The sequence below is a fragment of the Lichenostomus cassidix genome, chromosome Z, assembly GCF_008360975.1.
Source record: "Lichenostomus cassidix isolate B80296 chromosome Z, HeHo_3.0, whole genome shotgun sequence".
NCBI lineage: Eukaryota > Metazoa > Chordata > Aves > Passeriformes > Meliphagidae > Lichenostomus > Lichenostomus cassidix.
Window position 1 is genome coordinate 3,407,614 of NC_139511.1, and position 144,179 is coordinate 3,551,792.

The window sequence follows — 144,179 nt, forward strand, 5'->3', positions numbered from 1 at the left end:
AAGAAGCTGTGCACTACTAAGTCTCGTCAGATGCTGCACTGATTTTTCATTATTTGCCACTTCCTCAGAATGTCCATGCAGCCCTGGGAAAACACAAGGATGACTGAGTGTAAACATGGCTCTACATAACTAACTGAATAAAGAAGTGCAAGCAGAACTTTAGCATTAGGAGAGAACCATCCTCTCTAGTTTCCACAGTCCATCCTAGGTGCCTGTATTTGGTTTTCCCTGTTTTTACCTACAAAATTGGTTGAAATCAGTATTTTTTAAAAATTTATATACCAGAAGTAAGACAACATAAAATTTAGGATGCAGGATAGTGCATTATTCTAATTTTATGACTCCTTACAGCAGTCAGTGAAGGAGAGATCACAAATTTGCTCTGTGAACATGCCACACTGGTGGGCATGGGGGATCCCTCTGGGGAAATTAATTCCCAAATGGGTGCCCACTGGCATTTTTCCCTTGAGGATGGTGGTAGGAACAAGGTTTCCTCACTCAAGGTCGGGCAGCCTCTCAGCATTCACTGCAGTGGATGTGAGGCACACATTTCCTCACCAGCTGTGCTGCAGCCCAGGTGTTTCCTCTTGTTTCAAAGGCTGCATTGTGGCTCTTTGTGAGCCATAACTTGTATTTCCACAGCAGTGACAGGATGGGAGTAAATGGCACAGAGAGTGTCTGAAATGCTCTTTTTTTTTTTTCCCTTTTTTTTTTGGTGTTGTTTCCCAAGACTTCCAGCCCACTCTGGAGGAAGTGGAGGTTTTGTATCCATTTCTGCATTTCTGAGCAGGAATAGGCATGGGGTTAATGGGAACAGAAAGAAAACTGACATTTACTTTTGGATTAGCAGAGAGATAACTTGCTGAGGCTGATGGCTGAGCTCTGGAAAACATCACCACCTACATCCAGTCAAGTGAAATATTCAGGCCAAATGCACAATATTATATAAATGTCTTTGCAAAGAGCCACAACACTGAGATACTCGACAGCCTTGCCTTTTCTCATTTATATTTCTTTTTAAAAAATGCTGAAAACTGGTATTTTCTTTTCCATTTAGTTGAAAATCCAAGAAAAGGAGGTCTCTGCTGCATAAGAGAGAGAAGAGTTCTGCAAATTATTTAACTTCCAGGAGAAGAAGCACTGCCAGTCCAGCAAGGCTGACATTGACACAGTTTGGAGTCACAGCTGGAAGAGAGAAAGGTGACACTGATGCTGATAAACTTCCACCAGTTATAGGCATGGATTCTGTCTGCCACAGATTCTATTGAAGACCTTTTATTAAATAAGCATTATTTCCAGCATTTTTTTTCCCAGAAGCCTGAAAAAATTGGCAAAATACTGCTGGGATTAATTATGCTTCCCCAATTTTTATATGCATTTAAACTATCAAAGGATGTCCGAGGAGTGGGTTAAATCTGAAACACAGAGGACTATTAAAAAAAGCTGGGTTTAATGATGTTTTTCAATTTAAAAATACCTGTCCACCACTGTTGATCCAGTTAATTTTCCTTTCTTTGAAACTACATGCTAAAGAATCCACCCAAGAATTAAAAAAATCCAAGGGGGAAAAAAAAAAAAAAGAAGCAAAGACACTTCTGAGACTCTGAAAAGAGCTGGATATGTCAATTAAAGAAATATTTTCATGATCAGGAGGAAGGATAAGAGATTGAGAGGTTTCCTACAGATGGAAAGGTACATCATCTCAGAATAATGATCCTTTTTGATTTTTTAATCAGTTTTTTAGTTTGTTTAGCTATAAAGCAACACTGTCTAAGAAACCAGTTTTACTTATGAGATCTTCATAGCTAGATCTAAATTACCCACCCAAATACTTTTGGTATTTTAATGTCTCTTTTGTCCAAAACTTACTCTTTGACCATTTCCTATCAGTTCAAGAGAAACATTCAGCAGGATTTTATTACATTCCCATCAAACTGCATGAGTACTTTTTACAAGTACTTTTAGACCAAGGAAGCAGAAACCTGAGTTAGGTAACTCAGGGTTATTTATTATTATAACTCAGGTGAGGTGTTGTCTCAAGGGCAACACTTCCAGTGGGAGACAATTTTTGGAACACATCAAAATCTTTTTAGGCAGAAGTTACTTCACTGCTAATGCTGAGCTAAATGTGCATTTTCATTACCATTACCAAGTTCTTCTGTTCAGATTCATTACTGGCCAGGAGAGCTCAGGTTTTTAAACCATGCCTAGCATTTTTATGTGACATGGCAGGCAGATTATCTCCACACTGCTGGCTAAAGAAAGCAATTTTTCCCTCGCAGGGCTGGACTCTGCTGTTCCCTGACATCCACTGCCATCATGTGGAGACACGAAGTGTTAATGTCTGGGTGCCTCAGAGGAGCTTTTTCTAGGGACAAACCACTACATTCCCTTAAAATCTTGTATTTGCTCTAATGAAATCAACTTTTTTTGGGGGAAAAAATCACATTCATTAAGGCACTTGGTAGTTAAGATTTCCTTGGCTGTTAAGAACCTCCTTAATGCCTCAGATCTGTACTGTTAACTGCCACATCTTCCCCCTGTGTTAAAATAAAAGAACCCTTTCTAAAACAGGGAATCTCTTCTGCTCTAACCTTCCAAAATGGTTTGAAAGCATCATCCACTGCATTTCATTTGATAATATATTTTTCAGTGTCTTTCCTCAAGGACAAAGCTACAGATTCCTTCCTCAAGAAAAAAATAAAAATCAGCTTTATCTTTCACTCATATACAAATATACATACACAAACACACATATATTCATATGCACACATAAACACACACAAAAATATTTAACCTTGAGACAGAATCTGGGGGAGATGATGGTCTTCTTGTGATCAATTCCACATTTTTCTTATTCTTTCTCTTCTCAGATATGGAAGCTTTGACAGCATCTCTCATGTCTGAAGCAAACAGGTATTTTGCAGAAACTTTCCTTGTCTTGGAGCTCAAGTCACCATGAATAAACATTTATTTAGAACTGTTCTTGCAATACAGTCCCTTCCACACAGCTCTCATATTTTATGAGGAAAAAAATAAAAAAATTTGAATGCAAAAGCATTCAAATATGCAGGCTGATTTACCTTCTTTGTACATACCCTTTTTTATGTACCATAGAAAATATACAAAACCCCTTAATTATGTATACATATGATCACATATCTATGTGTGTGATCGAAGTAAAGAAAAAGACAGGCTTCTTAATGAGAACACAATTTCTGCCCTGTTGTGCCCAGCCTTCTACAGGTAGGACAACTATGTCCTGTGCCAGGGGAGGTTTAGATGGGATATAAGACAATTTTCTTTGCTGAAAGGTGGTCAGACATTGGAATAAGCTTCCTGGGGAAGCTGGTTGAGCCACCATCCCCAGTGCAAGAAAGTCAGAAATCACCAAGACTATGCTCACCTAATATCCATATGCATCATACCCCCTATGTTGTTTTTTATTTTTAAATGTTCATCAGCTGTGCTTTTGCAATGGCCAAAGAACTGCTGTAAACCTGCCCTTGGCTTTGGCTGAAGCAGGACACAGCAGATTTATGCAGGTGCTTGTGCTCAGCAGGGAGAGACAGACAGACTCAGCTGCTCCACCTGCAAACCCTCACACAGCAGTCTGGCACCTCTGGTGATTTCCCTTTCTCTTTTTCTGGCCTTTGCATCCCTCAAGTGGGTAATTACATGAGTATCTTTCAGGGTAGCTCATCTCCCTTTCAGAGAAGTACACAGAAGAAAATGCAGTCAGGGATTACAGATCCAAAATACCAAAATGCTTTCAGCCCAGTACACGGCATATGCAACCCCCAAAATTAATACAGAATTACAGCACTAAAGCTGATTATGAATAGTGCTGAATGCAAGCACAGAGAGAAGATGTGAAGACACAGTTACATTCTTTAGCAAGAAATATTTCCCTCTCGTTGTACAAACCTAAGAAAAAGATATGCACTGAAACTGTATTATCTGTTTTATTCACACCAGATTATTAGAATTTTGTTAGAATTTCCCCCTATAAGCAGCAATTTTCTAAGTACTTCAAATGATTTAAAAAAAACCCTCAGCAACAACATGCCTTTCATTAAGAAAACTAAATTTAAAGGTAATTAGGCAACTCCACAGTTGGAAGGATGCAGCAGATGCAGGATGTTCTGCTCAAATCTATCCTCAAAATGTGTCAACACTGCCTGGGAGGATCTGCTCTCTCAGAATGGTGTTTATTCAGCTCTTCTTTCTAATGCCAGATGAGTTCAGCTGGCACCAAGCAGAAGGGTGGGTTTGATCACAGCCAATAGGCAGATTAATTTCTGGGGAAATTCTGGGCAGCATTTGAACACTCAGTTCTCAAAACTAAGAGAAATTTGCAAGTTTAGGTTTCTGTGGGCTTTACTAAACTTTTTTTCTATGTGGATTCAAACTCAGTTTCTTTTGCCATAACTCAAAAGTCAAAACAAACTGTGAAGAAAACACTTTTTAAACCTATTCAATTAAATATATGGGAGCAATGATTTGGTGTTAGTTCTACAGAACTTGGGAAAAATCTCTCATGACCTGCTGTCCTTAAATGAAATAAAATCAAAATCATGAAAACATGGAGCTGCCTTATCATTCCACATTAATTGCTGTTTCCACTTATGTAAATACTACAACACTGATTTAAAAACTAGCAAAGGACTTAGACTCTGACTGAAACCAGTAATGTTTCATTCCACAAAAAAAGTGAGAGGTGGGCTTCCATATGAAGAAAACAGCAACTGGTATATAGGGAATATAAACAGGCTGCTGAGAGGAAACTAAGAACAGCAGAATAAACTGAACAGATAATTAAAAAATGCTACAGAGGTCTTTTGTGGGCAAAATGGTGAAATTTTCATAGCAAGAGAAACTTTACCACTAGAAACTAATCTAAGAAAAGGCACTACTCTTTCTGTTTCCTTTTTCTAGAAGTGTGCATTCAAACCAATGACTTAATTAAATTAATGTATGGACCTTGCCAGTACTGCATCAGATAATGGGAAAAAGAGAGCTTACAATGCTTCTTTTATCACACCTACAACCTTCTAAACATTGGGATGTTTAGAATATACACTAATATATTTATTATATATATAGAATATATATACACTAATATATATTAGTATAATACACTAATAAATATTAGTATATTAAATATATACTGATATACATTTAGAGCAAATACTCTGAGAACCACAGATAAAAAGAACCAGGTAACAGTGCAATTATTGATTACAGCAACTCCCATTATGTTGAAAATACTCTCCTGCCCTTTCCTCTTCAGACAGAGGTTTGTTGGTTTTTGGCTTTAATGCAATTTATCAAAATAACAAATTTCTGTATTGCCTTGCATGTGTGTAAGTCTATTATCCCACAGCAACATCCCAAGTCCACCATTATTATAATTATAAATAATAACAATAGTAATAATATTTTTGTTATATATTATATATATTATTATTGCTGTTATAATTATATAACTGGTTTGCCTGGGAATTCTGTCTAAGCTTGCTGCTCTGCCAGATTTTCACCTCTTGTAGGATGGCAGACCTATTCAGAATTCCACTACTGGTCAAAACACACAAAACTCAACTTCCTGCACTTTTCCAAGAACCTGCAGAACATTCAGCACTTACTTGCAATGGTTGCTCCTGCAAGTGTAAGGATGAGGTAATGAAAACAGTCCCTGAGTACTGTGCATTCATGTGTTATTGTAAAAGCAGATAAAAGAGATGATACTTGAGAAAAAAATTAATTAGGGTCCTTCTCACAGCAGTGAGCTCAACTGCAAGGCATGAGTGTATGAATATTCAAACTAAGGCAAGTGAAAACTTTCAAAACTCAAGAGAACTCTTGATGGGATACAAAACTAAACTGAGGGAGGTACTCAGCTGAGGGGTTCAATTCATTAATCACAACAAAGCTGAGGAGGTAGCTAATTTGGTTGGATCTTTATCAAATACAGGCTGTTTGCACTGACCTGATAAAATAGATTAAAAGAAGTTTGAAAGTTTTGATGTGTAATTTCCAATACCAGACTTTTTACCAAGAAAAAAAAAATCAGATTCACTCCTGTCATGGAGCATCCTTTAACAGGAAGCATGTTTTGTGGTCAACACCAAAAAACCCCAGACATAACACAGAATTCCATGTAGATTTGTGTTAAAACACCCAGCATAATCTTGGAAAAACAACTTGCCTGTTTTCTCCTCCACTGTGAGAAGAACATCCTGAAGATAGCTGGTAATCTCAACACAAAGCATTTATTCCTGTAACCTTGATGCTACATCTCCTTTAATTCCAGTACATGACAAACCCTGGTGTTGGCTCAGAAGCAGCAGAAATTGAGTGTTTTTGGACCTCTGCAGCACTGTGTATTCCCAATTTAATTGACAAGTCACAGTCTGGCCACTTCACAGGATCAACTGGCTGGAGTATCTAAAGCTGTGGCAGAATTGTGCACAATGAGATGATCAATTAAACCAATTGGCTCCTATTCCTTTTAGGAACTCCAGATCCATTCACCATTATTTTTACAGGAATAGTTTTTCCTGAATTATGTAACTATGGATGGAACAGAGTCACAAAGGCAAAGCCACATGGCTCCAAGATTCAGGATGTCAAAATGTGAGTCCTTGACAGGTTACACACAGACCTAACTGTTGAAGTTAAAACCCACATCAGAAAATTAATCAAGTTTGAAGCTATTTTACTCTTGTCTTGAAGTCTGTTAACAACTTTTGATGGGATACAGAAGGTTCTAATTTCCTACTTGTTCCTGTGTCCGTTAACAGTAGGAAATGAAGAAAAGCAATTTTTAAAAAATTTTCTTGGTCAAAATTATTAAATGTAATTGTAAAGTAGACACACGAGTAATCTGTGTTTCAGAGAGACCAGTATTCAGTAATAATGTCTTACTTTCGTCTGCAAAGTTTACTTCCTGGTATATTATTATGAAAAAAATTTACTTTTACAAATACCATTAAGAATTGTTTAAAAAATTCTCATTTTCACAGGTTTATACTCACAGGTAAGTCCTTCAGAAATCCCCCACCTGGAAAACACTCACTAAAAATCCTCCCTCATGCTGCCTGGAAGGGCAAACATCAAAAGCAACTTTTAAACTTCATTACATTCTAAAAACCTTTTGTTGAAGGAGAACACTCTGGCAAGTGTATGACCAGTTACTGAGGCTGTTTTGTTTCTGATTTGGGACCAAGATGTTCCACCAAGCTGTAATTGCTTCATCACACCCCACAGGCCCTCATTCTTCCTTTAGACATGTAGGGCAAATCTTGAGAGGGGCAGCTGGGAGAAAATTATCAGACTAATTTCAACAGAAATGTGTGGGGAATTCTATATCCACAGCTTTTCTAACAGACCCACACTGTTCTGAGCAGTGCTGTGATGAGAAACTGAGGCCAGGCACAGGGCAGTAATTTCTCAACAAAAGCAGTAGCACGTGCAGAGTTTTTCCCAGCATTTTAAAGAATCTGTTTAAGGACCTCACAGATCTTCTTAATGTAATGCAAACTCAAAGAGCTTGGTTATTTATGTGAAACACAATTTAAAAAGGATAGTGTAATAGTAATACATAATAAAGTACATAAAGCTACATTAAAGTAGCTTTCTTGACCTTTTCTGACACTCAGATTGCAGCAAACTTAGCAGAAATGGCTTCTGAGCTGCACTTAAAAGTGATGTCACAGTTGAGAATTGTCTTTGTGTAACAAAAATTTCATGTCCAAAGCATCTCTGCTTTTCTAAGTTGATCTCAACATAAATTTAACACAGGATGCTGGTGTCTCACAGGTCAAGCTTCCTCTCCTATTACTTAGTTTTAATTTTAAGTCATGCTGGGGCACCTAAAACTACTGAAGGCTTCATGTCCTCTTCCTCTGCATCCCAGAGGATGCTGCAAGCAGAGGATAAAAGAGCAGCAATCAACCTATTATACACTGCAAACTGAAATTACAATTACAGCAAAGATGCCTTTACTGCACAATGGCAAGCAGAAGTCCCTGTCAAACCCTTTAGGTTTGACAGAGAAAGAATGTCTGTCCCAATGAGGAAATTCAACACTCAAGTATGTGACAAATCTGCAATCTCACCATGTAAATACAATTCCAGTAAAGAAATGTTCATCATATGTAATAAAAACAAGCCTTTAAAATAGATGCAATTCTCTAGGGAAAACATTTATTCAACTGCTTTACAGAGTAAGCCAATTAAGGCCAAATATATTACTTGGAAATAGACAGGCTTTCAGTGGGTACAAACATGAGCTGGCATAACAGTATATTGTATACAAAAATGTTCTTTGAAAGCATCTACGAAAGGTAAGGGTGGAGCAATATAAGCTGAAAAACTGCTTTTCTTTAAGGCAAACAGAAAGTATTTGTTTATTCTTTGTTTCTTAAAAAAGTATTCTTACCAAAATATTTTTTTCACAATTACTTCCGTATTTCTAAATAAAGATTTAAGATTGTGTGACCTTGGATAGAGGATATTTATAGCCACAAAAAAGTTCAGACACCACTGAAAACTTACATGAGAAACAGTGAGCTCATGACATCAAGGAAGCATTTAAGACTTGGAAGTGTTTAGAAAACCCAGAATAGCAAAGCAAGTGATGCACACATCACTGTTTTCCATAATCAAATTACTGACAACTGTAACTATATAGAAAAAGTTACATAATTCCATATAACAGCTGTAGTTAGGAAGTACTGGAGTAAATCATGTTACTGAAACTGCTGAGATGATTTCATGTGGTGAGTGCAGTACCTGATCTAAAACCCACTGAAGCAACTTGAAATTTTGTCTGTGGTTCTTCAGCTGGCCACGGATTTCATTGCTGTTACATAAAAAGCAGAAAGATGCAGCACAGAAAATGAGAATTCAGAATTATTTAGCAACGACTTCAACTAACAGGGCATGGATTTGTGCTCTTCTTCAGCAGCTCACTGTTATGTGCTGTAGAGACTACTTGGCATCGCTCCTGAGAACTATGTACATACACCAAATCAATGAGGTGTTAAGTATCCCCTAAACACATGCCCCAAAAAACACATGTAATACAGAAGGTAGCCTCTCTGGATTGAAATGCATATATAACACACATGTTATGCTGTCAACATGTTTATATTACTAATATAATAGAAATAGCTAAACAAATATCCCCTTTAGAAAGAATACTAACCATTTATCTCAGCAAATGCCTGGTAAGGTGTCACATCACAGCACATTCCAGTAAAAAAACTGTAAGGCTGCCTGTACCACTTACAAACACACATTTGCTTTAGTGAATCACACCAGAAATCATAGAGTAGGGAAAAACTGCAATCGCTCACTTCCACTCCAGGAAACCACCTTCACTTCTCAAGAAGGAGGAACGGTTTAGAGTTAAGATTACAAATCTGTGCTGCTGAGGATGAGAACACATGGCCTTCTCTTCATTCCCAGACCAAAGCCAGCGTTCCTGGGCGTGCTGGTGTCACCCTGTCACACGGACTTGGGTGGCAGCTGGCTTTTGTACATCCCTGCCAGGGCCTTGGCCGCGCTGTAGATCATCTGCCGGCGGGACATGCCGGTGAACGCCGCGTGCCAGTCCGTCCTGTTCACGTTCAGCATGCTCTTCTCCAGCACCTCGCCCACCGTCACCAGCAGCCCTGACCACCTCAGGTTGTAGTCCTGAGGGGTGAGACTCTTGGCCTGCGTGAAACAGGTTGAGAAGTGATCACTGAAATGGTTTGGAATTCATAGGTTTGGTTACGGCTTCAGCATTAACCCACTTGTGCAAATTAAAGCGTAGCAAAAACTTTAACCTGCCCCAAAATTTGCCCCAAGACAATTCTTTTGATTTCTATGTATCATGATCCAAGGAACATCTCAAGAGTATAAATTAAAGCAGGATATTTAAGAGGGTGAAGACATACTGCCATTATCAGGATGCAGTTTTATTTTTTAAAAAAGCCAACAGATGGAATGAATAGCAACACATATTTATATAGTATCTGCTCATCCTTAGCCTGGCTACCTCAACCCAGGGGCAGCACCAGCCTCTGGCCTTGTTAAACCTCATTAAATTCCCATGGGCCACTTCTGGAGTGTGTCCAGGTCCCTCTGGATGCCATCCTGTCCTTCAGGGGTGTCACCTGCAAACCTGCTGAGGATGCCTCAATCCCCCTGTCACTGATGTCCACCAGGACACTGAGCACTGGTCACTGATATCCACCAGGACACTGAGCTGTTGACCACCCAAGCAATTCCTTATCCACTGAACACCTCCAGTTTAGACTGGGGAACCATGTCAAAGACCTTCCAGAAGTCCAGACAAATCCAGTCCACCTGCAGCCCTTCCCTTTTTCTGCAACTGGAACCAGAAGGGGAGCAGTGGGGGAAGTATCACTGCATTTCTCTGCTCTGATGCTCATCCTGGGCAACCACCTTCCTCATACAGATTTTAATTTGGGTTAGTCTATGTCCAGTGTCTGCACAGCAGGTCAAGTTCATCAGTGTGTTCCAGCCATCCCAAAACTCATCTCTTGCAACAATGACAGCATATGTAAGTCTCTCAGAATTTGCAGAATAGCTTGGGTTGGCAAGATATCTTTAAAGATCTTTTCCTGTCTTTCTCCACTGTTTTTGGAAAGCGTTTTGTAAAACTTAGAGAGACAGAGCCATATTTCTCCTTTTGCCACTCATCAGGTTTTCAAAGCTGTAAGAACGCAGGAAAATAAGAACTAAAACCCATCCCACAAATGTCACTGAATTTGGTGCCACTGAAAAAGAAAACAAAGTTACTATTTGTTCTTCCAAAACAACATCTGAGGATCAAACCCCAGTTTAAGTTATAAATTCTTCACGGAAAAACATCTATTTAAGAAGAATTTTCAGACCAGATTTAACTAATGAATGACTCATACCTGCTGTCAGGCAACATGCAGTGACTGGAGTAATTCCCAGTCTGTGCCCAAAGAAACACAAACCACCTCATGAAAAACTTCTCTTAGTGACATTTCAGAACTGCACACTACTGCACTTCATCCCATTATTTCCAAGCTGATGAACCATGATATTCCCAAGATTTAAATATTTTGATTTCAGAATTTTACACCCTTGTCAGAATAGCATACTTGAAATCAGCCTTATCTCTTAGGTGGGACTTTGTATGTTCGTAGGGGACTTAAAACCAGGCATCGGTCTGGAAAATGGGAATCTTTTGTTTTTAGGAATGAGTTTTGTGTCTTGGAATGAGTTTTCAGAGAGTAAAGCATGCTGCCTGCTTGGTTAGTATCTCCACTTTTTAAATAGAAAAGTAAAACTTGTGCCTCAAAGGGACAGAATAAGACCCTTGACCAAGAAATGCTTTTCTATAAATGCTTAAAAATTTTTAGGTAATACATAAACATGATGCAAAAAAAAATTTCATCCTCATTTCTTAAATGAAAACATTTAAGTGTACTGTAACTACCAGTAAAAACTAACAAATAAAATTAAAACTCCAGTATTATGTCTCAGCTGCTAATTGGTAACAAAACTGAAAACTCACCTGCTGAACATATTCCAAAGGCACTGGTGTTGCTTGGGTAAATGTTTCCAGGTGAATTTCATGAATTGGATCCTCAATGATCAGACATCCAATGTCAAACCACCTGCAATGATGTGCAAATTATTTTATTTCTGAGTATCACTGAATTGAAAAAGAACACGTCAAAAGTTGAATTATGACTATTTTACAAACTCTATTAAAAACACACTAATGATGTAATAATGAGACTCAAAGTGTTGCGTATTCTTCAAGTGAAATCTGCACGTGTCAGTTTTCATATCTATATCAGTATCTCATAACTGCATATGTATGCATGTAAAATGTGTAAAATGCATAAAAATATAAATTACATGAAACTTACAAATCAAAGAAACAAAGAAAGCTGGTGGGGTGGGGTGGGTGTGTGAGCAGACATAATCCTTTGGCCATAATTATGCTACAGTTTTCATTCAATCTTTCAAAGAACATTTCTTATTAAAATAACCTTTCCTAATAATTTTTAGGAAAATAATCTATCATTCATGCTCAACATTCAGAAGATTTTCTGGCAAGCCTAATGCTGTAGCAATCATTTAAATAATTTATTCAGAGAAACACTTCTGCCTGTCTGGGCCACATAAACTCCATGGTAAAGAGTTTAGTGGAGCCAGGCAGGAAGCAGCACTTCCATCATGTTTGTAGAAGGGAACAGAGCACTAGAATGCTCTCACTTACAACTGCTAAAGACAGCTGAGAAAGCTTAATGGTTGAATATAACTTGCTTCCAATTAATAAAAAAGTTACTGCTATTTTTCTAATCTTCTAATGTCTGCATTTTTGTGCATGTGATGAGTTTTATTTATTTTTCTGACAGATACTCTACTTTTGCTCTATTTTTAAAGATACGTTTAATATATTTAGTGCAATATGGATGTCAAATATTCTGGAGTAAATAGAAGTAGGAATAGTTTTAATTTTTGTTTAGTATTTATTTCCATCTGGTCTGATATAGATGTTTTATTGTCTTTTCACAGAGGAGCAACTATTACACACATTACTGATATTGATGAGTAGTTACTTGACACTCCTCTCCTTTGGAAATGCACAACAGAAGAAAACTATATAAGTTTGTATTAAGAAAAACACAGCATTGTGCCTAATGCTTTGGAAATTGATTATAAAGCTGCTTCAAGAACTGCCGGTCAAACAGTATGTTACAAAATCAGGTTACAGTGTATTTTAAAATACTATTTATATGTTTGTGCAGGGCAAGTTAAAAGCAGTAAGTACATTCTCAGTGAAAAGAAAACAGAAATTACATTATTTGATAAAATCATGTTATTCTAAGTGCTAGAATATCTCCCAGTATCTCTTCTGATACAATTTCAGAGAGAGAGAAGAGAGGATGCACACAAGAATGCAAAACTATTAGCCAAACTCCAAATTTTACAGCTCCTTAATTTTTTCAGTTCACTGTGTTTTTATATTGTGAACCTAGAAAAGCCTGACAAGGATTTTTATTTATAACAAAGCCTCAAGATGCCTGAACAAAAAGCTGAACATCATCACCAAAACCAAGCCTGCCGAAATACTGCAGATGCACTGCATACTCTCCCCTCCTCTGCTCCAACTGTCACCAGTTCCTCATAAGCTTTGAGTCAACAAGGAATAATATTCCCAACACGTCCCCAAACCCCTGGAATAAATTCAAGGCTCTCACTTGTCAGGAAGCAGCTCCTCAATGAAGCTTTCCACTGACACAGCAGGCTGCTTCTCGTGGATGACTCCTGTCCTGCGCAGGCTGTCTATCCTCTCCTGGGCTCCCTGGGCACCAACACAAGCTGTTAGACAAAACTCTCAACCACATCTTAGTACAATGCTTGTGGATTCATCCCAAAAGAACTCTAGAATGTACTTTTCAAAATGACTCAGTAGGAAAAAACCCAGCAACCCAAACTCGCCAGAGGCCAGGAATCCCAAGCAATAGCAAAACCTATGATAAAGCTAATTAAATATTTTAGGTTTTTCATTTTCAAAAAATACACCCAGGGTAGTATGCAAAGAATTCCTAACTGTAACTGTGACAAGTTTCACTACAGCTAAAACAGCAGTATATTCCTGAGTTACTTTGGCATTTTTATAACTTAAATCTTCTTGGGTTTAGAGTCTAAGTGCTTTAGACCAACTTTGTAAGTGCAAGGAAAAGAATCCATTTGTTGTGGTACATACTCAGATAACACAAAGGAATTATTCCCTTGAAAACTGTTATCACTCTGAAGTTGTAACAGAAATACACAGTACACAGCAATAGCTAAACAACGAAAGGCACATGCACATTATTCTGCTTTATCTCAATATAAAATTGCACCAGACAATACACTGCTGTAGGGACAGGCTTTACAGCTTTACTCCTCTGCAAACACTGGCACAACAGTTAGGAAGAAAGACTTCCTTTTTCATGAATGTTTGCTTCCATTTAGAAAACAGAATATGAAATAGCTGTTTTCAGGATTTTCAGCTATTGGCCAGAAGTGGTGAAGCAACCTTTGCTAAGCCTTTCTCTGGGGCAGCACAGCAGTTTGCCAGGCTGCAGAGGGAATTCTTATTTTTCAAAGAGAACACAGATCTGTTCAGGAAGATCAACTGTTGATCAAACTTTGATCTACAGAATCAGTGGGGAGAAAAATCAATCTTGAAAAGAGTCTCTTTTAAATTCTAACATTCCCAACATGATGTCCTAGTAACAAACTATTCAAAAATGCCTAATAAACTTTGAAACCACACTAATACCACCATCTACGCAAGATGTGATGGCAATCAATGACAGCATAAGAAAACTGACATAAATGGCATAATACACTGACATAAATACTCTTTACTTGCTGTGAATGTGTCTGCAAAAAAACTCAAAAATAATTCAGAGAGCTTTAAACTGATCTAATGATCCAGACTGAGCAAAACCAAAACAAACCCAACCCCTTAACCTCCAATACAAGAACAATGAGCAAACAAAAACCCACCAAAAAAACCCCAAAGAAAATGCTTCCCTATCCCAGAAACTGACTTTCACTTTACAGAAAATGAAATTCTTCTGGGTGAATCTCTCTTTGGTATTGTATCAACTTACTTTTAAGCCTGCAGCATAGCCCACAGGCTGGGGTGCAATGTTGGACTGTGCAGCCTCTCCAGTCACAATAGCCATCCCAAAGACTTCTTGAAAGGCATCCCGAATTGCTGCAACTTTCACCTCTTTATTAGAAGTAACCACTATGTCCAGCTCTCCCCCAGTTCCTGAAAAAATAATTTAGTGAAATAATCTGTAAAAAATACATCCACGCATGTAATTTTCCTCCTTCCCATTGTCAGATAGTTCAAATATATTCTACATCTCAATGGTGTTCTCCAGCTGCTCTTCTCTTTCTCATGTGCTGGACAATACATCTCCCAGGAACCAGAAATCACTTAAATTAGTAGTTAAAAGTCAGATGAATAACTAAGGGATACATGGAGGAAAGACAGGCAGCAGGAACTGACCTATTTCCAGGTTCAGTCCCTGGAAAAAAGAAAAAAAAAAATCATGCCACTCACTGGACAGTTCAAAGAGATTTAGAAAAATAATTTAAGGCATCCATTTCCAGGGATGATCTGGTGTTCTGGGAAGCAGTAAGGAATGTTGGTGTGACACACAAACTCTTCCTCATGAAGGGGATTGACAACACTGATGCAGGTTATAAAACCCAGTGAACAGCTGTCAAATTACACAAGATTTAAAAGAAAGGCTCTCACTAGTTTGTAGTTGTCCTTGGAATGTGAACTTCAGTGTAATTTTACTGCTCTTTTTAGACATTAAGCATCTATGGAACCAAAAACTTGTACACAGTTCTGAATGTTTTCCATAGGTTGGTATGTCCATAAAGGGGATTTCACTCAGCTTTCTCACAATGAAACAAAACAAAGAATTAAAAGAAATCTGAAACTACTATAAAAGACTCAATCACACCTCACATCTGTCTACCACAGCTGGATCACTTTTACTGTGCAGAAACACATCATAAAACTCATCCCTGTTATGAGAAGCTTTCTCAAGAACAGCTAAATATTTTCTCAAGTGTGGAATATGACATCAGAGAAAGCTGCTAAAGTAAACTGCATCAATCAAATGAGCTTACAGAGTTTGCAGTATTTATCCTGACTGAAGTTCCCCCACTGATAATTGTAAGCCCAAAGCTCAAATTTTAAAGAAAAAAACAATTTTCTTTTTGGCTTGCAGTACTCAGCAAACCTCACTTACAGGAATCGTCTTATTTTTATGAATAATCACCAGATATGCCAGAACAGTAGTGAAACATACTATTTTTGGGTTGTAGGGTAACTTTTTATCCCTTTATTTATCAATTTTTGCTGAATGGAATTAGGCGTACAGATTACTGAACCTGGAGCACTTGTTTTAAACGCTGGGCAACTACTGGACTAAAAATAACTGAGAGCATCTTTTTTCATTGATTCCTTATTGATATAAATCAATTTAACATAATTAAACAAGCGCTTAGAATTGACTGCAGGCTTTTACTGAAGTTAGCCTTGTCGGAGTGCTCAGGAATAGAAATGCTGTTAAAGAGCTTTTAATGAAACTAAAAACTAATCCATAAGATATCTAGTAAATTACTGCTTAACAACTTTATGTATCACAACTGTGCCCCATGTTTGGTTACAGAATACAGAATATATTCTCGTATATGAAGTATCATCAAATATCAAAAGCGTATCCTTGTTTATCAGAGATAATAAAGACTGAAGGATATTACATGGATTAAAAGAAAGCTTTTGTGAAAAGATCTGGCAATATGGAAACCTAAAATGTAAGACCTAGATGCATCCTGGTAAATTCAGGGGTAGAGCTGGTAGATCAGGTTAAGCTCTCATATCTGAATGTGACATTTCATTGTACCTTGTGTATTATGAAGTGAAATGACAGTTCCATACTCCATACAAGATTCCCCGTTGTCTTTGTCATAAAAGCACTTTGTTTTTGCCTATGAGGTGACCATTTCCTGTGCAAACAGAAACTGTCTATTCCAGGAGCACAGCTCAGATGACATCTTCACAATGTGCCAAATGAAAACAGTTCAGCTCTTTTCAAGAAAGGTATTACAGAAATACTATTTGCTCAGATGACCAAAAAAAAAAAAAAAACCAAAAAAACCCAAAATCAACCACCTCATCCAGAAGCTTTGGTAATTTCAGGTTTTGGCATGAGGAATGTGAAATTCCTTTGTCATTGCAGTAATGGGGGGAGAGCAGAGCACAGTGGGGCCACTTGTTGAGGACATGCCTTTTGCTGAGGCCCCACTCGTTGACAGGGCTTTAAGAGAACTTAGAGGCAAACATTGACTTACCTTACTTAGCCCAAATCCTACAAGCAAAGCACTTTATTAGAATTACTTCCTCCTCTAGATAAAATTGTTCTGTCAATAAATACTGGGTCAAACTATCCAGGATACTGACAGATCTTGTTTTTAAAAAGGGACAGTCACAACTGCAATAGGAACTTTAAATACACTTTGCCAAACTATTTACTGTAGCTTTGCACTGCATCCTGCTGCTCTTCTCAAATATCTCTAGAAGGCATTGCTGGCTGGCACACAGCTGGCTGGCCTCACTGGTTTTATTCCCACTCTTTCCTCACTAGACAGCTGCTGGAATATTTTCCCTTAAATGTGAAACAATTAACTACTACTCAATAATTAGGTCATCTTCCCCTGTCCTCTGAATTAGTACAAAAGTGCAGCAATGTAGTTAGCTGGGTCACATAACAGGTCCAGCTAAAGGAACCAAAAAGCTCAGAAAATCAAAATGATAAAAAAAAATTAATTGTTTCTCTGCAGTCTTAGCCATTTCCTGACCAGCTTTGTTTATAGGCAGAGCAAGGTCAATTCTGGCACACCTATGGGAGAGAACTGCTTATGAGACTGCTAGAAAAATATAAACCATGTCAGAAAAACCAAAAAACAAACCCCCACCCTGGGCAAATGATGCCTTTTGTTTCCTCATTTTAATCCCAGTTCAGCTACATGTTACATGTAGTGTCCTCCAGTAAAATAAAAAATGGTGAGTATTCTTTCCTATTAATTTTCAAACTGTAACTGAAGTGTTTTTACACTCCAGCTGTAGAAATAGTGTGCTATTGCAGTGGCTTCTGTAGCATTTACAAGCAATACATCATGGTTTGTCACAAACACTTACTGATATATGGAACCATGCCAGGATCCAGCGTTGTGATCATGGTCTCAACCGAATGCTTGGTTTTATCAAGAACAGACTTCACCATGGGATACTCAGTTACACCCTAAATTTAAGCGAATACATTTTCATATTATCTTCTGGTTTGTTTTTTCCCTCCTCAAGAAATTAAAAATGTTACAGTTTAAAAAAGGAGCAAAATAAAATGAATACCAAGCTGCTCTGTAACATCTACTGTGCATTACTCAGCACAAACACTGCAGGATATGAGTATCAGTGCATGGCTTTTTAGTTACAACCTCAAGTTTAAATATGACCTTCCTCATTAATGCAGAAACAGCCCCATCATCTTGCAAAGACAGGCAGTGCTTCTCTAATTAGCAGCCTGGCTGCCTAACTAACATAAAGTCATTATACAGATGGTTTCTGAACATCAAGACTATTGCTACCTGTGGAAGATGCCTGCATGTGTTTATGTCTCCACAAGTACAGTGAAATAATCCATATTTTTATACCAATCCAAAATACGAAGTTATTTCAACCATTATGTAGAAATCAACCTTGGAACTGCAATGGGACTGCTCAGGTATCTTTGAAAGATTAAAGAAACAGAAACAATCCCATTCAATTCCAGACCATTGATCTGTCAATTTTAATTTGTCATAGTGTTGAATATTACTGAGATTGAAGGGAATCTAAAAGAAAGGTGTATGATTTCTTAACAACATCAGAGGAAAAAGGAATTATCAAATTACTTCAAGAACAGCAATAATAAAGGTAAGTGTGGCAAGTACTGTATAAGCTCTTCAACAGGAAATTCAGGATGCATTTCTGTAAAAATTACCACTGCATGTCCCAGATTGTGGCTCATCTTTAAAAACACAATCTGTGATTGGCGCTTGTATACATCAAGAACTTGATGGTTTCAGTATAACTAATGATTCCTCATTATTTCACTTATGAAATTCTTAGTAAGAGGTAACTGAATGCACAGAGCACATGGAATGCTAGTACTTCAACTAAAATCTGGGCTTTGTTACTGAAGTCAGTAAAAGAGACCTTCTCCATAAACAGAAATAGGACACCTTTTGGATCCTAGTGGCAACACAAAAATGTGGATAAGATTGGCTTTTCAATTAATTTGCACTTGAAAGCTCTGGTACTCTAAAAAACTTGTTACTCACGTTACAGGAGAAGTAATGATAATGGCAGCATGACAACTCTGCTCTCATGGTACTGCTGGAGAATTAATCTTGCTCTTTAGGACTATTTCACTGTCAAGATGGGCATCCCTGGAGTAAGGCAGGGCTCAGTCTGCCAAGTCAAACACTACTTTTTCTCCCAGGTGTTCATGCTTAAAAGGGATTGAAAATCCCTCAAAAATTTTGCAAGCTCACTGTGACAATGATTTTCTTTATTTTTCCTTCACATTCAGCATGAGATGGGACAGAATGTGGTCCTGTTCTTGAAGACAGCTCAGTGTTCATGTACAGCCCTCAGCTCTTTATGCCACAATCTTCACAATGCTACTTAAATGCAGCATCTCTTACAGCTCCAGAAAGATTACAGGCTAATGAAATTCTACTCGTTGATGCTGCTGCTTATTTCCTCTGTCCGATGGGATAGCATCACAAGGAATGTATGCTCTGCACTGTACATTCCTTGCCTTCTAGCAGAATAATCTTACAAAGTATCTTAGACACTTCTTAGTGATTGAAAAAATATGTAGTTTGTCTCTCCTTGAAAAGAGACAAAATATAACTTGCTTGCTACAAACAAGAAGGACTTGCATCCCACAGGAAGCAAACTCAGTTAATTAGGAAGTTATAAATGGGCTATGCAAAGCATTCTGGTAAGGTAAAAGAGACTTTATCTTTTTCTGCATGCAATCTTTGTGAAGTAAAAATTGCCTTTCAGGTCTTAAAGAGGTTCTAAAGTTTAGTCTGATTTAAGAACATGTGGCAGAACCTGTTACATATGTGTAAGTTCGTATCACAGGACTAAAATTAACCTAGAACTCCTGCATTTGTCTAGTCCTCTTTCTTCCATACAGAGGAAAAGCGAAAGCAAAGTTTTAGCAAACACCACTATTAGAAACAGCCACCTTGCACATGAGAGTGGAAAAAATAAAGGATTTATAAAAAGGTGAATTTTAAGCACAAGGTGTGTCTTATAGCCACTAAAAAATGGAAATTCCTCATGAAGGTAAAAAGGCCCAAACCTTTATAAACCCCCAGAGTCCTCCAGAAGGTGTTCCACTCTGGGAAGCAGATACTCTGGGATCTTCATGCACCTCTGGAAAAGTGATTGAAGAACCAGTCCCAGGAGTCAGAGATGTGAAATTTGCACAGTTTTCAAGGGGATCTGTCAAACTACCTGCAAGAGAGAAAAATAAAACAAAAGTGTTCACTCATTTTACTGCAGTTAAGTTCTTATAATGAAGCAATATGCTTAACAGGAAAACAGCAGGAAGAACAGAAAAATTCCAGGCTAACTCACCTCACTTCTTGATGGCTCAAGAACAATTCTGCTTGTTAAAGGCTAGCAGATCTAATGAATGTAAGAACTGAGACTGCCTGTACATTATGCACAAACAATTATTTTTTTCCTTATCACTCTAGTTTTAGAAATTGCTCTTTGTATTGTATTTAAATTTTCATAATTAACTCTCAGTAGAAAAAAGAGAGGGGTAAGTGGCAGTCTCTGAACAAACAGACAGGAATATTTTCATACAATAGGAAAAGTAAGAAATTTTCTAATACCAAGTGCTGGAAATTAATAGTAGAAAAAGGAGGAAGCTTTATGTATTTTAAAGGAAAACAAAAGAAACTAAAACAGTAGAAAAATAAAGTGTGACCCTTTGGCCCATTACTCAAGCCTGTTTTAACAGATTTTCCAACACCGGCTTTAATTGAGAGTTATTTTTATTTTACACTGCACAACTGATAGCTATTTTTAGACATTTTCCTAATACAGACTACTTAAAAAGAGATATCACCAATAATAATAAAAGCTTGGCCCAACTGCAGCTGAAGGGCCAAGTTTCCATTCCACAAGCTGAAAATTACATCAGTTCAGCAGCCACAGCAACTGTCTGCATGGAAGGTATGTATTTTTAGCTATCCCAAAGCAATTTCGTGGCTGGAAACAAGAAAACAGAAGCTAGTGCCATATGATGGACTAGTTGTTAGGGATGGATTTTCAGAACAAAAACCTGGTAATTATGAGTTTACTGTCTGTGATGTATTGTTCTGGGGAAATATAATAGTTCAAGGTGGCTCTCTGAGCTAAAGCTAGGAATATGTAACAAAAGCCTGGCTTTCCTAGGCAAGGTAAGAAAAAAGATTTCTGAAATATTTTCCTGTTAGAATTGAATGCCACCAGAACTTAAAGTGGACTCTCTGCCCCAGACCATGACGGTATTTTAAAGGCTATTATCCCTTCTTCTAAGTACAACTACATTAATTAAGAGCATTATCCCTTCTTCTGGGTACAACTAATTAATTAAGTGCACCCAGAATAATGAAGAAGCCACCCAGGAGATCCCCCATCCTGTCCCACAAACAGAAAAGCAAATAAACACAGAGTTACCTACGGTTGGAGATGGAGAAAATGAAGGCATCAGTGGGCTCTGAGGTGCTCGACCAGCGTGACCTCTGGTGATATCATAGGTAGGACCCGAGGAAAATCCTACCATGGGGGGAGCACTGCGAGGTGCATGGAGCATGGGGGTGCTGAAAGCCAGAGGGGCAGCAGGAGATAGGACAGGGCTTTGGGCTGTTGCAATTGTAGAAATGGTTGGAGCAGGCACAGGTGGAAGAGAGGCTGAAGTCATCATGGGAGGAAGAACTGGAGACACTGCAGCTGGCAAGAGTGGTGAGTGGCCAGGAGGAGATGGAATGCTTGGTGTGGCAACGGGGCTAGAAAAAGCTACAAAAATAGGAGGGGAAAAAAAAAGAGACAAAAAAAAAAGTATTTTAGAAGCCTTAATCTCAGAGATTCAGTTTAATAATTGTTCAGACATTTCACAACTAAGTTTTAACCTGGCCTGGTTTGTTTTTTTCCTTCAAAACTAATTTTAGTTCTGCTCGAGTTTTCACACACCACCAGTTGCACTCAATCTTTGGTGTCAGTATCTTGTAAGACACATCTGTTCTTCTTCCATGACCCTACTTGCCAGCTTAAAAAGATAAGTCAACATTTGACTACTGAGTTTAGAGCAGCTGAAGTCTGCCTCAGTAATTTCTAGCCAGTTTTGTTCTTCCTGAGTGGCTGCTGCATCAACTGATGACACAGGAAGGGCTCACCTTCAAGAATAAAACACACATTCCTAATATCTGGGAGGGTGAGAGTTTTTTCAGAGCTGTGGCACTGTAAAATGCACTGAACTTAAGGCAGCCCTCTCTTCTCTGGTACTCAGCATCTTCCTAATCCCTCTGCTTTCCCTGTTTCAGTCAGACCTTCATCTGATCCTTGGAGAAGCCAATTTTCTTCTTTCTAACCAAGTTTAGCCAGGAAGCTAAGTCAAAAAAACAGAAACTGCCATTTTTTATGGCAGTAACATGTTGGATCAGCTTAAGCATCTCACTGGCCCCAGCCTAAACACCAATCACAGTCAAAATGATGTGCAAATCACACTAATGCCATGGTCTCCAAACTTTGTCAGACACACCCATCAGTAAAAAAATAAATGGAACATGCCCCCCCACATGTAAATTTGTTTATACACTTTTTACATGCACCACTGTATCAGTATGTTATATATATTACAAAACACATGCAATAGAAATGTATAAATTATGATGAAGACAAATAACAGTCTTTTTTTCCTTAGAAGTAAAACAAAAAATCTGCTTCCAATGAAAATTGTTTTGATAACATACTAGCAATATATTATGTGAATAATGGTTAACATACAATGGAATACAGTCATTGATAGTGACTTTTTAGGCTGAGCAGTACAACTGAAGAAATCTCACTTTACATCTTGGTTGAACACCTCATGATTCAGGAATTTGAAGGTCTGGTTGTACATTCAGACTGTTCTGAATTTGGCTTTAGGGGCTGCCATGGCTGGAAAAGAGACCTTATACAGATGTACATGGAAGAAGTTCCTCACTGGCTGTGCTTGCTGTAGAATTCCATTAATATTCCACTCCTACCCATCAATCGTGCAACCATTTTCCTTGAAATTTAGCCGGCAAATTTTCATCTTGCCTGATGTCCATCAACAGTCCTTGCAAACAAGTGTGCAGCATTTTTGTATGTTTAATGAGTGGGATCAAATCCCAAGGGAATTGTTTGGAAGATCTTTACACAGATCAGGAAATTCTCTTTGCAGTTTGATGTCTACAGATCTGACAGTTTTTATGCAACACTTGCATTGGTTTTGGCTGCAGGAATTAATAACGATGGAAGCATTTCCAAATATCAGTTTTGGGAATGGTTTCTCAGAAACATGACTTTCTTACACAAGTACTTCCTGTATCACCCCTTGTTGAAATGTCACCTTTACCCAGAAGGGATAAATTATGAGTGTGTATTTTTTTTTTAAATATCTAGTAGGTCATACGCTGCCGACAGCCTTTTACCACCACAAAAAACATCAGCAAATCTGGGACACAGTTTGTGGGGAAAAAAAAAAAAAAAACCTAGAAAAAAACATCATGTCCACATTAAGTTCAACAAGTCTTGCAGACCTTGCCACTGATGGCCAGCAAACCTCTGTGCCATACTAAAAAAAAACCCAAAAAAACTCCCTTTCCTGGTGACTCCCTATCTCATTGCAAAATACTGTTAAAAAAAAAGTCTACTATTTAAAGACCATTTTTATAAAATTAATCTCATTGATAGCATCCTGTAGTACTTTATGCCCTTCTGGCTTTGGTTTCTTTGCTTGTCTGTGAATGAGGCAGTGAATATATTCCATGTGTGGTAACATCTCTGCAACCCTACTGTAGAATCCACTTTTATCCTAGTTAATGCAACTGCTCTATCAGAGGTTATACTTCCACACTTTTATTTTAAAAATTGCTTTTATTATAGAACTCTTTTAATGTTGTTTCTCAGTATATTCCTCCTTTAGCACTTGACAGGTGAGACTGCACAAGTCTGACTCAAGAATATCACATATGCCAAAAAATTCAGTATCTGGTACTCAAATATGGTGTTCAGAATCTTGAAAAATCAGAAATAGTGCTCTGATTACCACCCACAAGTGAGAGCTTAGAGCACCTTCCAGAACCTGAAGGGGCTTACAGGAGAGCTGAAGGGACTTTTCACAAGGAGATGGAGTCACAGCACAGGGGGAATGGCTTTAAACTCACAGAGGCAGGTTTAGATCAGGTATCAGGAAGGAATTGTTCCCTGTGAGGCTGTGGAGCCCCTGGAATAGAATTCCCAGAGAAGCTGTGGCTGCCCCTGGATCCCTGAAGTGTGTAAGGACAAGCTGGACAGGGCTTGGAGCAACCAGGGACAGTGGAAGGTGTCCCTGCCCATGGCAGGGGGTGGCACTGGATGAGGTTTAAGATCCCTTCCCACCCAAACCATCTGGGATTCCGTAAGTATTAAAACACTAGTGATTATTCAGGTTTACCACTATCCTCTAGAGACCTGTAAATCTGTTTTAACTCCCTCCAATGCTGCTCATCTAACTGTGCATTGCATTGCAAAGTATTATTTCCCTGGCCCTGCATCCTCACAAAAACACAAGCGCATCCACATCACTTCCTACAATAGTTACAAGAATTTAAAAAAAAAAAAAAAGTTTAAAATATTCAGTGTGATACCAGATGTATTACAGATAAGGAGTACACTTCCATGATTAAGGAACAATTTAAATCCTTCCAATTAGCCAGGAGAAGAGAACTGCAATTATGCTGATTGCAACGTTTTTGTAGTACTTCAAAAAACATGAATAAAGGTTTCTGTACCTGGTGTTTCAGATGTGGCAGCAGCAGAAGCCACCCCTGCTGTGCTTGGAGGGGTGCCTGGTGGAGTCGTCTCTATCCCAGCCTCTTCCATCATTTTCCTTCAGCTAGAAAAACCTGTGAAGGAAAAGAAAAATAGAGTGCTTCTTGAGAAACAAGGGAAAGGATTTTAAATTAGAATGCGAAGGCCACAGCAGAGTCATTTACCTTCCTGAACAGAATACACAATTCAAATGTCATCTCTAGATGGAAAAAAAAGGAAACCACTGATTTACCTCAAGGACAAAATTATCCAGTGTGTCCTCCCTTCTCCTGTATCTTCCCTTTGTTTTTAGCACTGTGATAATACCTCAAACTCCCAGACTCTTTCTAAAACTTTGCTGTGCATACCCAGCTACTGCTTCCAATATACACTGGTGGTACTTAAAAAAGTAACAATAACGAAGTAATTACAAATCACAAACCCCATATCCCACTGCAAGAGAAGCTTAACTGACAGGGTACAGTCCTGCTGCATTACTGAGCTGTGGTAATGCCAACCAGGACCTGCTGCTTCCAGCATGAATAAAATCATAATGAAATTAATTTACTCCGAACAAGTTTTCCAGTACAGCCAATTCCTGTCAAATCTGCACACCACACTTCTCTGGTGATGTTATCAAAATAGGAGTAATTAAGGCTTTGGTTTTTATTTTGAAGGCCAGAAGTCTTATACATATTTGAGTTAACTTTTAAAATATACTACTTTTAAAAAGAACAAATTTACATACTTATTTAACCATCTTAAATTAATGGAAAAGGGCTTAGGAGAAGAAAAGTGGAAAAATTAAGATTTTCATGAACACTAGGAGGTTTTCATTCTTTAGTGCATTGGCAGCTTACAAAAAAATCCTGTTTCCTCACAAATCTGGTAATCTACACAGCAATGAGCTGCACCATTCCCTGATGCAGCAGCTCTTAAGGAAATTTTACTGCAATAAAAATCCTACAAAACGTAATTATATATGTGAAAAACAGACAAGCTCAGAACCTTTCCCACCACATCCATTCCATCAGTGGCTACTGTGGACTGCCATCTTACTCCCTTCAAGAATTTACAGAAGAAAAGGCTTAAATAATATGCTGAATAAGAATAGTCACATATATATGAAAATGAACTCTGCTTACAAAAATACTGGGTCTTTCCTCTTTTTAAAAAAAAAAAAAGTAAAAATTCCTCATTCCCTTATCGTCGTTTCAAATGTATATACAACTCCTAGTTTAATGTGGAGGAAAAATTACTCTTTTTACCAAATTGAAAAATCCAGACAGCAGGACATCAATGTCAGTCTTGACAAGTACAGAAAGAGTTTCAAAACCAAGTGAAAGTATCAAAATCACACAGGAGAAAACACAGTCCCTCTGACAAATCCCTATGATTTGAATTAAGTGATTCAGGATTAAATGCTTGAGCCCAGCCACAGAAAACAAGTGAACATGGCTTATGTGCAGCACTCTCCACAAAAACTGTTATGACAGATGGATTTTGGGTTCTGAGCATCTCTAATTCACTTAAAGGCTCCTCTTCAGATGGGATGAAAGGGTCAGTAATTGCCTGGTGGGGAACAGACTGTCCTTGCAGAGTAAGTACATCTCATCATTCTTCAGAAAGGAAGTGCAGTGTCTTCCAGTGAGTTCAAGAATTTGCAATATTAAGATTTTTGTCTTTTAATCAACCTACAGCAATTTACATTCCTCTGAACAGAGACATTTCTTAAATTATCTTCCCAGTTATACACTGCAAAGCATGAAAGAACTTTCCATTGTGCAATTAAATTAATCACTGTCCAAAACCTAGAAACATTTTTTTCAAGGCTCTTCCAATCTGCTGCTTGATTTCACCTAATGCCATGATTAAAAGCTGCTGAGAGGTATTTACTACTTAAAATAAATTTTATGGCCATGCAGAATGACTGATAAAGTTCCACACAGAGCTGCTTTTCAAAAATCAGTGCAAGGATTTTTGAAAGCTTGATAAACCTATTACAGTGGTAGTGCTGTGAGGAGAGAGAAGGAGCAACCTCTGAAGAAGTCACCTAACATCTGGAAAGTCGGGAATTAGTAGATACATAAATAACTCTGTCATTGTTTTTCTCTATTAACTTTGCTATAAAAAAGATGAAAAATGGAAATAGTAATCCAAAGTGTGCAAAAAGTCATGCCAGTCGCTGTAATAGGATAAAAATCCCATATGGAACTGACTGAAATGATGTCTTTACTAACATGAAGCCTGCACAAGTAACAGTTTTCTGTACATTGATTTTTCAACATGAGCCAGTTACAGTTTGCATGTACAGTATTAGGAAAAAAATAAATAATTTTAAGAAAAAGTTAAGGGTAAAGAAAAGGCATGGGAACAGGCAAAAGACAAGCTAAAAGTACAACAGGTAAATTGAAGCTAACAACTCATCATGTTGAAATAATCCAGCAGCACACATTATTCAAATGATCCTACAGGATATATATGAACATAATGGCCTACCCTAAACCAGCTGTGTGTGAGGAATGGGGAAGCATTTGGGAGGAAGAAGAGCACAAGGGGAAAAAAAGCAAAGCAACCCATTAACAGTGCTCAATCCTCAAATATTCCAGTGGGGATTCCCACCTCCCCTCACGGGAGATGCAGGAAAAACGTTTCCCAGCAAAATCAGCCTACAATTGGTGACACAACAATTGCTGGGTGCAGAATTGGGCTGTCTTTTCAGTGATTTGTGAAAAAATCCCAAAGTTATAGTAACAACTCTTCATTATCCTAGCGACAAACACATAATTTGCAACAAGGAGCGCCTGAAAACTCAGCCTGACTTCTTAAGGAAGTGACTTTTGTGCCTTCTTGCAAACGAGAACATTTTGGTTTCCTAAACTGCAGGGGCAAAGGGAAAACCCAGAGACAGGCAAAGCGAAGCACATGGAATTAGGTGGAAATAATATCAGTACTGCCATCTAGTGATTTGTGACCATAAACTGCAAATTTGATAATGCTGCATTTCGGCAGAAGAAAATCCTGGCTGATTGTATATGAAGAAAAGAAGAAGGGATAAGAGAAAGAGAAATACAGAAAAAACATAGTTCCAGTAACCAGTCATCCTTAAAACAAACATTTTAAGAAGCACAAGCATGAATTTGGTTAAAAAACCCCATTTTTAATGTTTTTGATTTGGTTAAAAAAAACATTTTTCAGTACAATGACGACACTGTAAGGATGATGCTAAACCCCCATACAACACACAAAAAAGAATACTGTACCCACAAGGTCTGTCTCTAGAACTATTTCTCCTGATTCTCACCAGCTGAACCTTATCCATTAACCTAATCCCAAACTAGGGCATTAGGCTGTGTATACTGAACAGAAAACCAGGCTAAAGCTTTGACTGAAAATTTTAACAGGGCTTGAGCTAAAAGCAGGAATGAAATAATTTGATTTAGAGACTAAAAGGCTTAGCTGACAAATTAATCATCTTTTCACTTTGGTTTAATAGGAAGTAATTACATTTGTGCTAATATTTTGCAATAATCTTAATGACATAACCACACTTCAAAAGCATTCTTCAGGTTATTACTCCAAAATACAGAAATTCACAGCTAATGATAAGATTACCTACAAATGGAGATTAGCAAATTTTATGTGGATAAAACCACATTATCTAGAATCAGCCATACTTCAGAGCTTATAATGAGGTGTATTTTCAGTCACCTTTAATTGATCCCTTCTTCTATTTCAGTCGGTGCTCCTGCTAATAAAAAAAAACCCAAACAAAAAAATCCAAAACAAAACAAAAACCACAAAAAAGAAACCACAATGTATTTAAGTACACTAAAAAGGGAAACTGCTTTCTAAATAGAGCCTAAAATGAAATATGACCACTTAGCTGGAACGCTAAATTAAAATGCCACTAAACTTCTTGACTTTCATCACAGTAGGCACAACTTTTAATTAAGTTTGGACAGTGCTGGCTGCATATTCTGCTCATGGCTAAGCACAAGCTGACAAATGTCCAGAATTAGGTGCAGCTGACATCAAACAAAACGACAACACTTCAAAAAAATGAAACCAGAACAGAGCTAGACCCTGAGCATATTTGAAACTTTCATCTGAAAAATCCCTCTAGTGTTTTTTTTCACTCTAGAAAGGGAGAGCACTAAGTCAGGGATAAAAGTTCCTTCAGACTCTGGTCTGGAAAATGCAGGCAGGTCCCAGAGCACACACAAAGTCTCAATGAAGCCAAAGGCATCATCAGTTCAATCACCTCGTGTTGAATGATATGTTCCAAAGTCTAAAGTCTTACAGAGAGGTAATCAGGAGAGGTGAAAAAACAAAACAAAACAAAACAAACGAAAAAGCCCAACCAAACAAAACAACAAACCAAAACCCAGGAACTCTCCTATACCTGTTTTCTGAGACTTTAGGGTTCTTTACTGATGTCACACCTTGAACAATGCACCTGTGTGCGAGGCCATCCCTTGACTTAAAACTGAAGTGGTAACTTGATTAATGCTTTTGTGCAGGAAACTGAAGCTAAGCCAACTTTTCTCCCATTCATCACGAAGCTGATTGCAGCAGGTAAATACACTTTAATCACACTTGTTATTTTGGAGCTCTGTTTAAGCTGAGCTTCCTCCAAGATAGCATGGCACCTCTGTGCAGTGTGCTAGTTTTCATGTTTTCCAGGACAGCTAAACGCAGAATTTAATGTATTTAAGTAACCATGGATAGTGAAAAACATTCAAACTGAAAAGAGAACAGGTTTAGGTCAGATATTAGGAAGAAATCTTTTCCTGTGAGAATGGAGAGGCCCTGACCACAAACCCAGCAAGCCCCATTTTTCCAAAGGTTTCCCAACCTTATCAGAATTGTTAGAAATCCTTATTTTTCCCCCCACGTTCTCAGTGCCATCGCCACTGATTTGCAGCAGACCACACCCCCTCCCTCTTCCCTTTGCTATCAAATATTCCAGTGCCACAAAACCCTCACTAAAACAGGGATGGCTACAGAACTACTGATTTTTAACACCATCCAGCAATGCCATCCAACACCACCACGCCACCAAAAAAGAACCAAACACCAAAAAAGAACCAACCATCCCAACAATCTGCACCAACCGTTCCTATCATCATTTCCAGCGTGTAGATATCACAGTATCACGGATGAAAAAGCTCCAGCACTTTCAGAGGTGTTTTCCCAAAAGAAACAACGTGTTGGTTTGTTGTCTTTTGGGTTTTTTTTTCATGTAACAATAAAAACAAATAGATCATACACAGAGCAAATTACACCTCCACAGACACCACATAAAGCAGCCAAGCTGGAGCACCATTTCTCTCCGGCTAAATGCGGAGATTCCCGAGGGTGAGCAGAAACCGCAGCGATTTTACCTGCGGTATTTCACTCCCTCCCTCGCTGCAGGGCAGAATTCCCACCGCGGGGCTCCCAGCAGCCAAACTCCCCCTCAGCAGGAAGGAGCAGGAGGACGCTGTGGACACAGCGGGATAAATCCCGCCGGGAATGCTGCTCCCTGAGCCTCACCTCGGAGCAGCCTGGGAGCGCCGCAAGGACGAGCCGGTGAGCAGCACACGAGAAGGGAGAGACAGAGAGAGAGGCAATTCCGCACCGCGCCGGGCCCGCCGCCGCCCGGCCCAGCCCTCCGCCCGCTCCTCCCCGCCGCCGGGCGCCACGGGGCACAGCGCGGCGCCTCCCCCCGCCGGTAAAGCGCCTCACCGAGCTCTGCCTCCCCGTCCCGTCCCGTCCCGTCCCGGCGTCTCCTGTCCCAGGGATACACGGAGGGAGGCCGCGGCCGGCGCCGCCTCGGACTACACCTCCCAGCACGCTCCGCGCCGCCGCCGCCGCGCCCTGCCACGTCTCTCGCGGCCGCGTCCAAGGACCCCTCGCGGGGGGGAACACCCCCGTCCTGCGCCCTCAGGTTGGTTCAGTCCGAGCCCATAAAAGGGTGGCGGCGCGGGCGGGGCGCGGCAGTGCCACGTTGGCGGTGTGTGTGGCGGGAGGTGTGGTGGGCTGTGTGTGCGTTTGCCTCGCAGCCGAAACAAGCCGCTAGGCGCCCTGTGTGTGGGGACTTGACGTGTGTCTCGGTTGACGGGGTTTGTTCTCACAGAATCAGGTGGGGAAAAGGGGTTATGGAGTCGAGGCTGTGACTGAGCACCACTTTGTCACTCAGGCCGTGGTACTGAGGGCCACGTTCAATGTTTAAGCAGCTTCCTTAACACTGACTCCACCATGTCTCTGGACAGCCTCTTGCAGTGTCTGAAAACTTTTTTCATTAAGAAATTCCTTCTGATGTCCAACCTGAGCCTCTCCTGGCATAGCTTTCCTCTCCTGCTGTCCCTGTTCCCTGGAGCACAGCCTGACCCACCCCGGCTGTCCCCTCCTGTCAGGAGCTGTGCAGAGCCACAAGGTCCCCCTGAGCCTCCTTTTCTCCATGCTGAGCTCCTTTCCCAGCTCCCTCAGCCATTCCAGGTGCTCCAGCCCCTTCCCAGCTCCGTTCCCTTCCCTGGACACTCTGCAGCCCCTCAGTCTCTTGTCGGGAGAGGCCCAGCACTGCACACAGCACTCGAGGTGTGGCCTCAGCAGTGCCCAGCACAGGGATGGTCACTGCCCTGCTCCTGCTGCCACACCATGGCCGGGACAGGCCAGGGGACACTGGCCTTCTTGGCCACCTGGGCAGTGCTATCAACATGAACAGCCCTTCCAACATCCTTCCCTGCCTACAGGGGAGGAAAAAATTACATGGTTGATTAAATCTTGCTGCCTTGACATGCTATCAGGCACCCATTCCAGCCAATAATGGGAATTTGAAGTGTGTCTCAGTAAATATACTCCACTGAGTGTATGTATAAGATTACGGAAAAGTCAGCAAAGCCAAGTATCTTTAAATTACATTAATTTCAAATTTTTTTTTTTCTTTCGCGGGTTGTTCCTTCTCTTTGTGATTTCTGGATTTCATGGTGAAATTTAAGGTTAGAGAAACAAGTATGAAGAGGGAATGTAAGTGAGGAGCAAAATCTGAAGCTTTTCTGTGACCATTATCTCTGAATTTCAAGAAAATTGTGTTACTCCAGTGACAAAAAAATGCCCTCAGCCTTGATAGCACTTTCAAGCCTCCTTGGAAATCAGCTGAATATGTGAGAATCCAGAGCCTGTAACATACACTTGAAGCTGTATTCTCATAGAGCATAAGTCTGTACATTCACTACAGTACCCTTAGAGAAATATACATCAAAATACTGCCAGAATTCTTTGCTTTACTTAATTGTATACTAACTGGTATACAATTCTGACTGTTCAGCCGTTCAGTATTTTCACGGATGTATTTATTTATAAGACGTTATTTAGAATTCTCTGTGAGAGATGCTGTGAGTGAAGTGCCTCTAGAGTCAATGAACTCTCATGCCAGGCGTGCCTGGAAATGTCTGCTGGAACAAATAAGAGTCTTTTGTTCCCCTAGCCCACAGTGTGTTAAACTAGCTAGAAGCATTCATTGTATTGCTGTAGTAGTTACTCACAGCGTTTATTGTTTTTCACAGAAGGAAATAAAATTTTTTTAAAAAAGGCAAGGTCTTGTTTTCAGGGTTCTGTGATGCCTCTCTTGCAGGATGCCTTCCTGTGGGCTGGGCTAGGAGCATCACTTGGTGGTGTCCTGTGAGAGGTCCACGCTTCATCCCTGAGAGAAGCTCACCAGGAGTCAGAGAAGGAATGGGGGAAAATGGAATAAAATTCCCTCCCGACCCCTATTACCTACCCGGGTGCTGCTTCAGAATAGGTGTGAGACCCAGAGGGTCAGGCAGGTGACCCTGAAGAAAATAATCTGCCTGGAGAGTCTCCCAGTTGCACTTTGTCAGATAGATCACTACCTGAAGTATTCAGAATAAAAGGATAGTGGTAGTAGGTGATTCCCTTCTGAGGGGAACAGAGGGTCCTGTATGTCAACCAGACTCATCCCAAAGGGAAGTCTGCTGCCTCCATGGGGTCCAGGTTTGGGATATCACCGGGAGACTCCCTGGGCTGATTCCGCCCTCTGGTTATTACCCACTGCTGGCTGTCCAGGCTGGCAGTGATGAGATTGAAACCACCACCAGGGTAGTTAAAAAGGACTTCAGGATTCTGGGTCAGCTGGTTGATGGCGCAGGAGCACAGGTGGTGTTCTGCTCGTTTCATTCAGTGCCAGGGATGAATAATGAACAGCAGATTCCACATCATCAATAAATGACTGAAGGGCTGGTGCCATCAGTGGAATTTTGGGTTCTGCACATGGACAGGCTGGATCAGGGGCCAAATCCAAAAATACGAAGTTTAACAAGGAGTGAGTGCCTGTGGGCTACTCAGTTGCCAGCTGGGGTTAAACCATGGGAGCAAAAATGACATTTCATACATTTCCCATGCTATTAGAAGATGCCCAGTAGGCAAATGAAAAACAAAGGGAAAAAAAAACCCAAAGCACTTCCTGTCTTTCATTAGAAACTTTATTGTATTAACCTACAGGTATGTGAAGTGAAGTGAAATATATGGTAGTGAGAGGGAGAATGATGAACATCAGTCATCTTTGGAAAATATATATATGTTTTCACAACCAAACACTTTTTTGTTACAACTAAGGAGAAAAAGCTAGGCATACTTGATAGGTTTTCTTTAAAAATATAATACAGTTCAATCATATCAAAGTGAAGTCTTGTGGGCTAAAAAAACTGAAGATAAAAGAGTTATGTTCAGTGCTCTAGCACGGGTGTATCAAATGACAAGGTTTTTTCTACAGTAATTGATGAACATACACTCATTTGTTTTCAGTAATTTCAGATACTGTATATACAATCTTTAATATAAAGCATTTTTGTCAAAACTAGCTCTGTATTCTTCAGTCTGGACTTCAGGGCTTCGGTGTAAGAATTACTATTTGGATACATATTGGATAAAAAATTGTAGCTAGTGTACTTGAAAATCCAATATGTATAGAATAACACATTCCTCGCTTTTGATTTTATCCCAGCTTCACTTCAATATGAACTTGCAGATTGTCTCAGCAGAAAGTGTGAGTACAATGAAATCTTCCTTCCCATAATCTGCACGTGCATCTCCAATTAAAGTTAATGGGAGTTCTCTGGGTAGACCAAGATAAGGACAGATTTTATGTGTAACAGTTTGTGGTGATTAAAAATCTTTGATACAGTAAAAAGCCGTGAGGTTCATTATGCTTCTAAGTGGCCTGAATTAATAATGCCTACAGTGTTTAAAGCCTAAAGTTTATACTCACTATTTAAAGTCAGCTATTAACTTCGTGCAGCATTTTATTAACATGGTGACACATTGCTAGGGGAGAGCTACCTCCATTTTCAATGCTCTATTTTGTGACTATTGTAATGTGGATAGATAGAGGCAAGGCATCCCTTTCCATTCCTGTCTGTGGTGAAGCCACTTCTCTGAGTGTTTGCTAAAACTGCTACATCAACTGACTCATTCAGTCTCCTCCACAACACAGAAGGAACTTGCAGAAGCATTTAAACTGAGTGAAGACCACAGTGGGACCTACAAGAAGAGCTGTCTGGCAGTCACGAGGATTCAGCTGGGGATCTCTGAAGCTGAGAGCAGAGCATACTCCAGGAAATCAGTGTTCTGAGCACCTTACCAAGGATCCTTCTCTGAAGTAAGTTCACAAGCCATTTGCCTGTCCTGTATGTACTGCAGATCTAGCTCAGATCTGTGCAGATATTGCTAAGGCTGACTACACAGCAGGAGTTTTACCCACGTGATGAAAGGCAGACCTCAGTAATGTGTGTACTTGGAACACACACAATATGCAAAAATACAGTAAATTCATCTATTTGCATAAATATCTGACTGAATATATCACTTGAGGATATGTGACATACTGGAAATTAAAAAAAACCTCCCAACATTTTTTCAGCTCTTCACTTCTCCATGTTAAAAGGATTGTTTGTATTGTGAAGGTAATTTATCTAGTGGTCTTCAAATTTTGAAAGAGCAAAAAAGTTTTTATGACCTCACAATTGTTAAATGCAGCATTTTCTATTAATGGCTTTTGAGAAGAAAGGTTTTTATTTTAAAGTCTGTTTCACACAATACAAAAAAAAATTATATACCAGTAGATCTACATTTTATCTATATGCACACAAACCTAATCAATACTTCATCTTAGACAGGGATTAAGTGGCAATTGGCCTTTGAAATCTTCTAGTTAACTTCTGCACTTGCAAAATCCAAAGATAATGGAATTATTTTTTCTGTGTATGTACAAAAAATGCCCAGGGAATTGCAAAACAACCACTATCCTTTTCCCCATCCATCAAGGAAACACCAGCCCTCGGGACAAGGTGCTACAGAGGCAGTGCCAGGTCATGTGAAATGCTGGCAGCTCACTCTTAGGTTCCTGAAAGTACCTTTCTCCTGAAAGAGGATGTGTACTCTATAGCAATAATTTAATTTTTAAGTTGACATGTTTGGGGAAAATTTTGTCCAATGGATGGTGCATTTAATTTCCACCAAATCGTGCAGTTCGTTTTGGAACCTGTTTTGGAAGGAGAGAAAGCCTCTCTTAGAAGAAAAAGGGCTCTTTTGGAAAGATGGTCTTCATCCACATGGTCAATAGAATAAGCTAAACTTTAAGGAGGAACTGTTCTTTAGTTTTCTTCTGCATTCTTTTTGTCATTCTCAACAAAAACCCCTTGATTTTTTTCCCCTGAATTAATGAATTAAGCTAAATGATTCTGTATTTGCTAATCGCCTCTGACAGACATCAGTATGACATGATTTCTCACTTTGATCTTCTTGCTCTGCCCAGAGGTCCCTTGAACTGGACAAAATAAAGGCCAGTTGGCAAAAATGCAAAAGAAATGGACACACACACTAGAATATTTTTGCAGTTACAATCTAGTTCACTAAAAACACAGACACACAGCATAAAAATGGAGACAGAAGTTAATGAAGGTGGGGGGGTACATGTGTCACATTATTAGCAATGCAAAAGACCAGCTTAAGCATGTGTTTCCCTACATCAACTATAAAAAAGAAAAGGTGCCTTTTTAGCAAGTATGCACAGAGTTTGCTTAGTTATTTCTAAGAAAAAAGTCAGAACACTTTACTATCTTTATCCTATATTACAGTCATTATTACTACCTTTTTATAAAATGTAAACCCTTCCTTGCAGTTAAGATTTACAGAAGTCATCACCTTTGTCCACTCCTTACATAATCAGTCCATGGTGACAAAAATAAACTGATTCAATTTACATTTTCTTTTGAAGTAATTACTGATATGTTATGGATTATTAGTTTGTGTGTGGCAGAAATAGTGGTCAGAACTGCAACATGTGAAGCTGAACTGTAGCAAAATGCTTGCTGAAGACTGGTGCTGGGTCTGCAGTACTAAGAGATCTTGAAGCATCATTTAATACTGATGTATGCAATTATTTTATCTCCAGAACTATTCAAGCAAAGTACATCCACCACCAGCAATGGACAGCAAAGCCTGATGATAGATTTCCCAAACAACTGCAATATTGTGCTTACTTATCCCCATCAGATGTTGTTTCTTTATAATATGTCTTGACTAAAGATAAGAATGGAAGGTAAAATTTGGCAAGGCAGTTTTCCTTCTGCTAGTGAATAACTGGTGAATCAGATCACCTGTACAAAGTGGTATTTGGTAAATTGCACCGTCCTGGGAGTATTACTACTCTGAAATATGACAGACATGAAGCCTATATTTGAAGTTGCTAAAATGTGATGTTATCAAGACTAAGCTACTATTTTTTTAAGCCAGTATATTACAGTATAAATGTGTTGCATACCTGTTTCTATAAAATTTACTGCCATGAAAAAAAGAAGAATAATCAGGATCCCCAGAGTGTGGCATTTGTCCATCTGTCACTCGTATACTCAAGACAGACCTCGTGCTGAGATTCTGCAGAAGGTACAGCAATTATCTGCCGGACAGATCAGGAGCCAAGAGAGATGGTAAACTAGAGAGGAAGGAGCACGACCACGCCACTCTGCCCCTTGAGAGTCCCAGGGCTGCAGGCATCAGCTTGTGGGGTCATTCGCTGCTGACCCCGTTTGTGGAGGGCGTGGGGCTCTCTCGGACGGGCAGCAGGTCGTAGTGGCACGGAATGTGGCTGTTTTTTGGGAGGTCATAGGGATCCTGGCCGAAGCGCCCGCCGCCGCTGCCGAACGCGCCCTGGACAACGCTCACCGTGGGCTCTGGGACACAAAACAGCAACACACCCAGCATTAGAACACCAAACAGAAAGAAAACTCTGGTGTTTCATTGCAGTTTCTGCTTCAGTGGAAAGATTCCTCGTCATGCTGAGTCCTGGAGGGCAGGTGTTGAAACACAGGTTGGTGTTTTGGCTTCACCCTGCCATGAGTGCATGTACTGGCAGAACCAAGGGGACCAGCATCTCTTCTTTGTGTGTTTTATTAAAAAAACAAACCAACAAAAAACCCCAAACAAAACCAAAAAAACAAGCTTAATTTGGGGCTTTTGATCAAGGCTTTATAACAGTCCTTAAAAGCAAAATGGGGATGTTGATGGATTTCAGTGATCTCTAATTGCAGATGGGGAAGGAAAATACATCCTGTGACACAGGATACAATTTATTCCAGCCCAGAGATGAGCAGGACAGCTACCACTCCATGAGATCCCAAAGTTTTCTGCAACTAAAGAAATACAGTAACTAGGTAAGGCCTATATTAGTGGAATGCTGTGTCTGTGGGTGAAGATGCCATTTTATTCTGATCAAGGGAAGGAAACAGAACTTTTCTGTCCCTCCTATACACTTATTCCAGCTGTGTTCAGTGTAACCTAGAGGTGAACTATATTGCAATCAAATGCTAAGCTTATCTTACACTTTGGTTTAAAGAAAGGCTTTCAGACCAGGGAAATTCAGAGGTATCTGTAGGTTACAGAACAGAGCTGAAGGTATTTCAAACCCTTTTTGTGTGAATTACAGCAAGAGAGCAGGGTGGTTGTTCCAGCTTTTGAGAAAAACACAGAATCGGAACACGTTATTTTGATTTTCCAGTGATTTTCACGTGTTTTGATTAAACTGGATCCAAGAATGAGAAGCCCTGTGCTCTTTGTTCTTAACCCCCAGCATTTAGAGGTGGATTTTGCACCTACCAACTTCATACACGTTCTTGTTGGCTGTGGCAGAGCCGGCGATCTCAGCATAGGGGGAGTCGCGACGTGCTGGGGACTTCATCTCCACGTAGCCACATTCTGAACTCTTTGGCACCAGAGCTGGTGGGTCTTTGATAGTAGCATAGGGGTTCTCAGAGCTGCTCAGGGAGCAATTACTTAAATTGTATTCCGAGTTCTTCACCAGATCTACAAAAAGAAAAACGTGTTACTGTCTCAAGCATGCTGCATGTTATGGGCGTTACCACAAAAAAACCCCAAAAAACCAAAAAGGGTGTTCTTTAATGCTGAGTTCTAAAAAGTCAGTCAGAAATAAATAATTTAATGGCAACCAGTTGTAGCACTTCAAAGTTACAGTACAACAATCAATGAAAGCACCTCAAATATGATGCTCTTTAATAGACTTGATCTTGCCATCAGCAAATTACTGTTGCAAAGTCTGAGCATCTTCAATTCTGGTTGAAATAGCAGCTAGCATTATATACAGATAATGTGCAGAATCAGTGTTTAACAAGCACCTCAGAACATTTCTGCCCCTCCAAGTGCTGAGACACTATTAAAATAAGGGACCTGAGACTGTTCCCAGGAGCAGTGTTTGGGTATGCAGCCACACTGAAAAAATTACCAGCTCCTTGTAAGTTTCTGTAAGGCACACACAGGAGAACTGAAAAGGAAACATCAGGTGGCTTGGGATGTCAGGATTTAACTGAAGGATCTATAACTGGTTTCAGAGAAGATGTATTCACTCATGCTGGGAAGTGCTTTCATGGTGTGTTACTTCATTCTCTGTGCTGCTTTATGATGCATTGTGTTACTTAAACTGAGACTTCCTTAGCTTATTTCTGACTCCATATCCAACAGGAGACTGAGCTGGGTGGACCTTTCAGTGGATAGGTGCTCCTAGCTTTGTGACTCATTTGAACTGGACTTTCTCTAGTCACAGAACTGTGGAATTGTTTAGGTTGTAAAAGATCTTTCAGATCATAGAGTCCTCCTGTTCATGTAGCACTGGCAAATCCACCACTAAACCATGTCCCTAAATGCCAAATCATCCCATCTTTTAAATCCCCCTGGGGATGGTGACTCCACCACTTCCTGGGCAGCCAATGCTTAACAACCCTTTCAGTGAAGAAATTGTTCCTGATATCCAATATCTCAATGTCTTCCATGTTGTGAGGGGCCCAGCACTGGACACAGCACTCGAGGTGTGGCCTCAGCAGTGCCCAGCACAGGATGGTCACTGCCCTGCTCCTGCTGCCACACCATGGCTGGCACAGCCCAGGGGCCACTGGCCTTCTTGGCCACCTGGGCACCCCTGGGCTCATGTCCAGCTGCTGTCAGCAGCACCCCCAGGGCCTTTTCCAGCCCCTCTGTCCCAGCTTGGAGCTGCAGGGCTTGTTGTGCCCCAAGAGCAGGGAAAACCAGGTGTAATAAATCACTCTGTCACTTTAATTGTCCCTTTATACACAAGGGGACAAACCAGCTGCTTTTGTCTGTGTATTTAACTCATTATTCATATGGACTTTGCTACACCTTTTCCATTGTTTGGATATCCAGGCAGCCTTGGCATGCCTCCCTCAGGTACCACAAACAGTGACACACCAGCATGGTACACTCACTGCAAAGTCTTGTGAGAAAACAGAGTAATTCAAAAGATAAAAATATCAGATCACTACCCTGAATTTCTGAAGCTTTTCATTCCTGACTATGTATCTGTATGTTGATATTCTTTCCAAAGGCCTGCAGTGGATGTGTGAAGGTTTTGTGGTCATGCAAACCATGCCAGCTGCAATTGGAATTATCTCTCTTTTAAAACCTTTCAGTAGAGACAGCATGAGTCCTCTTCTGCTGTCTAGAATTGAGCTGTGCTGTGACTCAAGCATGACAGAAACATTTGATCTATGTGACATGTAGGAGACTTAATATGTCTTGATTTGTTGTTTTTGGGTTTTTTAAAATCCAACCCTTCAAAAAAGAAAACAAAAACAAAAAAACAAACCACACTAGCAAGCAAACCAACCATGCATTTATTCATTGTCTAGGAAAAATTTAGTCCAGAATTATTTTTATACTCTCTTCACCCAGAAACCAAAGGTAATTTAGAAGAGTAAAAGGAATGTCTATGTCATTTTATCTAAATACATCAGAAAACAACCTCACCTTTCAGGGACTTTCCCACATATCCTCTATCGAGTCCAAAAGCACCTGAGAAAAAACAGATACAGAAACCAGAGCAGTTGTAAAATCAAAGAAAAAGGGAGGTGGTTAAGGTCATAAGGAAACATTAAATTATCAGGTTTGACCTCACAAATCACAGGCCATTACCTCTCCCCAGCTGCTCTTGAATTAGCCCAATAAGTGCAGTTGGATTAAAATGCTTTTTTTTTTTTTTTTGTCTGGATGAACCCTATCTACCAGAAAGGCATCCCACCCTGACCTGAAAATCCCAGGTGTGCAGAGTTCACTCCAATTCTTGAGGCTCTGCTTCCAAATTTTATCACTCCCAAATCAAGGTCTCCCTGTTCCAGTCCCAGTGGCCTCAACACATCACACCTGAGTCTACAACTCTGCAATTCCCTGTTACAAATGGATTTCTCTCAATAAATGCAAACAGCAGTGCATGACAGCTGTCTTCAGAGACCTGGCACGTTCCTGGTTACTAATCTATTCAAATTGCTTTGACTGATATTGTGAAGAGCTGATTTTTTAATTAGGCTGTATTGTTGTACTATGCTAGAAGCTTTATAGAAGACCAAAATCACTTTATTTATGCACTATCTAAACAAAATGCATAGTTTTCAAGAGGGAAATTTATTATTTAAGGAGACCTAACCTAATTAATTTTATTCCTACCCCATCTTTATTTATTGGAGCTCATGTCAGTTGTTCTGTTGTTTTTACAAGTTTAATGCTCAGGTCACCAGCCTCGAGTTACCCAAGTAATCCTATCTGATCTTCTAGGAAATCAGACATAATATCAGCATTCATCCAGTCCCCTGGAACCTCCCTGTTACTCAAGATCTCCTGCCTTGGGTTAACCACAGAAAGTATCTCTGAGGAGTATTTAGTGTGAATACAAATGCTCTAAGAAAATACAAAGCTGAATATTGAGCATTGTGACTGAAACCCTTTCCTGAAAAAAAACCCCAAACAAACAAAAATCAACCAAACCACAAAGCAAACAGATCTGAGCCTGAGTTGTGGTTTGTCCAACACTGGGGAAGAGCAGGAAAAAAAAAAAAAAAGTGCATACTGTTGTTCTAAATCCCAGAATCGCATATATACATAAGTACCAGAAATGAAGGTAATTAAATTTTCTGAGTAACACTGCCACTGGAAGTCCCTTTTAAGGCTCTCACTGGTCAGTGCAATACAGCCTTTTTGGAATGCATGAGACTGGAAAAGGGTGAAAAGACAGCATAAAGCAGGATACAGCAACTCTCACCACTTCCTGGGAATTTTTCTTCTTAAAGACAATGCTTTGTCTTTTAGCGGACAGGAGGCTTAGCTGGGAATTCTAGCATTTACATATGAAGCACCTCAGATAATGAAAAATACTTTTTAAATCACTGATTGCATTTTGTGGTGATTTAAAAAAGGAAAAGAATATATGCAACCTTTCATTTATTAAATAAGAGTTTGTAATTTTGTCCAAGCAGACCCTTGTTGTACAAAAACCATTGTTTTATGAAACTAATCTGTAAGTGAATATTTTAATAAAAATAATGTATTTTACACATTATGTCTGCACTGGACATCAAACTTCACAATTCTTCACTATTCTTCAGTAGGGGTCACTTTTTAATCTCTAACTGCCTTAAGGGATACATCCCACACACAATGAATAGCATTCACATTCTCCTTTTTTTTTTTTTAATTTATTTTTACCAAGCTCATTGAGGTAGCCACCGTGTTTCCAGTCTGCTGGCAGTGTTCCTGTGTAGTCCATGACAGCACCTCTTTTTCCAGGCTCCATACCTTTCAGGTTCACAAACAGCTGACTGGTTTTTGCCTATTGCAAAGAAATACATCAAATAAAACTGGGAAGCTGCTGAATTTCCAGGTGGTAATCAGGAAGAGCAGAACTAAAGCAAATAGGCGAGGTTAGGGAACAGAGTAAAACAAACTAAAGACTGATTGTCAGAGAAATTTCCATGTTTTTAGGCTTTACCTTTGCCAAGGTCAGTCTCTCCATGTTGGTGACATGAGGTGGGCTGGAGCACTGAGTCAGGGTGTGGTAACTGGGGTTAGAGAAATAGTGGCTGTTGACATTTCCACCGTTGGTGTGAGGAATGGTTTCTGAAGAGAAAAGAAAGGAAAATGAACAACTGGAAATAACATGGCATTTCTTTCTTAAGGTAAGTTTTTGACAGTGCTGCACTGATTTCAGAATCTGATCTAGAGCTCCCTGAAAACAGCCCACAAACACAAAACTAAGTATCTTTTATTCATCTGAAGAAATTAGAGATATGGAGCAGTAAGTGACAAGTCATGCCCTCCCTTTCAGCAAGGAGCATTCACAAGTGTAACCTGCTAACTTCTCTCTCTGCTGTGGTCCCTTGCAGTCATCATTATTGTCACTTGCATTGTCACTTGAACATCCTCTGGTGCTTCAAGAACACCAGGACCTTCGCTGGTTTGCTTTTCCTGAACTCTGACAACTGTTCCTGCTGCTTTCCTTCACTGTGGTATTCAGAAGGCACCATTGCCTCAAGTCTCCTGTGCCCACTGAATCCCAACTCACAGGCACTTTAATATGTCAGAAACTCCTGCTTGTTTCATTGCTCCTTCCCTTAATTAGTTTCAAACTTGAGCCACTTTGCTCTCTGGTTCTCTGGAGAATCTTGCCACAGATAGTGTGAAATCCTGATTTTTTATACTCTTTCTGTATTCAAGCTGTTGGCATTGAATTTAAGGGCCCTTGTAGAAAACAGATTTTGCCACACTGCAATTGTGTGTAAAAGCAGGCACAGAGGAATGGAAATGTCCATGTTTAATGCATAAAAAACATTTGAGGGTGGAAAATGTTGCACAGTAAAGCAATGTATGTGGTCACTTTTCCTTATAATTAACATATTTTACCAGGGTGAGCCACCTTCATGGTATCAAAAGCAGAAATATGTGAATTCAAGCCTGTTGGGGCAGATCTGAGCACAAAGCCAGGATGATGGAGGAAAACAAAACAATGTCCTAAACTTACCCGAAATGGTGTAATCTGCATTGATGACCCTCATGGCAGGGGTGTAGGTCACAGTGGGCATATGTGTCTCCTTCCCTTTCTGCTTCTGCCTGTAGATGATGAACAGCACCAGCAGGAAAAGCACCACCAGCACGAGAATGATGATGCCTGCTATGGCTCCTATCTGGTAGGAGTCAGCAGGGAGGGCAGTGCTGGTACGGCTCAAGCTGTTCAGGTTCCCCACGATAATTACTCCAGCTGAAACAGAGGAAGAAATGAAAGTAAGTGGCATAAATCAAGTGTCAGGAGCAGGAGACAAAAATTTCACTTCTAAACTCAACTGGGTTTAATAATGCCAGAATAGAACTATGTCAGTTCTAATCCTAACCTTAAGGAAAAACACTCAGAAACTTCACAGAAAGAGATGTTATCATGAATCTGAAAAAGCAAAAGCATACTCTGGGCAAGAAGCACAGGGCAGGTAAAACTCATGCTCCCTGAGCAGTGCAGGCCTTTATTTCATGCAGTCTTCACTGAAATACTTTGCTGCAATTAATTATCACTGAGGCATCTAATTTAAAGCCTGCCAAACAGACATAATTTAAAAAAATAAAAAAAAAAAGGACTACTTACATTCACCTGTCAGATTCATTTAGTGAATGATAGAGAGATGGTGTTTATAGGGGAATGCAGTTTGTGTGTGAAACAATTACAGTTGATTTTATTGCGTCTGGGCTTTACCTTGATCACACCTGGCTCCTTTCCAGCCTGGGCTGCAGTAGCAGGTGCCTGTGATGTGGTCACAGGTGGAGTTGTTCAGGCAGTCACAGATCTGGCGGCATCCATACCCATATGTGCCCTGGGGACATTCTGCACAGAGTAAAAGCAAAAATACACTAAAAGCTCTGAGCTGCAGGTCTGCAGCACCCCTCTGGTCCAACCCCACCCGCTGCTGCCCGTGGTCAGCAGATGGCAATGTGTCATTAGCCTCAGATCTCTACTGGAAGAGCTCCTAACAGGACCCCTCGGTGTGCAGGAGAGAGAAAAATTGTATTTACATGTGTGTTCATCCTTTACCTGCAGTGATGCTGAGGTGGTGCAGTGAGCAATCAAGGCAAAACAAAGAAAAAAGAGTAAAAGATAAAAAGGGTAGAAGGCAGTGAAGGAATGGGCAAGGTGTGAATAAAGAGCCAGCACACTCAGATCCCAGTGCTTGAAAAATCACATAATCACACAAGTGGAGCCAGACATCTGGACGATGTCCTGTGGTGTGACAGATGTGCTGATGTACAGGAGCAAGAGGGAAGGGCTGCAGCAGTGGGTCTAAAATGCACCATGCATTTATAGAAAAATAAAAGTGCTGCCCACAGCATGCTCTGATACTGTAATGTAGACACTGAGAGACTACTGCCTGGAGAAAAATGCTGAATTATGGAGAATCAGGTAATTGGGAGAGTTGTACTCAATTGTTTCTCTCCCCAAATGATTTGAATACAATACTTAATTACTGATCAAAGTATTTCCTACCTCATGTAAGTCGTCTGGTATAGAATTATCCTACACTGCTAAAAATTGTGTCTTTTTTACTGCCACCTCTTGGTACTGTGTAGCCTGTTACATGATAGTAGTTCTGATGGTTTTAGGAAATGTGGTATTTCTTCACTTGTTGAGGCTCAATTTTCTGAAATTTCTCAAGAGTTTTGCAACTATATTTACTTCTCTTTGTCTTTTTAAAAGAATCTAACTCATCTCCCATGCAGTCCTAATTTGGAATAATTTACAGAATAACACAATGGGTGCCAGGGAATGACAAATCTTAACTCAAGTGAAAAACTTCATGTTTATGTACCTCTTCCTTCTCTTGATTACATTCAGTAAAACAAGATTATGAATACTGAAGTAAATGGGTGGGCAAAACCCATCATGTCATAATATATCTTGTCCTTTTAAGATCTAAATTGGAATGAGTACCAAAACATTTAGCTTAACATTGGTAAATCAGTATTACCAACTCGAAGAATAAAATACAACATCTGTAACAGAGTTAGATTGGCCAAATTATTCAAAGCGATGTTTTGACATCAAGAGACTATCTTAAAAAGTTATCTATTCCTGAATGTCACTGATGTTTTGAGTAGAAACACAGACACCATCAGAATGCACAGATTTGGGAGCACAGCTCCGTGAAGTCAGCAAAGGTTGGACAAACAGTCCTGTGCTCATGGGCCTGGTTATTCTTTAATGCTGTACAACGTGACACCACCACTGATGTCAGGGGTGTTGTTCTTGATCTTCCTGAGCAGAGAACCACACACATATGAAAACAAAACACCACCTACGACGCTTTTGCAATCCAGCTGTGCTGCAAAACCACACTGCAAACACTTAATTTCATCCACTAGCACTGATGCGCTACTTCTTATCTCTGGTTTTCCAACTATTAGCTGTCATTGTGGTTTATGCTAATGGCTACATTTTGTTGCTTTCACAGCATGCTAATGACAACTCCCTGGATTTATTTTCTTGCTTTTACATGACGGAGTAGTTGGGTGTTCCTTTAGCATTGCGCCCAAAGCGACTAAAACGCAGTGCAAAGAAACAGCCACCAAAACCTTAACAACTAAACTCTGTTGGGTTCTAAGTGCTTGGGAAGAGCCTGGGGCCAGCTGCTGAAGCTCTGTGCCCATCAGCAGAGCCCCTGGAGCCCAGAGGTGTGTCCCAAGGCTGAAGGGAGCGCTCACTGTGCTCGCAGTGCCGCCCCATGAAGCCTGTCCGGCATGTGCACTGCCCGCTGATGTGGTCGCAGTCAGCTCCGTTCTGGCACTGGCAGATCAAGGCACAGTCCTTCCCGAAAAACCCCAGGGGACACCCTGAAACACAAGCAGAGGGAGGGGGGAGAGGGGTGAAACAGGTGCCCTGGGAGAGGAGCATTCTGGTTCCGTGTGTTGCTGACAGCTCACTTCGGCAGCTCCAGAAACGGACCAGGACCTGCCTTGTCTGGAGTGGTTCAAAATACACATTAGGCAAAAACTATGGAAAAATGTGTTTTCCTATTAAAAAGACCCCAAAAAAACTATGGCCGTGAAACTGTGCAGGCAGCAGAGGTTTTGAAAAGACAGCAGTGACAGCTCCTTGAAGAAACAGGCTTAGAAAGAGATTTGAGGGCAGTTTGTGAATCTGTCCATCACTCAGTGAACCTTTGGACATGTTTCCTTCATAGTTTGTGCTGAAGCCTTAAAAAAGCAAAAATTCTTAACATATTGTACCTGAGCCACTCACAAAGAAAGCATTTCAGTATGAAGAAGACACACCACTGCAAAGAGATCATTATTCACCAGCAGGAAGCAAAAACCCCTGATAGCTGACAGCTGAACCAGCATAGTGAATGTCTTCCAGAACTGCATCCATATGGTCCTGTAATGTATCTGTTATTTCTTGCCACTATGACATTACTCATTTGGAACAGGAGAGTTCTGATTTCATGGAAAACACGTATTTGAACACTGAATGCAAAACACAGTCTTATTTTTCTTGAGGTCAAAGATAGGGGTTGTGGCCAGGATTACAGCCAGTGAGACAACCTGAATGGAAGGTAAACCAAACTGAAAGTATAATATGATAAAGAAGCCAATTTTATCAACATTTATTTCTAAGAAATGTTTATTTCTCAAACTTTGTATGAACTCTTAGCCAACATGTAATGAATACCACGTACCTACACCACAGCCATTTGAACAAAAAGCTCTTGGAAAAAAAAAGAAAAAACAGTATAAATGTATTATTAAATGAAGAAAATTCCAACAGGAATTACAATGTTGCAGTCTAGTGACATCATCTTTCAAGGTTCTAAATTAAAAACTTCTGTATCAGCATTTGAATTGCAGGTGCTGAGCTAGAAGCTCTTCTGGAGGCTGACTGTGTCACTGAGCTGCAGACTGAGAATGAACACAAAATTCACTTACTCTGTGTGCAGTAAAGGCCAGTCCAGCCCGGGGTGCACTTGCACTCCCCATCGTAGGCACTGCAGAAAGCTCCATTGTGGCAGTTGCACGTGTGGATGCAGTTTGGTCCCCAGTGGGAAGGTGGGCAAGCTGGAACAACCCAAAGCAATTAATTAACCTCGAGTCACAAAGGTTCCTTGATGCACATGAATAGAGCTGCTTCCATTCACACATGAGCACTGCTTTGTTTGGTTGCTGTTTTTCTCCCAAGTGCATGTTTTGGGCTGCTGTGTTCTGAGCAAACAGCCACAGATTTATTAATTTATTTCAGCTAAGGCGTCATTTTACTCCAGGTAAGAAGTGCTGAAAAATATTAAATGTGTGAAAAAAATGCATACTTGATACTCAGTAATTAGGACATTCATAGCAGCTTTCTCACAGAGAAAGCCATTACATTTCCTCTCTTCATTTATTTTTTAATCTGCAAACAGTCAAGGGCTTACAACTTTTAAACCTCAGAGGTGAAAAAAGCTAGAGAAGGTTGAAACTCCTGTACAGCCTAGAGCTTTCAACCCAATACTAAGCTTGCCTTCCTGTGTTTCCACCATTAAATTCTATGTACTTGCCTAAAATGTGGTGAAGATAATCAGGTCTGTGCTTTAATCTGGTTAACCCAGTTGCTTCCATGAGTCCAATAATCAATGTAATATTTCTAAACCCCAAGTACTTATCTACAGAGTGGAGATTATTTTGCTCACAATCATGTCGACTCATTATGAGACAGAATTTACTGGCTGCTTTGGAAATGTCATGATGGATGAATCTGATGCTCTGTGCTGCCACTAGAACTGTGAAGTGGTTCCAAAATACTAATTACTATTCAGAGACAGCAAAAGATAATTTTCTTCATGCTGGAGTGTCACTAAGTGAAGAGGGTACTCTAAGAATAGACCCTTTCTGTTGAGTAGGATTCTCATCTTGAGGGTTTTTTTCCTTCAGTAAAGAAAGTACTACTTTAAGTAGTACTGAAGCAGTATTTTAAAAATAAGTAGTAAATAAGTAGTTCTTTACAAATAGTTTTATGGAAGTACAGTGTCATAATTTCACAGGAGAGAAGAAACAGGTCAGACACTAAAGCCTTGGTTTTATTCTTGTGTAAATTTATAAGGCTGGTAACTCCTTATTGTTTTGTAGTGATCTGGTTTTCCAAACACCTGCCTGAGACCAATAAAACTCCTGAATCCTTTAAACATTTGCATAATGATTCATGTATATGTGGGCTGTATTTGTTCCAAGTATGTTTTTTCCCAAATTTCAGTTCATTAAGAATTATATTATGGTGTATTGAAAAAAAAGCACCAGGTTTGGTTTTTTGTTATTCTCACTTCAATTCTGCCTTGTAATTATTTTTATTACTGTTTTGTGTTTGAAATTAGTGCTCAGCTAAGAAGGAATGTAAATCACATACAGGCGAAAGGTTAGAAGTTTAAAAAAGGTCGCTGGTTCTGAAAGAAATTAATGGAATCATTATTTTCCATGTGAACGAAAGGCCTTTATACAAAGCAAATAAACTTCCTCTGTTATGGTCCGTGAGCACAGCCTCAATAAACACTTCCATTCATATTGTTGGCACCATTTTCTTGATATTGATTCAGTGAGTAAGTCCCTCCTCCTCCTAAAAACCCCTATTCTGCTACTCTCCCAACTACCTACTTATTTTACCATAAAAACAGGGACTGTTGTAGCCTCTGGCTTCCACAGGAATGGGCCCAAGATTTATTTTGGAATCACACTGGGTTGTGCATGCTAATGACTTCACAGAATTTAGCCAGGAAAGTTGCTCTTTCAGTTTTTTTCCCCAACTGACCAGATGTTACCCTGCACTTGCACAGAGCCAGTTAACCTGCAAAGGATAACCAGTCAAGCCGTAAAGGATATAAACCAATGAGCCACGTTATTAAAAAATGCACCTCCCTGGAAACCCCAGCAAAATGTCTCTTGAATTCTGATGTATCAGGGTTTGGTGCAGCTTCTTTCCATCACAAAAATGTGTTGACTGAAATTCTGGCACGTGTATATTTCAGGCTGTGTGGATTTTAGCACCTTATGGGGTTGGATATGCTTCTTTGAGAGTTTTCAAACTCTCAGATTGCCTTAAGACAATTCTTTCCTCTAATTAGGAAATTGCAGAGACCCATCCAGGCATATGGAGAGTGACTATTTAATAAAATAACTTTATAAAAATTAATAAAATTAGGGTCTTCCCTTCTAAGTCAGTAATGAAGAGTCCAGTGAGTTTAGAGCACCAAGACAACACTCACTAAGTGAGGCAGAGTGACACTAAAAATGTCTGTCTGTGAAAACATCTAGAAAAGGTATAAAGAGAAAAATCCATCACAAAGTTACAAGCATTTAAAAAAAGGGCATAGTGAAAAATTTCTTCACAAAATGTTCAAATGCTTAGTGAGAACAAGGATGGTTGTGCAGCCAGAGCACTAACTTGTGTCTGAGAAAATCTCAGCTTTGCTCTTTGCCTGGCCAGTGAGGTTTAGGATCTCTCCATTATTGACCATGAAGTCCTAATTTCTGACTTAAAACAGTGTTTCTTTACCAAAAAAAAAAGGTAATTTAAATAGCTGGATCCTGATTATTTGTTGCAAAATGACAGGGGGAAAATAAAGTTTATACTTACGCTGAGAGCAGTCACTACCAATCCATCCAGGGTAGCACTGGCAGGATCTATCAATAGGATTACAAGTCCCATTATTGGTGCAGGTGCAAATTCCAGCACAGTTCTTCCCAAATCTGCCACTGGGACATACTGAGAAGGAGACATTGTCAGAATTAGAGCTCATTGGCAATCAGAACAAGATTTTATTTTCTTCATTTCAGGAGAAAACAGTATTTGGATCAAGAGAGGTATTGCTTAGTGTAACGTTAAACTGAGGCATTATAAATCCTGGTGAGCACAATATCCACCATCACTACACAAATAACACAGAGGGTTTCACACTTAAGGATCAAACACCTTAAGCTTCCTGATTTATAAACTGAGCATCTCACAACAGAAACTGTCTTTGGTTTCATAGCTTCCAAGCGACGGGTTGGAAACCATTCCAGCACTTGGTGGTCTTTCAGTCAAGCTGTACCTTCGTTGCAGAGGGCTCCTGTGAATCCAGGCAGGCAGTCACACAGGCCAGTGATGTGGTGGCAGGGGCCACTGCTGTGCACGCACTGGGGACAGGTCTGGCTGCAGCGGTGTCCGTAAAACCCCGGCGAGCAGACTGCAACCACAGAGGACAAGTTGTCACTGCTGCCTGCCACCAACCACCCTGCAGGACACTTGTTCCTGCCCTGAGCTGGCTCTGCTTGCCAAGCCCACAGCAGCTGCAGTGGTGGTTGTTGTTATTTGTGCAGCTCGGTGATTTACACTCCCTAAACAAGACCTGCTCCTTCTCAAGGACTTGGTGTGTTCTGGTTCATCATGACCTTGTTGACATTCCAGCTCATGTCAAGCCACCCTGAACTTGGGTAATGTCTGGAATGCATACATACTTTATTTGTCTAAACAAGGACATCTTTTGAAGCACATCTGAAGTAACACAGAGAACAGCTTTATCCCTAAGATGAGTAAGGTCATCTTAGACCTTGATTCCTGATGTGTTTCCTAACCAGGAATTCCAACAGCGATTACTTCACTGGATAAAAAAGCACAGATGTGATCCAATCAACCTTTCTTTTACATGGTACAGAGTCACCCTAACTTTCTGAGAACATGAGACCAGAAATGCAGAGCTGTCCAGTTAATTCTGATGCTAAAAGCACTAGTTTCTCAAAAAGAAAAGGAAAGAAAAGGAGGAGGGGAGGGCGAAAGGCTGCTGCAAAAAATCTCCTTCTTTGTTGATCTAATCCCTTTTGGCATTTATTTCCTGATAAATTAGAATATTAGGTAATAGATCAAGAGAAATACCTGCACAGCTGCAATTAGCACTGACAAAACTACCTTGGAATCTTTTCAACATTTTAATTTCATTCAAGATTCAGTCTTTTAATTACACACTTGATACAAATTATATGCCCAGATCTCTCCAGAGAGATTAACTTTTCCAAGTGAAACACTGCCAAAAGGTCTTCCTGTTTACTGAAAAGGCACTTTCTGACCAGGATCCAAATTATTCCTATGACCTTTGTCTCCCCAGCCTACAGACCGTGCCTCAGAGGGGCACTGGACTGGAAGCCTCTTGTCCAGGTTATGGCACAGCTCCAGAACACAAGGCAGCATTTTTGCATGGCAGTGTTACACTTGGTCTGCCTTTGGATTCACTGACTGACTGCAGGGCCCTCAGAGATGAGATAGTGAGAGTAATTACTGCTCATAGTCAGAAATGCTCAAGGAATACTAATGCCACACCAATGTGGGATTTAGCAGTGCCATGTCACAGCCTTCTGCTTGAAATTTTGCCATTCCTGGACTGACAGGGCTTCATCTTCCTCTGGTTCTCCTTCTCCCTGCCACTGACCATTTCAGGTTGTCTCCTGCCTTTTAAGTCTCTTTTGGAAGACCCAGGAGCATCTCTGTGTGTCTTTAATCACAGAGATTTAATCACAGACCTGCTCCTGGATCCTGTTTTTGGGAAACCTGCTCTGGAAACTGGGCTCCCCTTCAGTTCCACACAACTCACATTTCTCCTCCTTCATCTTAAATGGTTCAAACTGAAGACAGCTGGACTGCTGGCAAACTGTGACAAATTTGGGAGGGCAGACTTATTATTTACCTCCCTGATTCTGGCATGATTTGCTTTAGTTCATATGTATCTCTCTTCCTGCAATTTGAATTTTAGAAAGACAAGTTTTCCAAAAGGAACCACAGGTACATTTGACATGCTCTACTTACTGTGAGGCCTCATCCCACTGACTGTTCTTACAAAATAACTGTTCAAACCCCAAGTATTAACTAAGCCAGTGATTCCTAGCAGACTCAACAGGAAGGTTTTTAGTTTCTGAAGCTCATGTATGATTTATTTACCTGCATTACAAGCTCAGCATTCATTGATCACGTTTGGAAATGCTTTGGAATGGAATCCCCTGCTACATTTCTTGGAAAGTATAATAAAAGAATAAAAGTAAAGCTGTACCATAACAAGAGCACTACTAGATGGAAACACTTGTTCATTGCAGAGAATCCTTTTTCCCCTGTATATTCATATATTTTGACAAAATGTGCAATCAAGGAATCTTTCCTACCATTTCACACTACAATTATCAAAGCACTGTGATGCTATATGATATCTATTCCAAGCAACAGAGGTAGAAACAGAGATTTTTAAAGCACTTGTGTCATCCTTACTTCTCTGGCAAGTGGTGCCTCTGTATCCTGGTGCACACTCACAGATCCCATCGTCTGGAGAGCAGGATGCTCCATTTTTGCAGTAACAAGGCAAGGAGCAGTTTGGACCCCACTGTCCCTCAGCACAGACACTGTCACAGTGAATACCTAAAACCACAAATAAATAAAACATCTGTGAAGAGCTCTCATGCACCGTTTGGGTAAACCTTTGCTTCTCAGAGGACTGAGCTTTCAAACACAACTCACACAACCTTTGCATGAGAACATCACTGACATCAGGACAGGACAACACGATAAACCTGCATCTCCCCCAGAACAGTGAATTTCCCTCATATTCCAGTTTTGATGAGATGTACATAAATGGCTTTTGCTTCCTCCATAACGGCTGTTTCAAACCAGCAATAGCTGAGTTTCAGATTTTATGTTTGGGAAATGCATGACAAAAGGTACTGCAGGAACTTTGCCTTCTGAGAATTCTTCGTGTCTGACATAATTTTGTATAATGATGGGGTGCAGGACACGGAATGATTTCTAATTAGTAGTGAGCTGATTGCTGCTCAGCCTCGTACCAAATGGAAAAATGCAGTGCACACAAAGGCTTTCCAAACACACCATGTGAGCATTCCAGAATGCTTAGCTGCCACGGTGTTAAGGATGCTGGTCAGTTGGTGCTTAGTTTAACTGGTTTTGGTATAAAATTGATTGCAAAATGGCCACAACCTGAATCTCTGCATGCAGATCATAATACAAACCACTCACTATAAATCATCCAACCATGGTTTCTTTGCTGGGTTCTTTTGTTTGTTCGCTTGGCATTTTTTTTTCTCACAGTGCAGCAACATGAAATATAATTTTCCTGCTTTTTAAGAAGCACTGTGCATGTTAAATGCCAGCAGGCACCACCGTGGAACTCAGACCGTATTGTGTCTGCAGCACTTTGCATTAACAATCAGGTTTTATTGTAATGCCTCTACTGAATGAACCCTCCACTAAGGGAAAAGTGGACTGCATCCAACCACAAGCATGTCTTGCTTTGTAAGTATTTCCAGCAAAATATGCCACAGGTTCACTGGCTGCCAGAGTCCTAAAAAAAGCAAAACAGTTTTACATGTGATGAGGGAAAAAAAAAAAATCTTTTAACTCTGAACACCAAAACCTACTGTTTGTAAAAATCCTGAGAAATAATTACATGGTTTGCTGATAGATAAGACTCAGAGGTGATTCCTCAACACCCCCAGCATGTGCCTTGCAAAGCTGCCCATATTTAAAGACCAACTCTCTTAATTAGAGGAAAGGTAGAACTCCAGATTCTTGAAGTGTTTTTCTGTGCAGGACAATCACCAGACTGAAGAATCAAAAATATGTGTTTCAACAGATTGCACCAACCTGTGCCAGCAAGACAGAAAAACACTTGACTTAAAAAATCCAGATACTGACAGACAGTACACAGGCCACCTAAAAGCCCTGACTGCACAATGATCATTAGTACTGACCTGAAACAAACCCACTGCCAAAAAACAAAAGGCTGCTTACATCACTCCTTTTTCACTTTTTGCCTGCCTAGACAATGTCACCCTCCTGTCCCCATCCACATTTGAGAGGCAGTGCTGACTTGTTTCTCAGTAGCCTGGTTCAACTTTTTTATTAACTCCCCATTTATGGATAAATAGAGTAAAAAGAGTGCCTTGATTTTGAGAGATGCTGGTGCACATGAGTAGTATGACATCAGTGGGGTTTTTTGTTTGGTTGTTTGGGGGTTTGTGGTTTTTTTTTTTCAGAAATAAGACAACTTCTTTCAGCTGCTGCTTTGCCTGGGGTTCCCAAATCTGAGAATTCTGTAAGCCTGTGAAAGCACATCTCAGAGCTGTGAGGGTTATCTGCCATATCACACATAGCTGCACTCAGTGCACCCTGCTGGAGGAAAAACATTTTTCACAGCCTCAATGGGACTCAGCAGTGCTCAGTGTATAATGGTCACTGTTAACAAGCCCGTGGTTGCCAAGAGCTACCAAAGTGCATTATCTGAGATTATGTAGACCAGTGACATACAATAACACCAGGCTCAATTATTCTGTCTTGATCTGTGCACAGAGGATGCTTTATGACAGCAGAGTGTCCGAGGGTGATGCTGGGATGGGAAGACAATGGGTCCCATGCTGCACAGAGCCACAGGGCTTAAAACAGGCAACAACTACCACTAAAAATGAAAAAAGGGGGAAAAAAGGGCTCCTTCAGTACACATCAGGGAAAATCACGCCCTAGGGAAACGGAAAAAAACCTGCTTTTCCCACTTTCATCCCTTGTGAGGAGGTGGAGAATGGCATCACTCTACCTAGGAAATAAACAGTGTGCACTAAATATCACTGAGTAACAATGATGACAACACAACCTACTGCAAGAATGCTGAATACGATTCTGTTTCACTACAATTTTATAATATTTGCTATTGATCATAAGCAAAATCAGTTTCATTCCTGTGAATATCAAGAACGAATGTAGCAAGGCAGAAAAAATTTAGTAATTTACTGCATCTCTACTTATTAAAAGTTTTCAGTCTCAATCATTCCTATTTAGATAAGCTCACAAGGCACTTAAAAACAAGTTGAGTTTTGTGTCATATAGCTGTAAAAATTAAATGTGTATTTTTGAGAAAGTAAAAGTTAGAAATATTAAAAGGATTAAACCAAAATTTAAAAAAAATTAATTTCCAGAGTGATGCTTTATATTATATTTTGGCAAAGAAAACTATGCTGTGATAGAAAACCCAGAAATTATTCAGGAAAAGGAAGCATTTTTACTAGAACTTACAAAGCAAGATCAGACTCATCTTTTACAACAACGTTACCAACTGGTTTATGACCGCCACAGTTTCATGCAAGTATTAATCTCTTACAGGATAAAACTGTTTTTATTAAGTTTTCATGTTGGTTCTGATACTGATAAGGGTATCTGCGAGAAAATGTTTTTGCCAGAGCTATGGACAAAGAGCTCTTTGATGGCCTTCACAAGTTGCTAGGCAATAGCTGAATGGTCATGATAAACTTCAGCTAAGCTGCTCTGAAGAAATGCTCGTGCATTTAATGCCCCGTGCTTTATGCTGGGGGCCTCACATCCAAATCAGCATTCCCCCAGCATTCATAACTGCATGAATGAAGTGAAGAATTCTTGAGGGATACCACTGCTTCTGCCCATGCTAGCAGAGTATTTACACACTCCCTATGCTGTATTTTTAAGCTGAGATTCAATGATGCATCCAAATCAGATCAACGGAAGCTAATTTGTTTTAGCACTTGAAGGGGAAAAAAAAATTACCAATTATTTCTTACTATCTTCCCAGGCAAATTTATTATTGGAGTAAGTGCTGTTTTCTAGCTTATTATGTTTCCATTAGTCTGATAAAAAGTTATCCCAACTCGAAGAATATTTTTTTAAAATTAAGAACATGTATTTGCTGTCCATTTTATCTTAACACACAAGGAACTTCCCAGTATAGCCCCTGAGCATTAAAACCTATTTATACACTGGTGTACTTCCCATGTGTCAGTGCAAAATTGGATATGTAACAGCCCAAACTAAAGAAGGAACAGGACTTTCACAGGCTGGGGAAATCTTGGTGCCATTAAAGCTAATGACATTTCCCATTATGGTCCAAGAACTCACCCTTCATATGTGAGAGAAACTAACACTTCTATTCAAGGCAGCTGCAGCTTCTGATGGTGAGAATTAGTTTCCTAATTTCTCTGTCAAATAACGGATGGCAGCCCAAAGAAAGGGAAGTGGTGAAAAATGTCATGGGCACTATTTAGAAGTATCCTCACTGTCTGAAGGCTGTGAAGGAACTAATAAAAATGTCCCAAATTAAGGAGCTAAATGTCAGAGATTTTTCTCTGGAAGTGCAGATTTCAGCTGCTACACTGCAGGAGCAGGAGAGACTGTGGCTGCAAGTTTTGGTAGGAAGGCTGCTACAAAAAATTGTCCACAAAAATATCTGAGTTTGAAGGCAAACATTGTTATCTGCAAATTTCAGTGGGAGAATCCCTTTTGAGATATTTCTAGTATCCTCCTGAAGGCCATACTCTTGCCACATACTGCTACATATATTTATATACATATATATATTCCAGAGGTACTCTTCTTTTCTTCTATCAATCTTTAGGCAGCCACCAGGAAATAACACTTCTCCTCTTTTTAACTTCTTCATAGGTGGAAAAGAGATACACCTAATCACTGATTTAAAGCTATTTTAAATAAAAGAGTGGCATTTATTCCACATAAAGATCCACCACAATGCACAGACAACAGAGATATAGACAAAATGAAATCCAGGTAGAGGGTGGGGCCAAACCCACTTTCCAATTCTATTGGAGAATTTGTCTCCCTAAGTTTGAAAAGGATGTCATTTATCAGTGGAGGGTGCTCAGATATCATTTAATTTTGCAGCACACTGAGTATTCCTCCCAGTCAGGCCTCATCCTTAAGGAACCCAGGGTAAACTGCTGACAGTGGAGAGAAAATAATGTTTTTTCAAGAGAATCTTGGCCTGGATGCACCAGGGCTCCAGCAGCAGCTTGTTTTTGGGTCTAGAGGTGAGGAAGACCCACAACAGAGGGGTCTTCTAAGAAAAAAGCCAGACTTCTAAGTCAGTTTTTTCCTTTGAGGAGGAGAAAAAATGCATACTCATGGAAAGCTGAGGGCCAAGGCAGAGCTGCAGCCTCCCTGGCTGCTCGCATCAGCAGGGTGGGTGTCGGATGGCAAAGCTCCCCCTGATAATCCAGCAACAAATGTGCCTCTCAGAAACACTGTCAGGGGCACATGGAAGGACACAGAAACAACACATCTGGTGCTGGATGATCTGAGTAATGCCAGCAGGTGTCCAGTGCAGAAAAAGTCACTGACAGCCCTCCTGCTGCAGCCTGCGGGTGGACGCTGGTGAAATGCAGGCTGGTATTACTGCATCTGTCTTCTCCACAAACCAGTGCCATTGTTTTGGTACAGATAGCAGACCGGTGGTATTTCATAATCCCTGGCATCACATAGCCTCCAAATCGATTTTGAAAGTAACAAATGTTGCACCACCCTGATGTGACATCTCCCCGCAAATGCGAAGGTGCGGCTGAGCTGCTCTGATGTGTGATCAGGAGCTCCCACATCACTGCAATTACAGGAATAAACAAACTGTCTGGAGGAAAAAAACCCTGCCTTTTTAATTAATTAATCGAATTACTTTAATTAATTTGATTAATGCTTTAATGTGAAACCTCAGTCTGCGGGATTATGACTTCTCTAATCTTCCAGGCAATTTGGGAAAAGTTTGTATTGACAGCTGCTTGCAGAGCAGATAAAATTAAGGGATGAAACTCACAGTCATGGTTTCCTTGTTGGGAGAAGTGCTAGATGTATTTTTTTAATGGAAGTTAACCTTTTTAACCTGAAGTTTTGGGGTAATTTATCATTACCTATCAGGACAATGTATTTTCTGTGTGTTTCTTCTGCTTTGTATTTTAATGGTTCTCACTCTTTTCCACTCTCTAGCTACTGAGCTCCCTCCAGATGAAGAAAAAAAAAAAAGTTATTTATAAGATGCAGTGAAAATGTCAAGGGATGAGAGAGTTTGGGGCAGACATCATCCTCTGTGTGGGCGGATGTTTCTCATTTGTGCCATCCTGTCATGTGGCTCCTGGAACGTGACGGAATGGTCAGACTGCCAGGAAAAAAACATCACCCTTAACTCTTGCTCTCCTAAGCAGAATTGAGCTGCTGCAGAGGGAAAGCATGATGTCAACTGCAAAAGAGGGTAGGATTTCTAACAGGGGTCCTATAAACTAAGTCATTTTTGTTTAGGATGAAACAGAGCCCAAATGAAAACCAGAAACCCTAAATAAAAATAGAGATCAAGTGAAAGCCAAATATAATTACTTCTTGAGTTTTTTAACACAGCACTCAAAAACTGAACTTTTGTTCCTAAGCAGAAACTAAGAAGGAAAAGACAACACACTGGGCATGCTCAAAAGCAAACTAAAAACTACTTAAAAAGACTAAATCTTAGAAAAATCTTACTGCTGACCCAGTGGGGAGCTGCAGCTCTGTCTGCAGGATGAGGCAAAGCCCTCCTGCCCACGTCAGCAGCTCAGAGCTCCCTCACACCCCGAGGTCACTGACCCACCCTCCCCATCCTTGTGGGACAACTGTGTCACTCCTTCATTTGCTTCTGCAAAGTTACATAAACTATTCCCTCTGACGAAATTCCCTGGGGGAGCTGTAGATAACTGCTCTGTTCGCAGGGCTGAGGGAAAATGCTGCTTTTAAAGTACGATTTTGGAAAGTCTGTGTTATGTTGGTGGCAACAAAACATTTTGGGAAGTTCACCTTGGCATCATGGACTTACTGGTGCTTAAAAAGAAAAAGTACTCACAAGTTCACATTTTTAAGCTTCCTCTAATGTATTTATTTTTTTAACACTACCTTCCCAATGGTTTGAAACAACTGAATCCTTCCTTTGGGTTAGATAAGCATTAGACTAATTGAAAATCAGTTTCTCCCTCTCTCTGTTGTTTAATTTGGTGTGTAACACTAGCCACCCAAAAGTAGTATGACTGATGGTTACTTTTGCAAATCCAGCCAAGAAAAAAGAAAAAAAGAGCTACTCTAACGTAATTTCTTTCATTTTAGAAGCTCCCTGCATTTTCCACACATCTTCCATCTGCTCCTCCATCCAAATCCATGCACAACCTCTCTCCTTAATCCCACAACCTGCTGCTATTCCTGCCATGCAACGTTACAGCACAGCTATTTGGGAGCCCTTTCCTGATACATTTCCCTTTTATAATCATTCCAAATATAAATATCTGCACAAAGCCCGGATTCCTCGCGGGTGTTGCTCCGACACGTGAAGTGTGGGAGGAGGATTTTTCCAGACACTGAGTGAGCTATGTTGTAAAGTGTGTCTAGACATCACCAGCATGTCAAAACTAGTCTGTCACACACATGCTGCTCTGATGACATCATCCAGGGATGGGGACTCCATCTTATCAATCATTAGGCCCAAAGTCTCTTTCTGGTGAAGTCTTTTTGCTTTCTAAGTAGCTAGGTGAAGTAAGGTTTCACTAGACAAAATTCTTATGTCTTTATCATATTATATATTATCATACTATGTATTTTATAATATATTATGTCCTTTCCCATACTGAAACCAAGCACAAAGTTTGTGTTGCACTTGAAGCCTCTGTCACATCCTGGGTTAGTTAAATCATACTGTCCAGGTAATTTTTATAACCTGTTATAAAATGTTGCCAGATTTTTAGCCTGGTCTTTCAAAACTGCCCATTTTAACCTGGATCCATTCATTAACACACCTTTTGACCCTGATTATTTGTCTGAATTTTAGAGGACTCCCAGGATGTATTTCAAGCTGTGCATCTGGGACTTTTCAACAGTTCTACCTACCTGCACTGTGGCTGCTCAAGATCAGCAACTGTTGACATGTTTTTATGCTGGGTATTATTTGATTTATACATTTAGTAATTTATGATATCACATTTTGAGCAGATCCCAATGCAATTTTGTGGAAACGTGTGCAAACACACACACAGTTACCTGAAACTACCTGACAGTAAGGACATTAACATTGTAACAAAATAAACACAAAGTAGTGTCATGAAAAATAGTATTAGATGGCATAAGGCTAATACTATTTTTTCACAATTCACTTAAGTATCTTCTGCTATTTTTTGCCCTCCTGAGTGGCTGATGGCAAGTCACACTGCAGCTTGTGAGAAGAGAATTAAACCAAGAAAGTCCTGTCTCAGGTGAATGCTGGCCCTGGATGCCTCCCTCACTCAGGCTGGCAGGCAATGGTGAGACAGACCTTCTCAAAGAGCTAATGTACAGAAAAAATGAGCAAATTATAGATAGGGTTGGTCTCCCAGAGCAAAACAGGAGCTCTTCCTGCCTGTGTATCTGTATCCCCTAGAGATTTCCACTTCCTGCCCCCAATAATCATTAATGTTCATCTGAACAGAAAGTAGAAAAAACAGCAGGTAAGCTGTAATCAGCTACGGCTAATCAACCTGAATTGTAGACAGAGTATTAAGTACTTCAAACAAGATGCTTGCAATCCATCTACAGAGCTAGGAAGAAAGAGCACATAAAAATAAAGGTTTGGGAAAAAAACCAGTAATAACACTGTAACTGTCTGAGGAAATCATAAGCTCACCTCCACCTACTTTGTCTAAAAGCACCACAGACAAAACAATTCTATCATGAACCTACGAGTCAATTAAGAAAATCAGTTTATAAAAGAATGGATACTAAATAATAATAGCATGTATCTGAAATCCCAGATAACACTGAAATTGCTGATTTTCAGAGCACAAACATGCTTTGCTCATTTAAGGTTTGTTTTTCTTGCTCATTGCTAAATGGAAGGAGCCCACACAGACAGGTGATGTGAAATATGGTCAATTCAGCATCACACTGAGGCAGCAAGTCTGGAGCATTCCAAGAGGGGCAAACCTACAGTGTCAATTAAATCTTGAAAAGATCAAAGAGTTCTCCCAACTTTAAAGCTTAGAAATCCTTGTGGGAACTAAAAACTCCCTCCTGTATTTCATTAACAACTGTTTTTCTGCATGGTTCCATAATCCTGCTCCCCACCAACAAGAGGGTGCAACAATAGTGCCAAATACAAATTTTGGTGAAGGATTAGACATACATAGTCCTTAAAACTATGATGTAAAAAAAATACAAACAACCTTTGTGAAAAGATTTTCATATGGGACAAAAAACTTGCAGAGAAATTTAAAAAAGGTTGAGAGACTGAAATGGCAGCAGAGTTTCTGCATGGTTCATCCTCTTCTTGGCTGCCTTAACAAAGCCTTCTGAAGTCCTCAATGTGATGCTTTACCCCAAAGCTGCCAGAACAACCTTGGATATTTACAGCTGATCACCACTTCCACAAGGGACTGAGTTGTGGAGGTGCCCAAGCTTTAAGGTTTCCCTTTCCACCCCAGTTTTCTGCAGATCCCACAATGAGCTTCCCCACCCGTGACTCACAGAGGGAACAGAGCGACCACAGAACGAGTCCTTTTCCCCTTCCAACCTCACAGACTCCTCCTTTACCCACCAAACCAAGTCCCACTGGGGTGGAATGTCTGTCAGAGCGTGCCCAGGGTGTGTGCTGTACCTGACCAGCCCGGGAGGCAGCGGCAGTAGCCCGTGGTGGGGTGGCACCCATCTGCATGGCTGCAGTCACAGCGCTCGGCGCAGTCCATGCCGTAAGTACCATCCTGTAAGCAACAAAAAACACAACAGCTCAGAGATGATGACAGCTGGGAGTTAGAGGGGAACAGGTTATGGTGATTCCTGACTCAAAAAGCAACCATAGATCTCTCCTGAATCTGTGGGCTGCTCTCAGTGTGAAATACTTGGGGCGTTTGGAACATGTCAGCTCCCTACACTTTCGTTCTTTCATTAAAGAGGGGAAGATAAAGAATGAATTATGCCTTCTTGAAAAATGCCAGACTGAAGCAATTAAGTCTGCTTTCTGCATCAGACCCTGAGATCTCTGCTTTTGGGTCAAAAAGGGTACCACATGAAGGCATAATTTTTAAGAAAACGAGTGAAAACCACTAAATTACAAGATACCCTCAGTGTGAGGTTCACTTCATAAATAACACAAACCATCACTTTCTTTTGATTAAAAACATTTCTCTTTTGATTAAAAACATTTCTTTCTGCAGTACAACATATATCTCATCAAAAAGATCTAAAACTAATCATCTTTGTCTATGGGACATTACACAAAACAAAACTTTTATTTTTACCTATGCAACATTTCTTAACCAACAAGAGATATTAAGAGATACTAAGTTGAAACACCCCTATTGGTTTATTCAGCTGTGCAAAGCATGGCTGATTTCCATGGAAAACATCTGAACATTTCAATTTGCTTTCCCTGCTTCTTCCATATATATTTGTGGATAATTTCACAAAAAATCAACCTAAGAAACTGAGAAGAGCAGGTTTTTTACAACTGCAATCTCCAAACAAGGCAAAGTACAACACTAAATTGATCTTGGATAAAAAGCATAAGAACCAAATAAAGTAAGAAAAAAGCATGTATAAAAAGCCAGTATAATTTACAATAATACTTCAGGGTTACCCACAACAAAGACAGAAAATGAAAAAAGGAGGAAACATTTCAGGTTTAAACCCCAATCATTTATATTCAAGGCTAAAAATTGGTGCTAGTCACATTAAAATTGTGAATAAAACCTATATGAAAGTTAATCTGCTGTTCTTTGATGTTCATGCATGCATACATTCCAACCAAGTGCCACAGGATTTAGCTATTCAACTGCCAGTCTTTCAACTCTAAAGTAGAACAAAATCTTACATTACTTCAGTGTAGGGAGCCTTTTGCTCATCCCAACAATACGTTTTTATATACAGAAAAAGGAAAGATTAAGAATTTCCTTTGCATATAATCAGATTTGGAATGAAAGGAAATCCTCAAATATGCTGTTGAAAAGCAGTATTTTTAGCCTGCTATGTACTTGGACTGAAGTCCAAACTGTAGTTCAAATCTTGAACAACAATCTGAGCAGTGATAATAATATTCTGAAGTTACTGAAACAAATTCAAACACATTGATTTAAATAAATCTCTGCTCAGACAAGAAAAACAGCTCAGACAACTGGAAGTATTTCAATTAGTTTTCTGTTTACACTCCTGCTCTGGAATTTTGAAGCAGAATTTGCATTTGAAATAGGTAAACTTATGGACATTGTTTGATGCAGATGGAGAGAGGGAGAGGAAAACAATGAGCATGGGCATGCTAAATTATCTGATACAGAAATGCTTTATTTTACTAAGTTTGGGATTGGGATGCAACTGCTCTGAAACAATATATGTCTTTATTTAAATGTCAGTTTTGGAAGAGCTAATGGAGCTTGGGAGGTCTTACCATCCTTCAGAATCAGGCACTAAGTGATAAATTAAAACTGCTTGAGGAAATAGAAAAATTAGTCTTTTGATGGAGATGCATTGTTGGAAACTCTGCACAGGTGGCACTGCCATCAGCTTCCCAGAATATATTCAATTTTCTTTGCCACTTTACTCAGTACATGAGTGCTTCATCTTAAAACCAGAAGCAGAGCCCCAAAAATCACTCCTGAGTGTTCCAAGTGCAGTTCAGCAGAACAAATTTTCATTCAAAACAGGGGGTGATTTTCAGTTTTCTGCTGTAGTTCACCTACTCTCATCCTGGTAAAGCTCAGCAGAGTGTGTCCAAACTGAAAGAAGCTTAAATGTTATAAGGGAGGGGAATTTACAAGGCGTGTGTTCACTTCAGGTGATTCCTCTGCAATTACATCAAACCAACAACCTGCTAAGCAGATATAATGCAAAAGTGAACAAATGACAGGGGAAGGGAAAAGGAGAGCAGAAAGCAGTTTGTTTTAATAATTAATTTTGTTTAAAATTTCCCAGAAAATGGAAGTCCCTCATTGAAACAATGGACCCTGGAAAACCCTGTTTTTTATAAAATATTTCTCTTTTTTTTGTGCATGAAATATAATTGAAACTGAACAGTTACACAATAAAAAATCCATTTGGAATTGTACAGTTTTCAATTTTTTAAAATGATGTATTGGAATTTATATATTTTATGTCTGGGTGGTAAGAGTAGCTTCTCATGTTTGACTGAGAAGGAATGAAAGTTCTTTACTCATACTGTAACACAGACATAAGAAAAAAGTAATTAAAACAGCAATACTTGATTTGGGGTGTATTTTTGGTATTCTCTCATAATTTACACCTAAAAGTAGTTGAACAGCAGCAGTTTGATAACATTTGATGAAGAATTGTTGGAAGAATTGTTATTGCATGTCTCTGACCCTGTGGACTCATCCCATAAAGACAAAGAATGACAGACACCCCTCCCTCCCTCATATTCTCCTACAGAAATTCAAAATTCAGTGAGACTGTTGAACTACCTGGCAAGGGAGTTCACATTTCTCTCCTCTCCATCCCGGGGCACAGCTGCAGGTTCCATCCAGAGCATTACAAGCACCTCCATTAAGACACTGGCAGGTCAAGTTACAGCCAAGTCCCCACGTGCCACTGGGGCAATTTATGGAGCAATCCACACCATGCCAACCTGACAAAAAAAAAACCTGGATTAAAGCCAGACATTAATCAGGTTTTCCCCCGATTCTTCTCAGAGGATGCTTCCCTCTGCCTGCCATGGGGCATTTCTCTGAGATGGGCAATCTGGGGTAACATTCTCTGCAGGATTGATCAGCAGCCTCAGCTGAGGGCTTGTCCAGGCTGGAACAAAGGTGTTCAAGGGCACCTTGTAACATCTGTGCACAGCACATCTGCAGATGGGTGCCAACATGCAGAAGAAACTGATGGAAGATCTGAAAGGGAAATAAAGACACCTTGACGTTTCACTGAGAAGTGCTAAACTACACTCAAAGTGTTAAGGTGGAGCTTGAAAATAATTTTCCTAATTGCTTTCTTAATTGTTCCACTAGCATGTGACACAGACAGTCCTGTAACATGGCTTTAACAGGTATCTAACAAAAAAAGAAAAAAGAGGAAACATTAAAGTATTGTATAAATTGGATTCTCCCAGGAAACAAAGACCTTTTAGGTGATTTCTGTACTTCTTGCCAAATACAAAGAGAAATGTAATGGAAAATGGCTCTAAATTGCAGCATTCACCACTGATCATGCCTGATAGCAGTGCTTTGCAGACTGCACACTGGACAGATTGGGATGTGAATAGATTTTTTAAAATGTGATCATCCATTGGATTCAAGAGGAGCAGTGTGAGGCAGTCAGTCATTTGTTACCACCACCAGTGACACAGGCCAAGTTTCTAATTTTGTACCTTGTTTACAGTAAGTGGAGGGAAAAATAATTCTGCACTGAGCCTGATCAATAGGCTATGCAAAACACATGCACAGGAATCAGGCTGCCTCGTGCTTCGTTGATAACTTTAAATTTAGGGGTCATTTCAGGAAAAAATACTGTACCACACTGGCTAGGAAATTGAGACACTTTCCCTCAACTGGGATTTATAATTTTCCTTTGTTCATTTGACAAGTACCTAAGTGTAGTTTAACTTTACTGTTTACTGTCCTTTTTCACTGTGGTATGACTAAAAATGCATGGTGCACAAGAAGATAGGATTCTGCTTTACCCAAGGAATATTTTTCTCCTCAAAACCTAGCTGCTTTGCAGGATCCACCTAAACAAGGTTAAATTAGCTCCACTGTTTCTGGAAAGAGTAAATGCAGGTTTAATAGGGTGTCAGTCCCTGAAACACTTAGTGGCTATTTGTGTGGGAATCTCTTAATGCTTCTCCTCAGTCTCAAACTTAATGTATTTTTGGGAAAAACTTCTAGATAGGAGTAACACAGACTGGGCATGGGATTTGCTTGGGAGCATACAGGAACCTGTTCCTCTCTTCTCAGCAATCCCAGCACCACAGCTGAGGAGGACCACAAAGGGGATCAGAGTGCCTAGGAGAGCTCGAGAGGGACTTTTTTACAAGGGGAAGCAGAGATGGGACAAGGGGGAGCAGTTTAAAACTAAAAGAAGAGATATTCAGATGGGATATTGGGAAGGAATTGTTCCCTGGGAGGGTGGGCAGGCCCTGGCACAGGGTGACAGAGAAGCTGTGGCTGCCCCTGGATCCCTGGCAGTGTCCAAGGCCAGGCTAGACACTGGATGGGCTTCAAGGTCCCTCCCAAACTAAACTGTTACCAAATCCTTCAAAATCCTTGGTATAGATAAACCCCTCTTTTTATAGATAACTCTTGGTATAGATAAACCCTTTTAGTGTCAGCAAGTCAGGCATTACTTTATTGTGTGTGCCTGACAAAATTCTGGCCTCCACACAGATGCAGATACAAAACTTTTTCACCTATTTATACAATATTTTCAGTAAACAAAGAAATTATTATTCATTGGTTCAAAACTATGTAATTCTCTTCCATTAATTAGCATTCGGTTCTCTACTTGTTATTGATTTTCTGCTTCTCATGCTAGCTAGTCTGTATTTTTCACTTTTTTTATTATCTTTTCCCTGGGGAAAAGATAATAAAAAGGTAGGGAGTTTCCAACACACATATACTGAGCCTTTATCTTGTCTTCTTTATCTTCTGGTTTCTGCAAAATGTCTTTGTAGCCCATAAATTCTGAACTTCTTGTATCCAATTTGGACAACACATCTCTGTCCCCCAGGCTTTGTTCACTGAAGCATATCAAAGTTAGCTAAGGAAAAGTTAGTTTCAGTAACTTTACTCAAGCTCTACTCCCACAATAGCTGGTCATCACAAACTTTGCTAAATTCTGGCTAAAATGTGCCAAAGATTCAAGACTAACACACTGCTTATTGTTAACATCCTGGTTATTACTAATTACAAACAATTAATTCAAAGTTAATGAAAACCATTATTTAAAAGAATTAGAAAAGTTGTGTAATTTCCAATTAAAGTGGGATTCTATATGATTTTGATTAGGAATGCTGACATCAGATAAAGGGCACACCCCAGGGCACTCCTGGCAGAGCACAGTGCTTCCCTGAGAACATCTTTTCCTTGCTTTTGCCTCCCAGAGCACCAGAATCATAAAGTGTCTGCATCTCATTAAGTTTCCTCTTCTCTACTTCGAAAATCCAATTTCATTTTGCAGTTACAGAGAAATACAATCAGTCTGAAGAGACACTTACCTGCTTTGCAGGCACAAGATCCATCCACAGGTGAGCAGGTGGCCCCGTTTTTGCAGCTGCACACGGAGGAACAGTTCACTCCATATGTTCCAGGGAGACAAGGAGTACCACAAGAAGCACCCTGAATTATTAAAAGAAGAGTCTAAAAACCATCTGAGGAGGTTCAGATAATACAACCTAGACTGTTTGAAGTAGTACAAAAGCCAGAAAACACATAGCCATGTCCCAAGCTGTCATTAAATTATCCTTATATCAGGGGACGAGGAGACCTTCATACTTTTAATAAAGGTATTTTAAGTAAATATTAATTTTAATGATTTGCTGTGAGAGCTCAGATCACATAGGAAACAGCACTGAGTTAGATCAATATAACAAAGAAGCTCTTTATGAGTCCAAAACACAGTAAGAAAACAGTTTTATGGTAAATGATGTGGGTATGTAAAATATTTTTAAGAGCTAATTTGGCAGAAGTTTTCAGTTATTACTTGTACAGGAACAGTCATACTGTAAAATGTTAAATTAGCATCCAAAGCACATGTAACAGCAAATGTGTGTAAAAGTTGCAGAATAATCTGTCCTGAACTATAAAAAGAAGTGCTTTGGCTGGAGTTTCTGTGGATGGAGCATGAGGAGCTGATGACTGAAACCCATCATTCCTCCCTTCACTTACACCTCGACAGCTCACTCTCATTCTCACCAACATCTTAGAAAGCAATTAACTCCTCTAAAAATTCCCTTATTTCAGCACTGAGAACCCATCAGAAATGTTGCCTTTTCAGGGTATTAGAGCATATGCAGTGTCACCCCAACATCCTCACTTCTCTTTCACTGCACCTCAAAGAATCTGCTGCTCAACTGGGGGCAGTGGGGCTGGAAACTGTGAAACTATGGGATTTATTCACCTTAAATCTCACCAACATCTTATAAAGCAATTCTGTAAAAATGCCTTAATTTCAACACTGAGAACCCATCAGAAATGTTGCCTTTTCAGGGTATTACAGCACACACAGTGGAATCCCAACGCCCTCACTTCTCTACCACCATGGCGGAGAAGAATTTGCTGCTCAGCTGGGGGCAGTGAGGCTGAAAACTGTGAGACTTACTTACTTGAAATCTCACCAACATCTTACAAGGCAATTCTCTGAAAATGCCTCAGTTTCAATGCTGAGAACCCATCAGAAATGTTGCCTTTTCAGGGTATTACAGCACACACCGTGGAACCTCAACACCCCCATTTTCTCCTTCACTATGGCAGAGAAGAATTTGCTGCTTGACTGGGAGCAGTGGGGCTGAAAACTGCGGGGCTGTGAGATTTATTCACCTTAAATCTCAACATCTTATAAAGCAATTAACTCCTCTAAAAATTCCCTTATTTCAGTGCTGAGAACCAACCAGAAACGTTGCCCTTTCAGTGTCCTACAGCAAATGCATTGGAACCCCAGCACCCTGACGTCTCTTTCACTGTGGCAGAGAAGAATTTGCCACTCAACTGGGGGCAGTGGGGCTGAGAACTGCCAAACTGTGTGACTTATTCACCTTAAATCCAGGGGCACAGGTGCACTTGCCGGTGACGCTGTCGCAGTCAGCCCCGTTCTGGCAGCTGCAGATCTGCTGACACGACTCCCCGTAGAAGCCTGGTGAACATGTCTCGTTGCAGTAGAGCCCAGACCAGCCTGGCTTGCAGGAGCATTCCCCAGACATGGGGTGACAGCTGCCACAGTGGGGGATGAAAGGTTTAAATCAGTCATTCAGGGCTAAACATGATATAAATGTTATTTTCTTTCCGCAGGACAAAGTGCTGGTGCAGATAGGTTGTGTGAAGGGACTTGCGTGAGATAATTCACTTCCCAAAACATAATTTTGTGTGTTTATATAAAATATATGACAATTAAGATAGGAAAAGTAACATTATACAACATATAGACATTTTGGGAGGACACAGAAAGAAATTAAGAAGCATCATTTTTCTGTATCTATTTGAAAAGAAACCTTGCTGATACACAAAGTTTTTACCGTAAGATAGATATCCATGGTTACCAATATTAAGACACAGAAAGAAATTAAGAAGCATCACTTTTCTGCATCTATTTGAAAAGAAACCTTGCTGAAACACAGTTTTTACCATCAGATAGATATCCATGGTTACCAATATTAAGAGGATGAAACCATTAAATTCCCCAAAATTTGTTGCTAAGTTTCCACTCTAACAGGATCATTTTCATAACACTGCACAACCTCAGCAGCATATTGCCTGAGAAACATGATCAAGAAAAACAGCATGGTATCCAACACAAAACACCAACACAGCACAGCACAGCAAAGCAAGAACCCTCTTTTCTTTAAATTTCCTTTAACCCAAAGGAGGACAACTGGCATCTTTCAGGGAATGTTACAAAATCATCAGCACTGGGCAGAAGCCAGCTATTCCACGAGAGCAGTGACCTTCTGGGGAGTGTCTCCCCTCTCTGCTGGCCATACCTGGTGGCAGAGCAGCTGCCTCTACCTGGAACAGCAGTTTCATTGAAGGGCCAGGCAGGCAGCTGCTGCCTCCTAACAAATGGACATCATCAGCTGTGCCAAGATATATAGGCTGGGAGAGGGGGCACAATGGGGTGCTCTGTAGAACTCTGGCAGACAAAGCATTTGCTTAATTCTCACCAAAGGAAAGCCTTAATATCCAAATCCGATATATTTACAATGGGAAGGCTGTTTGGAGATATTTGCCTGCCACTGATTGAAGTGAAGCTCCTTTAAGAGTGCTGGAAATAAAAAAAAAATAAAAATAAAAGAAGCCTTCCTCCAGACAAATTAAATGACCCATGACAAGAGCCTGACTTTGCAAGACTTGCTGACTCTGTCTGTGGGGGTGTGTTGGAAACTGAGTATTTTTCTGAGCATTTGGAAGTTTGAAAAAGTACCTGCTGCACTTGTAGGTGCTCTAACATACCAGCAGCAATCTTTGAAAGAGTTGCAGCATAATGAGGGAACAAAACATCAGCTGCAACTGCTCTCAGACTTTAGGGCTACCCTTGCCAAATAAGAGTTTAAAATTGCTGAAAACAGCCATTCCCAACCAGGGAAAGCATGAATTGTAAAAGTTGAAACATCACTGTGTATTCTGATTTTTACATATCACTGCATAAACTGTAAAAATCCGTGGGCCCTCAAGATAATAAATTACCTTTGATAATAATAAACTGGTTTACATAAAGTGAGAAGAAAGATCTTTCTATGCAGAAAAGATTCAAAACTCATGGTGCTCATACTGAACACTCCTGGTTATTTGTTCACTTGTGAACATACCTGCCATGAAATAAGATGAAATGGAACTATTCTCATATAAAACACATGCAAAACTATGATGCAGCAAGATAACCTGGTTATTCCCCTGCCCTAAATTCCTGTGGGGCCCCAACTGGAAGAATGCAGAGAAGGGAAAATTAAAATAAAATTTCAGTCCACAACTAAATAGTCAACAGGATAGGAATCAGAAGATACTCATAACATAAATTCAGTAGCACTGGAACTTTAAGACATAAATCCTAGTGTTCACAGACTCCCATAAATCTGTGATTGGAAATGTGGTTTATTGTTGGTTTTTTTTTTTTTCCTTCCAGGAGAGAGGGAGCCACACGCATGAGGAAACATTAGATATGAGGCAGAGGCATTGATATTCTGTGCCCCCCAGTGAGTGTTACTGAGGCATCATGTATTGATTGACACCAAAATTACTATTCCGTGATTTGTAATTAGATGTAGGAAGCCAAAGCACTTCTGAAGGTTTTTTGATGGGTTCTCACGCAGTTATCTTAATTGGCAATAATGTTTAAATATTAAGGTAGGGAAATAAAGAGATGCTGAGAAATACTGGCAGTATATCCTCTTTTATTCCTGGTTGTCTGTTCACACTTGCTGGAAATACAACCCTACTCTGTACAGAGAAAAAGAAAAATACTTGTGCGTAACTCATATTATACATTTGAAGGACTTAGATGAAATTACTTATTCTCATATGCTTTATGTAGTGTTTTGCTATTAAAATATCCAACCAAACTGTGCAGCACCATAAAAAAAAAAAAGTAAAATTGCCATGAAAAGCACTTGAACAAGCCCATTATGTACAAGCCCATTAGAAAAATGGAAAATTAAAATACCTTCATCTTTATTTCAAAACAGAGCCAAACTACATGAACCAAACGTATTACACCAATAAAACTGCAATCAGTCCTACATGTGTATCTCATAAAGGGCATGAGACAGGAAAAAACCCCCACTAGTGCTCATGCAATGAATAAATCTTAATTGAACTGTACCAAGAGCGCTGGTACAAGAGGGTTGTTACCTGTTGCTGCCCTCTGGGCCCCTCAAACAGATTAAAATCTCTCAAGTATAGCTATTTTTATGCTCTACAAAGCATTTAATAAAGGCTGCTGGTACAAGCAAGAGCAAGGAATGGTTTGCCTTTCATCTCCAGGAGCTGCCATCAACTAACAGAAGCAGGAAAATTCCTACAGCTGAGCCCACCCAAAACACAAATAATGCATTATTGTCAGAGCTGTTTTGATGTGATTTTTGTCAATCATAAAACTGTAATAACAAAAAAGTGTACATTTTTGAACTATATACGTGAAGAAAACTGCTACAAACATAACTGCATCCCAGCACTTACCTATGCTTACTTTAAAGCAGTATTTTTTGGAGCTAAGCTTTATTATTTTAATTAACATTTAGTTAATTTCCGTATTGATTAATACTAATAACCTAGAGCTCTAAGCCTACCAATAGCTCCTCTCTGAGGATATCTAAGCTAGCAGTGATCACAATCCAGATGAAAAAAGCTTTTATGGTATCAAGGGCCCCCAAAACAGAACCCCAGACCTACAGACACACAAAGTTTATTTGCAGAAAGAATTCCACCCCTTTTTATTCCGTGCCCTGGGATTACTGTGCTGCTAAATGGATTAGTGCTATGAAGATCCTCTGGCCACAGCCAGGCCAAGCAGAGTTTGTGGAGGGCAAGAGAGGGCTGAGGGTATTCCCTGACATGATTGAAGAGTTGCTCGTGGCTGACTGACATCAAGAGACGAAGACAACCAGACACAACTGGCTTCTAAAAAGATTCTCAAAAGCCTCAAATGCCCACAGGGAGTTTTGTCTTCTACATCGTTACCAGATACCCTCTGATTCCTGTTATTTGATGGTCTTGGTCACTTCCTAACCCAGGGGGAAGGAACTTATGCATGTAAAATACACTTGTGAAGCAATGAAAATATTTGTTTTCCTCACACATCATCGTGCTCTTGCAAATATGCTCCTGCACCTTCAGGGGTTGTTGAGTGCCTTTGGGTTTGTCACACAGGGGGGTAAATGTCCAAAAAAAGACCAGCCATATGCTGTTGTTTACTTGTGAACATTTGTGATCTGATTTGACCACGAGCTGTCTCTTCCAGTGGTATAAATGCAGGAACAGCTGTGTTGAACATGAATCAGAAGTAATCCCTTTAATATTAGAAATGGTATACAGTGCAAGGCATTCCTGTTAAACCAGGCTGCTGCAACAGTCTGGAGACAGATTTTCAAGGAAGTAGCTAACTGTAATTCCTAACAGAACAGTTATTTGGTCTGCTAGCCTAATTTGAGAGCTGGATGGGCCAGCATTATGGTGCCATTTATTCTGGAACACATTGCCCTAATAATAAATTCCCTGATTTTACATCAAAATAACTCTATTTTTTTTAAGGTGTTTCAGGCAAACAGGACCTGGTCAGAAGCACAGGTACACAACTGTAGAAGTGTGTGACTGGAAAGGGCAAAGAATTCAGTTTGTTGTCACACAGTTCATCAACAAAAGGTGTGTTGAACAACACTGACAACCCAGAAAATAGTTTTTCACACAGTATTAACAGAGTACCTTATTGCTAAATTCTGACTAAAGGCTCTTATTTTATCTATGAGGAAAAGTCCATCTTTTATTAATGTACAGCAGCATTCTATGTGACACTCAATATCTCCTGTAAATTCCTCTCACAGCTACTTCTAGCAGCAAAAATTTAGATTTGTGCTCACAAACCTTCACCAAGGTACTGTTAATTAGTAATGCAATTAAGTGTAAGTGAATACACAGTATCTGATCAGAAGAATTGTTTTGTAACGAGAAACTGTCCACAATTGTTCTATAAATATGTTGGCTTGCCTCAACTGACATCTGACATCCTTCCCTCACAGCTGAAACTCTGTCTCCAAATAACTAGTTTTTATATTTTCATAACAACATACTCAAATGCTGTCAAGTCCACAAAAACTCAAAACAAAAAAAAAAGGGCTCATTACTGCCTGAATCAGGAGAGATGGTAAAATCTAAGCTAATGGGAAACCTATTTTCATTTGATTTCCAGGTATTGGATTTTACCTGCTCACTAGAAAAAGCACTTAAATGACAAAAAAAAGTGCTTTTCAGGCCCAGATTTACAATAGGTAAGGCTTCTGAAATTTCATATTAAAACAGTCACCTACAGGAATTCCCAAGAGAGAGACTGAAAGAGAAGAATGTCCAAGCTTCTAATGCCCAACTCAGAAAACTTTAGATATCCATTTATTTCAGCTCAGTTATTTCTCATCTACAATAAACTACAATATGTGAGGGACAGACCATGTGTACTGACTTCATGCAGTGAACAATTTAATGATTTATTCAGATGATAAATATAGATAAAGGTCACACTTTACCTTAACGTTTATTTCATGGGTCAGAGACCAAACACAGCAGTGACCATTATGATCAAACCTGGCTGCAAGTAAAAATTCAAAGGCTATTTTGGGTTGGTGTTTTATGAGATACTTACAAGTCTTCAGCTGCTTCAGTCTGCATAAAATTATTAGCAAAACCAAGAAATACTCCTTTTCAGCTTACACTTGTATTTCTATGTCCTATTAAGAACAAAGCAAGCAGGCTGAAGGGCGCAAAGCCTACCTCCAGGTGTTGGGCATGTGGCAGGGACACTTTTTGTCACACTTGAGGCCATAAATCCCCTCGGGGCAGAGCCTGGTCTCGCAGTGCAGCCCGGTGAATCCAGGCTCACAGATACAGGCACCACTGATGTGGTAGCATTTCCCACCATTCACACACTTGCAGGTCTCTGCACACAGCAGCCCGTAGCTCCCCACTGGGCACTCGTCCTGGCACCTGGGAGGGGGAAAAATAGAAATAAAAATTTAAAAAATTGGTTTGTTGGTCATAAACAGTGGTTTCGGGGGGTTTGAAGGAAATACGGTTTATGAGGAATCTCTTCTGCTGGTCAAAAATGCTGCTTAAATAGAGCAAAAATCTGTGTAACTTGGAAAAACCTTCAGGAGCTCTAACCCCTTCTTTTCATCTGGTTTTCCTGACAGGTGAAAATGAAAATCAGTAAAGACTTGAGTTTAATGCACATGGGGAAGAAGCAATGAAATTTTTGTTGCTGCTTAAGGAAAATATATTTTAAGAAAGAGACTTTTTCAACAAACTTTTCTTCCCTCATTCACGAAGTTTTGAGAAGATAGACACTTCAGCCAACAGACTTACTTCTGTAATTTTTTGTACATGGAAGATATTGTTTAACCTAAAGATCAGTCTCTTTAGGCTGACTACTGAAAAATAAAATTTCAGTATCCTGCTTCTAAAATTTGCAACTCGTTAACTGATGATTTTCTGGATGGCAATTCCATTTGGCTCTGTCTTATGAGTTTGATGTTTTCAGCTTTGTCTTTACTGTGTTCTACAAAGGATTTGTTAAATTCTGAATGCCAGTCAAGTCACAGCTTGTACAAAAATACTACTTGATAATACAGCACATTTGTAATGGTTTTATTTCTTTTTATTTGTTCTTTTTTCTGTTTTTCTTGTAAACTTGGCTTTTTGTTTGTTTTTATGTATGACTGGTGGTTCATTACAGGGGAATTTCAAAGACACATCATACAAGGCACTGCAAATTGTAACAGAAATTAGCAGAGCCCTCTGACTGAGGTAAAATAGGTAGATACATTAATTCCATGCTTCTGCAGTATTTGTCTCAATCTGGTACTGATATTCAGAAGTTTCAAGGTATTCATAACTCTGTCCTAACTGAAGTCACCAATAAAATCTTCTTTTCTTTCCTTGGTGTAGCATAATAACAGAGCTAACTGCCCTGTATCAGTGTTTCCTGATGAAGTTATACAAATAAAGGTGTGAAAGAATTTACTTCATGTGACAACCAGTAATCCCAGCCAAATCTAACCTTAAAATAGATATATTTTTTTTCTTTAACTAGTAAAAACCATCTCATTGGAGGTGGTGTGTATGGGCAACCTCAGAGAGTGCCCACATAGTTCTCTGACATGAAGGTCTACAACCTTGTCACTGACCCCTTCCTGCTCTTGGAATTATCTCAAAAAATGAAAGAATTGCAAATACAGCCTCTTTTGCAGGAAAAGAGGGAGGCTCAGACCTGCAGAAGTGATCAAAACGCTGCAACCTGTAAGGCATTTCAGATGAAAGTCAGATTTGAATTATTACAATACCAAAAATTTAATTACTTTTAGAAACACCAGCGTAGAGCAGTGTGTAGACATTTGTATGGTTACTCCTTTGATTTTCCCTGGAGCCTAGCCTGTGTCTGTCTAAACCCATCCACCACCTTCTGCACTGTTTCTTCACAGACACAAACACAACTTTGGCATGCAAATGGCTCTGGACTAATTATGTCTCTTCTTCATGAGGTCTTTTTCCACATAACGTCTGGCAGAGCACTTCCCACGTCCTGTGAACACTCGTGTGGGAAGTGCATATGGTTACAATACCCACAACTGCTGGCAGGGATCCCCTGGACTGACCCCAGTGATCAGGCTGCTGCTGACTGCAGAAAATGAGTTGTGTGCTGCTTAAAATACACGCAGGAAAACCTTCTTTCATCGCTTTCCACTGCCTTCAAAAGCTATGTCTCACTCTACTATCTTTCCAATCTGCCAAAGCTGACTTTCAGCCATCAGAAAACGAATGTTTCATTTCATTTGAGCGGAATGTTTCGGGAGACAACTCTCCAGCCTGCTGCCTTTGAAGAGGGATGGAAGGAGCCTCCCTTGCTGCTGCGAGTGCCAGACATCTGCACAAACCCACGAGCCTCCCTCCTCACCACAACCCATTCTGTACCATCCTGCAAGACACTCCATGGGAAGAACACACACAGGAAGTGCCAGAGCACAGGAAAACACTGAAACCCAGCAGTTCCTTCACAGGAAATGCTCTTTCACATGGACACTTCCAACACGCAACCCAGCACCAGCTGAGCGACACGGCAAACATTTCACCATCAAAATCAGGTCTTTTAATGGTATTTCAGATACTTGCATTGTTCTTTCTACCAGCTTCTGAGCTTTCCCTGTTGTAGCAGAGCCCTCCCAGGCTCAGCAGCCTGGCAGGAGTGTTTTTCCTTACCGTTCCCCTGTGTAGCCTGGGCTGCAGTGGCATTGACCTGTCGCCGAGTCGCAGGTCCCTCCGTTGTGGCACTGGCACTCCTGGGAACAGTTCTTCCCAAAACGACCCTCAGGACAAGGCTGGCCACAGACCATGCCCTGCGAGTGCAGAACAGAGATCCTGGTGTTAGAGCTGGGATTGCAGCTTGAATGGACAGGGAAGAAATGAGGGAAGATCAGGGAGATCCTGTATTACTCATCCAGTGCTGATCTTGGAAATGTCAGATCCTTTTCCTCCATGTTCCAGCACTGGAGGAATAATATTCTAGCATTTCCATGTTGGAAGCAAAAGAACATGAAAAATACTCTCTCTAAGCACCTGTGAAAACACTTACACATTCAAGACTAACTGATGTCAAGCTCTTCCCCATTTATTTACCAGGAGTACTAAATATCAGTACACCCAGGAATGCCCTCCAGTGAATAGAGGTGTAGGAATCACCAATTGCTCTAAAGCCCCAATTATATTCCTTTATGATAAGCTGGGGTTCTTTGTGATGAATGGAGAAGCTGTTTGTAATTTCCCTTAAAGCAGCATAGCCTAAAAGCTTAGGTAGGATGATTGCCCCTTTCAGTGGGTTTTGAATTTCTGCACTGCCTTTTACATCCCTGCAATTAATTACACCTGGGTGGTGAGGGAAACATCAGAACCTAAGACTTTTAAGAAGTCATTTCAAGAAAAAGGTATTTACAGGCATTTCATCAAACAAAAGACATGCAGGTCTAATATAAGACACTGCAGAATTTGCACCTGGCTACTTAAACCTCCCTGACAGGAAAAGCAAAAAAAAAAAGGTTATACTGACAAAATACTATTGCACAGAATTGAAAATTCTAAAATTAAATACTAACTAGGAATGGAAAATTAGCCAAAGGTCTAAACAGTAATGTGTTACTTAACACACATATAAGTATAACATTTTCCTCACTGCTTCATGTGCCATCTTATTTTTCAGTGGCTTGTGTTTCAGCAGATAAAGGGAGTCAGGAATTTATGCAAACATTTATGTTCTGTGACCAGTAACTTAGTGTGAAATGGAATAAAAAGTAAAAATGGCCATAATCCAAGCTAGGTAGTTAGGTGTGCTACTCAAACTCAGAACTAGAGATTGCCTTTTATAGCCATGCTTTGGCTATAAAAAAGGTAGGTGAAAAACTGGCCTCTGCCAAAGGTTATATCAAAATAATATAACCACAAGACAATTAAACAATCAGTAAATGTGAATTTTCAAACAAAATGAACATTTAAATGGAAAATATTATCAAATGCTCATGGTCAATACTATCAGCAAATGTGTTTAAAGAATTTATTTGGGCCTTGATCACCTTCCAACTGCATTATCTGCCAACTAGGCAGCCTGATAGCAAGGCAAGGCAGCTGGCAACACCAAGGTCTTCTTTCCCCAAACTCTGATAAAACAGAAGGAAGCCTAAGGAAAAAGTCAAAGATCTGATGTCTCATCTCCTCCCCAGCAGTGAACACAATATGTAAAGCTTTGGGGTTTTTCCATGCATACTAGACATAGGAAAATGGGCACAAACCCCACTGTTAATATAGACAATGGTGTCACCTCCCTATAATATCAAACCACATGTAGAAATCAATGACTTCCACCACGATCCAATGGGTATTTCCTTGTCAAAGCACAACTCATGTCTTTTGCCTCCCAGAATCCGATACAGTTAAAAAGGCAGTGCAGAACTGGAGGATTTTCAGTAACAGATGGCTCTGCAAGTATTTTATTTCAGTCCCTCACGCTAAAATATGTTTCTCATTACTCCTGGCTACAAGCAGACCGCGTTTGCTATCCTCGTTTGCTACCCTTTTTTATTTTTTTCCTGACGAGATGCACAAATATGGAAGTTTTGGGGTTTTGTGCGGATTTCAGAGCGTTTTTTACCATCCATCCCGGCGGGCAGGAGCACTCCCCGGTGACGTGGTGACAGACGCCTCCGTTCTGGCACGGGCACCTCTCCTCGCACTGCGGGCCGTGCTTCCCGGGGGGACACAGGTCCTCGCAGCTGTGCACAGGGTGGGGACAGCACGGACACCCCGTTAACACGGTCCCCAGACACCTTGTTTTCCATTGTTTTCAATGATATCATGGTTAGCCCCCCCAGCCAGAGAGCCGGTCTGACACACAGAGACATCCACGCAGCAGATCTGAGGAAACAGACCTGGCATTCTAGGAATTGCTCCTTCCCAAGCTGATTCTTTACACACAGTTTGGCGCTCATTCGCTGCTGCTGACACAGCTCTGCAATGACCAAGGCCAAACAACTCCATGTTTCAATGCCATTTTTCCAAACTTGTGGCCAAACTGTTTTTGTGACGGCCATGAAGAACCACCTGCTGCTCCTTTTTGTGCGTTTTTACCAGTCTGGGTCAAGGATTTTCTTTCAGCTGCACATCCCAGTGTGCCTTGCAACATGGGTTTGCCCAAACCTGCTTGCTCAGCACCACACCAACAGCATGAAGCTCATCTAAACCCTTTAAAACTTGTACCAACCCCCCAAAAAATGACCCAGCTGCTGCTTACAAGGTGCCGGTGAATCCTTTTTGTTCACTTTTACCAGTCTGGGTTAAAGCTTTTCTCCTGGCTGCACACCCTGCAACATGGGTTTGCCCAAACCTGCTCGCTCAGCACCACACCAACAGCCTGAAGCTCATCTAAACCCTTTAAAACTTGTATCAACCCCCCAGAAATGACCCAGCCACTGCTTACAAGGCGCCGGTGTATCCTTTTGGTGTGTTTTTACCAGACTGGGCCAAGGGGTTTTTTTTAGCTGAACATCCCAGTATGCCCTGCAACATGGGTTTGCCCAAAGCTGCTTGCTCAGCACCACACCAACACCATGGAAGCTCATCTAAAGCCTTTAAAACTTGTACCAACCCCCCAAAAAATGACCCAGCCGCTGCTTACAAGGCGCTGGCGTATCCTTTTTGTTCATTTTTACCAGCCTGGGTCAAAGCTTTTCTCCTGGCTGCACACCCTGCTACATGGGTTTGCCCAAACCTGCTCGCTCAACACCACACCAACAGCACAAAGTTCATCTAAACCCTCTCAAACTTGTACCAACCCCCCAAAAACGACCCATCCGCTGCTTACAAGGCGCCGGTGTATCCGGGGGGACAGCGGCACTCTCCGGTGACGTGGTCGCAGGTGGCCCCGTTCTGACACTGGCACTTCTGGTGGCACTCGTTGCCGTAGGAGCCGGGGTCGCAGCGCTCCTCGCAGCGCCAGCCCTTGAAGCCCGCGGAGCAGTGGCAGGCGCCCGTGATGGGGTTGCACAGAGCTCCGTTCTTGCACTGGCAGCGGCTGCTGCAGTGGGGTCCCCAGTGGTCGCTGTCACACGCTGGAGGTGGCAGAGGGAGGAAAGCGTGGCGGTTTTAGAGTGGTTTTTTGCGTTATGGCGTTGGGGGTGGTGTTGTTTCACGGTGTGATGAAAAGGTTATGAAATGGAAATGGTTATTCCCCCCTTGGTCCTCAAGGATTGCAGCAGGAAGAGCAGACTTTGTGCAATTTATGCAACTGATTCTTCTTGAGGTGATGCCTGATGGTTTTTTGTTTTTACTTTTCATACCCTTTTAAGACATTTTTTATACCCTTTCCCTTTCCTTGTACCTTTCACTCCCTGTACCTTAGCACTACATGTCTATAACCCTTGTACTCTGATATTTAGCCTAGCTGGGGGTTCTCTGGGGAAGATGAAACATCCCTACTATCTCAGAACCAGAGAACATGTTTTTGTAAACTAGATTGTAGCCTCATTTAGTGGGGGATAATTAGAATAGGGTGACAATTACTTTTTTTTCATTTTTTAAGTTTCTTATTGGGGGATCTTACGTAGCTATGCTAATTTGTAAGGTCCATAAAATTGTATACGCATTGTACATGGGGTGTGCTCCTCAGTGTGCTCACCTTTGATGAGGAAGCACCTGGGATCCTATTAAAACCAAGGTAATACCGTTTTTTTCCTCCTATACTGCTGTGTCTGCCTCTTATTTTTACCAGCTTTTAAGGCATCAGAGGAAAGCCAACATTATAAAATGTGAGGCTGAGAAGTAAATGCAAGTTCGAATCTCTTAATTCTCAAAACTCTTCATTATGACTCTCCGTCATCAAACCAAGAGCTTCCCTTTACAGAGGGAAGTCTTGCTAACTTAAAAAAAATGCAGCCTAAATCCACCAACAACTGTCTGAATCCTGCAAGGAAGTTGCAAAGCTTACTCGGTGTAGACTTACAGTTTTAACAAATCCAGAAATTCCTACTGGTTCACATAATTGCAAATATTTCCTTTGCAATCTTGCGATATACTGATAGGGAAAATAAAGCCCCACAAGAAGCATTTCACCAAGCAATAGGAAATTAACAATTACATGGTTAAACTTAATCTGGATGTTACAAATTTGCTTATCCAATGTGTCTTTATGATCTTTCAAATCCACCTTTTCTTGTCTGCCCAAATGCATCCCATGAAAGCCCTATAAGCAAACCATTCAGAGGGTATTTCAGCATCAAAAGAAGAACTTAATGTTAAGGAAGCTATTTTATCCTAAGGAACACAGGAGATCTGTAAAGAGCCAGAAGATTAGGGTCACCTGGAGTTCAACAGGAATGTGTTAATCATATGGTCAAATGATCTGATTTTATTTTTATGTTCTGTTGATAACAGCAGCACAATGGGAAAGCCTCAATTGCAGCGACTGTAAGCCCAGGCTCTCCTCTTGAAGACTGACAACCATTGTTCTCCCAGTCTTCTCCTGGGGCAAAAAAGCCAGGCAGAGAACAGCCACACTTTCCTAGACTAATGCAAAGTAATTCAAGAATGCTCCTCAGGGTAGGAATTATTCAGCTGTGAGAGCTGTTCACCCAGGCTACACAAATGAAAAGGAATTAGGGTCTTTTCAGGAATCTACTCCTTCAGGTTTCTTTTTTTTTTTTTAACAGGACAGGTCACTAGAACATACATCCTTAAATGGAGATATTGTGAGCAGTTAAACACAATAAAATAGAGAGCAACAGAAAGTAGTGTTGTGTGTTATAAACACCCAGCAATACTCCTGGGCTGTGAGAACAACTGCCCATCTTATTATTGGCCTCTCTCTTTAAAGATGTGTGGGTTTTGTTGTGGACAAACAACAAGTCTACAAACAACAGTTTTATAAGGCACTGCTGTCTAGAGCACACTGCACCTCACAAATTGCTTTTTGCCATGATAACTTTGAGCATTTTCAACATATCTGCATAGAATAGAATGTGTAATCCTCATGCTTAAGCAGACAAGAAACCAGGCTATTTTGGGATATATATAAATACATGTATGGCTGTTGAGATGCCTGAGACAGTCACTTGTTCTGTCATGACTGAGCAGAACACCCTAATTTTTTTTTTTTCTTAACACAGTAGTCTGGATTCAGATGAAAGTCTTCTTCCTTTCAGACCAAATTTCAATAATTGCCATTACTCATGGAAAAATTAATTAATAAATAAAACAATAAAAAACCAAAAAAACCAAAACAACCCCTGTCCTGGCAAGTCTGATAAACAGGAGAATTCAGACTGATTGCCACATGACAACTGTTCCAGAGCTCAGTCAAGGATGAGAGCAGCCAGAACATGCCCTTGCTACAAAGATGGGACTGGCAGGAGAAGATTTATTCTTGGTTGGTGAGAGGTTGTGTTCTTTCACCAGCTGCTGGGAAGGGGGTTTTTGGTGCAGCCAACAATATTCCTGCAGCTTCCAGAAGACCCAGTGCAATGAGTGTGAGAGCCACAGAGACCAGCAACTTCTCCCACCAAGCATGCAGCACCCATGCAGCTCGCTTGGGGAGCATGTACTTCTCAGTGCATAACCATTTAGCAGTTTCCTGGAGTGACCTCTTCATCATGTTTGCAGGAAATCATTGAAATTAAAGCACATCCTGTGGCTGGCAATAGGATTCCCAGTCTCAGGACCATTCTCCCTGCAGGTGAATAACAAATATTGATTCAAATATTTTATTACATTCCACCAGGACAGTGGTGGTCCCACCACGGTGCGGTTTGGCCACAGCCCTTCACACCAGCCTGTCACCAGCCTTTCATCCACATGGGACTTATGAACAGAACTGTGCAGAAATGTGCAGGATTAAGGGGAATAAACAATAATACTGAACAAGATGAATAATCACATATTTTACCTCTATATCCAATGACTGAGAATCAGTAACATTCTCCGTAGGAAATTAGAGTGATTTGTCAGAAACTGATGCTCAGTTTACTATTAAAAAATAAGAAGGCAAAGGGTAGAAACGTTTCCTGTGGCGAGTTGTTTTGGAGCTGAAATTTACCATTATTACATCAGGCTATTTTTGCTGCTTTCTAGGATTCAAACACTGAGAAAGCTGGGCTGGAAGTCACACATCTGCTAATTTGGTGGAATGGGATAGCCTTGGAGTTAATGGCCACTGTCAGGTTACAGAATGTCAGCTGGACTTTAATGAGAATAGCTGTGGTAGGGCTGCACCCAGGTCACAGAGCACATGCATCTCAGCCCCAACCAGTCCTGAATCACTCAGAGGTGCAAAACCCAGCCAGTACACCAGCATTAATTTTCTGTGTTGATCACACAGAACTGGCCTATTGTCGTTCTGTCTTACGCAGAACATCTTCCTGACAAAATACCTTCTTTGCCTTCCCGCTTTCACACGTGTTATATTGAGCTTCTCCCTGCTCATCCTCAGGTTTTTATGTTGTAAACAAAACACTTAGGCTCCCTGTCAGCTTTTTCAGCAGATTCACAGGGTTCTCTCTGCCTTCACCTTATGCTGTAGGGGGGGAAAAAATACACAAGAACATCACTTTTAACGCAGTGGTATTAATGCCACATCCTCTTGTCATTTTTTTCCTTTTATACATTCTGTTCATTTGGGAATATCATTTTTTGTCCCCACATTATGCACCATGCACATCACACAATGCCACAGACACAGGAAGGAGAATTTTGCTCTCCTCCAAAGGCTGCTTGGCAAAAGCAGGAGTTCACCTTTGGAATAAGGGCACTGCATTGTATAAAGTCTATTTAACATGAGCACTATGGTAGGAATCTCTGAGGCTATGCAGGTCTACCATGATAAAAACTCTTGCTGACACTGAGGGCCAAGAGACTTGAGAAACAGGGAGAAGCTCAAGGATTCAATGGTGAAAAAATAAATCGCTTTTGAGGAGAAACTGAAACCTGTGATAGAAACTGCTACCAATTTTGGGGCTTTTGTAGTTTCTTTGAAGGTGTAAAGTTCTGTTGCATAGCATATTATTTCCTTGCAAAATAACTGTAATGCACATTGTTACTGTGCTCAGCTAAATGTGTTTTTATGTAAATAGTTTTTGTGAGCAGATGGTGATTTACAAACTGGGGTGGTGGGAGCCCTGATGTTTTAATTAATTTTTTTTTCAGTGATTTTTTTTCTAACAATCTGGAACACATGTGTACAATTTGGCAACCACTTTATTGCTCTTTATAAACTAAACCACTTTTAACTAAATATGGTCTCATGATTGTAAGGTTTTTTCCTGTTTTTTATAATGTTGATTTCATTAAAGGTCAACAGAAAGAAGAGTGCGAACAAGTTCCAACTTATTCCTGACAAACACTCCTTGATCACCTAAAATTCTGCACTTCTCTAAAGGCTGGCTGATAATAAGAAAAAAATAAGGTTATCAGATCAAGCCAAAGAACAGAAGAAAAACCTCCCTACCAACTCTAACTTGCAGCTATATTTTAACTATGCCAAAATTTCCCTTATAACTTTATACTCAAGCCAGACAATGTTTATTGCAATACTATTTTTAAAGATCTTTTCTTTTTCTGCCATAGGGGAGGCAGAAGATCTCCAGAAGAACTACAGCAAAACTAAGATTTACTGTCATTGCTATCAGTTTTTTGCAGGTGTCTCATATGAGGCACCAAGACAACTAAATGAGATTTTATTCTATCTTACCCATCTTTCTTCAAGACATACTGCAGTGTGTTCCTGGAAATACATACCACTGTTTCAAAACAGAGGAGATTCTTATCACTTCATTAGACTTATGTATTTTTATGGTCTTTTAGAAAAACTGAAAGCAAAATTCCCTACCACAGACATCAGGGAGTGAATACTCCCTCCCTTGGCATGCAATATTGTGAAGTATAAATTTAAAATAACCTAACACTGGAAAATATATATATTCCTATCCCTCTGCCTTCAAAACTTCCATCACAGTTTCTTCAGAATGGTTCAAGGAATTACAGCCTTTAGTAAGCGAAAGGTGATTTCCCTTGCTTCAGCATGTAAAACGAACTGAAGCTGCCCATACCTTTCCCTTCCTTCCTTCCTTCCTTCCTTCCTTCCTTCCTGCCTTCCTTCCTCCCTTCCTTCCCTTCCTTCTTTCCTTCCTTCTTTCCTTCCTTCCTTCCTTCCTTCCTTCCTTCCTTCCTTCCTTCCTTCCTTCCTTCCTTCCTTCCTTTCCTTCCTCCTTTCCTTCCTTCCTTTCCTTCCTCCTTTCCTTCCTTCCTTGTTTCCAGATTCGTGTTACCAGGTTTATTTTCCTCCAGCCACAGGTTCTCTGGGGCAGAGGAAGCTTTGCTTTGTGATTTTACTTTCAGGAGTCCACAGCTCCCCATAAGCGGCCATGAGGATCTACAAGGAGCAATATGACTGTGATCTACAGCTAAAGGTACAGCAACTGTAAATGACCTGTGTAAAAATCACTTCAGTCCTTTGGAGCACAGGATATAAATAAGAACAGAGTAATATTTCTAGGATGTCCCATAAGTGATTTGCCTTTACAGGGAATAATCACCACTAAGAGCCAAACACAGTGTGAGTAAAAGAGGCCAGTACTGAGAAAACTTTGATTTATCCAAAGGAATACCCCACTGACAGTTTGCTACATCAAACAAGATTGCTAATCCCTGGATATGCCCTAAGGCATGACTTCCAGGAGAAGAGAAATCCATTGATACTCTGAGCAAAAACCATGACAAAAATATGGATATTATCACTAATCTCTACTCACATCACACCTGCTGGAAAGTTTAGAGAGTATTTCTGAAACTATTCCCTGCTATTTTCATCTGGTTAGCTGCAGATCTAAATGGATGGCATTTGTTTCCCCTAGGATATTCCCGCAGGGTAGGAAACAGATAGTAATTCTCCCAACTGGAATTTAAGCCAAATAAAAGTAAATTCCTGCTGATTTTGAAAGCAGTAAATACTCAAGTGTGTTTAGAATTTGACAAGATGCATTAAGCCCCAAGTGACACCAGCCTGTATGTCAGCCTGGACAGCAAGACAGCAAATGTGGAACATGGCAAACAGAAATTTCAGACATGAGTCAAAAAAAAGCCAGGAAACAAAGCCAGCTACTGTGAAAACTAGAATACAAACATCCTTTAGAAAACCTTCCAAGTATTATTTCATAAAACCATGGATTATTCTCCATGTAATTTTTTTATTTTGCTCCGTTTTAGTCATCTCAAAATGCTATGAAAATATAGGCACATGCATATTAATTTTTTTTTTCTTTCTTTCAGAGAATCACTCATAATAACTACAAAATACCAATGTCTTTTAGTAAAAGACCTACTTTACCTACATCCCAGACACAAAAATGCATGGAATTTTTTTTTTTCAGAATGCCATTTCTATTGGATCTGGTATTTTCTTTCAGTCTTTTGTTTCTATCTGATTGCATTTGTTATACTGTAGGCCTTTTACCCTGTGGCATATTTTTCATTGTTACTTTTTGTTTTGTGTGTAAGAAAGGATTTTTATTCAAAATGCTAAGCTTAAATTTAATTCAGGGGTTTTTCTTGTTTACTCTATAAAAGCCTTTTGATCCGTGAAGTGGAAGAACAATGAAAATGTGTTTTTTAGATCTTATGAAAGACTGGAACTATATGCCTTTCACATGCCATAGATTTCCAAGGCTCTTTAAAGTGCTTTGGACAGCAGAATACAAGGATGGATAATTGATAAGGAAAACACATACAGATGGCTGTTGGTGTTCATTTTATCATGTTACTGAGATAAAACCTGATAAAAATAATCATTATTATAGGAAAAATTTTAAAAACGTGCTTGTGTGACATGCTGTCCATGACCCTGATTTTGCACAGATGTCCTTGCAGAACTGTAAGTTTGCTTTTTGCCCTTTCTTTTCGCAATGACTTGAAGGTCATCTTGATTTTTAAATTAGCCGCAAATGGTATCCTTCACATCCTGGAAAACCTACTAAGGGAGTCACTGAAAATATATAAGCCTGCCAATATATAAGGCATATTGAAATAAAATCAGCACTAAAAATACTTATGAACTGTTATTAGGAAAAAAAAAATCCAACAGGATTGCCTTATTAAAAAAATCAACTTGTATAAACAGTATAAATTACTGAGTTTCCAAAATGGGGGAAAGCAGAAATGAAAAGTTTCTCTGGTCTAGAAAATATTAACAACACAATAAAACTATCACCATTTACAGGAATGTCTTCATTTAAGTAAATCTCAACAAAAGGAAATTTAATAATTCTGTTTTGTAGAAACCCATTTTTTTTGTTTCTACTTTTGCTTAAAGACTGGAACTGTAATTCAGCAAAATGATGAAGCATGGCCATAAAATCTATTCATTTCCCTAGAACTTCAGGACCAAAATGGTTCCTAGGACCAAAAATACACTAAACATTAGAATATTATTATTTCAATTGCTCAGTTATACTGAACTCTAGACAAGCACAGCTGCTATGTAACCCTGGAAATTTTGATCCCACCTACCACAGTGACACTTTAGTGACTTCTGTTAAAAATGAAGGTGATGGCAACTTCCATTAATATCTGTTTTTCCTATTTGCACCTGATCTGACATGCTGGTGGGTTAGCTTCTCAACTCAAAGACATTCAGCCTTGTTAGGGGAGAAAATGAAGTGTTCAGCTGGAAAACACTGAGAAGTCACTCAGGGAAATTACTGCAGTAATAATTACAGAAGAATTACAGGCAGCTAACGTAAGGAAGACACATTAAATGAGAAGAGGTTAAATTTAAGGACACATGAAATAAAATAGGTTAAATTATGACCTGCTGGCACTTTTGTTTGGGAGCTGGGCTGGGGGCAGTTCTGCCCTACTTGAATAAGCTATTTCTCTATATTTTCCATAAAATTAAATAGCTCTCTGCCAGGATACTCTGCAGTTTTGCCTGTGTGTTTACCAGCTCCTCAGTTCTGGGAACCAAGCCTTTCTAATGCAAGGATGTGGTTAAAACCAGAACTTATTTCTGCAGCCTGCTGGATGGCCTGGAAAACTCGGGGATGAGCTAACTCTCTAAGCATATCTTGCAAGCTCCATTAGTCAAAAGAAAAGGCAAAAAAATAGAAAGAAAGAAAAAAAAGGAAAGCAATGACTTGGCAAAAAAAAAAAAAAAGCTCAATTCAGGATTTTGTGCCATCAGAGTGTGCAAGGTGGTTCCAGGCATCACAATCAGAAAAAAAAAAAAAAAGCTAGAACCCACACATCCTCCTCTGCAGGGTTAAAGGAAACCAGGGACTGCACTGGGAAACTGGCACTGCTCGTGGCTCACGTGAGTGTCTCACACACAGTATGCCAAGGGATCCAGTTTCTGCCACAGTCTGCATCTGCCAAGTCCCATGGAGAAAACAGCGAGATTTTCACGGAATTTGCGAACTCTACAAAACACCCACGGCTGTGAAGGAAATCTGATAGTGGCAGAGCTACTGTGGTTTAGGAGTTACCTTAATAAGCCCATTTAAAGGTGGAGGTTTCTCTGAGATGCCAGCCTTAAACCTGCAGCTTAATGTATTAAGGAAAAATCCAATTTTCTTCTCGTGCTTTAAAAAAGCCTGGAGACAAATTATGTCTTTGTGACACCTTTTCTACTCCCATGACTTCACACCATAGTCCCAATAAAGCCCTACTAATCACCAACAGAATCAAATTACAAATTAAAACCCAGTGACTCAAACAAATCTCAAGATTACTTCAGCACAATAAAAAGGGAAGAATCCTCTTCCCATTTTCACAAACAATCCTAACCATGCTTTGGTCACAAACCAAAGACATGTCATTCCCTTTTTGCTTTACCACTCAGGCCAGCTGGGGGATCACAAGGCTATAAGCATTTCAGACGAATCAGTGTAATATTGATTTTTGCCTCTGCTCCAGCTTATCCAGAAAGTGTCCTATTGATTTTGAAGGAATTATTCGCAGGCTGCTAGGCATGAGAAGAAAAACAAAGTGGATGTCCTGGTTGGTTCGTGGCACTCCCCGTTAGGCTGCTTGTGGATCTGAATTGCACACACGCTCAAAACTGACAATCAGGTTCATGTATTATCTATTGTAATAAATAATGTTGCAAGAGGCTGGGCAGAAAACATAAATTACGAGTGCACAACACTGTTTGATCATTTCCTCATCTACACAGGCAACTATTTTCACATGTACCAACTTATACAGAAGACTATTTTATTCTCAACCTGTAGTCAAAAGCACTCTTGAAACAACCCAATATGACACATGCCAGTTAAAAATTTGATAAAACAGTAGTAATCTACTTTGGGAGGGAAAAGTTGTGTTAGTTTGTTTTTCAATAAAATCTATTTGTTTAACCTACAAACATACCTGTGTTTATCACTCTGTGTGCTTTTCTAAATTTTGCCCTTGTCCCTAACCCAGAATTGGCCGACTTATATTCCTGGAATTCACAAGTATTTCTTCAAAGGGGAGCTGACAGCTTGTGGATTGTGCTGATTCACTCGCTTCACTCACTCAACACATCTTCTGTCCACTCACTTGTCCTGACTATTGTGTTCAGTCAATAAATCTTTATCAAAATAAATTGCTTTGCGTGACTGTCATCTCTCCCACTAGAATGGAAGTGAGTGATCTCTTGATCCAAGCAGTGTTTCCTCTTAGATATATGTATCTTGTCATCACCTTCTTCATCCATCACACACTGACTTTCACTGCAAGCAAACACTGCCTAATACACTATATTTCCTTTAAATAAAAGGACCCGAAGAAAAAATACTTTTCGCACAGAAAATGTTCCCCAAAGAGACATTATTTAATTAACGAAACTCCTGGGCTACCACTCAGGTTTTCCTTCCTGTAGAATAGATCCAGTCCTGTTTTCCACTCAGTTGGGAAACTAAGGTTTTTTCTGATTTTCTCTGATTTTCTCAGAGAGGCAGAGGATGTGGTGGGGAGCAGAGTTATGGTCTGGGTTAGAACTGAGCATTGAAAAAAGACAGGCTCAGCACTCTGGTCAAACCTGAGGCCTCCTCTCCCTAAACTGAGAGCAGCCACTGACCTAAGCAATTTAGGAATTGGCAAAGAGTCGTGGCAATAAGGAGGTAATGTTTGCTACAAAAGGAAATGGGAGTCACCCAAAAAATTTATTCCCTCCTGAGAAACAACAGATAAAAATCAGTCTGGGGGGGTTGGCAGATGGATAGATGCTGCTACAGGACCAAATCTGTTCTCAGATACTTGCAGATAAAATTCCTTTGTAAGGAGAATAAACAATTCCAATAGAGACAGGACAATAATTCAGAAGGAAATGTTAAGTTCTGCAGTTTTACAAAATGTTTGTTCCCTAGGTAGAACAGTTCCTTCCAACATGCCTGGGGCCACGAAAATTAACAGATGATTACATCTGGAAGTTGGCCTAATGCCTCACACTTTGAGGAAAATATCTCCTTTTCAGTCAGGGCATTTTATCTGGTCATCAGCAGCTATAAAATCCCTCAACCTTTGCCTTACAAAAACACTGGCTTGTCTTTCAAACATGGTTTTACCATTCAGTTAAGTAATGAAAATGTTCGTTTGATGGACGTTATTACAGTAGGTCAACTTGCATGTATTCCTACCGAATTAATAACCTGTTACATTTAAAACAAATAGCTCAAAAGAGTGCATCTTTATTTTATATCATTGTACCTTTGTGTTACTAAAACTAACCAAGCTGGGGATCATGCAGAAAATACAGCTAAAGGCAAAATATCAAAATCTTGTACAGAGGGAAAGCAACAAGAAAGCTTAGAATGCCAAATCCCTCTCACTTGCTGTCTTTCCAACATTATCCAATATTCTTCAATTCAGTTTGACCTGTGCTGTGGCAACCATCTGAGGAAGAAGCAGAGGAAAAGAGCTTCCTATATACTTGAAGTGAATTATACCAGACAGGTAAGAGAAATGGACACCAGAAACCCTGTGAGAGGAAGGGTTATTTCCAAAGGCAGATTTAAAGATTCCTGTCTCATCTCAAGCATGTTTTCAGTGAGTTTCAGACTCAAAAATCTCAATAAATAACAGTATTTTTTGCAATCTGTGCTGTCTGATGATTCACATTTCTTCTGCAAGTTTGGTTTGTTACAGAAGAGCTCAATATGTAAGGTTTTCAGAAAGATAGCATGTTTTAGCAATTTATTTTGACAATTCAGTACATTAGATTAAGATCAGCATTACAGCAACACTCTGTTGTGAAAGAACAATGGCTCTTTCAGTTTTATGCCTTATGCAAAACTTGGGTGTTTCTTCAGAGCTATATATGAATCACATGCAAGCATACACAAATACTACACAACAAATGTAGTAATTAATTTTAAAATGGTTAAATTCTTCCTCATGCCACCAAATATGCTGCTGGAACAACAGATCAGTTCCAGATGAATGGAGTTATGATAGCACCATGTTTGAAAATGAAAAAAAAAAAGAATATTTCCCTATTTTTTTAAGGAAAAGTAAATGAATGTTGGTAATTTTATAGGAATAACGTACTAAGTAAACTAGCAGTGTAATATCTTTGCAAGATATCCAGCTCTGGGTTGTGTGTTAGAAATTTATAAGGTCTATGAAATTTAAATTTTACATACAGCTGCTTTTATTGTTGGCTAAAATACATTCATTTCAACTGGATGCTCACTAGCAGCAACCCACCTTGAACTTGATTGTAACAAAACATGTGGTTTTATGTTAGCCTCAAAAATACGTTTTTAAAGACTTTACAGAGGGGGTCAGAAGGATGGAATAAATAAAGAATTATAATGAATTGAAAAATTACTCTGAGAAACTGTATTTGAGCCTAAAGGGAAGAAAAAAAATAATGATTTCTGGTCTCCTCACCTCCTGCACATGCTTTTATGGCAAAGAAAAAGAAGAAGAAAGTGGGAGAAATTTGACCGAAGTACAATGGAAAGACAGTGAGAATTCAGGGAGTGAAGAGTGAAGGGAAAAATGGACGAGTCAGTGGCAGAGTGAAAAAGGAGGACAGAGTTGTTAGGAAGGCTTTGCTCATAGCTTTTAAATGTGATCTGGCACCATCAAACTTTGCATATTATGAAATAAAAACTGTGAGATTCTCTTCTAGGTAAAATAAAACCCCATCTTCACTCCAGATACTGTGCTATCTGCATGTTTCTGAGCACAAAAAAAACCTCATTAGTGCTTCTACATGGAAACACTGTTTGCAAGCAAATGAAGAAAAATCAGGTTACGCAGAGTAACCTGATAACTCTGGAAAAAAAAGCCCTGATCAGAGAGCAGAAGCCCAGGCACAGAACAGATGATTATCTATCCCAAAGAGAGGACAACAGGAGCACAAGACAGGCAGAAGCAGGTGAGAACTCACCACTGGAGCAGTTGGGTCCTCCCCAGCCAGGCTCACACTGACAGGTGTTGGGAGCAATACAGCGGCCGTGGACACATTTATCAGCACAGTGAGCTGTCACAGAAGGGAAGAATAAAAACAATTAGAGGGCTCCTACCACCAGGAAAAATTCCTAAAATATTCCTGAAAATATTACAGAATATTCCTAACCCAGATCTTTCGTGTCTCAAGTACCTTTTAAAAGCAAAATAAACATCAGTGCATTAATCTTTGGTGGCATCTCTTCAAAATGTGTTTCACTTCAGTCCCTTCTATTTCTCCTAATTTTTAAAGACTCCATCTGAAACCGTGTTGGTATTACTCAGGTACTTTTGGGGAGATTGTCCAAACTGAATTGACTTGAATTGAATTAATTTTAATTGAAAAAAAGAGTCAAAAGTATGATACTTTCTGGGTTGGAAACCCATCTGACCATGTTTCTGGGCAAGAGCCTGAGCAGGGAACCTGGACAGGATGAATTCCACAGCTCCCTTCCAATCTCAACCACCCTGTGACTCTCTGAGGCAAACCCTCATGCCAAGAAAAAGAGGGGAACTTCAGCAGGCTACCAAAGAAATGCTCTTTTGCAACAGGATGGATAAAATGTGATTTGCAAAACACCAGTGTTTTAATATCAATTTTCCCAAATGATTCCAATTGAAGTATAAAGAAACAGTGCTAGGCAAAGCTGCCTGAAATTTATTCTTTTATTTTTCTTTTATTTTCTTTTTTTTTATGATTTGCAAGCACCTTTTTAAGTTAAGCCTTACTTTGAAACAGACTTTTTGTTTGAAACATCTAAGAAAAAGTTTAAATGGCTCTGATATCCAGCATTATCAATGACAGAATATAACACACACATAAGAGAAAGAATCTCTGACCAGCAACAATTTGCTGGCATCATATTAATCACAAAATACCCCAAACTTTCCAAAATATACTCACTGTGATACTTTCATTCTACTCTGAACAACAGTAAAACTTAAAAAATGTGTACAGGATGGGATTTTTGTTTGTACCAACACTTACAGAGAATCTAAAGCAGAAATCTGACTGCTATACCAATGAACACCAAGTCAACAAGGGGAAAAAGATAAAGTGAATGGTTAATGAGAAGGTTAATGGGACTTCAATGTGGCTCTGAATTGATTGAAAATGTTCAAGAGGAATTAGCTATTTAGGTAAAATACTTGCAAATATCTGGGTTTTTTCCTGTTTAAAGATGATGAAGCACATTGGTCACCTTTACATTTAGTGTGTCCAAGAAAAAGGAAAACCACACAAGGATCAATCATATATAAAATTAAAATCTTTCATTATAAAGGATCCCAGCCATTAACTGCTGATTTTTACAGCCTTTTCCATTCTCAACATACAGTTTTCATTCTCAACTTCTCTTTGTAACGAGCTACTTTTCAGATGTGCATTAAAATGATCTTCATTAGAAGTCAACAGCAAGAGTAATAATTTTTAAACATCTGATGAAGCAAGCATAAACACAAAGCACTGCTGTCCACTTATTTGCTACGGAAAGACTGAGTTTAAATAATACATCACAGTTTTCCATTAGTCTTGTAACCTGACGTGAATTCCTTGTATCTTTGAAGATTCTTTCCTAGTTAGTGCTGCCTGGGGCAGTGAGGCTCTCCACAAACCAAATGTGTGAAAAACCTTGCCAGCAAACCGTGAGGCAACAGGAGGTCACTGTAAACATGCAGCGTGTGCTCTTGTATGAACAGCCCAGGGAATGCAAACATGCTCAGCCCAAATTTCTGAGCACTGAGCCTTGAATACAATAAAGCAACGCTCCACCACCTCCTCTGTGAGACAGCTGGAACTAAATGCAAAAATAAAGAAGTTGCAAGAAACCAGACCCATCTCCTTGAGTGACTCTCATGCCGTGCTGGATCACACAGATCCACACTCTGGGTTTTCAGGAAAACCTGTTCTCTGACCAAAATAAATTATTTGGGCACCTTTTGGGCTAGCTGACTCTTGGCAAGTGAATCCCACATCTGTAAGAGGCAGCTTATGTAAAAAAATTATTGCACTGGGCATGGGGATGAGAGAACTGAAATCTACTACAGGAGCTACAAAAAGTGAGGAAAACATGAAAAGCGCTAAAAGAAACTGAAAAGACATGAATGACACCAGGAACAGATAAACTGCTTTCTCCTGGTTTTCTGTAGAATTGCTGGGCATGGTACTAAAAAAATGCTTACATGCAAGAGCAGGTGAAAAACTTAACAAGAAGTTTGTTTTATACTAACCAGCGTGAAGAAGCAACAAAAACTCCCTGTCAGCAATTGCCATGTCTTCTTTTGCAAGGGAAAACCCAATTATTGTATGAAAACCAACATGAGTTAACTCTTGCACATTTGCTTTTGCATCTTATCTGCCCTTTTCTTTTGTGCCTTATTGTTTCTTCAAGATCTTTGACACTCTTGCCTTCATTATCTGATGTTAAAAGAAAACTTGAAAAATTGTATTTTTATCTTCCATATAAGTTTATGCATGCATTTTAGGATCTGTTGCTTTTCCACTTTGTAAAGCCAGCCATAGATCAGTTAACATAAAGCTTGAAACATTTTGGCTGTAATTATGCACATAAAGTAAATGACTGCAGGTTTAACTCAAACTTCCTCCAAATTAATTAGAACAAGCATTTATGGTGGGGGGAAAAAAGTCAAATATCTACTAAATTACAATATAAGCATGTTTTTTCAAATAAATTCCTCAATTCTATACTGTATGCTAGAACATAGCATACAGTTGATCCTTTTTTCCTACACTCAATGACTATTTGCTACTAAAGTGAGTGATACCCAGTTATATGTTAAGATAGATGATTCATTTTCTATTTCATGTTTTGAGGAATTTCAGCAGGCATTAAGGTTCTCAGAAATGTACTACACTGTCAGAAACTGTGAAGTTAATGTTCAGCTGCCAGAAACAATCTACTTTTGCTTGTGTGTCCATCTGCAAGGATGCCACTAGAAGATGTCTTAAAACCTTCGAAATTTTTTTTTTCCAGAAACATGCTAAAAAAACCAAATTGCACTTTCGGGACAAGTTTCTAGCCTGTAGCTAAACCTAACATCTATATGCCAAATCTCCTAGGGATTGCTACTGATATAGAAGACAAGTAACAGGAAATTCTTAGGAGTAAGAAAGAAATTTAGTCAATCACTCAGCCTGGGGTGGAGTTGTTAAGGCCAGGAGTAAACTCCTTTATAAAACCTCACAGAATTATTATTGTGCCTTTGTATCTGCATATAGACTGCATTTAGATCAACTCAGAAAGTCCATCAGATCTAAACACTGCTACACACAATGAAATTTTTAAGAGCAAAAATAACAACCTGAGGTCCAGTTAACCTGCTGTTCTACACAGACACTGGCAATAATGAAGGCAGAGGTCAGAAATTTACACTTTTTTTATATCCTCTATAAACAGGAGTTTCATGAGGATGGCACAAAGCACTCTTTGTTAGGGAAAGTTAATAAGTAATTACTAACAGATATCTACACTCTTATAAAACAGTCCAAGTATTGACCCTGTATGATGCTGGATTTAAAATTAAAATGTGATTTTTTTTGTCAGCCCACCCGAAGACAAACTGAAATGGCACAACTAAATACAGATTCCTATTATTTTTTAAAAGAAGCAATGAAATTTCAATTCATGCAATATTGAACCTTAGCAAAATCATCTACCAGTAGACTCTTCTAATTTACCTTTGTGGTTGGGAAGTCAAAAAAAGGAACAAACAAACAACAAAATATCAACAGCACCACAAAGATTTTAGCCTTTTAGAGGAATCTTACATCCTCCACTAAGTAGGCAAAATAATCCACACTGCATGGAAAATAAAACTAAATGGAAATGCTCCAGCTGGAGATCACCAAGAGTGAAGGTCTCTCTGTGCCTTCCATGGTCAAATAAATGCAGTCAGCTACACTGAAGGATCTACGTTTTCACAAAATTTGAAGTCTGAGGCATTCCACAATCACTTCAAAAGTCAGAGCAGATATATCCTGAGTACCAGCATCTGGCATGTTTTTATGTAGCAACAGGAAAAATTAGTACGTCCAATGGGATTTGAGTTTTTCAGGTTCTGAGTATCACTGTGTTAACACAGAATTGATTTACTGCTTACAGTACAGCTATGTAAAAGCTGTAGTTACATTAAAAAATCATCATCACACTTCCATCACATGGTGAGTCAAACTGTAACACATTTCAAAGAATATTCTACCTAATAAAAAAATTAAATATCATAAGTCATACAGCAGCATAATAATCAAATGTTGTCAGAAACTGGTTCTTTAAGTCTAATAAATACATACGACAAACCAAAAGGCTAAAATCATTGCCAATCTGATATCAGATATATCAATTTTTGAAAAAACACTTTGACCTTGCTTTTGCACGTGCAGAAAATGTTTGGAATCAAAGCTGTATTTTCAAATTCCAGGACATAAAACATGCTCTTAACAAATACCATTTTCAGACCTCCCTAGGTCTGTACAAGACCACACAAGAGAGGGAAAGAACTGGGCCAAGGTTGCTGCCAGACTCTGGACACAAGTTTTCCCAATTTTGGGTTAGAGAAGCAGACAGGGGTGTGTGTCACCCAAAAAAAGGTGGTGATGACACCTCCAAACAGTTGTTACAAATCTCTGTATCTCCAAGAGAAGTTCTGCATGAGGATCTACCAGGGTCTGTTCCAAGGAGAAAAAGCTTCCACTTCCCACCTGGTTTTAAACCTTGTGTTTATTTACTGTGTTGGAGAATGCAGTAAATGCTTGCACTGTGGATTTTCCCCACAATCATTAGTTGTGATGATTGTGTGGAAACCACACATCAAGGTTGGTTACTTAGGACATCTGAAAGCCAATCATCCTCTCATTTGCATATGCACAACCCAAATTGGCTTCAAAGAGAGCTGCACTGCACCACTGATGAGTAACTGAGCTCCTGTAACTCCACAAGTCACCCATCAGAGAGGGGAGTCAAACCAGCACAGCGATGGATACATGGAATTTCAGTGCAACAAAAAAAGCTGAACTTACGGACACACATATCCCTGCTTTCATAGAATCCAGGGCAGCACTGGGATTTACGCCTGTACATCGTTTTTTCACCATGTCTGTAGGCAGTACGGTAACTGATCCTAAAGGAAAGAATGAACATTTGTCACATACCTTGGTTCAGAAACAAGACAGTATATATTCTTACACATTTTAAAAAACATTCAGGTGTCACGAGAAAAGAGGAAAAAATGCTTGAAGTTGTCTTGATTTATCTGTTGCTGAGTTCAAGAGTCCAAGGGGTTCCCTGACATGCCTTAGTTTCATGGGTGGTCAGAAAGAAGGAAAAGAAGGGAGACTTTTTCACTTGTGATGGTTCATACTTATGGGCATATTCCTCCAAGGAAAATCCACTTTACACCTGTCACCAGTTTTTAACCATTCACCCCATGCTTGCTTTTTGCTAGGGGAAGAAGTTTCCTTTAACAAATCTTTTTACTTTCCTTCCAAGCAGCATACACATTCTTCAGAACACAAGGAGTCTCTCATGGTATTTCTGAACAAATACACCTTGCAGGGTCTGGAGAATTTAGTTCTTCCCAAGCAGTTTGCTTTTTATTAGCACCCCATGGGGTGGTACATCCCAACCTAATGTGACATTGCTTGGAGAAACATCTTCCAGTTGACACAGATCACAGCAGTTAGACAGGCTGGACACTACAGCTAAAAAATCCTATGTACCATGCTTGATGTGAACCAAGAACCTTAACAAACATCAACACTATCAGCAGATTGACAACATTAGGATTTATACATCACCTGTGTCGTGTGCACTTGAACCAGTTCAGGATGTCAGTACAGCTCGTGTAGTAAATTTGATCAAAAGGATGTGGATATGACTCTTGCACTGTAACTGAGTAACTGGGGAGAGACAGAGAGAAAAGAGAGATTATTGAGCAAGTCCTTATAGTACAGTCTTATTGTAAAGACTGTTAAGTCTGGAAAATACTTGAAGTCTTTTCCAGAGGACTGTTATGGAATGGAGTAAGTATAACAAAATACTCATGTGCAACAAAATCACACAGAAAGGTTGCGAAGAAAAATAAGCATGCAGAGAGTCATCAGGTTTCTGCTGTGTAACACATCTGATGAAATTGTACTACTAGACATTTAAAGAAAAGCAATGTAAGCCTAATTTTTTTTTTTTAACCAGAACACCTGTATCTCAAATAAGCAGCAAATTGAAGTAGTGTGTAGTATGTGTTCTCCTGTGGAAAATTTTATGAATGAAACTGGGTAACTGGACAACTAGTTAAGGAGCCAGAAAATGAGGTCTCTTTCTGTTATCACTCAAAACAGAAGACCAGGAAAAAAAGGACTTTCTGAGAAATTTCTTGTAAAAACTGCATCTGTAATTGATGAAGACATCCAGTGTATTTAGATACCAAGTGAATGTTAGGACAGAAATACACCTAAACAGTAGTTACTGGGAAATGACATAACAGTCATACCTCCAGACAGTCTATTCAGCAACAAGAAATCAATAAATATTAAAGACCATACTTTATTTTGCTTACTGGGTAATTTTTAACGGAGAATCTCCCACACCACACCCCCTGAAATACTATACAAAATCCTGCTGTTATTTTCTGACAAATTACACAATTGCACAGTGTCCTAGAAATAACTCTACACTGAGAGCCTCCAAAGCTGTCAGTGGGGCGAGAGGAGCAGAACTCTTGTCGCAGAAGGGGAAAATATTGAATCATCCCAGAAAAACTCCTGGGGAGGCTGTTTGTGCTGGCAGGCAGTCCCGGGTTGCGCAAGGCAGTTTGAAAACACAGGAATGCGTGGCCAGCTCCTGCAGCAGGACTGGTTCTCAGGAGCAGCCAAAACACTGCACAGCCCGCCCAGCTCTCCCTCACTTCCACTCACACCCTCTGAGACCTCACAGCTGCAGTCCCCCTGTCCTGCTGTCACCACCCACATCCAGACCCACTCGCACTGCACACACCCTGTTTTCCTATGAAAGGCAAGCAGCCCTGACCACCCAGCTGTCCCAGCCCAGCAAAATGTCACTGGGATGCTGCTGCTTGCCTGAGGCTCTGCTCTACTCCTTCTCACAGCTCATCTGTAAATATGCCTTATTTAAAGCCTAAAGCAGTGACAGTGACAGCCAGGAGCTTGTATCTGGGGCTTTACCCTTTCATACTTCTGTCCCTTTGTCACCTGCTCTGGGTATCAGTGTGGATGTTTCATTAAGTTTATCTGGAGTTCCACTCTGTTTCTGAGACACAGCACAAGGAGGAAAAAAGTTCATGCCACAGAATGGACATGCTTGCTAACTACATTTTTAGATACATTTTTTCTTCTGCAGACTTTGATTAGCTCTTTTTAAAACACATCATGCCCTGTAAATAGTTGTATTTGGAGTTTCTTTCCCATTTTGCTTTTGCTATGTTGTAGCTTCCCCCAGAACCACTTTTATCTACAAACACTGTAAACAAAGCACACACAATATAGAACAGTGTACAATAATATCATAGACAAACGCCTGACTGCTAAAAACAGGTATTTAATATTGTGACTCCTTCATATACACATTGCTCTATGAATTGTACACAGCAGCTGAGGCCCAGGCACCAAATGCTTCACATGAAGCCCCAGGGAAATTCCCAAGGAAAGTCCTGAAGTGTTGGTTTTTTCTAAACAGAGAAATTTCAAGTTCAAGTTTCAATTTGCTTTGTAAAGATTCACTCATAACCACCACAAATAAATGTACATTGGCCTAGCAGCACTCCCCATGATTAAGCATAAAATCCAGTTTACATTAAGTACAGGAAATACTGATGTCCTGGAGTGAACTGTGAAAATTAGACTTTCTCATGGACCAGCTGATCAATCACAGGCATAACTGTAATAATGAGACACAGGGTCTTGTTTTCACTATCATAACCTTTACACAAGGAAAGAAGTTCAGCAGATGCTCGAGGCTCAACTTCTCCTACCCATTGTGGCATTTTGCAATTCACATGGAACTGGATGAACAAACAGACCAGCTACATTGATGATGAATTTCATTTTGCATGTTATAAATTTTTGAACCTCATCAAAATAATTAAACAACAAATCTTAATTCAGATCCTGTGAATGCTGAATAGGAGAGAATCAGCATAACCAAATTTGGCCAAATTCCAAAATGGTTAATTATATTTTGCATATGTAAAACTTCTTTTCACTTAAATTGGAAAGAGCTATTTTTACTCACTTCTTGTACCCAGCTGGTTGTGTAACACTGCTGGTACCACTGTAGTGTTTTTTACTTCCTAACCCCCACTGCAAAGATTGCATTTCAGCCCAGTGTTAAATTGTCTTTTACTTATCCATGAGCTCACCTGCCCATGCAATGAAGACAAATTTTCCCCCATTTTATAACTCAGCTAAAAGCTTTCAATAATTTGAAGTATGCCAAGTAAAGCAAAGCAAAATTATTACATCAGGATTTGCATCATTTATCTTGCAGAAGGAAAGTATTACCTTTCCCAGTGGCTGCACACATTGGGATCTTCCAGATTCAAAGACAAACTTGAACCCATCCAGTGGTACAGGAGTATGACAGGGAAGCCAAACATGGAGCTGAAATGAAGAACCATCTTTCCAAAGAGATGGCTGTAAGAAAAAAAAGTTATATCAGTATTATCAGAATATAAAGAAGCTAATAATGTTAACCCATCTAAAGCAAGGTGTACTTCAAGGAAAACACACTGCACCAACATCACACACACAACACGGAAGTCTAAAAAGATTATCCTAACACTGTTACTAAGCAAATTGTTTTAATTTGCATGCTGAAACACTCTTAATCCAACTGGCCGTTAATCCACAAATGCCAGAATGAATGCTATTAATGTGTAATTTATTTAGAATGACTTAAGATACATTTCTGTTTCAGTGAACATTTGACCTTACTTCCTCATTTACACACAAATTCTAACATTATATGGCTATGGAGATGGGAAAAAAATGTGATCCTTGAGTCTAGTATAAGGAAAAAATAATTTCTAATAAATATGTTTAATACAAATACTTTTAACAAAGCAAACTAATGCAGAAATAGAAATTTCTCACTTTAAATATTATGGAACAGAATAAAGCGAATGACACCAATAACTTTATTTTATGAGAAAAAAGTCCACATGGCCATTAAAAAAAAAAAAAAAGAAGACAAAACACTTTACCCTTACTTCAGAAGCCACCATAAAAAAGCTTACAACAAGAAACTATTGTATTTAAGACATCTGAGGTACGGAGATGATCCCATTTAGCTAAATTGTTCTTGAAAAATCAGGGCTGCTGAGAGATATTTCATGGCCTGTAACTATTTCTCTGCATGGAGCAAAGTAGTCAATGTGAAGTTATTTAAAGAGCAGCTGTATTTTCAGCTAATAATTCCAGTGAAGTGGTGATTTCATTGAAAATAGTCAGTCTGATTAAGCAGACTGTAAACGGTATTTCCTTTTTTTTCTTTTATTCTCAACTTCAGCAACTTTCCTTTTCCAAGATACATTTAACAAAATTTAAAATTAAAAGAAAAAAAAAATTTGCATGAACCCCCTAGAGTAAAACTTGATTGCATTCCAGATCTTTTGCTTAATTATTAAGGAAAATCAAAACAGAAAATCAGTACAGCTGATTAGCATTGCTAAAGTGTTGATATTAGCAATAAAAGATGTAGATGACTCATTTAACTCTTGCTGCCTACATTTTGCTCTAAGAAAAACCATTCAGAGATTCACTTCTCATACCATATATTGCTCAAATTAACTCACCCAATAACACAAGAGTATTTTCAATATCTACACATACACAGAGCCTGTAGTTTAAGTACTGAAAAAGCTCATTTTGGGCAATGCCTTCCCTGTGCAAATTAGTGATTAGTAGATACATGAGACAGAAAAAAACCCAACAAATTTAAGCTAATGCTTGGTGTTTTACCACCAAGACTTTCTTCCACAACAGAACACCAAAACCATATTGCCTGTTAACTCTTCCTACAGTCTTTGAGGCAAAAACTCTTGTTGGCAAAACCATATTTTACTCATATTTTGGGCAGGAACTTCAAGGTAGATCCTGTGTTTAGCTCAGACTTGTCTTTCCCCTGACTTTAATCCAAGCCTCTGACTTAAAAACATTAACAAGAAGGCAGTGCAGCTGCATGAAGCAGCCACAGAGTGCTTCCCTAAGTTTCTGTAAACTAATTAAAGAAATCTAACTCATTATATGTCTTTTATATCAAAATCAGATGATCAGTAGTAGTCATATTAAAAAATTAACCTGATCATCCCAAGGTTTACAATAATTACTAACAAGTTCATTTTAAAATGGTGTAACAGGTGTACAATATATACTCCCATAAATTACAGGTATTCCCCCTAAAATACATTTAAATCTGGGCAACTACATGAATACCTCTGTAGCAGGTGAAAAATCCTGTATGTGCACTATATAAACACAGACAGTTAACCACTAATGCCCAATATTTGAGATTTTTAGGCACTTCTCTGCCACTACCAACTGTGTTGACAGTTTTGGTTTGGGTTTCTTTTCCCAATGTAGAGTTCAGGATCAAAACCAGAGAAAGAACAGATAACAAAAAAAATAAAAAAGAGAGAGAGAAAGGGAGAAAGAAGAGAGAAAGAGAGAAAGAGAGAGAGAGAAAGAGAGAAAGAGAGAAAGAGAGAAAGAGAGAGAGAAAGAGAGAAAGAGAGAAAGAGAGAGAGAAAGAGAGAAAGAGAGAAAGAGAAAAAGAGAGAAAGAGAGAAAAAGAGAGAGAGAGAGAAAGAGAGAGAGAGAGAAAGAGAGAAAGAAAGAGAGAGAAAGCAAGCAAGCAAGCACGAAAGCTTCTTCTCCATGAGGTGAAAATTAAGACATGATTACAAATTAATCTCTTCACCTGCCCAGAGCAGAGCCACAGGCAAAACTGAGGGCATGCAGCTCTTCCTCAGATTTGTAGTAACAAAAGATAAATATGAATAAATACAGGTGGAACCTGGGAGCAGGGGGAGGTATGATGGACACTGTAAAAGAAGTGAAGGTTGCTCAAGGCTGCAAACAAATATTTTTTGGTCAGCAAAATCAAGTGCTGCCAGTGAATTAACCAGGATTAGAACTGCATGAGCAACAGAGAATAGTACGACACAGTTGCTAACATGACATAATGGACCCAAGACCAAGGGAAATGCTGATGCAGCTTTCCCATTACTGTTGCAAAAGCATTTTTACCACTGAAACATGAAAAATGCAGCAGGAACAGGCCAGTTAGTTAGAAGACAAACTTCAGAGTAGTGAGAGCCTTTCGTACTCATGGTAGCTCAAAGGTTTTTCTAAAGATTTTTTGGTGAAGAATTGTTGGTCTTTCACTTCCTACACAGTCTTTTTGGTAACACTCTTCACTCCTGAAATTGCTTCTCTACCAGGGGCACAATTTGCTTATAAAAACATCTCTTTCTCTACTGATGTCAGGCAGAGCAAAATTTGAATCTGACCTAATCTTGTCAGTGATGATTAATCCCATGTTAGCTTCTGTGAAAAAAAACCAAACCACAACTGATTGCTTTTATCGATTACATTAGAGAATTAATGGATGAAGAGCAGAAGGCGTTTTCCCTTCGGAAATCAGTAAATCAGTTTGACACTTTGTCACATGAAATCTCACTCATAAAGCACACACAAAATAACCTGAATTAGGAGCATTATCACACAGACCCCAGGCTGGCTGAAGATGTACAACCAGGGCAAATGGAAACTGACTGGTCTTTTCTCAAACCCTCAAATGTGTCACACCAAAGGCAGCATTGATTGTCACTGCCAGGGGAGCTCAGGACAGACCAACGTGCTGGCAAGGCTGAGACTCTCCTTGACAGACAATGAAGGATCTGGACAGCCAGCACAAGAGTTTGCTAAAGGATAACCCAACAGTGCCCTAAGCTGAAGGACCCTTTCACACTCTCCATGATCAGAGATGGTAAGGGCTCTTCTTGATGCAGCTGAATCAAATCTGCCCCTCTTCCCTTGTGCTGCTTCACTTTAAAAGCTCACTGTGAAACAGACTTGACACATTTGGAGAGTCCAAAGGTGCTGAAGATGGGCTGAGCAAGTGATGTGGGAAAAACAAGAAAAGCAACTCATTTAGACTGGTGTCTGAAGAATAACACAATCAGGGGCTGAGTGTGCTGGAACAAGTCTCCTTGATGAAGACAGATATGCTACTACTTTTTTTTCACGTTACTAAGAAAAATAAATCAGTGATCAACGGCTATTTTTCTTCGGTTAATAGATTACATCATTTTTATTTTTCAGTCTCTCTTTAATCATCAGAGGCTTCTAAGAAAATGAGGTTTATGTAATCACAGTGTCTATGTGCTCTGGCCTCATGCCTAATAACTTGCAAATTTATTGGTCACTTAAACTGGAAGTAAGAGAGGTGAAGAAGTGTTTAGTTGTGGAGTTCCAGAGAATCCAGTGATAATGCACAAGCCTGGAGGAGACCAGGCTTTATTTGCCCATAAGAGATAGAGTTACCAGTTTTCAAAGCTACAGCATTACAATCATTAAGTAATTCTATCATTCACAGAATGCATCTCTCTACCATTCCTACTAAATATAAATGCAATAATACATTATCTGATCTTAAATAACAGAGAGCACCCTCCAAACTGTATTAAAACTGTAAACTGGAGTAAATTTGGAGTAAATTTTGAGTAAATTTTGGAGTTAATATCCACTTATCAGTACTCTTCTCCCCCAAATTAGCATTAAAAGGGCAGGGAAAGACAGTTCAGTAGAAGTCAGGTCTGCAAAAGGCAAGGAGGCATGGTAAAGACAAATGCCAGCATGCCAGACACTTTGCAGATGGACTCATTATTATTCCTCAGAGGAAGGCTGCCAAACATCACAAACATGGGGTCACTTCACTGTAGCTGTCATTGTCTGCTAAATCAGGGCCCTTTCACTTCAAAATATTTCCTTTTTTTCAGGCAGATGGCAAGTATAGGTGTTGAAACATTAAGATTACCTATAGCACATGGTATTGTATGTTTAAAGATTATTTCCATAGGAAGCCAGCAGGATGAGCTATTAACAAAAATCCTCTGGTGAAATGGGCTGCCCATTATTTTTCAACCCAGATGAACAGTCACCAAATAAAGACACTTAAAGCTGAGCAGAATCCAAACCAAAGTATCTGAAAGATATGCTTTGAGAAGATGAAATAGCATCTCGAACATAAATCCATATATGCTTCTTTTACACAAGACACTTGAGGTGAAACATAAAAATCTATGTCAGGTCCATACACAGATGGCACTTCTCAGCCCTAGGCATCTTTTCCAGGGTGGATGTTGAGAGGTAGCTCTCAGAAGAAAAAGCAAGTAACACATGATTTAATAGACTCTATACAGTATACACTTGAGACAAAAATCATATCCACATAGACAGACCCTTCCCCCTTCCACTTTTTTTTTTTTAAGTAAAATATTTTTAAGTATTTTTTCAAATAATATATTCATTACTGAAACAACTATTTATGTAAATCCCAAGTCTATTTTAGTAGTAAGGGTGAAGACTCTAAGTAAAAATGGGTGAATGCCTGTGTTTAAGGATATTTATTTCTGAAGTCAGGTATTACTAGCATGTATGAGAACTTTGTTATACAGTTACATGATAAGAAATCTGTATTAAATTTTTGTCAAAATCCCTCAGGCATATAGCACCCCCAGATTTCTGATACTTCATTTTTTCTTTTCTAGTAGGAATCTTAAGAAAGGCCATTGCACTAGTGGATGTAACTGTGAAAACTTTGTGGTTGCTGACAAGCTGCCTGGGACAATCCTGCGGCTGCCTAAATACACCAGTGACCTGGTTCCACCGCTGTGGAAATTATCATTCATGGTTTTACCCTCTCTTGGACTAAATTTCTGTGACCCCTCTTTTCCTATCACCAGCCTTCCAGACACTGTGTCACTTCCAGTTTATTGCCAGGATATAAAGCAGTACAATCAAAGGACTCAAACAATTCCTTGAGCTTCCTGTGCAATTTAGGATCAATTTCAAATCTGCCCATCTTCCTTTAAAAGTCTTCTGCTTTTCAGCCCTCTTCAAAGACAGCCTCTGTTTTCTTCCCTCCCCCATCACATGCATGTTCTCTTTCTCCACATACATTTTCATCATACATTAGATTTTTCCCTTTCCTAGACACAGCCTCTGTTATCACTGGAAAAATTCTTCAGTCTGCAGCACCCTGCACTTGTCACAGCCTTTCACTGGACCCTTTCATTATGAAAATCAAACATATGAACTCCTCCATTTGTTTGTAGCTTCTAGTTGCTAACAAGATGCTGCAATTTGTAAAAAAATTTGCTGGTAACTCTGCTTCAGTACCTTTGTCCGTGAATATCATCTAGTGAAATGCCATTTTGCATATAACATCAAACAAAAAATAAAGTTTTCTTTCCAGTTAGCTCCTGCTTTAATTATTTACACCAAGCATTACACTCCTGTAAATCTTTATCCCAGCTTACAAACTTCACTTTTCAAATGATCTGCATTAAGAAATATTAATTAATTCTGATGCCACTTCCCCTTAACAGCTTCTGCAACATTTCAGTGCATTACTGATCAGTTTTTCCACCTCCAGCAATCAAAGCATGGGTGATTCACTGCACAAAGCCTCACATGCCACCACCACCCCACAAAGAAAATTCAAAACATTCTAGCAGCAGAATGGGGAACCCAAAGGTGTTTCCTCTGACAGTTCATTCACTCACTTCTATCTTTTATTTTGGTTATTTGCTAAGATTGGAATGGATGTAGTACTCTTGCATTTGAAGGGGAAAACAGAAGAACATAATGCAAAACCGAGAGTGACTGGTTAGCTCTAGTTTTTTTAACCAACCCACAATTAAAGGGATAAATCCTGTATCTATTCAACTCTTGAAGAACTTGCACCTTGAAGAACTTTCACTGAGATTACAACATGACCTGATGAGTCCTATAGAGTGAGCAACACCAAAAATGTGGCTTTCACAGTAAACTGGCTCAATTCGTCACTTATAAACAATAATACAAACATAAAACCATGTTTGCAGCTGTGAAATTCTAGTGCTTAGTCTCCCTACAGACAGGCAAAGGGAAGAAAATCCTGGGGAAAATTCAGCTTGCCAGGTGCCAGTGGTGTCTGCAAGTTTTCTGCACACTGAGGATATATAAACATGCAGGTGAATGTACACATGCACAAACTGGTTCAACGCACCAGATTATCAGCAGAAGCTCTAAGACAAGATGCTGTGCTTTAGGGAATAAACAGAACCTCCAAGAGTTAAGGAGGTTCTTCTTGGTAGAACAACAAGAGCAGCAGGCAGTAAAAAAACAAGTTCTAACAATGACCAAGTAAACAACTTTGTATTTTATGTGTTTTATGCTAACAGAGTCATTTCATATCAAAGCTTGTTGTTCTGATTTATATCAGTATCAGTTTTCTCTTACCATAAATTTGTAAGACACCTGAAATCATTAAATTCTTAATTTCCTCTAATCAGAGACCTTTAGAGAAAGAGTGCCCAATACATCAGTAGAAGAAACTAATGATGGCAAATTCCTTAGAAGCTCTAACAATCAAAGACAACGTTTTTTGTTTGCAACTAATACTGTTTTTCAAGGAGATTCGTCTTATTTCAATGTGTTAATTTACCTGGGTTACAGGTTATCTGAAACCTTTTTTAAACGTCTGCTGCTAGTTTCAGCTCACAGCAGTGCAATTTGAACCGAGAAGAATCAAGACCACGATTTTTATTAATTTGAATTTATTAAGTATTAAATCCCACAAAATATTATCCTTCAGGACACATGTTGACTTCTTTAAGCCTGTACCTCTTTGCAGTGTGCAAAAGGACAGCAGTAGCACAAGCACGTATTTGTCATCAAAAAATGGCCTGTTCATATCATTGTCTGACAAAGCACCTTTAGTAACAAGGCACCCTATTCAGAAACCTAATTTTTGCAGACATTTGTATGCCAAATTAAAAAAAAAAGAAATCTCTATGATGGTGGGTTTAATGAGGTACTCTGTTATTCTCTGTAATAAAAATTAGACGAGAGAGACAGAATTCTTCAGCTTAATTGCCACATCTGTTATTAGGCACTTTACTTTGATTGACTGGAGTGTATGTGTCAGAGACTGTGCCAGAAAACAGGCAAACTTTGTAAAGTAGACTTATAACTTATAGCCCAACTGGCACTAGCAGCATCTCTGTTGCAGCTTCTGCTGCCTCTCGGTTAAAACTAAAGGAACGTTGGCCTTGGTTCAGTTATGCATTAAAATTTGAAATTAAAGTAAGTATTGCACATTGGGTCTTTTTTTTTTTTTTTTTTTTTTTTAATAAGGTGAATTAAAAGCAGTCCCTATTTTCAGAAGGAAGAGCAGTGGTTATCTGAATGTGTGGATGAGTCATTTGTCATTAATGGATGAGAGGGACACAAGCAACCAGAGTTTGCAAATTGCTCAATAAGAAATTTCTCATTTATTGGTACATCCGCTGCTTTATTTTGCCAGCAGATGAGCAAAGGGCTGAGGGGACAGTGACAAACAGCACAGCATTTGCAGAGGGACTGGACAATCACAGTGAGGGAGCTCCTGGGAAGAGCAAAAATGCAATGGACACTCTCCTGTAATCTGCTGTAATCTGGATGGAAACTTGGGATGAAACCTGAACTCAATCACCAAACTACTTGTTGCCTCTGAAATCCAGGGATCATAACACCTGGTAAAAACCCCAAGTATCTTGTGCTGGTCAATAACTCATTTTATGACCAGCTAATCTTCTTTTGGCTCTAGAACCCAAACGCTGAGCATTCACCATCCTGACATAGCAAAATGACACTTTCTCCCTCGACTAACTTTTTTTTTTCCAATTTCACACAGGCTTTCTACCAAGAGCACAGAAATGTATGTTGCTATTGTCAGCATGAAGACAGACAGGCCAGCTGCAATATTGCTGAAAACTACTTTTCATCCACTTTATTCCAGTAAGGAGCAAAGGGATTATTTGACCTTCCTTACCAATTTTCTCTGCTGCTCCAGAGAGTGCAAAGAAAGGTAAGAGTGTGTGGAAGAGCTACAAAAACTGCACCAATATCCACTCCTGAAAATCAGAAAGATGCTTTTGTGCTGGAAGCTGAAGCAAAGCTGTCCACCATGGGCACTTGGCCTGACCCAACCTGTCAGCTGCCCACTGAACTAATCCACATATAAATCTTCCTTCTCTCTGGAGGGCAGATTGGGACACTCTGATTCTCCCCCTCCAGGAGAGCAAGTGACTGTTTTTTGGAAGGAGTCTACCCTGATGGGTGAGACGAGCCAGGGCAGATGCTCTTTGTCACTGTTTGAAGGTTTTTGTTGTGCTCTCAGTTCAAGGCTGCTCCATGCTTTACAAGGAGATCCAAAAATTTCCACGTGGCTCTGTGTCTCTGGAACATTCTTCCCTTTGCAAGTATGTTTTCCCTCAACCTAGTGAATTTAGCAAAAGATAAGATTCACTTCAGCACATTTATTTTAGATACACGTTATGTAATAATCTTACATACAGTAGTTTAATCAACATAACTCCCTACAAGAGCCAAAAAACTTCTTCTAATACCACAAGGCCTTTTGTTCTTGAGGCTATTCTTAATACCTGCACTGTATGTGGAAATTATTCAGCTCCTGTCTAAATGCTTTATCTTGTTTCACAAAACAAGTCAACAGCAGAGCCAAAACCAGGATTCAGGTCTGCTAGTCTCCATTTTCAACCCACCCCTAAGACCCATGCCTCTAGTTTGATTTTCTGCCACAGTGGCAATGACACGAGCATCATGCTTACAGTACTAAATGTGGGTGCAGCAAATAATGAAATACAGACTTTAGGGTCTTAAACATCTACAAAAGAATCACTACACCCAATGTCATGACTGAGAGAAATTTTTTACAGATTTGGGTCACCTCTGAAGAGGCCAATCATGCCCTCTTGTCAATGTGCTTTTTTGCTTTGTTTTTCCCACTGGTGTTCTTGTTGGAAACAGCAATGAAGGAAAACACACATATGCCTGACAGAAAAACATCAGTGTACTAAAGCTGTGCTATTTCCCTGGAGATAGGCCACACAACAGAAAGCAGGGTAAATTTCAAAAGTGTACTGAGAGACTCCCCCAGGAGAAGATAAAGTTTAAAGTGTATGTCTAGAAGTCAGGCTCCAGAAATGATACTCAGTGGCACTAGACGTTTTTGGAGTGACTGCAATGGATTTCTGCTTAATTCCAAAACCCCCCTTGTGCAGACCAAGAAGCAGCAACCTCAGGCTTTCTCCAGAACTTCTCTCACTGCTGGATGAGAAAGAGCATTTCCCCCCTGCATCCCAGCACTACTTCAGCAAAACAAAACAAAGATCTCCTTGCTGAAGTTGATCCACTGTCAAAATACACACAGAAAGTCTGACAGCCTGCAAAAGCACAAAAAAAAATTTCTCCTGCATATTAGTGGTGCAGACCAGAACCCCAAGTAACTGCATCCTTTGAGGTTCACTTACCATGAATGCATATCCTGGCTGTCATTATTCATACATAATGCAAATTGGCATGGACTAGTGTTCAGCAAGAAAGAATGGAGCATATCTAAAAAGTGCATTAAAGTTGCAGAGGAACAATATTGTTCCAGAGATGAGATTAAGTCTCACAGCTCTCTGAAATGGGTTATGGAGATGGAAAAATCTACTGACAAGCAGTGAGGATACTTAAAACAAGGAAGATTCTCTCTTGCTGTGTTTTTGTTTTACTCTTTCAACAGCTACTAACCCAATCTTCTTATTCAATAATTAAAAATGCAGTCTTTTGTGGGTTCAGAGTTTAAACAAGTTCTCTGGAAGTAGTGATTGTTTTTTTATTCAGGACCATCTTGTCTTTCAAAGGGATGGAGGCCTGTGGCATACATCTGCCATGTGTAGTGCCTTTAATCCAAACCAACCCTAAAGCAAAGAGCACCATATTCTCACCAGAGTCCAGAGCAGTGCTGGCAATTCTGCTTTTTTCTAACAGAAAATCTAATTATCTATTAAAAGCAGCCAGTTGTTCTGGCTTTGGTGGAGACTGCTTTGGTGTATTTAGAGACACAGATGTGTGTGTCTTCACAAATCCTAAATTGGATGAACAGAGGGTCTAGGATATGAAATTTACCTCAGTTACTCTGAAAGTTCAGTGATCTCACTTGAGTCACTCCTGGTTTACTCAATGAAAGTAAGAAAACTGGACCTTCAGCCGTTGTACAGTTACACCTTATAAAGAAATGAAACCAGCTAAAATGAATTTATTTTAAAAAAAAAAGAAAAAAAAAAAGAAAGGACATTCTTTGCAGACTGATAAAATTTTCATGAACTCTACCCCCCTCAATTTAAAATACACATTTCAGTCTCACTGGCAGGTACCTTTCAGAAACAGTTGTTATTTACAATATCAGTCTGAGGAGGGGGGAAAAAAAAAAAACAAAGAAGAAGGGAAAAAGAAAAGATTAAAAGATCAAGTTACTCTTCACTTCCAAACAAGCCCGGCCACAGCTGTACATCAGCTTCCGAGCAACTGCTCTGCAAACACACAACAGGGCTTCTGTCTTCCCACAGGGTTTGCTGGGGTCACCCGCATGTGGCGTGGATTAAAAAGGCAGGAAAGCTCCATTACGGGGCGAGCAGAGCCACGAGTTAAGCAGGGAGCTGGTGGTGCTGCTGCTGGTAAATATCCTGTACAGCCCTTCATCCCGAGGGGGCTCCCCCAGATCCGGAGGAGCCCACACACAGATCCTGCTCTCTCCGCGGCCAGGCAGGGAAAAAAGGGCCCAAATCATCGTTCTGCTTTTATACTTTCACTGTCTGAGCGGGAGGAAGTCGGAGGGAAGGAGACCAGAGAGTTAAGTGGTGTTTTCATAGGCAAGAAGAGGATATTAAAGAGGCAGCCTCAGATTTTCAGAGGTAGTGACAGAGTGATGGATTCAGGCAGCCTGTGAAAATTGTGGAATTTTTCTTTATGTACGTAAACAATAAAAAAGAAAAGTGACATACAGCAGTAGTTAGGGAATAAGGCCAAGCCTTTTTGCTGGGTGTGATCACCAGTGACTTTGGCCATCATCAGGTGCCACCTCCCATGTGCTGGAGAAGTCAATCCAGCCCTCAAGGCTGCAAAGGCAAACCAGTTGTTTTTAAACAAATACCTTTCTAATTGAAGAGCTCTCCACTCCAGCTGCTGTCTCCTACTTAGTAGATTTCCAGCCTGCTGCCTTTGGGACCAAGACTGCCACAGCTCACAAGTTGTCAGAGACATTTCTTCACCTATCAAGTACTCTTGAACCCTTTGAAGAGGGTTTATAAATCACCAAACAAATGCTTCCCACAAACACACGCAGCCATTATTTGTGCTTAAGTTCCACTGATCATAACATGTGTGTATTGACAGACCAGTGCGGTCCAAAACTTTGTAAACAGTTTAGAGGAAACTAAAACTCAGCTATACATGCTCAAAAGCACACAGAAGCAAGCAATGGAGCAAAGGAAGTGGAAGATCCACTTGACCTGTTGGCATTCCCAATGTTATTCCCACTACATCTGTTCTCTCTGCTGTATTAGGTTTTTTGCTGATTTCTGACAGCAGCTTCCAAGACAACATAAACAAATCAATTATGGAATTTTGTACTTATAACTTAACCAGGCCTTGGCGTACACACACACACACACACATATGCACACATGTCTGTTTCTTCTTTTTTAACATGCAAGTGCTTCCAGTGTGTTCACATTCTCAGGGGTGATCAGGCTTGGTCTGACTATTGGCTTTTGGAGGATCTGATGCCAGTCAGCCGTGCATAATGGCCTCTTTGTCTCACTGTCACATGAGCAGCATTGTGTTACAATCATTGTCACTCTGGGCTCAAACTGCAAGGCATGCTTTCACACAAAACACTCACTTTGGGGGCTCCTTTTGGCAGAGCCCTGCGATCGAAACTCTTTTGCTGCTCTTTAGTTAATCAGCCCAGCAACGCCGAAACTTTAAAAGTCAGGATTCAGAAGCTCTCATCCAAATCAACCGATTATGAAGCTTCTCTAAAGGCCACATGAAGAGCGGGGCTAGGAACGTAACATAGCCATCATTTATTTAAATCACTTTAAATCACTTTTCCTAAGCCCTTTGATAGTGTGTTTTGCTTCAAATAGCAGTGGGGGATGGGGGGGGAAAAAAATCCCAAGTCAAAGTTATCTCCATCTTGAACATTTTTCTCCCATACTTCATAAAATTGTCTGCAAGATAAAATCAAAGCATTTCTACAGGACAAAGACGAGTAACTTACTAGTTGACAACATTATATTACTCTTGCTCTGTAAATTCTTTAAATTCACCAAGTACACCCAACCCTCCCCCTTCCAAAAATATTTTTAAAAAATAGACAAGATTTCTGTATAGGAGAAACTTCAAAAGTTGATTTAAACATCCTGAACTCATTGAAACCCTGCACGGATGTCTCTGTTTTCATTAATGAAAAATATTCTCACAGGGCTGAGACAAAACCACGTTAGGAACAACATCCTCCTGCCCATATTGTCTCTTGAATAATTTTGTACTGGGAATTTCTGTCTTGTAGAGTTACTCTTGTATTTTTGCCTTGCAGAATAACTCTTGTAGAGTTACTACTCACTCTGAAAAGGACTTACAGGATGTACCTCTGAAGGAAACAGGCACTCTGTGGAAAGAGCTCATTCATAATGCCTGTGATGTGCAGAAAACTTTGGGAAGCTATGGCTTCCTCCCAAAAGAAATGGGGCTCTGCATGGAACAACAAACTACCAGTTTGTGTAGCATTTTCTGTCCAATTAATTTTTCTTTCCTTTGCAGTCCATCAAAGTAACATAGCTTCTTCCAAGACCTGGTTTGGTGTTCCACCCTGGTACTGCTCATACACATGCCAGTTGCCCTAAACACACATTGTCCCTCTCTGGATCATTTTTCCTTATTAAGCAGCCTGAGCCAGCCTTCCAATTTCCCCACAGCCTCCGTTACAGCTTTGAGCAGAGCCTTCCTTCCACATGAGCCCTGCCCCTGAGAAACACCACCAGGATGGGTCAGGGCCACCCAGGCCACAAACCCCTGCTGGTCTCCCCTTGTCCAGCCTGACAAATTCACCTTCTACATCATGCTAAGGTCATGACTTGTCTGAGATGTCCCTTGCCTTTCATGGTCTCTTCCCATGCCCAACATTTCTAGTGCTTTACAAGATGCTGACCCTTTCTTTGGCAAGGCTTTGGTTCCAGACATCATTGGCAATATATTGGTACTACAGAGAAATAGTTCTTCGCTGTCTCCTATCTGAAGATTTTAATCTAAAATAGCCCCTTTAAATGTATGAATTTGCACAACCTTTGATGAAAAATAACATGACTGTAGCTTGACACCTGTTTTCATTATTTATTCATCTTTCCTTATTTCCTCTTGCCTTTTGTCTTGGAGTATAGACTATAAAAGACAATTTTGCTATTGTTCTTCTACTGTTGTATATCTCTTCTGGTTGCAGTGGTGGACACTAAAGCCATACGAGCTGCAGCTCTTTGTGCCAGTGATCCTAATTCTAAAATGACACACTAATATGAAGTCTTTATATTCAAATTTCTTTGAAAGAAGGATTTTGCACACAATTGCACCTCTGTGTGTTCAACAAAAATAATTTGGTAGGTTTAGAGAAGTGTTGTTTTACAGCAATAGAAAATAGATTAAATTTATTTCCCTAGGTCACACAGCAAGTCAAAGTTAAAATTAAGTTTTCTGCTGTGTCTTTCCATTGTCTTGCACATCAGAAGAGCTCAGTATTAGTATCTCATTGCCATTGATGACTATGGGCTAATTTCTCTGACAATCAGACACAAAATACACATAAGACATGAAGAGATGGCTGTCCACATTTTAATATAAGCCCAATGTGTACATCCAAAGGCATGAACCACAAATCCTTACAGAGGCAAAACATCAATTAAAGACCAGACAGTTTGAATGGGTTAATTAACATGAATGCTGACACAATCAATAAAGCTATTCCAGTAAAGCAAATCCCTCGCCAGAATATTTCTCCTATTTTTCTGACAGATGGCTTTAGATGATACATACTCTTTTCACAAGTAAAAAAAAAAATTTTGGAATATCAAGACACAGATTCTTCTCACAGATGAAAAAATACTGCAGTTATATCTACGCTGACTGGAGCATATGAAGTCAATACTAATTACTAACAAACTAATCTGTTAATATAAAAAACCAGGATCAAATTCCTGGCAGTGAGTCAGTAACATAACTACTACATACTGAAATCTGATTCCACTGGCAGCATTCATCAAGGAAGACACCACTTAACAGGAGTAAGGATGTAAGAGCTTTGATTCTCATTTCACTACTCTACTGCAGTCCATAAAGAAACGCTACTCCACTACACTGCATTCCATTAAAACAATTTTAAAAAAGTAATATATGGGGTCACATCCATCTTTCAGTATTATTTATGGAGTGTTTTTATTATCTGGAGTTTTTTTAACCAACGCTTTTTTGATTTGACAAAAACTGTGGCAATATGCAAGGAATCTGGTTTTTACCTTCCTCGAAAGCCACTTGCTTCCCCTAACAAGAAGTGAAAATGCCTAGACAAGAAAAAGCTATGTAAAGAAACCATGCAAAACTCCTGCCAAGCAATCTGAATATAAATTCAAGGGATCCTAACCAGCTGCAGTCAAAAGCCCACTCCAACCTCTGCTAGATGTTAATCAAACTTAAGTATGTTAATGCACAGTTCCTGTGTTCTTTGCATAGATAATTGCTTTTGTTAAACTGCACTTGCTTCTTTAGGGGGGTGTGTGTACCCATACCAGCTGAACAGCTGATTGTGGAAAACATGGTTATGCAAGTCACTAAAGGACTGTTCACTCGGTCAGAGCATTCTGCTCACCTCAAAAAAGCTCATTTAACACTGAAGGCCCTGGAGACGTCCTCCAGGTGCACTTAAAATAATGGCATTAGCTATCCAAGTTTCGGGGAGACACCTAAATGGTGAAATTTATACACAAAGTGCTAAGGCACTGCACCTCTGAGGTGAAGGTAGCACAGTGTGTGTCTGTGGGGACTCAAACCTGGTGTGCACAGCCCTGCCCCTGGAGAACCGTGCCACCTCTGGACCACTGCACCACCCCACACCCCAGGAAAAGGGAAACTGTTTCCAGGGAAATTAAATGGACACAGCCAGCTGAATTCACACAGGTCACTGAGCCACCCGCAGGTTAGGATTTTTTTGCTGGATAAGGATTATAATCAGTGAGCAAGAACAGAAAATTCATGGTCAGTCCTGTGCACTGCTCGTTTCTGTCAGAGACTTGTAACACTCCAGACTTACAGCCACACAGTGAGGAGTGAAACACAAAGCCATCCTCACAGCATATTACCAGTCAATGATAACAGGATGCCACTGGCACACTCCCTGTGGGAGCAATACACATTTAAACTTGATTGCATGACAAAGCCACATCGTTGGCTATGTAAGAAAAATTAAACAAATTTTTGTACATAAGGTTCTGTATATTGATGCCATGCAGGTGCATGAGTTACACGGGTAAACAAGCAGAAACCTAGTCCCAAATTACAGTTTGTCCAGCCTATTAAAATCTGGAGCACACCTGCCCAGCTGGTCCTTCTGATTTGAGATGGAATAAATAAAATTAAATATGCTAATACCATTTTATTTGCAGGGCCAGTAACTAGCAACAAACACAGCAATTTGGCCACCCAGCCTGGTATTTTCCTAAATTCTGTCTCCAGCTCGGACAGTTGCACAGTCCCCTCCACGTCAAGAACACCTAATTACATATGCTTTCCTCCCAATATAGTGCTATTGGGCACAAATACCATTTAGGCATGTTGACAAGGCAACTGAAGCCAGCTTTCAGTTTCAGTCTCACATCAGACATGCTGCTCAATCAAAAAGTCTAAGACTTTTCAGCAAAGGTCTGCAGCTTATCTGCTGGGAAACAAATGCCAGTCCCCAGACTTGTCTTTTGGGTTTTTCGGTTTTTTTTTGTTTTTCCAAGATGCTGGATAAAAACATTTTTCCTAAATAGAGTCACTTATGTTAATCAGCTTTCTAAGCCACTGCTGCCAAAGCTCAGTTACCAACTCGATACAATAAGCTACGAAGCATCTTCTATACTGATGACACGTTCCAAAGTGAGGTTTTAAACTCACTTTGTAGTGAGAAGTTCGTACTTCACAAAAACTTCAGAGCTATATGTGATTCTAGGAAATGCATGCTCGCTTTGACTACGTTTCACTTCTCAATAACTGGCAGCAACATTTAAGTAATTAATAAGATTACCAAAAGCTCTCCATTCCCAGCTCATTCGAGGAAAAGCAGCTGCATATTTTTCCTAATTGATTTGTGCCTACATTTCCAGATTGAACCTACTCCTTGGCTGAAAGACAAAATAGAAAATGTTTACACTAGTATTACTGTCGCCAAAAGAAAATCTGTGCAGGATACCACACACATGAGAATTTCTGCAGGCAGCTTCTGCTGAGGGACATATGCTGGAACGAAATCAAGGTATTAAACAGATGTGCATTTTCACGTGTAGGTCACGCTAATTTACATCTATACACAAGCATTCCTCTATTCCAATGTGTATGTGTATTCCAATGTTTCAGTCTCTGCTAAAGACTGCCAAAGCTTTCCGTAAAAACGAAGGATAACCTTTAAAATCAGACACTTAGCGGAAAAAAGAAACGCGCTCCGAGGAGAGCCTGAACGGGCTCGTCCCGGCTTGGGACCGCTGGAGAGAGCGTCCGGAGCATTCCCGCATCCCGCCCCACGAACGCGGGGACAAACACGCCTGGATGCTGGGCGAAGGCACCCGCATCCCACCCGCTCCCCCGAGGATGCTCCTGCCGAGGGCAAACCCCGCTCCGGGAGCGATGCCGCTCCCTCCCCGGGGCACCTGCGGTCCGGGCCGGTCCGGGCAGGGCTTACCTGTCCCGCGGGCACCCTCCCCGTCCGACCGGCCGCCGGGAGTCGCCGGGAGCCGCCGGGAGCCGCCGGGAGCCGCCGGGACTTGAGCGGGGGGCGGTGTGAGCGGCGGGGCCGGCGGGGATCAGCCCCTCCTCCGCCTGCCCCGGACCGCCCCCGGCCAGCCCCGCAGACATTTTTAACCGCTTACCCGCCCTTGCCGCGCCAGTCCCGCTCGGGGCGCGCTGCTGGACGGTGAGGTTGTTACTCCGTCCCGGAATAGCCGCCCTCCGCTGGCTTGCGGGAGCTACACAGGGACCTCGGAGGTCACTTTATTCGGCTAGTGAAAGATAGGCGCCCGTCTAGCAGGTGACGGAGGCATAAAGTCGTCTTTTCGACCGACTAAACGCTGAGGTCCCGCGATGAGGGGCTGATCCTCAGCCCCGTTAGGAGACGCAAATGCGCAGAGAAAGAAACGTCGTGTGTTTCCCTCCAGAACTACTTGAGAAAGGGAGGCCGTCGTGGTTTATGCGCTTAGCTATGTTGTAGTATATTTAAGAAGCTTACACCGCACCGAGTTTTTTGCGGGTTTTTTTGCTGTTTGAATGTGCTAACGCGGGGGCGTTGGGCCGGCCTCTGGTTCGCTCGTTATTTGCCAGGGGCCGCTCCGTCCCGGAGCCGGCGCCATTGACTCTGAGGGACAGGGAGAGACCTTCCAGCACCTTCTCAGAGAAGCCACCTCCGTAGCCCCCGCGCTAGAAAAACCCGGCCAGGGCAACCCCATACAGCTTTCCCCCACAAACCCGTGAGGGGTGGGGGTGCTGAGGGTGCCGTCGCCGGGTACTGCGGGGTTGACGAGTGCCCGGCGGCCACGGGTGCTGCTGCCGCATGTTCCGTGTCTCTGAGGTGTGTTGGTGTCGCCGGTGCTGCTGGGCGTCCTTGCTGCTACCAGGCTGGGTGGCAGCTGCCCGGAGCTGCGGTGGGCGGGAGGAGAAGCAGCAGCGCTGGCGCCTGAGGAGGCGCGGCCATGAATTGGGGAACTGTCCAAGGCGGGCACCGGCAGGGAGTGGTGAGCGGCCATGGCGGGACCAGCCATGGTCGCCGCGGGTGTCTTTCTCTTAAGGTCGCTGTTCTTGCTGTCATGCCTGTGCCTCCGGCAGGGCAGTGAGGGTAGCACCAGATGTCAGCACGCAGTGCATGGAAATTATCAGTCCCGTAGAACCCGTAGGCTAGATAGCGGCAGTGGTGGGGAAGCGAAGGGGCTGGGTAAGTGTATGGGAACAGGCCGCTGGAGGTGTAGTGTGAGAGCATGGGAAGTTGGGGACGTGTATGATGTGGGGCTGTGCTGGGACTCAGAGAACAGAGCAGGGCTGTGGGTTGAAGTGAGTCTTGTCCCAATGCTGCAGTGACACTCTCAGCATTTCCATGTCCCTGAGTTCCCCCTCCCTGAGGAGGGAATCATGTTGGTGGTTCCCTGCAGTCAGCTCTGATGGGGGTGTATGGTGTGGGCAGAGGGATCCATGGGCAGGTGGGTATTTGGGAACACCCAGGCTGTCCCCCCCCCAGACCTCAGCTGAGCCTTGTTGGAGGCACAGCTGTCAAGACAGGGGTGACACAAGGGCTAGCCTGCTGCACCTCCTTGCCTCTCCCCACAGCAGTGAGAGGAGGTGACTGTGGAGATAATGGTGAATGAGAAGTGAGAGTGGGCCATGTGGGTGGGACTTTGGTGTCTTTGGGACAGAGGAGTGACCGTGCAGTGAATGCAGCTCCCCAGCAGAAGATGTTGGGCATCGTTCCATCGCTGACACTTGCGGGCAATGTCCCCAAGAAGCACACATTGCAGTGTGGGTGCTGGGGGTGGAGGTGCAGTGGGATTTGGAGTTGCTGAAGCTGGAGCTGTGCTGTGGGGGTGGCTGGTGTGGGGGCTGCCCAGGTGTGGGACAGGAGCTGCAAAGGGTGCAGGGTGTGTGAGGGGAGCTGGGCATGTCCATGGCTGTTGGTGGTGCGAGGTGGTGCATGGCTGCTCTCCTCACAGGGTGTCCATGGAGGGGATGATTGTGCAGCACATTCTGGGGCACTTTGTGAGCGGAAAGGAAGCTGACGTCATGCCGAGGGAGATCAAAGAAGCCTCACCCTTGTAATGTGGGACCACTGCAGGGATAGAAGGTCTACATGGGTTCGGAATAGATGTGGGGTGTTGGGACTGATGCTCTGCTTTTGAGGGGAGCATTGGCCCAGGGAATATGGTCAGGAAGGAATGTTCACAGAGGTTGGGGGTCTCTTCATGGTGTAAATAGGCCTGGGGTCCTTGAGATTTCTTGTAGAGTTTGGGCAGTGTTCTCAGGACAGGTGTTGTTGGGGACAGTGGGTCGCAGTGCAGGCCAGCGATAGTGACATGGCGAGCTGGTTGCATAGCTCCATTTGGCAATAAGAGTGGCAAGTGCTGCATCTGTGCCAGAGCTGGTGTGTCACATGCAGGTGGAGGGGCAATGGGCATGGTGAGTTCCCTGCTGAGGAGCTGGAGGGATAGTGTAGGTGTAGATGTGATGGAGCTGGAGATGAGAGTGGATGTAGATAGTAGAGACAAAGCTTCAGTGTAAGTGTAGTGTAAATGTAGTTCTGAAGAGGCATGGAGAGCATTTTGTGTGGAGGGCTGGAATGCCATTGTGTCTGTTGTGGGTGTACTTCCATTTTATGGATCCACCCTCCATTTTGAGGTTGTCCACCTCCATTTGCTGTATCCCTAGACTGATTGAAACTTACAGGTCTTGCAAGTTGGTGTTCCCCCCTGTCTTTGTGCTGCTTCTGGCTACTTTGGGTTCAGCATAAGAGCAGTGTGTCCAGATCATCCTGGAGCCAAGTGCAGAGCTCCTTTTGGCTGCTTGTTTCTGACTTCGTGTTTTATGGGCGTATGTGGTGTTTTTTTTGCGATGTGGGGGACTGTGGGATGTTGAAGATGGGCTTGTTGTGGTTGTTTGTGACTTTGTAGGTGTCTGAGAAGTTTTTTGTCTGGATCTCTCCCTCATGTGTGTTCCTCATGGGTTTTTCTTACCTCTTCCTCTTGATAGCCCCTTTATTTATCACAAGTGGGAACAGCTGGGTGAGAAAATACTTTAAAACGTTTTAGTTACACTGTTCTACCTGCAGGACTTCATTTAAATTGGAAGCTATCCTGAGGCCCCTGAAGATGGTCTGCCTCACCATCTCAGCCTTCTAGATGTTGGCCCTTGTCCTTCCTGTCCACACGTGGCTTGTCCCTCAGCCAAAGATGAACATCTGGGCCACGCTTAGAAAGATCCCTTGGGCAGGAAGGACTCTGCCTCGCCATGGGCAGAATGGAGGACTCAATGAGGATGTGCCTCACAGGGATTGCTGTGTAGGCAGATGATTACCCCTTTGTGGGTAAAAGACCTGGCCTGGGCACTGCCTGGGATGAGTGGACTGGGATACTGCTCGATGCACCCAAGGAGCCCCAAGAATTGGACCTGTTCGGGTTCTCCGAAGCAGGATGTTGATGCCACTTCTGGTACAACAGGTGGGATAAGTCCATAAAAAACGTAAACCCCACTGAAAGAGCTTACATTTCTCCCAGTTGGTGCAATTTCACCGCCTGTAGAGTATCTCAGTCTTTTCTGCATTCCAAGATCCTCCATAAGGGGGTCTTTTATATTTGTGGTAGCCGGGCCTGCTCGGGAATCCCATCACGTCTTCGAGGAGGGCCTTGCAGCATGGTGAGATCGGTCACTTTGAGTCCAGATAAAGAGCAGCTTCTAAATTGGAAGAATTCGGCACAATTGGCACTTCAAAAACGGGATGTTACTGAATTGGAAGAAAGCTGTGATAGCAAAATTGTTACATGGCCCAAACCTACGAGGATTGCTGCCTCCATCCTGCTCCCCTGGGTTGCATTAGCCAAAGCACTGGGCGATATTAACAAAATTGAATGCTGGCTTGGTGAACAGGCCCAGCAGACCTCTATGGCCCTGAGCCAGCTATTTTGAAGACAAAGAACCAGTTGTGTTTTGATGTAGGGGACCATGTAGTGGGATGTTGAAGATGGGCTTGTTGTGGATTTTTATGGCGTTGGAGGTTTCAGAGAAGTTGTGGGTCTGTGGCTGCTGGAGATTCATGGGGAAATACCAGAGTGTGTTGGGTATTTGTGCTTGTGTCTGGTACAGAGTGCCCACCTGGGCTCCAGTGTCCCTGATGTCTGGGGCCAGGCTGGTCTGTGGGCACCTGCTGGAGCCACATGTCTCTGCCCTGCCCTGTCCTGCCCTTGAGGCAGCGTGGCTGGGATAGAGCAGGGCGTTGGGGTGATGCTGCAGGGACACTTGGCCAGCCGTGCAGAGCGGCTGGAGCTTGAGTCACTTGGTTGGCTCAGTGTCTATGTGCAGCGTGCGTGTGCTGTGCTAGCAGAGAGAGGTGGAGGCAGCTCTTTGTGGGTGCAGAGCCATGAGGAAGAGGCTCAGTGTCCTCACCTGTGGTTGCTGAGCTCTTGTGGGGCTGTCCTGCAGCTTCGTGGCCAGCATGGGCCGTTGCTGGTTGGCCTAAGGAGCTGCAGACCTGTTCCCTCCTGACCATGGCATAGAGACATGGGGGATACTTTGCATGTGTCCTTGCATTGGATGTGGCCTGAGGGGCTTGTGCTGGGAGCAGTGACCTCAGCAGCCCCTGCAGGGCAGGCCAGAGCAGGAGAGGACCTGCAGCATGTGCCCTGGAGAGTGTGGCCATGGAAAGGTGCTTGCAAGGCATGGTGTGGTCAGCATGGTGAGATGCCTGGTTGCAGAGGAGCTGCAGCCAGGGACAGGCTCTGCATTGTGGCATCTTCTTCTCATGACCATGGAGTCAGAAGAAGGAACCATTTCTGTTTTCCCTTTTTAGCTGTGCAGGTGGCAGGCACAAGGGCAGTGGCAGCCAAGGCTTGGCCACCTTGCGTGCCTTTCCTCTTGTTGTCAGCTCCATAGAGGAGGAGCAGGGAGTGGCTGGCGCTGTGCCTGGTGCTGGGGCAGCTGGGGCTCTGCTGTTTCGGCTCCTTCTCCTCTGGCAGAGCCCTGTGCTGGGAGAGTGGCTGAGGCTGGGCACTGGGCGGTCAGAGGCATGGCTGGTGTTGATGGGGAGTGGTGCTTGTGGCTGAGGGGCAGGAATCCGGTGGAGGGAGAGGGGTGAGATGGCATGGGCAGGTGGGTATTTGGGAACACCCAGGCTGTCCCCCCCAGACCCCAGCTGAGCCTTGTTGGAGGCACAGCTGTGAGACAGGGGTGACACAAGGGCTAGCCTGCTGCACCTCCTTGCCTCTCCCCACAGCTTTGAGAGGAGGTGACTGTGGAGATAATGGTGAATGAGAAGTGACAGCAGGTGCTGTGGGTGGGACTTCGGTGTCTTTGGGACAGAGGAGTGACCCTGCAGTGAATGCAGCTCCCCAGCAGAAGATGTTGGGCATCATTCCATTGCTGACACTTGCGGGCAATGTCTGCAAGAAGCACACATGGCAGTGTGGGTGCTGGGGGTGGAGGTGCAGTGGGATTTGGAGTTGCTGAAGCTGGAGCTGTGCTGTGGGGGTGGCTGGTGTGGGGGCTGCCCAGGTGTGGGACAGGAGCTGCAAAGGGTCCAGGGTGTGTGAAGGGAGCTGGGCATGTCCATGGCTGTTGGTGGTGCGAGGTGGTGCATGGCTGCTCTCCTCACAGGGTGTCCATGGAGGGGATGATTGTGCAGCACATTCTGGGGCACTTTGTGAGCGGAAAGGAAGCTGACGTCATGCCGAGGGAGATCAAAGAAGCCTCACCCTTGTAATGTGGGACCACTACAGGGATAGAAGGTCTACATGGGTTCGGGATAGATGTGGGGTGTTGGCACTGATGCCCTGCTTTTGAGGGGAGCATTGGTCCAGGGAGCATTGTTAGGAAGGAATGTTCACAGAGGTTGGTGGTCTCTTCATGGTGTAAATAGGCCTGGGGTCCTTGAGATTTCTTGCAGAGTTTGGGCATTGTTCTCAGGACAGGTGTTAGGGGCAGTGGGTCCCAGTGCAGGCCAGTGATAGTGACATGGCGAGCTGGTTGCATAGCTCCATTTGGAGATGAGAGTGGTGAGTGCTGCATCTGTGCCAGAGCTGGTGTGTCACGTGCAGGTGGAAGGGCCATGGGTATGGCAAGTTCCTGGCTCAGGAGCTGGAGGGGCAGAGTAAGTGTAGATGTGATGGAGATAGAGAGTGGATTTAGATAGTAGAGACAAAGCTTTAATGTAAGTGTAGTGTAGATGTAGTTCTGAAGAGGCATGGAGAGCATTTTATGTGGAGGGCTGAAATGCCATTGTGTCGCTTGTGGGTGTCACCCCTAATTTGGGTATTGTTCTTTGTGGAGGTACGACAGCCTGAGGTTGTCGCCCTAGAGCCTCAGAGTCCCTCTGTCAACGTGGCTCAGATACCCGAAGGGGACGATGCCAGTTCTTGGGACTCCAAAGATGAAGTCTGAGCAGCTGCCCTCCTCCCCCTGAAAGTTTTGTATTTGTTTATTGGATAAAAGTTCTGTTACCCCTCCTGGTTCCCACCCCTGTTGCCGCCCTGGCCCCGAATGTTCTTTTCCCCCCCTTCTTCATTGGTTGTTAGTTCTCCTGCCTCCTTCTGCACTTGATTTGCTCCCATGCTTGCCTCTCAAGAGTGTACTGCAGCCCGTTGGCCCCACCCCTACTACCCTGCCCCCAGAGACTACATACCCCAATATAAAACCCCCTGTGCCTTTTGTTCAGGGCCTTGGGTGCCTGGCTGATCTCTAGCGCTAGGTGCTCAAGTGCCCTGGGAGCTCTCTGACATTAATGCTTTGGCTTCCCTCTGTTAAAAAAGGATCTTGGAGGCTTCCAACTCCTTTGCCTTCTTTACTTTCTGCGGCCCTCCCACTCTCTGCCCCGAGGAGCACCCCTCAGCACAAGGCCAATCTCCCCTCCTCTTCCTTGGTGTGGCTCGAGACGACCTGAGGAGAAGGACAGTTGTGAGTTCCGGTCCACCTGGAGCTAGCCTTGGGGACTGAGAGGCGGCCCAGCGGGGCCCAGGGGGACCGGCTACCGCAACAGTTCTTCCATTTTGAGGCTGTCCCCCCTCCATTTGCTGTATTCACAGCCTGATTGAAACTTGGAGCTCATGCACATTGTGTGTTCTTTGTGCTGCCCATGGCCACTTTGGGTTCAGCATCAGAGAGGTGTGTGAGACCTGCCTGGAGCCAAGTGCGGAGCAGCTTTTTGCTGCTTGTTTCTTAGTTTGTATTTTAAGGTTGTCCGTGGTGGTTATTTTGCCATGTGGGGAACTGTGGGATGGTGAAGATGGGCTTGTTGTAGTTGTTCGTGGCTTTGGAGGTGTCTGAGAAGTTGTGGGTCTGGTGGCTCTACTGTAGAAATAGGGGGAAATACCAGGGTGTGTTGGGTATTTGTGCTTGTGTCAGGTACAGAGTGCCCACCTGGGCTCCAGTGTCCCTGATGTCTGGGGCCAGGCTGGGCTGTGGGCACCTGCTGGAGTCATGTGTGTCTGCCGTGCCCTGTCCTGCCCTTGAGGCAGTGTGGCAGGGACACAGCAGGGCGTTGGGGTGATGCTGCAGGGACACTTGGCCAGCCGTGCAGAGCAGCTGGAGCCTGGGGCATTTGGCTCAGTGTCTATGTGCTGTGCTAGCAGAGAGAGGTGGAGGCAGCTCTTTGTGGGTGCAGAGCCATGAGGAAGAGGCTCAGTGTCCTCACCTGTGGTTGCTGAGCTCTTGTGGGGCTGTCCTGCAGCTTTGTGGCCAGCATGGGCCGTTGCTGGTTGGCCTAAGGAGCTGCAGGCCTGTTCCCTTCTGGCCATGACATAGAAACATGGGGGAATACTGTGCATGTGTCCTTGCATTGGATGTGGCTTGAGGGGCTTGTGCTGGGAGCAGTGACCTCAGCAGCCCCTGCAGGGCTGGCCAGAGCAGAAGATGATCTGCAGCATGTGCCCTGGAGAGCCTGGCCATGGAAAGATCATGGCACAGGGGTATTGTCAGGAAGGTGTCTTCCCAGAGGTTGGGGGTCTCTTCATGGTGTAAATAGGCCTGGCGTCCTTAAGGTTTCTCGCAGAGTTTGGGTAGTGTTCTCAGGACAGGTGTTGTTGGGGACAGTGGGTCTCAGTGCAGGCCAGTGATAGTGACATGGCGAGCTGGTTGCATAGCTCCATTTGGAGGTGAGAGTGGCAAGTGCTGCATCTGTGCCAGAGCTGGTGTGTCATGTGCAGGTGGAAGAGCCATGGACAGGGCGAGTTCCGTGCTTAGGAGCTGGAGGGGCAGTGTAGGTGTAGATGTGATGGAGCTGGAGATGAGAGTGGATGTAGATAGTAGAGACAAAGCTTTAATGTAAGTGTAGTGTAAATGTAGTTCTGAAGAGGCATGGAGAGCATTTTGTGTGGAGGGCTGAAATGCCATTTTGTCGCTTGTGGGTGTACTTTCATTTTATGGATCCAGTCTCCATTTTGAGGTCCTTCACCTCCATTTGCTGTACCCCCAGCCTGGTTGAAACTTGGAGCTCTTTCACGTTGGTGATCCCGTCTTGTCTTTCTTCTGCCCATGGCCACTTTGGGTTCAGCATCAGAGAGGTGTGTGAGACCTGCCTGGAGCCAAGTGCGGAGCAGCTTTTTGCTGCTTGTTTCTTAGTTTGTATTTTAAGGTTGTCCGTGGTGGTTATTTTGCCATGTGGGGAACTGTGGGATTGTGAAGATGGGCTTGTTGTAGTTGTTCGTGGCTTTGGAGGTGTCTGAGAAGTTGTGGGTCTGGTGGCTCTACTGTAGAAATAGGGGGAAATACCAGGGTGTGTTGGGTATTTGTGCTTGTGTCAGGTACAGAGTGCCCACCTGGGCTCCAGTGTCCCTGATGTCTGGGGCCAGGCTGGGCTGTGGGCACCTGCTGGAGTCATGTGTGTCTGCTCTGTCCTGCCCTTGAGGCAGTGTGGCTGGGACACAGCAGGGTGTTGGGGTGATGCTGCAGGGACACTTGGCCAGCCGTGCAGAGCAGCTGGAGCCTGGGGCATTTGGCTCAGTGTGTATGTGCTGTGCTAGCAGAGAGAGGTGGAGGCAGCTCTTTGTGGGTGCAGAGCCATGAGGAAGAGGCTCAGTGTCCTCACCTGTGGTTGCTGAGCTCTTGTGGGGCTGTCCTGCAGCTTTGTGGCCAGCATGGGCCGTTGCTGGTTGGCCTAAGGAGCTGCAGGCCTGTTCCCTCCTGACCATGGCATAGAGACATGGGGGGATACTTTGCATGTGTCCTTGCATTGGATGTGGCCTGAGGGGCTTGTGCTGGGAGCAGTGACCTCAGCAGCCCCTGCAGGGCAGGCCGGAGCAGAAGATGATCTGCAGCATGTGCCCTGGAGAGTGTGGCCATGGAATGGTCATGGCACAGGGGGTGTTTGTTTAAAGAGGTTGGAGGTCTCTTCGTGTAAAGGGTCCTGGATTCGCTGAGGTTTCTTGCTGGGTTTGGGCTTTGTTCTCAGGATAGGCCAGTGGTTACTAATGCCAGCCTGTGACCCCAGTGACAGTGGGTATGGAGAGCTGCTTCCAGTAATGACTCGGCAGGACCCTGAGACTCGGCAGTGGGATGCCGATGTCCCTGGAGGTTTGCTTTCCCGTTCGTCAAAAGGTTCTTAATTAAACTGTTAACTTCTTTATTTAATAAAGAAGGGGGAGGTGTGGAGGTTCACCGGTCCGAACTGGCCGGCCCGGAGTCCAGGGCCCCAGTTTTCAACATGGCGGAGCTCCCTGGAGGGGATGCTGCTTCATCCGAGGACTCTCAAGGATGAAGTGTAACCTTCGACACTCCGCCCCCTGAAAGTTTTCCCTTTTGTTTACTGGTTAGAAGTTTAGTTACCCCGCCTCTGTTACCGCCCCAGTTGCTACCCCTATCTACAGCGTTCTGTTTCCCTTGCTCCCTCATTGGTTGGATTGTATTCCTCCCCTGGTTTTGTATCATTTGCTACCCTGCTTGTCTGTTAATCCTGTACCTGAGCTGATTAGCTCCGCCCCTGCTGTCCCACCCCTGGAAACCCCGTACCCCCTTTTAAAAACCCTTGGTTACTGTTGCTCTGGGTTGTTCGTGCTTCGTGGGTTCTGGGAGCCAGACCTCACGTCCACGGACAGCCTGAGAACTTTCAGGGTGCCTGCTTTCCTGCTTCCCAGTTAATAAAGCACCGCTGGGAACTCTCGACCTCTGTGGTTCTTCGCCTCTCGGGGACTGGAGGCTGATTTGACTCCTGCCACCGGGCCCGACCCTCTGCCGCAGGGCACCCTACTCCTTTCCCCATACAGGGAATCAGGCGGTGTCCCCGGGGGCCAACTGGTGCTAGTCTGGAGGGACGGAGCCAGAGCCGAGTGGGCTGAAGGCCAAGCCCAGCTCCTGCAACAGATGTTGAAGTAATCCATGGGTCACCTCAACTTGTAGAGCTAGCAGCCGTCGTCAAGGCTTTTCAGAAGTTCGCAGAACCTCTCAGTCTAGTCACGGACTCTGCTTATGTAGCTGGAGTTGGAGCTAAGGCAAAAAATTTGGCTTTAAACAAATTCCTGATTTAAAATTATTTGAACTCCTCTCAAAGCTCACAGACCTTCTCTCCCACCAAGAGCATCTCTGTTTTGTTGTGCGTAAGATCGCACACTGATTTGCCTGGCTCAGTTGCTGAGGGCAGCCAGAGGGCACACACACTGGCAGCTTCTGTCACAAAGCCAAGGAGCTGCAGGCCTGTTCCCTCCTGGCCATGGCATAGAGACATGGGGGATACTTTGCATGTGTCCTTGCATTGGATGTGGCTTGAGGGACTTGTGCTGGGAGCAGTGACCTCAGCAGCCCCTGCAGGGCAGGCCAGAGCAGAGGAGGGACCTGCAGCATGTGCCCTGGAGAGTGTGGCCATGGAAAGGTGCTTGCAAGGCATGGTGTGGTCAGCATGGTGAGATGCCTGATTGCAGAGGAGCTGCAGCCAGGGACAGGCTCTGCATTGTGGCATCTTCTTCTCATGACCATGGAGTCAGAAGAAGGAACCATTTCTGTTTTCCCTTTTTAGCTGTGCAGGTGGCAGGCACAAGGGCAGTGGGAGCCAAGGCTTGGCCACCTTGCGTGCCTTTCCTCTTGTTGTCAGCTCCATAGAGGAGGAGCAGGGAGTGGCTGGCGCTGTGCCTGGTGCTGGGGCAGCTGGAGCTCTGCTGTTTTGGCTCCTTCTCCTCTGGCAGAGCCCTGTGCTGGGAGAGTGGCTGAGGCTGGGCACTGGGAGGTCAGAGGCATGGCTGGTGTGATGGGGAGTGGTGCTTGTGGCTGAGGGGCAGGAATCCGGTGGAGGGAGAGGGGTGAGATGGTGTGGGCAGGTGGGTGTTTGGGAGCACCCAGGCTGTCCCCCCCCAGACCTCAGCTGAGCCTTGTTGGAGGCACAGCTGTGAGACAGGGGTGACACAAGGGCCACCCTGCTGCACCTCCTTGCCTCACCCCACAGCTTTGAGAGGAGGTGACTGTGGAGAGAGTGGTGAATGAGAAGTGAGAGTGGGCCATGTGGGTGGGACTTCGGTGTCTTTGGGACAGAGGAGTGACCCTGCAGTGAATGCAGCTCTCCAGCAGAAGATGTTGGGCATCATTCCGTCGCTGACACTTGTGGGCAATGTCCCCAAGAAGCACACATGGCAGTGTGGGTGCTGGGGGTGGAGGTGCAGTGGGATTTGGAGTTGCTGAAGCTGGAGCTGTGCTGTGGGGGTGGCTGGTGTGGGCGCTGCCCAGGTGTGAGACAGGAGCTGCAAAGGGTGCAGGGTGTGTGAGGGGAGCTGGGCATGTCCATGGCTGTTGGTGGTGCCAGGTGGTGCATGGCTGCTCTCCTCACAGGGTGTCCATGGAGGGGATGATTGTGCAGCACATTCTGGGGCACTTTGTGAGCGGAAAGGAAGCTGACGTCATGCCGAGGGAGATCAAAGAAGCCTCACCCTTGTAGTGTGGGACCACTGCAGGGATAGAAGGTATACGTGGGTTTGGGATAGATGTGGGGTGTTAGCACTGATGCCCTGCTTTTGAGGGGAGCATTGGTCCAGGGAGCATTGTCAGGAAGGAATGTTCACAGAGGTTGGTGGTCTCTTCATGGTGTAAATAGGCCTGGGGTCCTTGAGATTTCTTGTAGAGTTTGGGCAGTGTTCTCAGGACAGGTGTTGTTAGGGGCAGTGGGTCGCAGTGCAGGCCCGTGACAGTGAGATGGCAAGCTGGTTGCAGAGTTCCATTTGGCGATGAGAGTGGCAACTGCTGCATCTGTGCCAGAGCTGGTGTGTCACATCCAGGTGGAAGTACCATGGGCATGGTGTGTTCCCTCCTGAGGAGCTGCAGGGGCAAAGTGGGTGTGGATGAGCTGGAGATGGAGGTGAGAGTGGATGTAGATAGTAGACAAGAATCTTCAGTGTAAGCGTAGCGAGACAGATGTATGTAGATAATAGAGACAATGCTTTAGTGTAAGTAGTAATCTGGAACGAACCCCTCAATATGATCCCCTCTTCAAGGAGGGGGAACACAGGGATGTGGAAGTGCTGATGGTGGTGTTGCGGGCTGGGGACAGCACCCACCTCAACCCACAGCCCCTGCGGAGAACAAAATCACTCCTATCTAATCTTCAACCTTTACTTGCTTGCTGTGTAAAAGTGTAGGTCTGAAGAGACAAGTGCAGGCCTTGGTAACCAAATACCAAGCCAACCCTGAGCATCACCATTTGATGCTGGACTGTGTGGGGAAGGCTGCAGGTGCTTGTGCTGGGAGCAGTGACTTCAGCAGCCCCTGCAGGGCTGGCCAGAGCAGAAGAGGATCTGCAACATGTGCCCTGGAGCGTGTGGCCATGGAAAGGTCATGGCCCAGGGAGTATTGTCAGGAAGGTGTCTTCCCAGAGGTTGGGGGTCTCTTCATGGTGTAAATAGACATGGGGTCCTTGAGGTTTCTTGTAGAGTTTGGGCAGTGTTCTCAGGACAGGTGTTGTTGGGGACAGTGGGTCCCAGTGCAGGCCAGTGATAGTGACATGGCGAGCTGGTTGCATAGCTCCATTTGGAGGTGAGAGTGGTAAGTGCTGCATCTGTGCCAGAGCTGGTGTGTCACGTGCAGGTGGAAGGGCCATGGACAGGGCAAGTTCCCTGCTGAGGAGCTGCAGGGACAGTGTAGGTGTAGATGTGATGGAGCTGGAGATGAGAGTGGATGTAGATAGTAGAGACAAAGCTTTAATGTAAGTGTAGTGTAAATGTAGTTCTGAAGAGGCATGGAGAGCATTTTGTGTGGAGGGCTGGAATGCCATTGTGTCGCTTGTGGGTGTACTTCCATTTTATGGATCCACCTTCCATTTTGAGGTTGTCCACCTCCATTTGCTGTATCCCTAGACTGATTGAAACTTACAGGTCTTGCACGTTGGTGTTCCCCCCCTGTCTTTGTGCTGCTTCTGGCCACCTTGGGTTCAGCATAAGAGCAGTGTGTCCAGATCATCCTGGAGCCAAGTGCAGAGCTCCTTTTGGCTGCTTGTTTCTGACTTTGTGTTTTATGGGCGTATGTGGTGGTTTTTTTGCGATGTGGGGGACTGTGGGATGTTGAAGATGGGTTTTTTGTGGTTGTTTGTGGCTTTGTAGGTGTCTGAGAAGTTTTTTGTCTGGATCTCTCCCTCATGTGTGTTCCTCATGGGTTTTTCTTACCTCTTCCTCTTCATATCCCCTTTATTTATCACAAGTGGGAACAGCTGGGTGAGAAAATACTTTAAAACATTTTAGTTACACTGTTCTACCTGCAGGACTTCATTTAAATTGGAAGCTATCCTGAAGCCCCTGAAGGTGGTCTGCCTCACCATCTCAGCCTTCTAGATGTTGGCCCTTGTCCTTCCTGTCCACACGTGGCTTGTCCCTCAGCCGAAGATGAACATCTGGGCCACGCTTAGAAAGATCCCTTGGGCAGGAAGGACTCTGCCTCGCCATGGGCAGAATGGAGGACCCAGTGAGGATGTGCCTCACAGGGATTGCTGTGTAGGCAGATGATTACCTCTTTGTGGGTAAAAGACCTGGCCCGGGCACTGCCTGGGATGAGTGGACTGGGATACTGCTCGATGCACCCAAGGAGCCCCAAGAATTGGACCTGTTTGGGTTCTCCCAAGCAGGATGTTAATGCCAGTTCTGGTACAACAGGTGGGATAAGTCCATAAAAAATGTAAACCCCACTGAAAGAGCTTACATTTCTCCCAGTTGGTGCAATTTCTCCGCCTGTAGAGTATCTCAGTCCTTTCTGCATTCCATGATCCTCCATAAGGGGGTCTTCTTTATCTGTGGTAGCCGGGCCTGCTCGGGAATCCCATCACATCTTCGAGGAGGGCCTTGCAGCATGGTGAGAGCGGTCACTTGGAGTCCAGATAAAGAGCAGCTTCTAAATTGGAAGAATTCGGCACAATTGGCACATCAAAAAAGGGATGTTACTGAATTGGAAGAAAGCTGTGATAGCAAAATTGTTACATGGCCCAAACCTACGAGGATTGCTGCCTCCATCCTGCTCCCCTGGGTTGCATTAGCCAAAACACTGGGCGATATTAACAAAATTGAATGCTGGCTTGGTGAACAGGCCCAGCAGACCTCTATGGCCCTGAGCCAGCTATTTTGAAGACAAAGAACCAGTTGTGTTTTGATGTAGGGGACCATGTAGTGGGATGTTGAAGATGGGCTTGTTGTGGATTTTTATGGCGTTGGAGGTGTCTGAGAAGTTGTGGGTCTGTGGCTGCTGGAGATTTATGGGGAAATACCAGAGTGTGTCGGGTATTTGTGCTTGTGTCTGGTACAGAGTGCCCACCTGGGCTCCAGTGTCCCTGATGTCTGGGGCCAGGCTGGGCTGTGGGCACCTGCTGGAGCCACATGTCTCTGCCCTGCCCTGTCCTGCCCTTGAGGCAGCGTGGCTGGGATAGAGCAGGGCGTTGGGGTGATGCTGCAGGGACACTTGGCCAGCCGTGCAGAGCGGCTGGAGCTTGAGTCACTTGGTTGGCTCAGTGTCTATGTGCAGCGTGCGTGTGCTGTGCTAGCAGAGAGAGGTGGAGGCAGCTCTTTGTGGGTGCAGAGCCATGAGGAAGAGGCTCAGTGTCCTCACCTGTGGTTGCTGAGCTCTTGTGGGGCTGTCCTGCAGCTTCGTGGCTAGCATGGGCCGTTGCTGGTTGGCCTAATGAGCTGCAGGCCTGTTCCGTTCTGGCCATGGCATAGAGGCATGGGGGATACTGTGCATGTGTCCTTGCATTGGATGTGGCCTGAGAGGCTTGTGCTGGCAGCAGTGACCTCAGCATCCCCTGCAGGGCAGGCCAGAGCAGCATAGGGACATTCAGCATGTGCCCTGGAGAGTGTGGCCATGGAAAGGTGCTTGCAAGGCATGGTGTGGTCAGCATGGTGAGATGCCTGGTTGCAGAGGAGCTGCAGCCAGGGACAGGCTCTGCATTGTGGCATCTTCTTCTTGTGGCCATGGAGTCAGAAGAAGGAACCATTTCTGTTTTCCCTTTGCAGCTGTGCAGGTGGCAGGCACAAGGGCAGTGGCAGCCAAGGCTTGGCCACCTTGCGTGCCTTTCCTCTTGTTGTCAGCTCCATAGAGGAGGAGCAGGGAGTGGCTGGCACTGTGCCTGGTGCTGGGGCAGCTGGAGCTCTGCTGTTTTGGCTCCTTCTCCTCTGGCAGAGCCCTGTGCCGGGAGAGTGGCTGAGGCTGGGCACTGGGAGGTCAGAGGCATGGCCGGTGTGATGGGGAGTGGTGCTTGTGGCTGAGGGGCAGGAATCCGGATTGGTGGAGGGAGAGGGGTGAGATGGCAGGGGAGTAACTTCATTTTCTGCTACAGTCAGCCCTGATGGGGTGTGTGGTGTGGGCAGAGGGGTCCATGGGCAGGTGGGTGTTTGGGAACACCCAGGCTGTCCCCCCCAGACCCTAGCCGAGCCTTGCTGGAGGCACAACTGTGGTGTGTGGTGACTCAGGGTCCACCCTGCTGCACCTTGTTGCTTCTCCCCACAGCTTTGAGCGGAGGTGACTGTGGAGAGACTGGTGAGTGAGCGGTGTCAGCAGACAGGGAGGGTGGGACTTTGGTGTCTTTGGGGCAGAGGAGTGACCCTGCAGAGACCCTGCCTCCTGCTGAGGGACTGTAGGGGCAGAGTGAATGTAGGTGAGCTGGAGATGGAGTTGGAGAGTGGATGTAGGCGAGATAAAGCTTTAGTGTAAGTGTAGTGTAAATGTAGGCCTGAAGAAGAATGGGAGAGCATTTTCTGTGGGGGTGGGGTCGTGCTGCCCCATGTTCTGCACCCCTAGACCACTGTGGGTTCACAAAGAGTCCTAGCACGGTGCATCTCCGTGTGCTGGAGGTACACAAGGAGCACCTGGCTCAGCGGGATGCATCGGAGTTAGGGCTTCAAGCCTTGTACAGAAAAAGGGACGGAATTCAAGTCCTGACGGACCCCTGGGAAGTGAGTGGGAGTAGGGAGCAATTCGAATTTCTGTATACGAGTCTCTGGGAGTGATTGTAAAAGGAGTACAGGAGTGCGGATTGTACAGGTGTCACGGTGGCCATGGCACACCTGAGTGCCCCAGCCCCGTGGGAGGGAGATGGGGATGGCTCATGGGCATGATACGCTCCCTAGGTTAGGGTGACAAAAGAGTAAGTCCCATGATCCCTTGCCCGCTGGGTCATTTGTAGGGACCAAGCTTGTCAGCCATTCACTACTCTTCCCCTCCTCCCCTGATGACAAATACGGTTTTGGTTCCAGAATGTTTTTCTTTGTCCCCGTTAGAGGAAATAGCTGATTGGAGTTCTATATAGTACTGTTATCAAAAGTGTTGTCGTTCAAAAATCTCCCTTTCCCTATTGGCTCCCCTAGCCTCCTCCTTCCCTTTCTCCTCCCACTATAACTGTTGCTGCATGAGTGTGCTTGGGGCCACTCTGTTGCTGCCTCCAAGTCCTCTCCTACTCCCTTCATGCCTCCTCTCACCCTTCAATAAACCCTTCTTGGAGCACCGGCAAAGTGGACTGCGTCTCTCGTTTCTCTTCTGCGACCCATCGACAGCTTTTCAGCTCCCTCGGAGCCCTGATTGCCAGCTCCCGTGGTCTCTCCCTTCCACGAGCTCCTGGGTCGTGTGGCACCCACAGAGGCTACCTCCACATACAGGGAGTACAGGGAGGGAAGAAACAGAAAGCTAGTGACTCCAAGACCTGAGATACTGGGGCCACCTCAGATGTGATCCGAGGTGTGTAGTAGTGCAGCAGCCCGAGGCTGCTGATCCCGAGTCCCAACATATAGAGTTACATCCCGTACAAGCGGATGCCTCTCCTGACAACATCTCCTGGGACTCGGAGGAGGCCGGGCTGTAGGCTGCACTCTCCCTCCCTCCAAAAGTTTGTGTTAAGTTTATTGGTTCTAAGTTTGCTGTACCCTCCCCTGCTCCTCCCCTGTTGCTGCCTACCCCCAGAATGTTCTGTTGCTGCCCCGCTCCCATTGGTTCTATGTACTCCCTGCCCAGTTATGCCTGATTTGCTCCCTATGATGTATTCCCTTCCCCGGTTGGTCCCGCCCCTGATCTCCGCCCCAAGAAACCCCGTAGCCCCCCTTAAAAGGTCGTGTCCTGCCCGCGCTCGGGGCTGCTCGGCTCAGCAACCCAGTTGCTAGGGAACCCCCTCCCGTGCCTCGCACCGGGACTCCCTGCCGAGTTGCCTCGAGGGCTCGAGTGACGCACCTCCCCCGCCTGCCTCCTCAATAAACTGGTGCCTTGCTCGCCTTCGCCTGCCTGGGACTGCTTTACTCTGAGGGCATCCGGCCCAATTCGTCTTGCTCGCGCGGCTGGCACTGGCCATTGCGCCGGGGTCTCCTCGACCAATTGGGCGACCCTGAGGCAAACCCCCACTGCCACCCTACTGCGGCTCGAAGGATCTGGACCGCCTGCCCGGAGAGCCTGCGGGGTCCCTCCTTGACCGTGCAGGAGCTCCGAGAAGCCCGTACGAGGCTAGGCGCACGAAGCGGACCTTTTAAACATTATTAGAGGTGGGCGAGGGGGAAGTCAGTCTTTGGGGCTGACCACTCGGGTACCATGTTTGGCCAGGTGGTGTACATAAAGAGTGTACTCTGGGGAGACCGGTGAGCTGAGGTACACAGGAGGGAGGGATTCAAATTTAGAATGTGATTCTCTGAAAAAAGCAGGTATGTGATGTGTGTGGACTGCAGTAGAGAGAGTGAAAAGGAGAGTGAGCAAAGCGCGCTGGGGCTCTGGGGGGTAATAGGGAATTTTTGTTTGGGTGTATTTTATTGATGTGTGTGTAAGAGTGGACTCCAGGCGGTAAGAAGTGGTGTGAGCAGGTAGTGGTAAAACAGGAATCAAAAAGAGAAACTTTAAGGGATAAACCAAAGTTGTTTTTTTTTTTGTAGATTGAGAGGGTAAAATATGGTCTGGAATATATGGGCTCATTACTGGAAGATCTGAGTTGTTTTGAGGGTGGGAAAAACGTTTTGGCAGGAACGCTATCTTACGTCCTTTCTTTTGTGAGAGTGGGAACGCCATCTTTTTTCTTTTGTCTAAGGGTGGAAATGCCACCGTTTTGTTTTATCTAAGGACGGAGAAGCCGTAGTATTTGGGAAAGTCTGGGAAGAAAAGGGATTGTTAAATGTTGCGGTGGCTCTTGCTCAAATGAGCACGAGTGACCAGCTGCCAGGGGCAGCAGCCATTGAAGAAGAGTCCTGAGTATGAAGTGAGGCTTTGGTTATTGAAGAAGAGTCCTGAGTATGAAGTGAGGCCCTGTGGCTGGTGTCATGAATATGCACCAGGCAGCGAGCTCATTGGCCCTGCACATCTCTCCTCCCATATCCTCTATTTTGTCATCCTTTTGGAAAGTTCTTCTTTGTTCTCCCCAGGCGGGCTCCCCCATTGGTTTTTCGAAGATCGTATCCTCCCCTGTTGTATCCTCATTGTTCAATGTCCCTGTCTATCTCCCCTAAAGCCTCCCTTGATTGGCCCCATATCTCCCCCCTCTCAAGCCAGTGTCTCAGTGTGCTCAAGGCTCTTGAGCCCCAAATCCTTGTACCTCTCTGTTCCCTGTGACCTTCCCTGCCGGCTACCTGCTAGTAAAACTTTGGATTCTGGACTCAAGCGCCTGCATTTCTGTGTCTCCACCTTGGTTCCTGCTTGCCTCCATCCCCTGAGACTTTGTCGTCTAGCCAGCGAGCTTCACTGCGGCGGCGTGTCTAGCCAGCGCTCGGCGCGGCGGCTTGCCTTTTAGTTGTGGCTTCAAGGCCCATTGCCCGATCTGAGAGAGCGAAGCCGCAGTTTTAACTCAAGAGGGAAGGGGCTGGAGAAGTGTAGAGGGGCAGGCCTCAGTGGTTGGTGTCAGCCAAGCATATTTCCCGCCAGAAGACCAAGACTCCTCCTCGTGGGAGGGGTCCGGGGGCAACATTGAGGTCTAGCTCCCTGCCCTCTGTTGAGGGTCAATGCTGTGGGCCTGCCTGACTCTCTCCCTGAGGAGCTGGACTCCTTTGAGGAGGAGCTGGTGGTGGAAAAAGAGATTTGACTCTCCGCCCTCCTCCCCTCAAACTTTGAGTTTTCCTAGTTGTTGGTTGGTTAAAAGTTTGCTACCCCTCCTGATTTGCGTACACCCCCCTCTTTCCTGGAAAGGTCGTTGCTGCTTGTTTTGTGATTGGCTGTTCGCGCACCCCCTTCCCTGCATGTTGATTGATTTGACCTGCCCCCAATCAACTCTTCCCTCCACTGCTCCCTATTGGCTACTGCCCCTTCTCCCATCCCCTTCTTCCCTCCCTTAAAACCCCCTGCACAGGGGCCCTCCATTAAAGGCTGGTTTTTTGGGACTTCCTCCGTCTCTCGGTTCTTTTTGTCGTGCATGGTCGTTGACATCAGGTGCATCTACCACTCACCGGAGACTGAGCTCGCTCGGGGTGAATCAGCCGCCCAGGTTGCCCGCATTGTGGAAGACTAGCCGGGGCTTCTGGCAGAGGGCAGCGCAAGGCCTGGCCAGATGACAGTCGCAAGCCTACTGGACTGCGACAGCCCTCCTCCTGGAAAGTTCTGAGTTGTTACTGGTTTAAAGTTCTGCTGTACCGTCCCTGCTTGCCAGAATGTTCTGTGTTCCCTAAGTTGTGATTTGCCTATGTGTTGCTACCCACCCCTCAAGAAATTTGATTCGCCCCCTGACGCTGTGTCCGCCCCTTTGCTGCACCACGTTGGCCCTTGCCCTTCACTCTGCCCTACTTTCCCCCCTCAAAACCCGCTGTCGGAACTTCTGCAGCAGGCTCTCTCCCTCATCTCTCAGTGTTCCCAATCCCTGTTATAATAAAGAGAGCTTCAGGGAGATCCTCCCCGCAACCCTTCACCTCTGTGTCTTGTTTCCTCCACGCCATGTTAGTGCCTCTCCAGGAGCTGTGCTCCCTCCTCACGAGTCACCCGTGTTGCCTCGGAGGCGCCTGCAGCAGGCACCCTCAGGCTTGGCTAGCCCACATCCTCGGCTGAGGGTCGTACGGAAACCCAGCTGATGGCAATAGAGAAGTATGTTGTTGTAGAAGTAGTATGTTAGAAGTATGTTATAGAAGAAGGTAGTATGTTGTAGGAGAAGTGTTCTCTGATGGAAGAATGGCTTTTGAACGCCCCAGTAATTGGGGCAGAGTGCCTTTGGAGAATGGGAGAAGTCTTTACTAAGGAGGTGGGGCACACCCAGTGTTGTAAGAAATGCTTAGTGACAAATGGCTTTGCTACCTGGTGGATACTGAGAGAGCCTGAGGTACATTGGGCAAAACGAAAGCCAAAGGGAGGAAAATAAGTCAGGAATCTCCGAGAGAAACTGCAACTACGCTGCAATCCCTGAAGTGTCCCGATTCTGGAGAACATAAACAAGGAAGAGTGGTTTTGGAAAGCCCCATGGGAATTGTTTTGGATCTGACAAGAGAGAACATACCCCGTGTTACCTCCCTGTTGCGGTGCCCTGGTGCAGGTGAGCGCCTCGGGTTCAGGGTGCCGTGGGAAAACCCCTGAGGAGTCATGGACAATTGGCCCCGCTTCTCTCCCCTCTCCTATTCCATATAAGGTTTTGTTCTAAAAGTTTCTCCTTTGTTCTCCAGTTAAGTTGTTAGCCATTGGTTATTTTGGATTTTGTACCCTCACCCTCTGTGCCCCCATTAGACCAACCCTGTGTCAGTCATCCGTCCTCTGTACCCCATTGTCTCAAGTTTCCCCTCCCCTTTTCCGGTACTGTAAAAGCTGCTGCACAGCACAGAGCAGTGCCATTTTGAGCATCCCTACCTACCTTCCTGACCTCCCTGCCCAACCCTCAATAAACCCTTCTTCTACATTGCTCAAAATTGCCTACGTTTCTTGCTTTCACCATCTGATCTCCGACCTCCGCAGCTCCTGCAGGAGCGCAGCTTTTCCCATCTTTCCATCTACTGCCCCGAAGGGCAAGCTGCCGCTGCCTGGAGAAAGTCTCACCGCCCGGTCACCCCAATTCTGAACTGAGTCAACGGGTCCCTGGGACCCGACAGATGGTGCCAAAACCCGGGAATCGGGTGTTGACTGGACTGACCTTCACTGAAACGGACTTACAAGCAGCCACAGTGCAGCTCGCACTTCAAAGTGCTGAGCTCCTCAGGAGCCAGCACCTTAGCCGACACAGAGCAGTTTCGGTGGGCGATCGGAGATCCGCACCTCAACCCAGATTCTGTTGCCAGCAGTGGAGCATCGAGTGGCTACCGAGTGTGGGATGTCTCAAGCTGCCGAGTTTAGGATAAGTTGTCCGGGGGAGCATTGGGAAGAGAGGGTTCCTCTTGCCGGTCCCCCGAGGCACGCCCTAGGTGGACTCAGCTGTCGAGTGCCGCGGAGTAGGTGACTCCATTAACCAGCCGGGGGCAGTGAGTGCCTGCTAGTTGCTGGTCCCTTCCCTTTTGCTTTTTTATATTTTTACGGGTGGGTGTGTGGCGTCTTTGGGTTACTGCGGGTTAGGACCTCCAAGTGGCAAGATGGGCTGCAAGGCGTCTAAATCCGCAGTAGCTCAACAAGAAATGTATTTTGATTTATCCAAAATTTTTGTTGAGAACAAAGTCTTTATTTTCCCCCCAAGAGTTAAGGTGTTTTGTTCGTTGGGTTTTTGTTCACCACCCCCCCAAAGCTGCAGATGCAGTATATGATTTGGACTATTGGGGAGAGGTGGGGAAGAAGTTATTTGCAGCGGGTAAGGCAGGGGACAGATCAGCGAAGCGGGTCTTTGCCCTGCATGCCCAGGTTTTTAATTTCGTTAGGAAAACCCTTTCCCTTCTTGAACTGTCAGTCTCTCTTTCACGTCCTTACCCCTACTCTCGTAACACTACTGACCTTCCTAGGAATAGGCAGACCAGTGCAGCCCACTCCGACGTGCCTGGCCGCCTCCAGCCCCAGGGCACTTCTCTGTCTCTTTCTTTCCCTGGTCCGGGTGAGGACAGCCGCTTCACCCAGACCCCTTTCCCAAGCCCTCTTCCCTCATCCCCTTTTCCTGAGATTTCTCCATTGAATAACATTGACAAAGATGGTGCGAGCGCGCGAACTAAGGCACACCCCTCTTTCCCTAACTCCTCCCTTCGCGTCACTTTCCTTAATACCGATCCTCCCCCTTCCCTTCCTCTTCCTGTCCTGTCTTTCCCCGCCCAACTCACGTCACAGAGGAGTGGCGAGCCGTGGGAAAGCCACATCCCTGGTTTCCCACGACTGCCCCTCCTGGAGATGACGACATCCGGTCGCTATTTTAGCAGCGCCGGAAATTCTCTAGTGTCAAGATCCGGCTGCCATCTTGGCGATTCCGGGGGAGATAGGAATTCCATTTCTTTTGCTACCCCTGCACAACGCGGACAGCGTTCCCCTCTTCCTACGCAAAGCAACCCCCCAAGACAAACCCAGAAAACCTTTCCTAACCCTGGCAACCATGCTCCCCAAAAACTGCCTGTCACATGCCTTAGATGTGGCCAGATCGGTCACTTGGCGCGGAACTGCCCTGCACCCTGTCCAGTGTCTAATACATCTTCTCTGAGTTCTTTCGTCCCAGGGCAAGTTCCACCCACCATACCACCTGCACTGCCAACCCAGATGCAAACACCTTTGCCTGTCATCGCTGCGCCAGCACCAACTCCAACACCGACACTGTGGAATCCTGCTGCTATCACCGAGTTCCAAACAAAAAAACTAAATGATCAGTGCAAAGGAGCGATGCGCGTGGAAACAAGTGTCGCTCCCGCGGAGACTCAACCACCAGACTTGACTTCATTACCGGACATGACGCATTCACCTGATTTCACGGACTTTACAGACTCCTCGTCCAACCCATATGCTTGGTGGACGGAGAGAGTCAGCTTGTCAAGACCTTACCTCATGTGCGCACTTCAACATCAGGGCTCACACAGATCCGTAAGGGGTCTGGTCAACACAAGAGCGGACGTCACGATTCTGTCACGGGATGTTTGGCCCAGCAGCTGGCCACTGAGATCCGCCTCACTACCAATTGGGGGAGTGGGCGGGCAGTCTTTGGCACAACAGAGCGCACAATCTATTGAGATCATGAACACAGAAGGCACAGCAGCGCACGTCCGTCCATACATCATGGACGTGCCATTCAATCTCTGGGGGAGGGGTTTGTTGTCCCAATGTGGGGCTCAAATCTACATCCCGCCTGAACATCAGGATTTTTCAGTGGGGTCGCTGAGGAGCGCGCCACCCCACGGTTGAATTGGCTCACGGATGATGCCTTGTGGGTCGACCAGCGGCCCTTGGCGGAAGAAAAATTAGACGCACTCGAGTCCCTCGTTGCAGAACAACTGGGAAAAGGGCACATCACACCAACTCACAGCCCATGGAACTCCCCCATCTTTGTCTTGTGTAAGCCAGGCAAAGATGAGTGGAGACTCCGCCATGACCTGAGGAGTATCCATGCAGTCATGGAGGACATGGGGTTCGTCCAGCCAGGTTTACCATCTGCTGCCATGTTGCCCAGAGATTGGAAATTATGTGTGGTTGATCTGAAGGACTGCTTTTTTCATACTCTGTTGCATCCCGTTGATGCCCCAAGATTTGCATTTTCAGTGCCCTCGCGGAACTGTGCCTCTGGAATGCGCCGGTACCATTGGACTGCCTTGCTTCAAGGCATGAAAAATTCACCAACAATATGCCAATGGTACGTTGATAAAATCTTGGCGCCGGTGAGAGCACAGTCCCCGGGGGTGCACATTTATCATTATACGGATGATATCCTTGTGTGTGCAAAGGACCAAGAGCAGCTGAATGTCACCATGGCTCTGGTCTCCATTGCACTTTCAAATGCTGGGTTTTCCATCAGGCCAGATAAGACACAGTATGTCAATCCGATCAAATATCTAAGCCTCACCATCACTGATCGCACCATTGTCCCACAATCACTGGTCATCACAAACGAGCCAAAAACACTGTGTGAACTGCACAGCCTGTGTGGGTCAGTCAGTTGGGTGCGCCCATTATTGGGCATTTCCACCGAACAGCTTGCACCACTTTTCAATTTGTTGCGTGGAAAGGGGGAGCTGGACTCTCCTCGCTCCTTGACCCCTGAAGCGTGCCTCTGCATTGCCAAAGTACAGCAGGCATTAACACAGAGGCAGGCCCACCGGTGTGACCCCAAACTTCCGTTTCAGTTGATAGTTTTGGGAGAAAAGCAGTTCACCCATGGCATGATATACCAGTGGGACGTGACACTGAAAGACCCTTTGATAATAATTGAGTGGGTCTTCTTGCCGCTTCAGTTGGCAAAAACCTTGACAACTGCTCAGGAATTGGTCTCAAAGGTCATCCGGAAAGCGAGGCTGCGACTGAGGGCCCTTGCAGGTTTGGACTTTATGTGGATCCAGCTGCCTTTTGCAGCTGAAGAATTGGAACTTCAATTTTGTGAACCTCTGCAATACGCTCTGGAGGGTTTTATGGGGAGAAAAAAAAAGTTACTTAACACCAATTTTCAGCTCATCAAAAAAGTGTTCCTTTCAAAAAATCCAATTAAAGGCGCACTGACCATTTTCACTGATGGCTCTGGAGCTTCTCACAAGTCAGTGATGACTTGGAGAAACTCCATGACACAGCAATGGGAGGCTGATGTCAAGGTGTTCCCTGGATCACCTCAGGTTACGGAACTTGCTGCAGTGGTCAGGCTCTTTGAGAGATTTGAGGAACCATTTAATTTGGTCACTGACTCGCCATACATTGCTGGAGTCGCCCTCAGAGCAGAGAATTCGGTTCTAAAGGAAACATCCAATTTAGCAGTACTCAATTTGCTTCTGAAGCTCACTGGAGCCATCTCCCGTCGGAAGCAACGATACTTTATAATGCACATTCGATCCCACACAGACCTGCCACAACCCATCTCAAAGGAAAATCAGAGAGCAGATTGCCTTGCCGCCACAGCCCTGTCGACCAAAGTGCCAGACACTTTTGGGCAAGCAAAGCTATCCCATTAATTTTACCACCAGAACAGCGCCGCCTTGGTGAGGATGTTCGGCATCTCCAAAGATCAAGCTCGCATGGTCATTCTCACGTGCCCAAACTGCTCCAGAGACCAACTGCTGGCACACCTTTCAGGTGTGAACCCGAGAGGAACAGAGAGTTGCCAAGTGTGGCAAACGGATGTGACACACTACCCAGAGTTTGGCAGACTTAAGTATGTGCATGTGTCCGTGGACACATTTTCTGGTGCCATCCACGCATCAGCCCACGCCGGGGAGAAGGCCAAAGACTGCATTCAACATCTCATGTTTGCCTTCTCCAGTCTCGGTGTGCCAGGCC

General features: G+C 42.5%; 2 protein-coding genes and 2 long non-coding RNA genes across 4 annotated transcripts; 2 read left to right on the top strand and 2 right to left on the bottom strand.

The window, feature by feature from the left end:
- Positions 1–8,186: 8,186 nt before the first annotated feature.
- On the bottom strand, positions 8,187–30,576 carry PRRC1 (proline rich coiled-coil 1). The gene is made up of 9 exons (XM_085043180.1): positions 30,464–30,576; positions 24,715–24,828; positions 21,374–21,712; positions 20,004–20,158; positions 17,786–17,888; positions 14,670–14,833; positions 13,263–13,366; positions 11,564–11,666; positions 8,187–9,723 (listed from the first exon to the last, which is right to left on the bottom strand). Exons 2-9 carry the CDS (start codon positions 24,806–24,808, stop codon positions 9,514–9,516), a joined length of 1,272 nt encoding a protein of 423 aa, XP_084899306.1. The 5' UTR covers positions 24,809–24,828; positions 30,464–30,576; the 3' UTR covers positions 8,187–9,513.
- A 2,625-nt stretch (positions 30,577–33,201) lies between these two features.
- MEGF10 (multiple EGF like domains 10) lies at positions 33,202–118,615 on the bottom strand. The gene is made up of 25 exons (XM_085043178.1): positions 118,438–118,615; positions 100,860–100,991; positions 98,142–98,243; positions 97,365–97,465; positions 92,271–92,363; positions 79,713–79,959; positions 78,504–78,624; positions 76,565–76,701; positions 74,084–74,296; positions 68,650–68,824; positions 67,114–67,234; positions 64,367–64,530; positions 61,555–61,657; positions 52,374–52,520; positions 50,176–50,310; positions 49,719–49,847; positions 47,048–47,176; positions 45,827–45,955; positions 43,827–43,955; positions 43,107–43,343; positions 42,078–42,205; positions 41,795–41,918; positions 40,067–40,111; positions 37,889–38,095; positions 33,202–36,966 (listed from the first exon to the last, which is right to left on the bottom strand). Exons 1-25 carry the CDS (start codon positions 118,608–118,610, stop codon positions 36,803–36,805), a joined length of 3,585 nt encoding a protein of 1,194 aa, XP_084899304.1. The 5' UTR covers positions 118,611–118,615; the 3' UTR covers positions 33,202–36,802.
- Positions 36,961–37,776, top strand: LOC146424239 (uncharacterized). Its single transcript, XR_014846983.1, has 2 exons — positions 36,961–37,446; positions 37,719–37,776. It is a non-coding gene; the product is annotated as an uncharacterized LOC146424239 (long non-coding RNA).
- Positions 118,616–134,196: 15,581 nt separating the features above from the next.
- On the top strand, positions 134,197–136,600 carry LOC146424240 (uncharacterized). The gene is made up of 3 exons (XR_014847006.1): positions 134,197–134,909; positions 135,540–135,614; positions 136,406–136,600. It is a non-coding gene; the product is annotated as an uncharacterized LOC146424240 (long non-coding RNA).
- The last annotated feature ends 7,579 nt before the right edge of the window (positions 136,601–144,179 follow it).

Bases quoted from the DNA above. Each gene is read 5' to 3' on its own strand.
- PRRC1 (XM_085043180.1), bottom strand. From the start codon at position 24,808: ATGATGGAAGAGGCTGGGATAGAGACGACTCCACCAGGCACCCCTCCA. The intron at 14,834-17,785 runs GTAAGTGTTTGT...TTATTTTTTCAG, and splicing joins TGGCATGGTTCCATATATCA to GAACTGGGGGAGAGCTGGAC. The intron at 9,724-11,563 runs GTGAGTTTTCAG...TGTTTCACGCAG, and splicing joins CTTTGGAATATGTTCAGCAG to GCCAAGAGTCTCACCCCTCA.
- MEGF10 (XM_085043178.1), bottom strand. From the start codon at position 118,610: ATGTCTGCGGGGCTGGCCGGGGGCGGTCCGGGGCAGGCGGAGGAGGGG. The intron at 74,297-76,564 runs GTAAGGAAAAAC...TCCCCCTCCCAG, and splicing joins CCAGGCTACACAGGGGAACG to GTGCCAGGACGAGTGCCCAG. The intron at 45,956-47,047 runs GTAAGTGAATTT...CTTGTGTTTCAG, and splicing joins TGGCCTTTACTGCACACAGA to GGTGTCCCCTGGGGTTTTTC.